This window comes from Desmodus rotundus, chromosome 12 (assembly GCF_022682495.2).
Source record: "Desmodus rotundus isolate HL8 chromosome 12, HLdesRot8A.1, whole genome shotgun sequence".
Lineage (NCBI taxonomy): Eukaryota > Metazoa > Chordata > Mammalia > Chiroptera > Phyllostomidae > Desmodus > Desmodus rotundus.
Window position 1 is genome coordinate 78,693,117 of NC_071398.1, and position 142,457 is coordinate 78,835,573.

The 142,457-nt window shown below is 41.6% G+C and overlaps 4 protein-coding genes, 1 non-coding gene and 2 pseudogenes across 16 annotated transcripts in view; 3 read left to right on the plus strand and 4 right to left on the minus strand.

The window, feature by feature from the left end:
- Window positions 1–782: 782 nt before the first annotated feature.
- Window positions 783–20,253, minus strand: SYT11 (synaptotagmin 11). Of its 2 annotated transcripts, none has more exons than XM_045204584.3 (4): window positions 19,955–20,253; window positions 13,134–13,960; window positions 4,796–4,916; window positions 783–4,219 (listed from the first exon to the last, which is right to left on the minus strand). In XM_045204584.3, exons 1-4 carry the CDS (start codon window positions 19,986–19,988, stop codon window positions 3,909–3,911), a joined length of 1,293 nt encoding a protein of 430 aa, XP_045060519.1. In that variant the 5' UTR covers window positions 19,989–20,253; the 3' UTR covers window positions 783–3,908. The 2 variants fall into 2 exon arrangements, with proteins under 2 accessions (XP_045060519.1, XP_024429770.1); XM_024574002.4 differs by having other exon boundaries at window positions 4,793–4,916; window positions 19,955–20,251.
- A 1,893-nt stretch (window positions 20,254–22,146) lies between these two features.
- On the plus strand, window positions 22,147–109,512 carry GON4L (gon-4 like). 7 transcript variants are annotated; one of them, XM_053914601.2, is made up of 33 exons: window positions 22,147–22,276; window positions 24,486–25,016; window positions 32,137–32,346; window positions 39,495–39,611; window positions 50,727–50,920; window positions 51,632–51,706; window positions 51,880–51,930; window positions 55,623–55,673; window positions 56,349–56,444; window positions 57,501–57,620; window positions 58,137–58,307; window positions 63,938–64,130; window positions 70,814–70,915; window positions 80,530–80,570; window positions 81,182–81,285; window positions 85,552–85,750; window positions 86,208–86,294; window positions 86,681–86,849; window positions 89,334–89,478; window positions 90,599–90,749; window positions 95,897–96,013; window positions 96,650–98,350; window positions 98,847–99,108; window positions 99,654–99,838; window positions 100,866–101,063; window positions 102,528–102,671; window positions 104,202–104,345; window positions 104,443–104,562; window positions 105,921–106,034; window positions 106,793–107,003; window positions 107,337–107,967; window positions 108,057–108,159; window positions 108,552–109,512. In XM_053914601.2, exons 2-33 carry the CDS (start codon window positions 24,512–24,514, stop codon window positions 108,699–108,701), a joined length of 6,861 nt encoding a protein of 2,286 aa, XP_053770576.1. In that variant the 5' UTR covers window positions 22,147–22,276; window positions 24,486–24,511; the 3' UTR covers window positions 108,702–109,512. The 7 variants fall into 7 exon arrangements, with proteins under 7 accessions (XP_053770576.1, XP_053770575.1, XP_053770578.1 ...); XM_053914600.2 differs by having other exon boundaries at window positions 22,167–22,504; XM_053914603.2 differs by having other exon boundaries at window positions 22,167–22,504; window positions 32,155–32,346.
- Window positions 27,996–29,388, plus strand: LOC112317027 (CWF19-like protein 1 pseudogene; annotated as a pseudogene).
- On the minus strand, window positions 37,861–37,976 carry LOC112318490 (small nucleolar RNA SNORA76). Its single transcript, XR_002976223.2, has one exon. It is a non-coding gene; the product is annotated as a small nucleolar RNA SNORA76 (small nucleolar RNA).
- Window positions 109,050–113,383, minus strand: MSTO1 (misato mitochondrial distribution and morphology regulator 1). 3 transcript variants are annotated; one of them, XM_024573974.4, is made up of 14 exons: window positions 113,067–113,377; window positions 112,822–112,957; window positions 112,309–112,378; window positions 112,148–112,223; window positions 111,765–111,831; window positions 111,540–111,678; window positions 111,249–111,366; window positions 111,038–111,172; window positions 110,786–110,941; window positions 110,387–110,518; window positions 110,128–110,312; window positions 109,799–109,903; window positions 109,597–109,709; window positions 109,050–109,314 (listed from the first exon to the last, which is right to left on the minus strand). In XM_024573974.4, exons 1-14 carry the CDS (start codon window positions 113,148–113,150, stop codon window positions 109,100–109,102), a joined length of 1,731 nt encoding a protein of 576 aa, XP_024429742.2. In that variant the 5' UTR covers window positions 113,151–113,377; the 3' UTR covers window positions 109,050–109,099. The 3 variants fall into 3 exon arrangements, with proteins under 3 accessions (XP_024429742.2, XP_024429748.2, XP_045060503.2); XM_024573980.4 differs by having other exon boundaries at window positions 110,786–110,938; window positions 113,067–113,376; XM_045204568.3 differs by lacking the exons at window positions 111,765–111,831; window positions 112,148–112,223; window positions 112,309–112,378 and having other exon boundaries at window positions 113,067–113,383.
- A 10,077-nt stretch (window positions 113,384–123,460) lies between these two features.
- Window positions 123,461–142,457, minus strand: part of DAP3 (death associated protein 3) — a 34,079-nt gene continuing 15,082 nt past the window's right edge. For all 3 annotated transcript variants that reach the window (XM_045204501.2, XM_024573930.3, XM_053916037.1), the window contains 11 exons: window positions 135,837–135,959; window positions 134,314–134,415; window positions 131,949–132,057; window positions 131,712–131,804; window positions 130,442–130,572; window positions 129,469–129,549; window positions 129,226–129,384; window positions 128,604–128,663; window positions 128,192–128,281; window positions 124,693–124,810; window positions 123,461–123,824 (listed from right to left, as the gene is read on the minus strand). In XM_045204501.2, the coding sequence (XP_045060436.1) occupies window positions 123,739–123,824; window positions 124,693–124,810; window positions 128,192–128,281; window positions 128,604–128,663; window positions 129,226–129,384; window positions 129,469–129,549; window positions 130,442–130,572; window positions 131,712–131,804; window positions 131,949–132,057; window positions 134,314–134,415; window positions 135,837–135,959 (1,152 nt within the window). In that variant the 3' untranslated portion in view covers window positions 123,461–123,738. The remainder of the gene's footprint in view (window positions 123,825–124,692; window positions 124,811–128,191; window positions 128,282–128,603; window positions 128,664–129,225; window positions 129,385–129,468; window positions 129,550–130,441; window positions 130,573–131,711; window positions 131,805–131,948; window positions 132,058–134,313; window positions 134,416–135,836; window positions 135,960–142,457) is intronic.
- Window positions 140,912–142,457, plus strand: part of LOC112316958 (eukaryotic translation initiation factor 1 pseudogene) — a 2,697-nt pseudogene continuing 1,151 nt past the window's right edge.

Genomic DNA, 142,457 nt, shown 5'->3' on the forward strand with positions numbered 1-142,457 from the left:
CCACAAAGAGCAGTTGCAACAGTCTTATCACCCCAGTATATGATCCCAGAGTGATGTATTAACGTGTGTTCTTTTTCTGTCAGAGCATTTCTCAGTTTGCATTTATACATTAGTATGATTGTTTGATTAATGCTTGTCCTCTACTAAACTCTACAAAAATAAGACTCAAATCCCCAGAACATACTAGTGATAGATAATCAAATAAATAGTTTTTGAATAATGAGTGAGTGAACTGAATCAGTTGGAATATATATTCCCAATTACAAAGGCAGACTAATTCTCAGCACTCAAAAGCAGTATCTCTTGGCTCAGGCCAAATAGCTCCGTTGGATAGAGCATCATCCAGATATACCAAGGTTGTGGGTTTGGTCTTCAGTGAGGGCACATACAAGAAACAACCAGTATATGCATAGATAAATGTAACTATGAATCAATGTTTTTCTCTCTCTCTCTCCTCACTCCAAAAACAAACAAACAAACAAAGAAAATATAGCACCTTTCCATCTCCCTCTGGTGGCTATAATCTTAGAAATTATGTTTTGAAGGGAATACTGAAAGACTAGAAAAAGGACTAGACCAGCAAAACATATCACCTACCAAATGAGACTCTCTAGGGCAGGAGCCTGGAATCTGCATTTTTAAAGAAATGCCCCAGATGATTCTGAATCAGGTGGTCTGAGACTCACACTTTGAAAACATGCCCTAGAACATCCTATTGGAATCTGAGTTTTACCTTCACTCACAGTCATCCAGCTTTCAAGAGAATCATGCTGACATCACTGTTTCCATTTAATGTGAATCCGTTTTTATTTTGCACTTGTGCGGTGCATTAACAAATTCAACATACAAGATAGCATTACATATTGTAGGTTAGCGTTACAGCATTATGCAATTTCACACAATTCATGTTAGCTTTTTTAGATTTTTCTTTTTTTAAATTTGACACATTTATTTTATTCTTGAGTTTCATTTTTACAAGAGAAGACACAAGGTAAAGGAAGATAACCACATTAGAGAAGGATCACGGTGAGGGAAATGTCACTGTCATTGCCACAGTAAAAGCCTTCCAAGAAAAGGACTCGCACTGTTCCCCCTCCTGAGCAAGCTGCCGCATCCCACAAACCAGTTCTGTCTGTTTTCATATCTAGAGCACTGCTCGTAACATGTACATCTTGTCTGTGCTCCACTGAGAAGAACTGAAAGAGGAGTAACTCATAAAGGGACTTTTGTTATTAAGAAAAACTCTTGTCTTCCCAAAGGAATCAAGATATCAGCACAGAAGGACCGACTCTTGGAAAATCAGAAGTGACCATTCCCTAACCTGTTCCTGACCACGAGTGCCTTGTGCAAAAGCTAGGATGTGACTCTCTTGTCTTTCAACTGACTCTTAAAAGGAGGCATTCCTCCTTCACCCTTATCAGTTAGCTCTGGGAGGAACAAATGTGAAAGCCAAAGTCAGCTAAGAAACTTTGGGACAGCAAAGTCAAGGGCATGATGGATCAGGCCTGAGGTAGGAGGGAGGAACCCTGTCCTGTCTGCCACTTGGCCTTTTTCTGAGAAAGACACCAAGGCAGCTCATAGACGACAGGACTACTGGTTCCTCCCCATCACCTCACCACCCCCCACCCCCCCGCTGCTCAGTAGACCCAAAGAATGCAAGGAATAAAGCTACAAGGAGATAGGGAAGAGAGGAGTGGGGTGAGGCTGTTGTCCCAGACTTATGTCAGGAGGAACTACAGAGGCACACACAGTGGGGCAAAGACCAGACTATCTCCACCTGTTGCTTTGCATTGTTTCTGGGAAGGAAACAAAAGCGATTGCTCAGCAATTTCTGATCTTTAGACATTAAGGCGATGAAGAGGAATCATTTAAATTTTTTCCTAATGGGGTTTCAGAATGCTCCTGTCAGATTTACATCGAACTAGCTCAAAATGCCATTTTTAAAAAAGAAAAATTATTTTCTTCTACGTATGATACAGTATTTACAGTTCATGGAGTATAGGATAGAGACTGGTGGTATGAACCCAAGTGATGTTGAGAGAGTGAGTCAGACTTGGGGGCTGACAGGGACAAGAACAGAGAGTGGGCTTTGTGCCTGCTCTGCCTTGTCAAGAATCCAGGTTTAAGAAAACAACAAAGGATTGGGGAGAGAGGAGCCAATTGGTTTTACATCCACAAGAGCTAAGAGAACATCAAAGGCAACATCGCCACTCTCTCCATGGAAACTCAGCTTTTCGACTCCCTTCTCAGAAGCAAGTTAGAAAGCGATGTTCTTGCATGGAAGTGAACCTTCAATTTTAGCTAATCCCTCAGGTCTCTGCGTCAAGCTCCTGCTTATTTGAGTTCCTCTTCAGGCTGGAAAAAATATCTACTGCCTACTCAAGCATACTTAATGTCAGTGGGGTGTCTGCCACCCGAGAAGTCTCAACGTGAGAGAGGCGGCTGAACTAGGAGTGAGGAGACTTGAATTCTAATCCCAGCAGGATGCTGGGTGTCTCTCAACCTCCACCGCTCACTGGAGGGAGGAGGATTAAACTCTGTGGTTCCCCTCATCTGTCCACTTTGTTTTGAGGGAAGAGTGTCCTGAAAGAATCTAAGTTACCTTTATGACTCAGTCACAGTGTTATTTTTAAGAGCCACTACTGAAAACTTAAGGAGAATAATTTTTGAAGGCCCTTTGCCTTATGAAGCAACACTAACCACATCTAGGCTACTTGAGAAACCTCTCAAGGGTCAGCGTTTCTGGAAAAACAAAGGCCGATTTAATCCATCAAACCTGTGATGATTTCTAACCCATCAACCAACAAATGGCCATTGCTTCCATAGAGAGCTGCAAAGCGGGTGGGGGGAGGTTGGAGTCATCTCATTTCTCCTCTCCCTGTCCTAGGACCTGCAAATAGTGTTTGGGATCAGTGCGACGTGTTCATTGGTACTATCCTATAGCTGAATTTGAAGTCTCCAAAGCTCTTTTTAGAGACGTCATCTTGTTCTGTAAATCCAATTCTACCTCATAAGTCTGACGCGCCCATGTGCTTCATCACAGTCTAACCACAGACTTCCGCCTACCCCTTCATACAGGAGCACCGACAGCAAAAACACCCCATTTCTCAAATACTTTCTCCTGCAAACCTTGCCTAATCCGCTCCACCTTTGTTTCTTGGCTTACTACAGATTTCTGGACTTTGAACTCAGTCAAAGAGCAGAGATGTAAGAGGTAATAGGAAGAAATGATGGGGATGATAAAAATGAGGTTTTACAAAAGCAAAATATTCTTTTGCAGAGGTGGGGAGTGAGAGTAACTCTCCAGAGAGGCCAATTTTGCCCTGGCCGGGCAGCTAAGTTGGTTAGTGCGCCGTCCCATTACCCCAAGGTTGCAGGTTCGATCTCCAGTCAGGGCAATACAAGGGTCAACCAGTATATGCATAAATAGGCGGAACAACATCTCTCTCTCTCCCCTCTTCTTCCCTCTCTCTCTAAAATCATTTTTTAAAAAAAGCAAAGAGGCCAATTTCAGGTAAATCAGCAAATATAGTTCGGCACAAAACACAATTTTCATGGATTAAAATCTTTAACTTGACAGTGGCAGTCAGGCTAATTTCTTCAGTTTGTATTAGACATGCAAGTATAAGGTTACATTGTTATATATAAACTTGTAGAGGTCTTTCCCTCTCTATTTTCCCATTAAAAAAAAAAAAAAAGAATTTCTAGTGCCTTGCAAAAGAGAAAAATCATTATCCCTAAGAACTAATCTGCAGCCGTGGTCATGAGGGGTGTTCTTCGTTGGGTTTATTTTGTAAGAAATTTTCTTCTACAACTAAAATGAGATTTTGAGTCCGCTTCTCTGTCACCTCTCTCCCCACTGCGTCCCTGCCCGCCCAGCCCTGGGGTGAGAGGTGAGGAACACAGGATTAGTACTCGCTCAGACTATGCCACTTGGCCACAGGCTTGCGGGGGCTCTCGCAGACCTCTCTCCAGTGTTCGGCACCGCTGGCTGTGACGCTGTGTGCCCCGAGGATCAGCCTCCCCACAACCTCATTCTTGGTGGTGCGATCGAAGTCGATGACAAGGAACTCGATGCTGATGTCGGGCAGGAGGTCAGTGGGGATGTCATAGATGAAAGATTCATTGAAGACTGGGTTCAAAGTGCACTTCTTCACATGGGTTTTCTTCTTGGCGATGCGCTTTCTGCCGTAGTAGACGTTCACCTTGACATAAGGATCTGGGGCCCCCAAAGAGACAAGAAAAAGGAAGACAGGCCTATGACACGGTCCTCTCCTGCATAATGGTGGTTTCGTATTAGGAAGGAAGGGGCTATGCTGTCCATTTCTTCGGTGGCCACTCCTATGTGATCTGTAGTGACGGTACAGTAAGTGCACGCTGACAGTATGGGAATCTACCTGCCTGGACAAGGGGCCAAAGAAGCCAAGCAGGAAGAGAACACAACTGCTTCTTCAAGCCAGCTTTGAAGAAACCCGATGACACCAAGAAGCATCACTGAGGGCACAGGGACTAACGATGCCTGTAGCCTTCAGGACAAGGACTCAGCAGCTGGCATGCATGCCCATGAGAGGACCTTGCTAAAGGTAAAGACCCCATTTGCTCACCCAAAGCACCTCCCTGGCTAGGAAAATCTTTAACCTAGATACTTATCAGAAAGAGAAGTAGGCAGAGAGGGGAATGCATGCAAAGTGACAGGTATAAGCGGTCCTGACACGGGGGCGTATCTGGGCCACAGGCCAGAGGAGGGGGTGTCATTTGGCCATTTTAGAACTAGGTTGAAGTAAATAGCTGCTACCTGAGAGACCGGTGATATCCATCTTCGGCAGGTGCCTGGCTTTGAGGACCACCACTGTCATTCTTTGTGCCACGGGCTGATACGATAGAGACACCTGGAGCTCCCCTCTGCTAATGCACTTCTGTGAAGAAAGAACAGCAGGTGAGAACCCCAAGGGAAGAGAACCTGGAGAGCAAGCACAGGGAGGAGAAGGCTACATGGCAGGTGCTCATCCCCTGAAAAGATTCAACAAGAAGGGGAAGAAAGGCAATGTTCTAATTATAATCCTGATACTAAATAAAATCATTTGCATGGAGCGGCAGCACAGCCTAATAATTAAGAGGGCAGGCTCTGAAGTCAGCCTGGCCTGGACTCAAAGCCTGACCTGGGACCAGTTACTTGACGTCCCTGTACTTCAGTTTCATCATCTATAAAATGGAGATGAAAATAGGACCTAACTCAGAGGATTATGAAAAGGATTAAATAAGTTAAGTTTCGTAAACGCCACAGTGTCTGCCACACATTGTGTGCTATACAAGTGCATTTTCTCCTGTTCTCTCATTTGGTACTTGTGATAAAAATGTATAGTGGGAGGTAGGAAATTTGGTTCTGAGTCTTAACTTTGCCATTTACCCACCACCTGGCCTTGGGCAAGTCCCTGACCTTTCTGGAGCCTGTTCCTCCATTTCACAGGGTGAATTTCCACATCTGCTCTGCCTGCCTCAGCTGTGCCCCTCCGAGTGTCTTCTCCAGCCAAGTTGGCTTTCTCCCCATGCCCACATCTTTGCTTTCCCATCTTTCAAGTTTATTCTAGGCTCTACTCTGAGCCTGAAGAAAAACTCTAGTCCTCCAAGAACATTTCACAGACGTTTGGCTACTCACTACATGCCAGGTGCTGAGGAACCAGAGCTGCAGGACACAGCTGCTCCCAAGGAGCTTACCACGCAGTGGAGGAGACAGAGATATAAGCAAAGATGTACTTGTCAGAGAAGTAAGAAGCCTGTCTAAGTGCTGCTGGGAGATCCAGGGAAGGCTTTGGCATCCGACATCGGGGCTGAGTTTACAAAGGTTGCGTAAGAGGCCGTGAGACAATGGACAGAGAGGGGAGTTCACATCAGGCAGAGTGGCAGGAGTGGCTGGTACAAAGGCATTGGGACCTGAAAGGGTATGCTGTGTTCAGAGAACGGTGAGAGGTGCCTGTGCCTGATGTTGGGATGCCTGGCAGGAGAGGTGAACCGGGAGCCTGAAGAGGCGGGCGAGCTGAGGGTGAAGAGCACTGGGGGCGCTCTAACCAAACATCAGAGTCACCACCAGGCAGGCGGAGGTCTGTAAGTACCGGAGCAATGAAGTTATTATGGTTGTTGTTAGTATTTTATTGATAATATTGTTATTCTAGCCCTGGCAGGGCGTCTCACTTGGTTGGAGTGTTGTCCTGTACACCAAAAAGTTGCAAGTTCAATTCCCAGTCAGTGCACATATCTAGGTTGCAGGTTTGATCCCTGGTTGGGACATGTGCGGGAGGCAACTGATCCATGTTTCTCTCTTTCTCTCTCTCCCTTCCTCTCTCTCTAAAATCAATAAATCTATCCTTGGGTAAGGATTAATAGTAATAATAATAATATTTCAATAAAAGCTGGAGAATAAACTAAAGTGGAGAAAGACCAAAGGCAGAAAACTCAGTTAAGGGGCTGCTGCAAGAGGTTAAGGAAGAAATGATGGGCCTGGAACCAGGGCTATGGCAGAGGGGATAGGTGTGGGGGCAAAATATGTCTCAGGAAGAATTGTCAGGGCCCTGGCCAGACGGCTCAGATGGTTAGAGCATTGTCCTGATATACCAGATTGCAGATTCAATCAGGGCACATATAAAGGGCAAGCAATTAATATATAAACGAGTAGAACAATAAATCTCTCTCTCTCTCTCTCTCTCTCACTCTTGCTCTCCCTTCCTTTCTCTCTAAAGTCAATACATTTTTTAAAAATTGTCAGAATTTTCTAGATTTGGGTGTCTAACTGGATGTAAGTGTAGGGGAGAGGGAAGCGATGGAGGATTATTTCTTTTGTTTGAAGAGTATTCTTAGAGAATAAGGCTGAGACTGATGTAAGGAAAAGAAAAGGAGGTGGAGATTGGAGGAATTTAGGACATATGTTAAGTTTGGGACAAAATCATTCCCCCACTATCAAATCTTACTCCTTACATTCTTCAGAGTTCCAAAGAAATGTCACCTACTTCAGGAATTCCTCTTAGATTGAGCAAAAGTGGACTATTCTCACTACCAGCCTTAGATACCCACCAAAATGATTTATTGTGCACTTACTAAGTGCCAGGAACTTGGCCAGTGGTTAGGCCTGAAATGATAGACAATGAGGAGTCCTACCCTCAAGAAGCTCATGGGCTAGTGCTTTATCTGCCCAGGTGTGTCTGCCACAGGAAAGAACAGTAGCAGTAAATGATTTAATTAGCTTATCAATGAAAAAAAAGTGGAAAAACTTAGTAACTTGTGTTTTGAGTATAAACCTTAAGTTATCTCAAGGAATAAAACTGTGATAATATTTCAAATGTTTTAAAAAAAATTCTTGAGGCTTTTTCATATGAGGACCGTATGCAAATGTTTCTCTTGGGCATGGAATGTGACTAAGTAAAATTTAAACTTAGTCTTCAGGTTTGGAAATTGAAGTAAACAAGAAAATAGACTTTAAAAAAGATTTGATGGCTTTTCTCTGCTAGATTGAAGTCCCACATTTTTTTCTTACCTATAACATACATATTGTTAGCTCTTGATTATATCCATGGGAAGCACCCTCAGCCAGTTTAACATCACAGGCTGGTTTCCCTTGCCAACCAGCACACTTTGGGGCTGCTTCCTTTTGACATGAATCAGAACACATCAGAGAAAGTAAACTCATTTTTACTACTGGCCACAACCAAATGGCATTAGGAAAAGTAATCCCCCAAGGAAAAGAAAATCAAATGCCTTCCAAAACATTCAGAACTGAAGTATCCCATACAGTAGCCACTAGCTACCTGTGGCCATTTACATTTTAATTCATTAACATTTAATAAACTTAACATTTTAGTTCCTCAGTCACAGAAACCGTATTTCAAGTGTTCAACAATCATAGGTGGCTACCGTGTTGAACAGTGCAGATAGGGAACTTCTCCATCATCATAGAGAGTCCCAGAGGAGCTGAGGTAGAAAGAAAGAACCTTTGGATTACTTGGGCCACTGCTCTCCTCCATTTCCATGAATAATTAAATGTGAAGTAGATTTGATATCTGCTTCTGGGACATTTCCTTGAATACTGGTTATTTAAATATTAAACATGCAATCTTTTTTTTTCCCCCTCAGCTGAGGCCATTATTCCATTTCAGAGAGAGAGGAAGGAGGTGGGGAGAGAGACAGAGAGGAAACCTCGATTGCTTGCCTTCTCATACGTGCCCTGACTGGGGATCACACCCACAAGCTAGGCATGTGCCCTGACCGGGGATCAAACGCGCAACCCTTTGGTCCATGGGACGACATTCCAACCAACTGAGCCACACCCGCCAGGGCTGCGTATGCAGTCTTTAAATATAATTCTAACTTTATACACAGAAGAAGCATAGGTAGTGTAAAAAGGATGTTTCATTTAAATAACAGTTTCATTTGTAAAAATAATACTGACTACAAATTATAGTTTAGGTTTTCTGATTATTTGTTTAAAACTGTTTCCTCAGCCATTCATTATAGCAAAATCTTCCTAATCTAAACCCTCAAGCCCCTTCCCTAGTTCTTTGAGAAAGTTCACAATTCTGGTTACCTTTTAATACTTTTCTTCCCTCAAATCACTCCTTAGGCAACTATTCTCCATCTAGCCCCCTTCACCTTTGGCATTTTACATGGGCAGAATGCCCGTCCCCATTAGGCTGCCCTTTTGTGATACCCAAGTCTGCAGCCACACCACCACCTGAATGCCATTCCATTCTGCATTAAAGAACAGAGTTTCATGTCCCCCCTCCCCTTCTTTTTCTACCCAATCTCATTCCAAGTAGCATTGTCTAGGCAATGGCTCTTTCTCAAAGGCTCTTTGTCAAGGGCTGGGAGCTAGTTCTGTTTCCCAGCCCCTTGCTTAGTGAGGCAGAGACCTTGTTGGGGGCGTGGGGAGCAGACAAGCAGAAGGACAAGGGGAAGAATGGGTTTTATCCACGCCTGACAGGAGCTGGGAGGCTTTGCCCTCCCTCAGTGGAAAGAGGAACAGGAGCATTGGTCCTAAAGACAACGTCCAGACAAGGAAACACTTAGTGAAGGAGAAGTCTATTTCCTGGAATTAGCAGAGCCCCTTCCAGACTGATTTTCTAGCCACAGAGTCTTTGCATTAGGTGGACCCACACATCCTCAATGAACCTTTACCGGGGTTAGAAATCCTAAGGGCCACCTCCACATAATTCACAATCATGGGAAAGCAAAGGAAACAAAAACCTTAATGTTCAACCACATTCCTCATTCCAACCTCCCCAGTACACAGACATAGCAACCTTCTATGGTTCCCGGAAAGCTGGCATTCCTTTTTCCTTCTCTCTTTTCAGTCCCTTTGGCTAGAATGGATGACCTCTAAGGTCCCTTGTAAATCTGTGATTTTGAGAATCTTTTTGTTCCCTTGACCATCATCCCAGGTCATCAACACCAGATCTGACTCTGACAGCGGCAAGACTGGAAATGGTTTGGAAAACAATGGCCTGAAGAAATGAGGAGTTTAACAACTCTCTTTATCTACTTGTAAATTAGTTCTTTCCCACGGTCTGATTTTTATTCCCCAGCCCTCTCTGTATTGCCTCCCGTCTCCTTGTGGGAAATTTATTATGGGAATGTAAATTTACTTTAATTTCTATGTGAATAAAATACTAGGGAAAAAAAGCTGCCACTAAAAATAAAGAAATCTAGTCCCAAAGTCTAATATCTAGATTTTTAAAAAAGATTTTATTTATTTATTTTTAGAGAGAGGGGAAGGGAGGCAGAAAGGGAGAGAAACAGCAATGTGTGGTTGCCTCTCACGTGGCTCCCACTGGGGACCTGGCCCACAACCCAGGCATGTGCCCTGACTGGGAGTCAAACCCACAACCCCTTGGTTCGCAGCCCACGCTCAATCCACTGAGCCACACCAGCCAGGGCTAATATCTAGATTTTATACTGTGTTTATACTGTGATCTTCTTTCACTAATAATCAAGGGTTAATTTTTCATGCTTCTTATATCTTTTTGTATCTTCATAAGAGCTGAGTGCTCTCACAGAGTGGTCCCAGTAGCCTTCATGATCCAGCCAAGAGGGAGACTGAGGCCCAGAGATAATAACCACTTGCCCAGAGTGAGGCAGTGCAATGGATAGAGTGAAAAATGATGACCAGTCCTGGGCTTCTTCAGTGGGACTGCACTAGATAGTGGGAAGGACAAGAGATGAATTTTCTGCTTAAGGTCAGGAGATGCAGTTAGGAGTGAGGAGTTGTGTAGAGTAATGCAATTCTCACAGTCTCCACCCAGGAATCTGAAGGAAGATAATTTGGCCCCATATTATAAGGGGCTGCCTTACACAGAGCGGAAAAAACTCTTTATAAACAGTGTGGAATCACCCAGAGCAGCTCTCACTGATGAGCTATGGGGAGATCCAGAAAGGGCAGACTCTTGGCTACAGTAGGGAGGATTTAGGGTAGACATTTGGAGGCTGCAGTGCTAGGGAATCACCAGGATGAGGGACTTGGGAGATGACAGTCATGTCCCAGGATGGGAAACAGCCCTGCCCACAGGCACTGGTTGGGGAAAACATGTTTAGGTGGCTGGAAGGCTCTGGGTGTCCTGTCTGGGGCCTCTCCCAGGGGACGTGTTACTCAAAATCCCAACCCTGGCTTCTCCCTCCTGAGGGAAGTTAATAAAATCGAAAAAAAATTGGCTCACGGCAAGAGCCCCTGGGGATCAAACCCTGGCCATTTAGCAAGTGCTCCCTCCCTGCCCGGTGTCCTGGATTCGAGACTAATTTGTTCCCAGCCCAATTTGGTCCCTTTCCTTGCCAGTCTCTTCCCAGCTGTAGCCTGGTGCAGAGCCATCCCCCACTCTCACTCAGCCTTGGGCCAAAAGTGCATTAGCTGCTTGGAGGAGTCCAGTTAGTCGGCAGGTCCACCAAGGCTGGGGCTACAGGGAAGGTTGAGTTGCAAAGGATCCTTCCTGGGCGAAGAGCTGGATGGAGGCAAGCAGTGCAGCATGGCAGCTGCTATACAGGGAAGTCAGGAAATGGGGAGGGGGTGGCCAGACCCTGTGGAAGAGAGATGGAGGGAGAGGGAATGGGACAGCGGGGGATCACATAGGACAGGAGCCACATCATATCCTCTGACTCCAGCCTCCAAGGCCATGAGAACCCCTGCTGCATTGGCCTCTAGGATATCTCATTAGATCTTAGCATTGGGCCAGTGTTTATGTCATGACCAAAGGCCTCTAATATTCTTCAAAGGTTTTGGACTTCCCTGGCCCCTGTGAGGTAAGCTGAGTGTGCCACACAGCAGTAGTAGTTCTTTAGGCAATTGCTGACAGGCTGGCTGCAGTGGGGCAGGTGCCTGTTACACAGCAGAGAAGATAAGAACCCGCCTTGGGGGGAAGTGCTCCCTCCCTTGTCCCCACAACGTGGAGCAGTGCCCTTCCTCAGTAGACAAACCTGGCTCCCAGAGGCTCGCTGCACACTCAGCCCCTGCTAGCCTGGAAGCTCTTTTGTCCGATCCTGAGGCTCCTGCTTCCCCACTGAGTCCAGTGTGGGCTTCCAGGTAGAAAAGCCATCCAGAGACAAGTATGGCACCCATACCCAGTGCTCCTTCTGGGGGATGTGTAGTTGTTTTTAAGTGAGCCTGATACCTTTCCGAACCTTCTACCCGCTTTTCCACTGATGCGGGTCTCCCTTTACTTTGTCAAAACAAAATAAAAACATCTCTGAACCACATACATCTTCCAGGGACCAAACTTTATTAATAATAATAGTTGTGCCCTGGCTGCTGTAGCTCAGTGGATTGAGTGCCTACCTGCGAATCAAAAGGTTGCCGGTTCAATTCCCAGTCAAGCACATGCCTGGGTTGTGGGCCAGGTCCCCAGTAGGGGGTATATGAGTGGCAACCACACATTGATGTTTCTCTCCCTCCCTTCCCCTCTGTCTAAAAATAAATAAATAACATATTTAAAAAATAATAGTCATTATAATTTATTGAAGGTTTATTATGTGCTAGGGATGACAGAAATTCATCACCTTAATTCCTATAAGAAACTGAGCTAAGCAGCTTGCCCAAGGTCAGTTGGCCGATGGCAATTGGATTAAAATTCAGGTCTGACTTCAAAGTCCTTGCTATTAACCACTTATATTTTATTCTGCAAAAGGAATGAAACTCTGAGTTTAAAATGTCAACAATTTCTTTCAAAGCACCTACCACACTCACTATATGGCAATTGCCAAGATTATTTGTCTTTCCTTCACTAAGGTAAAAGCTCCTCCAGGGCAACGATATGCCAGGTATTATCTCATTTGAGCCTCCTAACTCAGTGAGGAAGGCAATGTCAGCAGCTCCCTTTACATCTGGGGAAAAGGAAGCTTGGAGGGGTTACTCACCCATGTCACACAGCAGGAAAGGGGTGAGCTGGAACATGAAGTCAGGCATCCAGCTCCAGAACCTGAGTGCTAAACCTTAGAAATACGCTGCCTCCCTGATTGTGGAAGAAATGAGTGAACTAATGGAGGACAGGGGACACATTTCTTATACCCCTGAAGTTATGACTCAAGAGCCAATGCTGGCCCCGTGGGAGACACATTCCCCTTCTAAGGCAAACAGGGAGGAGGAGTGGAGAGAGAGGTATCTGTGGGAAAGGTTTGGGCCTGGCCAAGGGACTTGAAGCAATTCATTAAATTGCATTTATAAAATGGTTAACAAAAGACATTTATACCTGATACTATTTACACCTCTAGGTTTGGGTTGGGAAAGGAAAGCTGAGGGCAAGGTTACTGAACTACTTTTATAGTTTTTCAGCTGTGAGAAATAAGTTCCCTAAAGGGAGATCACACATTATCTTAGAGAAAAAATTAGCCCCCATATCCACGCGAGCTGGAGGCACTATCAGGATGCCAACACTAAGTGAGATTTCAGAAGCTACCTGTCCCTCTCTTCCCTGGAAGTTGCTTCAGAGAGGAGACCTGCCGGGCCCTCCATCTGACTTTGACCACTGCTTATTCTTGATAGCTGAGAGGTTCCTCCCCACAGTCCCACCTTGCCGCCCATTTCATCCCTTTTCTCTTCCATTTGTCCCCTAACATCTTGTCTCCCCCAACCTACCAACCCTCCCCAACACACACTTCCTCCTCACCTGGATGTTCCTTTTGATGATGTCCCTAGTCAGCTGTACCTTGCCTGTGCTGGGGTCCACCCCAGCCAGTGGCACCATGACCTCCCCAATGACGTCGTCCCGAGAGAAGCGGTCAAAGCTGAGAACGAGGAAGTGCAGCACCAGGTCCTGGAGCTGGCTGTACGGGATGCCGTAGAAGGTGAAGGTCTCGTCAAACACCGGGTCCAGCGTCTTCCGCAGCACTCTGGTCTTTACTCGATGCCGCTTGTCGGGAAGGATGGTCATTTTGATGTAGGGGTCAGAGCCCTGGGTCTGGTCATCCATCACAGGCAGCCCGTGGGCCTCCTGGATTGTCACTACCAGGGCTTTTTTGGGGAAGTTATAGTCCACTGAGAAGGTGAGGGATCCCAGCATGACGTCCTCCTCTGGAGATGATGGAGAAGTGGTTTTGCTCTCCCCTGGGGTTAGGCTTGCAACAGGGCTCCTCAGTTCTTCCCCATAGTCCACTTTGATGGGTAATTGGTCTATACAAGATCCAGAGCTAGGTCCCCTGGGACCCTTGTCTCGGCCCAGCAGGCCAGCCTCTGCTGCGTCCACCAACAGGTTCCCGCGCCCACCTTCCCTCCCAGGGCCATCTTTGTCTCTTCGCACTTTGATGATTTTCTTCTTGTTGCTGAGGGTCTCTGGGTATATGCTGATGCCTTTGAGCATATGAATAAACTTGTATGGTGGGGTCTTGTGCTTCTTCTCTGCCTGCTGGTGGCAGCATGTCCAGACAAAGACGGTCACCGAGACACACACCACCAGTACAGAGGCCCCGATAAGGCCTGCCACCACGGGTGACACATCTGAAGGTGGAGACCAGAGATGCGTCAAGGCAGGTGGATCTCAACCCCTGTCCAGAGCTCTCCTGTTTAGTGCCTCTGCTGGAGCTAAGCTAACCTGCACTCTGCCTCCAAATCAAAACTTGCTCACCTGGGCTTACGGACTTCTGCCCGCTCTTAGAAATGCCCTCATCCACCCTCTCAACCCACCCATGGCTCTTCCTTTTCACCAAGCCTGGATGAAATATTTACCTTCTCCAGCAAGGCTTCCCTGAAGTGCCCCACCTGACTCCCTGTTCTTTTCGTGGCCTTCCCTCAGCACTTATCAACCTGGTTTGCTCACAATGATTTGTATTTCACAGGAGGCTGTCCTGTAAGTGTTATAGGGTCACCTTTTCACAAGGGAACCCATTTACCTCAACTGTTACACAGGGCACGGAGTGCGTCTGGTTTCGGGAGGACACCCCACAGCATCTAGTGCAGGCTTTGCCAACACTGGGCCCAAGCGCACGGACTGGCAGGTGGGGTAAAGGGTGTGGGGCTGGCTTTGGATGGTTTCAGTGGGGTGCTGAAGGGCAGTAAAGGTGGGTGGGTGGTAAAAAGAAGAACTGTAGGCCTAAGTGCTTTTAAAATATGTTCCAAATTTCAGCTCCAGGTATTTAAGTTAGAAGAATCTTAAATAGAAAAAGTGACTGTGGGGGAAAGGGTATATCAGGGGATTAAAAGGTAATGTAAAAAAAAAAATACAATGAAGATTAAATAAAATACAAAGAAAAAACACTTTCACACATCAAAAGAGAAAAAGAAAAACTAGAGACTGTAGAAAACGTCAGATCTTTGCTCAAATGTCACCTTCTTAGTAAGACCATCCCTGACCACCCCATCCAAAAGGGCAACCTCCTCCACCCCCAGGACCTGCTTCACTTTCTTCTAGGTGTCATCTCTCTCTCTCCTCAACACGCATATGCACAAGAATATACAGAGATACACACATATAATTTTACTGTTTATTATCTTCACTAGAATATAAATTTCATGAGGACAGGGACTCTTGTCTGTTTTGTTAATTTCTATACTCCCAGCACTAGAAACACATAACAGGTACTTAATACATATATCTGTTGAATAAACAAATAATTAAAGGGAAACATTTTTTCCTTCCCTTCTTCTAGTCTTGTCTGTCTTTTCCCCACACCAGTTGGGTCCCTGACTTACATAATTAGGTTTGGGGTTATTTTGCCCTTGAAGTTCACTGAAGCCAGTTGGTCTAGATACAGCCACTAGTTTTCCACATGAGGTTTTTTTTTTTTTTTGGACTTGCTTAAGTTTTTTTTCCCCCCAATTACAGTTTACATCAACATCATTTTGTATTTGTTTCAGGTGTACAGCACGGTGGCCAGACAATCATGTACTTTACAAAGTACCCACCTGGCACCATAGTAATTACAATGTTATTCACTGTATTCCCTATGCTGTGTTTTACATCCCCACGACTATTCTGTAAGTACCTCAACATTATTTTTTAAGGGAAGATTTGGGCAGGGAAAAGTAGAGAAATAAATGAGACTCCAGAATATTCTAGATTCTTCCTGGAACATCCTTTCAGCAGGTATCTGCCTGGCTCTCTGCCTCTCACTGCAGGCCTCTGTTCAAACTTCACTTTAGCAGAGAAGCATTTCTTAACTGTCCCAAGTGAGATAATATCCCTATCACCCTGCTTTATTTTCCTTCATAATACTTATTACCTCCAATATATCTTACTTGTCTGTTTTTCCTTACTTGATAAGCTTAATAAGAATAGTGAATGTTGCCCTGGCTGGTGTAGCTCAGTGAATTGAGTGGGGCCCTACAAACCAAAGGGTCACCGGTTTGGTTCCCAGTCAGGGTGCATGCTTGGGTTGTGGGCCAGGTCCCCAGTGGGGGCCACACAAGAGGCACCCACACATTGATGTTTCTCTCCCTCTTTTTGTCCTTCCCTTCACCTTTCTCTAAAAATAAATAAATAAAATCTTTGGGGGAAAAAAGAATAGTGAATGTCTGCTTTTTCACTGCCATATCTCCAGGCCCTAGAATCATGAGGCACATAGTAAGTGTTCAGTGAACAAATGAGTTAGTAAATTCAAACAGCATCCACAGATTTGAAAAGGAGGATAAGGTCTATATGATTCCATATACCAGGGAAAATGTAAAATTTAAAACCTATCAGTGAGCAACGGCAGACCGAACTGGCTTGACAAGTATGAGCGAAAATAACTTGGTAGTTTTAGTGACCACGAGCTTGGAGTATAACCAGGCTAATGCCACCTTACGCTATGACCGTGCTGTCCGATCACAGCAGCGTACTGTAATTTCATCTGGACTGGTCACAACACAGACGGAGCGTTCTGTCTGGGGCTGACAAGAATAAACACTGTTATTTTTTTCGTGTACATTACTAATGTCCATGCCAGGCATTGTACTAGAGCTTTTTCTCTTGAGTCAAAGAACTCACTGAATAGATACTGTTAGTAACCCCACTTCACAGTTGGGGAACCTGGGGGCCCCAATCTGCCCTAGGCCAAGTAGTGGCAAATGGCAATGATGGGGTTTAAACCCTGGTGTGCCTGGTACCAAAGTGACTCTACATTATGGGTAATCAGGATAGTAAAAGATCTGGAGACACTATCAAATGAAAAAAGTGAAAGGAACGGAGGGGCTGAGACGTCTAGGAATAACAACTTTCTTCAATTAATTAAAGCATTGTGATGGAAGAAGGTATGATTTGATTTTACTTTGGGGGGCAGGTCTAGTACCAGTGTGTACAACCCACAAGAAGACGGATTTAACTTAATGAAAAGAGTCAAATTATTGATAGAACTGCCTCCCAGATTGTTGCATATGACAGTGAATCTACAATGGAAAACTTTCAGAGGTTGTATCGCCATGGGTCAGTCACATTCTAAAAGGCATTTCTTCCATGAGAATTCAACTAAATATCTCTGAAGTTTTTTCTGCTTCAAACTTTCCATGATTCTATGAAAACTGGAAACAGGAAAGAAAAGAAGGGGTTCCCTTTTAAAGAAAAGCCACTAACAAAATAAATCAAGGTGACTGTGTCCATACTGAATAATAATAGTTTATTCTCAGAGCATTAGGTGAAATGAGTTATTATGGAGAATTTTCACAAAATGGGGGTAGCTTTGGTGCTCAGCTCCTTAAGAGCAAGCAGAAACAGCATCCTATTCATCTTTGCATCCCTGAGTCTCTTGCATCTACTACGAGCTCAGAAAATATTTATTAGAACAATTGATTGGTTTCAACTGTCAATCAAAATGAGCACAAGCTAAAAAACTGGCTCTCTATTCACCAGTTAGGGACCTCACTGAAAATTGCCTCTACCGATTAGTGAAAGTGAACTTTGATGTCTCTGTCAGGAGAGGAAAGCAGGAAACTACCAAGACAAGTATTGTTTCAAGAATGACTTGAAAGAGAGATCTAAAGGCCCACGTTGGGAGACATTTGAGTGACCCTCTTGGCTCTATCATAAATTTACTCTGTGATCTTGAGGGAACCCACTGCTTTTTACCATGCCTCAGCGTCTTCTGTTAGAAAATGGGGATGATGTGGGTAAAAGAGAAGACGAAGGAATCTTACCTTTCAGGAGGACAGAGAAGGAAGAGAAACAGATGAATCCATGTATAAATCACCTAGGTGCTTTCCTCCACCTCGTTTCCCACTTTTGCCCTACTTTTTTCTTCATTTAAGTATTTGTCAATCTCTGCCTCTCTTTCCCACACTCAAGACAGTGAATAGCAACATCAGAGATGTTGACATTCAGAACCCTCTCTCTCTCTTTAGTCAAAACGTTGGTGGGAAAAGGAAGTTGGAACTACTATCTAAAATGAGGGTTGTGAGGTAGTTGTAAATTGCAGTGACACTAGCTGCTTGTTCCTTTTGTCCTCCAAGGTCATGGATAATTGGTGTAGGTTTGGTGTATCTCCCAAGAGCTACAGCGTTTGAAATGAAGTACTCTATGAGACAGGAAAAAATCAGGAGTAACGGTTCTCTATGTAGAAAACCCTCTGTAAGGGTTGAAAGACCTGAGAGACACCTTTGGGCTGTGCTGGACTCTGTCAGTCCCTGATCAGACCTGCTTATTGACTTCCTTTACTAAAATAGCCCTTCCCTGTCAAATAGACCAGTGTAATACAAAAATGAGAATAAACTTTGGCATCAATCGGACATTGGCACAACTCTCACTAGTGTGTGTGACTTTTATTTATTTTATCTCTCTAAGCCTCAGTTTCCTCACCTGGAAAATATATATAATAATGCCTGCATCAGAGGGTATTTGTAAGGATTAAATAAAATGTGGTATGAAAAAGGCTGATAAAATTTCTTTTAGCTTTTCCACTAATACTCCCTTCTAAAGGAAATCACTGCATTAATCCTTCACAACATCTCACTTTCCAAGGAATCAGAAACTGCAATTAGAAAAAAGAATATGCTGACAAGAAGGCAGAAAAGGAAAAAGAAAGAGCAGAAAGGAAAGCATAGGGTGCTCATTCAATCATGAAAGGGGCCTCTATTTTGGAAATTGAGGACTCAAAGAATAGTGATACAGAAGGTGAAGTGGAAGAAAGAAATACCATCAAGACTTAGCCTTGGGCATCAGTGTGAACAAGGAGTTAATGGGTATGATCTGTTGCCTGGATACTTTCCCTGATTTGTGTCTTCTCCTGATATTGAGAGATGGAGCACATTACCTTCTGCTCATTTCCATAAACCTCTCACTGGGGAGTGAGAAACACCATTTCCTAGTTGGATCATGGCACCACCCTAAATACTGGATGCTCAAACCTTCTGGATTGTCTGAGGGTTAGGATCTCTTACAGGACATGAAGGGACCACAGGCTGACAGCAACTCTCACTGCTTCTACTATCCAAACTGGAGTAGAACTGAGGGCAATTCTTTTTTATTATTGCACCAGCAAAGCATAGCACAGGTAGTTTGTTACCCTACCATATTTTGGAGGCATTCCCTAAGAGGTAAACACTTGCTTCTCCGTTCTCCCTATTTTCTACTCCACTCTCTGCTCCAAGGAATGTAACTGATCTTGGAGCCCGTAGGGCTGGGTCAGGGACCAGCCTCGCTGAGATGACGTAATGCTTTCTCTGGTACACAAAGAGGCCTCCCCCAGGCTTGGCCTCTCTTGCCCCTCCCCCTCCGGCCTGGATCGGGCCCCCGCTAGCTCCAGCACTAGCGCGGGTGAACTCCCCCTTTTTGAAAAGCCGTTCCAGGGAACAGGGAACAAAGGCCTAGAAGGAAGCGCCTAGGCGCTGCCAGGAGGCCCAGAAATAGACATCACGTCATCCCCCAGCCCAGCAGCACCAAGCGCCATTTGGTAGCATCGGATAGACCCCACCATTACGATGCAGAATAGAACTTGGAGGGCTCACGTTTCCTCCCAGCTCCAGCATACAGCTGACCGGCTCAAGGAGTGGCTTCCTTTTTGCTCCCCACCCCCGCACCTCTCTCCCTAGAGGCCGCTGCCTCCCCTGGCTGCCAGCCACCCAGCCCACATTCTCCAAGCTGCCATCTTGATGCCTCATCCCCCTGGCCACCTCCCTCCCCCGCAGTACTGAGGAGTAGGAGGGGGAGCAAGGGGCACCGCCCTGCGTGCCCCAAGGGGGAGGGCTCGGCCCACTCCACTTCTCCTCCCCCAGAAGGAGGTGTTCCATCCTCCGCAAGCTCGCTGTTTCTCATCTCCTGTAGTGCTGACGGTGCACCATACAAGGTTTTAGCATCCTGGACCTTCCAGCCTCCGTGTGGCTCTAGCCTTCCCAGCCTCTGCAGCTCGTAGCTCAAGTTCAGGCGCCGTCCACTGCTCGCTACCCACCGCCACAGGCCCTATGCTAGCGAGGCTGGCACTTGAAGAAGACCCTGGTCTGGGCTTCATTCCCTGTCCAGCCGCTGGGCTCCCTGGCTTTGCCACGCTTTCGACTACCCCAGGCTTAGTTTTCTCAACTTGTACTTACCAAAGCTAGGTCGGATATTGGTGATCTCGGCCATGTCGTAATCAGAGGCTATTGCTATAAATGTTTTTGGAATGGTCAGATAACTCTGGGAATCCCGGCCAGACAACTCTGAGCCCGCTGCTGCTGTACAGCGCTAGGTCAGGGGAAGGGGGAGGTATCTGGTGGACGCCTTCTGCGACGGTATGGTCCCTGGTTGCCAGCTGCAGTCGCCTCTTAAGATGCTCCAGGGATGCTCTGAGCTGAAGATGCAGGTGCAGCCAGACTGGTCCTGATGCGAGGTAGACCCCGCCTTCTTCCGAACGTTCCTCGGCAGAAGACTCCGCCTCTGCCCGAAAAGTTCCGGAAAGCATGCCCCGCCCCTTTCCGGAAAATCTCGGGGAGGGGACCCCATCGCCTTGATATCCTGACAATGAGACCCCGCCCACTGACGGGCTGTAGGTCTAAAGAAGAAAACCCCTAGGACGAAGATGGTGTAAGAAATGTAGGTATATTATCATATGAGAACCGATAGATCCTGTGATTCTGGTCCTCTGGGCTTAATATAGCAGCAGAATGTTCTGGGTGAGAGGTAGCTCAAGATTTTGGAAAAACAAAATTATATACTGCTTGCATTTCAGTATCACTTGCCATTTTTGTTATGCATTTCTGAGCCCACTAAAGGTTATTATGGAAATTTTCTTAAACTTCAGAAACTCAGGAACTCTATAATTAAGACTCTAATTAAAATTCAAACCTCGTGGTGGTTGCACAACTCTGAGAATGTACTTATAATAATTTAATTATACCAGTAAAACGAATGAATTTTGTAGTGTGTAAATTAAGGCTATCTTTATAAAAAGACAAACGAAGATTGCCAAAGTTAATCAGCGATGGATATTTCTTTTCTAAATTGTCAAGTGCTTAGGGCTGCTTAGGAGAGAGAGGGCATACAAACCAATATATATGTGTATTCTGCAGGTTCACAAGCAGGACACGAATGAAACTCCAACCTTCTAGAGACTTCCTGGGCGTTTGGAAGAGTTAGGGTGATTCAGGTTAAAGTCAGATTGCGGTTAGGTCCATGATCACATCAATTTCACTCTTCATTTTGGCTGTGGATACTTTCATCCTGTTGGGTTCTGTTTACAGATAGCATCAGGTCAAACAGATTATTTAAATACATAAATATTTGTTGGTAGTTCACTTGTAAAATGAGAGTTGAATGTATTTTTCCAGCTTTGACATTCTCTCCTTCTAGAAACGTGGAAGTAGTTCTAGGAGTCATTCATTTGTTCAAAACATAGGTATAGACTTACTGAACATTGACTATGCCCCGGGCACCTTCCTGGGCACTGGATCAATACACTAGAAGATAGTTAAGGAACCTGATTCCCCTTGATAGCTGTATGTCTTTGTGAAATTACTTACCCAGCTGAACCAGAAATCATCTATCCAGCTGAGCCAGAAATTTGTCCTGTGTAAATTGGAAGGTATAATAATATACATTGTTCCATACGTTTTATCGTGAAGATAAAATCACCTATGATAACGAAAGCAAAGTGAAGTGAAAGCATTTTGTAAAATGGCAAAGTATTATACACATATGAATAATTACTATGGAGTGAATCCATTACTGCCTTAGCTTTATTCGGGAAAATGCACTGTTTGCAACCAGGAACTCCTTTCTGAAATGTTCTTAATTCCCCATTCCCTTGGTCCCTTCTTCCTGGTGTCTAGTGGCGAGGATGATTAGTTTTCAAGTTAAACAAATAAGTCTCAATCTACAGTTTTGTTTTGAGTAGTATAGCTCCAAAGGACGAGAAAGAGAGTTGTCTACTTAACATTTTTTAAAAAATATTTTATTTAGTTTTAGAGAGACAGGAAGGGTGAGAAAGAGGGAGAGAAACATGAATGTGTGAGAGAAACATGAATTGGTTGCCTCTCGCACGCCCCCAACGGGGGACCTGGCCAACAACCCAGGCATGTGGCCTGACTGGGAATCCAACCCAATCCAACCCGCCACCTTTTGGTTTGCAGGCTGGCACTCCATCCACTCAGCCGCACCAACCAGGCCCCTTTAAATTTTTTTGCCCACAACTGACGTGCTATCTTTCTGGCTTCACGCCACTCTAAAATAGGACAGCGCCTAGTGGTTGAAGTACGCTTTTTGACGTCCTGACGCCACGCACCGCGACTCGGGGGCGCGCACGTAAGTTGTTGCCGCTGGCTGACTTCCGGCGGCACAGACGCCGAGTTTCCGCGGGATGAGGCACTGGTGAGGGCAGTGGGTCGTGTGCCGTGAGGCGGGAAGAGGCAAGTAGGAGCTGGACGTCCGTGCGGAAGGTGACCAGGCGGAGGAAGTCGGGTCTGAGCGCTGGCGCGGGGTGTGTGACAGAAGGTGGAAGTGAGGCTGTCTAACTGAGAGTCGGGTCTTGCGCCAGTGCTCGGCGCCTAGCTAAAAAGCACAGTTAGGACCCCTTTTTGAAATCTTTTCCCCGGAGGGGCTCGCGCAGGGGATACCCCTGGATTTGCATTCTTTCACCCTGTTGATCTGACTTCAGTGCCCAAAAGGTGAGCCTGTTTAGAACTGCTGTGTTACCATTTCCTGGAGCCGAACCCTGGACGCTATTGACTTTAAATAGTAGCTGTCTTTTTACCCCTTTGTTTTCTTTTCTCTCCCCGCCTCCTTTTTCTGGACCTCAGTAATTCATCTGTGAAATACAGGGCTCGCCTAAGCTACCCCCACTCCCCTTACCTGCTCACCGCCCTCCCTTACCGGGGTCAACGGAATCTTCACGTGTTTATTGAGCTTTTAAGGGCATCGGTAGATTGGAGGCTGGGGGGAGACTTCTAGTGACGTGTGGAAACTGAATTAGGGAGCTTTAAAACTAACCTTACAGTTCAGACTCTTAAGAGTTAAAACTTTATTTCGCGGCCCTCTAGTCCAGGCTTTCATTCATCGAGTGACCTGGTAGATGGGCTTTCATTCAGACCTCGAACATCGTCTGTGATGAAGAACTCACTGTAACACAAGGCAACTTACTCTATTTTTGTACCTGTTTTATTGAGTAAAGTTTTTGATGACAAGTTTCCATATAAAGCTTAACTCTTTGTCCAAATGTTGCATAAAATAAGCTCAGAGTAGGAAGTTCACGCCCTCTTTCTTTGATTCATTTATTCAAGGAACATTCATTGTCTGCAATAGGGCCGATACTGCCCAGTTCTAGGGATACTAGTTGAAAGAGTCCTTTTCCTGATAAAGCTCATAGTTTTTGTGGAGGGAGATGGGAAGGAGACAGACAGGAGGCAATCACAAAAGTGATCATTACTATAAAAGAGGTTTGCAGCCCTGGCTGGTGTGGCTCAGTGGAGCACCTACCTGCAAGCGGGAAGGTCCCAGGCTTGATTCCCAGTCAGGGCACATGCCTGGGTTGTGGCTCAGGTCCCCAGTTGGGGCGTTGGTGAGGCAACTGATCAATGTTGCTCTCCATGTTTTTCTGGCACATTGATGTTTCTCTCCCTCTTTTTCCTCCTTCCCTTCCTGTCTGTCTAAAAATAAATGAAATCTTTAAAGAAAAAAAGAGGTTTGCAAACAGGTACTATGAGCACATAAAAGAAGATACCCTCCGGTTTAGGTTAGTGTTGCCCTTACGATGTGATAACTGAGATTGAAAGCAAGAGTCCAGACATAACAGTACAGTAAGAATCTCTTATTTACCATACACAATTTCAATATGACCTAACCTCTTTAAACAACCGTAGTTTGCTTTTGGATTGTTTCTGTTAATGGAAACAACAATAGAAAGTATTTATTGATCTAATAAATTACTATCTAATGCTGTAGGTGCTATTCTTATTTCATTTTATAACTGAAGAAACAGATTCAGGTTAAGTAACATACCAGGTCACAAAGCTGGCGAGAAGCAGACTTGGGAACAAATCCAGGCAGTTTGACTCAGTTTGCTCTCAGTATCATTCTGTTCTAACCCTCTTGATGGTAATAATAACAACTTATGCTTACTAATCACTTACTATGTAATTCTTTTTTTAAAGATTTTGTTTATTTATTTTTAGACAGAGGGGAAGGGAGGGAGAAAGAGAGGGAGAGAAACATCAATGTGTGGTTGCCTCTCACATGGCGCCCATTGGGGACTTGGCCCGCCACCCAGGCATGTGCCCTGACTGGGAATTGAACCGGTGACCCTTTACTTCACAGGCCAGTACAAAATCCACTGAGCCACACCAGCTGGGGCCACTTACTATGTAATTCCTATAACAACTCTATGAGGTAAAAATAATTGTTTTTCACAGTTGAGGAAATGGAAGTTTATAGAGGTTAAGTCACTGAGTCAAGATAACTTACTAATCATTGGTAGAGTTAGGATTTCAACTCAGGCACTCTAACCACTGACTATCCACTTCCACTTGATGGGTGATTGTGCATTTGATATAAAGTACTGCGTTCATGGTTGAGTGTTAGTAACTAAAAAGATATTTGAGGAAATATCGTAATTAATGTGAAGGTGCTAAGAACTTGCTTTTATCCTTTCAGGATGGAACAAAAGTAGGACTTTTAAAATGTTGCCTAGTAAGAAGAGAAGAACTACAGTGACTGAGTTCCCACAGCATCAGGGCAACCATGAGGAAGAGGACTTAGACCTGGATTCAGCTATTAAACCAGAATCTGACCAGGTTAAAGACTTGGGGTCGGCGTCACTGTCCTGGTGTCGAAGTCATGGTACAGCAGCTGGCCTCGAAGTTCAATCTATGCAGGATGCAGGCAATCAGTTTGCTATGGAGGATCCATCTTTGAGCTCTAGGGTACTCACCCAGGACCCAAATGCGCCAGTTCTAGAAGGTGTTGATGTGGCCATCTCTAAGGGTATCACTCTTCCTTCCTTGGAGTCTTCCCAACCCCTTAACATACATGTTGATAAAGAAAAACTCCATGCCACTGGCTCAAGGAGAGGGAAGAAGTTGACACTCAGGCCCAAGCCAGTTACCCAAGAAGACAGAGGTGATCATCCCATCACAAAGGAGCCTTTTTCAGGAGAGCCTAGTGAAGAAGTCAAGGAAGAAGGAGGTAAGATGTGTAAGGTATTTAGGTTACATTCTCCTTGTCAGTAACAGTTTGGCATTGAGTTTGTCTGCCACTGCACTGAGAGGGGATCCTGATTTGGTATGGAATTGGAACTGCTCCTAAGGGTCAGCAGTGAACTTTATGAATGGGAGGAGACTTTCTTCTCCTCTCCCATTCCTTAAATCTTCGGTGTCCTTTTCTTTCCTTTATCCTTTCATGTTTGGAGGGATGAACTATGTATGTGATTTTGTGGGTATTCACGAAGCGGGGCTTATGGAGGAGGGGCAGTGGCTTGGAAGGAGAGACTACTGCCTGGGACATTGGGAAAGGCTTTGCAGAGATGACATAACCCTTCGGACGAGAAGGAGGGTTAGCCGTTTGACAGAACGATGGCATGGGGTTTCATAGCCCAACAGTAGTCTGCTCGGAGGTCAAAGGCAGAAGAGGATGGTGATGTAGTTGCTTGGAAGAAGTGGTGAGAGGTGACTTCAGAGTGGTAGATTGTGTTTTCTTATATTTATTTGTTAATATTTTTATTCTTCCCCAAGGACATGCTTACTGATTTTAGAGAGAGGGGAAGGGGGGAGATGGAGAGAAACATGGATGTGAGACAGAAACATCAATTGGTTGCTGCTCGAACACTCCCTGACTGGGACTGAACCCACAACATAGGCATATACCTGACTGGGACTCAGACTCGTGACCATTCAGGTTACAGGACGGTGCTCCAACCAACTGAGCCACACCGGCTGGGCTGTTTAGCTTGTGAAGGGCTTTGTTTTTCATGCTCAAGTGTTTGAATTTTGCCTGTAGGTGATAGCTAATTGATAAAGAAGCAGAAGACATAGTTAGAACTTAGGAAGCTTATAGTCTAGTTGGAAATACAAGATGTGTGTAACTCATTTGGAGCAAAGTTGTTTGTGTGGTGCAGGTAATTAGGTTTTTAGAATTGGAACCTGTAGGATTGCTAGGTTTTGATAGATGTAGGAGTGGAAGTAGAATAGCACACTCTGAAATCATGTAGAAGTGCTGTGTTTGTGTGGGAGTGTAGCAGGGCTTCAGATTGAAAGGGCAGATCCAGGTATTCACAACTTTGCTGTTATCCCCTTGAGCCCTTATAGAGAAGATTGGAATAGGATGTTGACAGTAAGGACAGAGAAGGAGGAGTTTATTTTAGAGACATGACAGAGAAAGAACTAGTATTGCTCAGAGATTGCTACCATTTAGTACTGGATTGAGGGATGGTGAAGCGTGCCTTCATAATGCGGAATATAGTTGATGGGCTGATTATTGAATATTTTTCTTCAAGCTAAGTTGTATTTGTGACATGAAGACAGGAACTGGAGGAAAGAAAATACAAGATTAAAGTGCTAGAGAAGGAATGGACAATTAAGTAGGGGTTGAAAATCACTCAGCTATTGAGTGGAATCTAGAGATTTTTTTAAACAATTATATTTATTGGGGTAACATTGGTTAATAACATGATACAGATTTCAGGTGTACGACTTTGTAATATGCCATCTGTCTACTCCCACCACCCAAAGTCTAGTCTCCTCTTGTCACCATATATTTGAGCCCCTTTACCCTCATTGTCCTCCCCGACCCCCCTTCTCCTCTGGTAACCGCCATTCAGTTGTCTCTCTCTATGAGTCTGTTTTTTCTTGTTTGTTGGTTTGTGTTTTATATCCCATATGAGTGAAATCACATGGTTCCTGTCCTTTCCATCTGACTTACTTCCTTTGGCATAATACTCAAGATCTGTCCATGTTGTCACAAATGGCAATATTTCATCTTGTTTAGGGTTGAATAGTATTCCATTACACACATGTATTCATTCGTCTGTCAAAGGACTCTTAGGTTGCTTCCATATCTAGTCTATTGTAAATAATGCTGCAGTGAACATAGGGGTGCGTATATATTTACAAATGTTTTCAAAATTTTCAGGTAGCTACCCAGAAGAGCAGTTGCTGGGTTATGTGGAAGCTCTAAATTTTTTGAGGAACCTCCGTGCTGTTTTTAATAGTGGCTGCACCAACTTACATTCCCACTGGAAGTGCACCCTAGGGCTCCCTTTTCTCCACATCTTCTCCAACACTTCTTACTTCTTGTTTTACTGATAGTAGCCATTCTAATAGTTGTGAGGTGGTATCTCATTGTGGTTTTGATTTGCATTTTCCTTATAACTAGTGTTGTTGAGCATCTTTTCATGTATCTGTTGGCCATCTGTATGTCCTCCTCGGAAAGGTGTCTATTCAGGTCCTCCACCCATTTTTTAACTGGATTGTTTGTTTTTGTGTCGTTGATGTATAGAGATATTTTTAATTATCAGTTTACAAATATTGAAGTGTAGATAAATAAAATAGACATTGTTTAGGGTTATCTGTGATACCACTGTCCTTCATTAAACTGGATAATTGAAAGTTGATTCTATACCTTGCACTTTAATTAGAAGTACCTGTAAAAGAAGTACACTGTGAGTGTCTGTATAGAATCCTTTTTTCCCCCAATTCACTTTTCCTAACTAGAAATATAACATAAAAAAAAAACGGAAGGAAGAAAGAAGGAAGGTTAAAAATTCATATATGTGCATTTTAGAAAACACTGAAAAAGTTTAAAGAAGAAAATGAAAATTGGATTTTTCGGAGGAGCACAGATGCAGTGTCCTAGTTTTCAGTGGTGGTCTCAACCCTGTTTTTGGGTCCCATGGCTTAGAAACTGCTGCGCCTGAAATTTCTTTGGCTCCACTCCAGATGCTGAATGGGAAGAATATAAAACTGCAATAAAAAAAGCTTCTATATGTGCTGGGTGCTAGTAATCAGGAAACAGTAAAATATTTCCAAGATGCTAATGGGTGTGAATTAGCTGAAAACATTACATATCCAGGTCGGAAAGGTGTCTTTCCTGGAAGCTCGGGGCTGCAGATTGTGGGACAGAGTCCTGGGTTACAGTTTTGGTCCCAAGGATGTGTCTTTTCTGAGAACAATGCTGTGTTCCACACCCCAGTTTAAGGGTGTTGATAGCTTGCTCACCTCCCCTTGGCCCAAGAAGTAAATACCAAAAAGTGTGGCTCTGCTTTGGTTTCCAGTCTTGCCACAGGCTTAAAACCAAGATCATCTTGCTGCTTAGGAAAAGGCATATTATGAGAGACTTCCATATCGAAACCACATCGTTCTGTGAGAAAATGCACAGCATGCTACCAGGTTCATAGCTTTGGCAAATGTTGGAAATCCAGAAAAGAAAAAGTATCTTTATGCATTTAGTATTGTTCCCATGAAACTAATGGATGCAGCAGAACTGGTAAAACAGCCTCCTGATATCACTGAAAACCCTTACAGAAAATCTGGGAAGGAAGCATCCATGGGAAAACAGATTCCTGCCCCTGAGGAAGGTCAGCCTGTCCATTTTTCTTTGATTTAAATGAAAGGCAGGGAAGGAAACGTTCATGCGCAGACAGAAATTGCAAGTCTTCCCCTCACCTAAAGCAGCCTCACAAACCACCTCAGCCTCCAGGACCCTGCTGGTTTTGCCTTGCCAGCCCTGAAGTGGAAAAGCATTTGGTGGTTAACACTGGCACACGTTGTTACCTTGCCCTGGCCGAAGGAGGCTTGTCTGATGATCATGTCCTTATGCTGCCCAGTGGACACTACCAGTCAGTGGTGGACCTTTCAGCAAAGGTGGTAGAAGAGGTGGAGAAATGTAGGGCTACACTGAGGAGGTTCTTTAAGAGTCGAGGGAAATGGTATTCTGTTTGAGAGAAATTATAAGAGCCATCACCTCCAGCTCCAGGTCATTCCAGTGCCACTCAGCCACTGCACCACTGATGACTAAATTGAAGATGCCTTCATTACCCAGGCACAGGAGCAACAGAACTGCTGGAAATCCCAGAGCGCTCTGACTTCGAGCAGCTCTGTGTACTTGTAACTGCACAGCCAGGAGCAGCATATTTTTATGTTGAACTTGACACAGGAGAGAAGCTTTTCCTCAGAATTAAAAGGAATTTTCCTTTGCAGTTCAAAAGGGAGGTCCTGGCAAGTGAAGCCGTCCTTAGTACTCCTGACAAGTCTTACTGGAGGCTGTGTTGGACCAGTAAGGAAGACGAGACCCTGGCTTGCCACCTCCGGAAAGACTTTGAGCCCTTTGACTTCACTGTGGATGGGTGAAGTTTTTTAAAGAAATTAACAGTCTCCTGTGGGGACTGTTTGCCTCTTTTTAGCACATTCCCATGGACCCTGCCTGCACCAAGAGGCCTAAAATTGAGTATTTTTCAGAAAAAGTCACATTCTAGGATGAAAACCCTATGTTAAAAGCATGTTTGTCATCCAGCTCCAAGTATTGCTTTTGTTTCTCAACATTTTTGAAAACGTTTAAATTATTAAATAAAATCTAGATACTTTTCAAAAAAAAAGAAAAGAAAAATCGCCCATAATCTTACTACTCATAGTAAATTACTATTAAAATTTAGTGCATATTCTTTTTGTTTTGCTTTCTTTTAGGTAACGTTTTAGTTTGCTGATCATGACTATGTGTGACAAAAGAGAAAAAAACCCAGTGGGTTACTTTGAAGCACTGCATTTTGTTACAACTGATACCGTTAAGTCATGTTTCTAGACAGCAGGCGCTAGTGATGAAAACCTTTCTCTGTATTGGTGTTTAATAGAATTGTAATTGTTCTTTTAAAATTGATTTATATTTTCCTAATTTCTACTCATGCTTTTTAAAACTTTGCCTTCTAAAAATGTTTAACTTCAGCTGATTTCTTCTTATAATTAGTTGGTTTGTAGAGTTCTCGGCTAATTATTTTCATCTTATCAACTTATAGTTCTTAGGCTAACAGTAAAACAATTACGTGTATGCTCTGAATAAGGCTTTTCCTTTTTACCCTTCTCAACTTCTCTTTCTAAGGTCTTTCAGCATCTAGCATAGTGATAGAGGAAAGGAAGAGTGGGGTCTTAAGGTTCTCTGACAGGGGAATTAAATTGAGAAGCAATGTGATGGGGTCAGAGGGAAAAAAAGGTTGCGGAGAAAGGAAACATTTTCTCTATATGGAGGTGGTACAGATTATAAACTGTAGGGACAGTTTCAGAGTAGTTCCAAATATGTCTTAGGTAGCAAACACATAAATGGAAGCTCTACCTACCAAAGTGAGCTTCTGTATTTTGCTTAGATGTAATGATTCTGGTATGTTTGTTAAAAAAGTCATTTGTGTTCATTCAGTTTTTAAAATGTTAGATATCATTAAGTCTAAAAATCATTATAGATCATTGACTAAATGAAGCCTCTATGCTTGTGCCTTTTTTTTTTTCAATCCTCACCCAAGATCTTGGGGGTGGAGAGAGAGAGAGAGAGAAACATCAATTGGTTGCCTCCCATATACACTCCGACCAGGGATCGAACCCACAACCTAGGTATGTGCCCTGACCAGGGATCAACCCACAGTCTTTTGGTGTACAGGACAATGCACCAGCCAACTGAGCTACCTGGCCAAGGCTGTGCCGTGCTATTTTTTTTTTTTGTAAGATTTTATTTACTTATTTTTAGAGAGGGGAAGGGAGGGATAAAGAGAGGGAGATAAACATCCATGTGTGGTTGCCTCTCAAGTGCCCAGTACTGGGGACCTGGCCTGTAACCCAGGCATGTGCCCTGGCTGGGAATTGAACTGGCGACCCATTGATTCGCAGGCCAGCTCTCAATCCGCTGAGCCACACCAGCCAGGGCTGTGCTGTGCTAGTGATAGAAGTTCCCTCATAAGAAATTTGGCTGACAGGAACTTTTGATTTGATGGATTTAGGATTCAACTCCTTGTTGTACAGTCCCTATTAAAGCCAAAGCCTTTAAACTTTTTGACATTGTGAAGTAATCATGGGCTCTTGAAGTAAAAAAAAAAAAAGATTGAAGGTAAATACCATTAAAGATTGTTTCAAACTTTGTTTTAAAATAAAGGCTTTTTTTCTTTGTTGGCAGTGGGGGTCTTCCAGTTAAAAATTATGCTTAATGCCAGTTGAAATTGCTAATATTGAGGAGATAGCAGTTCACAAAAGTATGAAATAGACTGTCTGTTTTGAATGGAACTCATTGACACATAACTTGATCTTTTTTTGAGAACAAAATCTATTTCACCCTGGCTGCGTGGCTCAGGGGGTTGGAGTATCGTCCCTTGCACCAAAAGACTGTGGGTTTGGTTTCCACTCAGTGCACAAACCTGGGATGCGGGTTCAGTCTCTGATCGGGGCACATATGGGAGGCAACTGATAGATGTTTCTCTCTCTCTTTCTTCCTTTCCTTCTTTCCCCCCTCCTCCCTCTCTAAAATCAATAAACATATCCTTGAGTTAGGATTTAAAAAAATCTTTTTTGACTGTGTAATACACAAACCTGGAAAAAATTCATAAATACAGAAAGTACATAGTGAAAAATTAGGCACCCTTTCATTTTGTCCTTATTCCTCAAGTTCTCTCCTCAAAAGCAATCACTGTTTAATAATTTCTTGTGTATATTCTGTAGATTTTCTGTGTATTATTTTTTCCATGACAGATTAATTGTTTACTTTGAATACCCCATTAATGTTTCTTTGCTTTTTTAATGCTCCACACTGCCCTCAAAAAGAACAGTAGTACTCATGAAGAGTTGAGGGGAGAAAGAGGAAAATTGTCTAGGGAACTGTAAAGCCACGTATTGATAATTTTATAGTGAATTTTACTCTGATGCTCTGTAAAATTGATTTACAATGTCAGAAAGTTCAGGACATTTTATAATGTATATAATTTATAGTTAATTAAACGTGATGTTAATAGTCATCAATATAAAGTGTCCTTTAGTCATCAGGACTATAACCCCACCCTGTAGTTAGGAATCTGATTTTTCTGTAGGAAAAAAGTACGTAGGTCACAGTATAATAGAGCTTGGAAGGCGTTAGTAATTACCTACTTCAACACCGTGACGTTACAGATGAGTAGATTGGATCTGAGTTTATTGCAGTATTTTTCTTAGGACACTGTCATTGAGAGAGAGGAATACCTATGTAGTGTATGCATCATTAGTGAAGTTATCTGACTAAAAAGGGATTTATAACAATGTGCTGATTTCTGTAACAGAGTATGACTGAGACTAGCTAAAATGTGAAGCAGTGTTTGTGATTCTTCCAGGAAAACCTCAGATGCATTCTGGAGGAGAGACGTCTTTACAGCCATCAGGCAGCCACTCTGTAAAACCAGGAGCCCAGCCTAGGAAATCATCTCAGCTAGATATCTGTGCCTCTCCTCAAGGAAAGCCACTCAGGACTTCAGATCACCAAGCTGAGGAAGAGATAGAGGATGACGGATTATTTATTCCCATGGGTAGGCTTTCTTTTTCTTTCCTTTTTTTGTTTTTTTATTTATTTACTTTCAGAAGGAAAGGGAGGGAGAAAGACAGGGAGAGAAACATCAATGTGTGAGTGATACATCAATTGGTTGCATCTCACACGCCCCCAACTGGGGACTGGGCCTGCAACCCAGGCCTGTGCCCTGCTGGGAATTGAACCTCTGACCTTTTAGTTCGAAGATTGGCGCTCAATCCACTGAGCCACACCAGCCGGGGCCTTTTATTTCTTTTTTAAATTAAAAAAACCCCTCCTTATTGAAGTATAAAAAGCAGAAAACTGCATATGTCCTAAGATAGACAAGTTCACTGAATTTTCAGTTTGAATATACCTGTGTAACCAGCAACCAGATCAAGAAACAGAATATTACCAGTACCCAAAAGTACTACCTTTCAGTTATTACCAGCACCCTACTGTGGGTAACCCTTATCCTGATGTCTAGCAGTGTAGATTGGTTCATCCATTTTGTACTTTCTGTGAATGGAATAATGTTTGTGTAGTTTTTGTGACTGCCTTTTTCCACTCAAAATTGTGCTTATGAAATTGGCCCACGTTGTTACATGTACTTAATAAATTGCTCACTTTCATTGCTATGTAGTATTCTGTTTTTTGCATATTCTGCATTTTCTTTATCCATTCAACTCCTAATGGGCATTTGGATCGTTTCTCGTAGGCTACTGTGGTGCCGCTGTGAGCATTCTACTATAGATCTTTTGGTGAACATATGTACTTTATTTTCACTGGGTGGAATTAGTAGGCCATAGGATTAGGCCTCCTTAAGATTTTTTTGAACAAAAGTAGACTTTATTATTCAACTTAACAAATGATTTTTTAAAATGTTTTTAAAAGATTTCATTTATTTACTTTTAGAGAGAGGGGAAGAGAGAGAGAAAAAGAGGGAGAGAAACATCAATATGTGAGAGCTACATTGATCGGTTGGTTGCCTCTTGCACGACCCCAACCAGGGTCCTGGCCCTTTTGGTTCACAGGTTGGCACTCAGTCCACTGAGCCACACCAGCCAGGTCTCAAATTAAATGATTTTAAAGTGAATCCCTAGAATTTTTTTTTTTATTGCAAATATTAAACCTGCATTACTATGTAGGTTAGAATTGGTGATAGTGGATATCCGTATCTCATTTCGAACTTGGGCAAAGGTGTTCAATATTCCTTCATATTATATGACAGTAGTTGCAGGCTTTTAATATATTGAATCAAATTAAGAAATTTTTTCCTTTTCATCCCTTGGCGGTGTGGCTCACTGGATTGAGTGCAGCCTGTTGTGACTAAAACTGCTGTCACATATAGGTCTTTCATAGACATATATTTTCATTTTTCTTGGGTAAATAAGGAGTGGCATTGCTGGGTCTTAGAGTAAATGTATGATTAACTTTATAAGAAACTGCCAAACTGTTTTCCAAAGTGACTGTACCATTTTGCATTCCCACCAGCAATGTATGAGATTTATGGTTGATCCCCACCCTTGCCAGCAGTTGTCAGAATTTTAAATTTTATTCATTCTGGTAGGTGTATTTTCTTGTGGTTTTAACTTGCATTTCCCTAATGAATAACGATATAGAGCGTAGTTTCATGTGTTTATTGGCCCCTTGTAGATCTTTTTTGGTGAAACGTGTGTTCATTATTTATTGTTTACCTTTATTTCTTTTGTAATTACTATGTATCTTGCAGGACATACTTTGAAACTATGGACTTATCTGATTTCTCCTCAAATTTTTGCCCACTAATTTTAGCATGCATTGGTGGATCACCTGCAACAATTACTACTATGTTGTTTCATGGTGATTTTTCTATTTCTCTCATTACTTCAACATTTATTAATTGGAATTTTTCTGTGGCCCATCTCCCTCATTGATTTATTTATTCAGTTTTTATGTGAGTATGGACTCATGGGTATTTACCTTGTGATTTGAGTATTGGGCAACACTGTCATTACGGTGCTTATTGTTCCAGCATCAGCCATGGGGAGCTACTTCAGCTTATGCTTTTATGGTTTATGCTTCGGTTTCATGTAAAGGAACTCTTTGCCTAATCCAGTGTCACAAAGTTTCCTTTTTCTTTTTTCTTCAAGAAGTTTTACACACTACCTTTAGGTATGTGATCCATTTTGAGTCAATTTTTATAAAATGTGTGAGGTATAGCTGAGATTATTTTTTTGCTTATGGATGTCCAGTTGCTTCAGAATTGTTTGTTGAAAAGATTCCTTTTCCATAAAAAAACTCACTTGTTCATATTTGTGTGGGTCTTTTCTGGACTCTTGTCCATAGATCGATATGTCCAACCTTCACTAATACCATATAGTCTTTTACAGTAACCTAGACTTACAATCAGGTGGTCTGAGTCTTCTAACTATGCTCTTTTAAAACAAGATCATTGGGCTATTCTAGGTTCTTTAGCCTCTCTAGGCTGCTTATGCTATTCTTACTTCTTTGGTCTTTTTTTCTTCTTGTTGTTCTGATTGTTTTTTGCTTCTTTATGTTCCGTATTATTGGTTTGATTTTAGGCTTCATCCATTCTACTGTCGTTTCCCTGTAAATTGTTCTTTATTTCAATTAGTATATCCTTCCTTTCTGACTGGGTCTTTTTTATGCTGTCCTCACTAAGGTCCTCACTAAGTTCCTTTAGCATCCTTAGAACCAGTGTTTTGAACTCTGCATCTGATAGATTGCTTATCTCCATTTTGTTTACCTCTGTTCTGGGGTTTTGATCTGTTCTTTCATTTGGGCTATGTTTCTTTGTCTGCTCATTTTGGCAGCCTCCCTGTGTTTGTGTCTACATATTAGGTAGAACAGTTACATCTCCCAGGCTTGGTAGAGGGGACTGATGTATTAGATGTCCTGTAGGTTCTAGTGGCACAGCTTCCCCATCACTCAAGCTGAGTACTCAAGATGTGGCCACCATGTGGGCTTTGTACACCCTTCTCTTATAGTTTAGCCTTGATTGCTGTTGGCAGGTCAATGGGAGGGATTTACCCAGGCTGATCAGCTGGAGAGAATAGCTGTGAACCCTTACCACCATCTTCTAACCACTGTGGAGGATCAGCTGTGCAGAGGCCTATTCCACAGAGCAGGACTTACTTCAGCAGGGCTCTGGTGCCTGTTGATTCTGCCTCTTGAGTGTATTGCTTGTGCAGGTGGTTGGGTGATGGTACTCCAATGCGATCTGTTGCTGTCCTCTGGGTATGCATGCTCTGGGGTTTCCTGCAAGGTGCAGGCCAAGGTTAGCCATCACCTGTGTTCTGTCCAGGGCCACCTAGCATAAGCTACAAAGTGATTTGCAGATAGCTGCTACTTGTGCTTGGCTTGGAGGTCCACCAGCGAGGCCAGCCTGTTCACCAAAGCAGGCTGCTGCTATTGCCTGTCCTGGGTTCACTTGGGAAGAGGTATGGGGCAGGCTGAGGCCAGATGCTGCTTGTTGATAGGATTTAAGAAAATCTGAAGCATGAGCCAAATCAAGCTCTTCCTATGGGATAGCCACTGGAAACAGGTAGGCTGGAAAGTTGGGTGGGGCAGAGCCTCAGGGAGTCAATCAATGTGGGACAAACAGTGTGAGCCAGGTTGATGGAGTCTCAGATATGGTGCCTGCCTGCTGGCTCTGTGGGAGCAGGGCTCAGAAAAGGAACAGTGGCCTCTGCCAGCACTTTTGTCTGGGAGAAAGCTGCCCCCCAGCTCTCACCCTGATGCCAGACACTTCAGTTTCTCCCCTTATGCTTCTGGTGGCTTTCAAGCTGCTGCCCAGTGCTGGAGCTCCGATGGAGTGAGTGTAAGTCCATGTGTGGTCGCTTTAAGAGGAACTGCCTAGGACTCCAGTAGTTTCTGTCTTCCACAACCTCAATCCCCACTGCTTTTCTTTTTAATTTTTTATTGTTATTCAATTACAGTTGTGTGCCTTTTCTCCCCATCCCTCCACCCCACCCCAGCCGAACCCCCTTCCACCTCCACCCTCCCCCTTGATCCTGTCCATGTGTCCTTTATAGTAGTTCCTGTCCCACTGCTTTTCATAGCCAGAAGTTATGGGGTCTTCTCTTCCAGGCACTGGAATTCTGTGATGGGGGGCCTGGGCCGGGACTTGTCACTTCCAAGATATCCCGCCCAGTTTTTATCTGCCACACATGAGTGTGGGACCAGCCTGTATGAATGTCTGCCCCTCATGCCAGTCTTGATGTGGCTTCTTTAGTTCCATAGTTGTAGGACTTCCATTCAACTTGATTTCTGATGGTTCTGAATAATGGTTTTTCTGTAGTTGTAATTTTGATGTGGTTGTGCATGGAGGTGAGTGATGTTTACCTAGGCCGCCATCTTTTGTTCTTTTATTTCTGATGCTGGTAATTTGTATCTTTTAATTCTGCTAGTGGTTTTTCAATATTGATCTTTTGAAAAGATAAGCTTTTAGTTTCATTAATTTCTCTATTATGTTATGTTTCATTGATTTTTGCTGTTGTCTTACTATTTTCTCCTGTCTCCTCTTGGTTTGCATATAGCTGTTGCTCTTTTTCTAGTTTCTAAGTTGGTCTTTTTCTAGTTTCTTAAAGTAGAAGCTTAGATCACTGATTTGAAACTTTTTATTTTCTAATAATAGTATTTAATGTATCGATTTCTCTTTAAGCATTGTGTTAGCTGTGCCCTACAATTAAAAAAAATAATAAAATTGATTTTTAGAGAGAGAGGGGAAGGGGAGGAAAAAGAGAGAGAAATATTGATTTGTTGTTCCACTTATTTATGTGTTCATTGGTTGACTCCTGTATGTACCCTGACCTGGGATCAAATATGCAACCTTGGCGTATCAGGATGATGCTCTAGCTGAGCTACCTCACCAAGGCCACAGATTCTGATGTTACAATTTATTAACTTGAGTTGGCCATATTTTCTGCTTTCCCTTAGGATATCTTATTTAGAAGTGCATTGTTTCATTTCAAAATATTTGGAGATTTTCCAGCTACCTTTTTGTTACTGATTCCTAATTTGCTAATTCCCTTCTATTCAACCATACTTTGTCTAATTTCAATCCTTTTATATTTATTCAAGTTTTATCTTTTGGCCCAGAATATAATTTTTATTGGTAGCTCTTTTGTATCTATTAGAAAAGAATATGTATTGTTTTGAGAGGTACTGTTCTATAAGTGTCAATTAGGTCAAGTTGTCCAAATCTCTATTTTTACTAAATTTTTTGGTTTATTCTGTCAGTTATGAAAAAAGGAATATTGAAGTCTCCAGCTGTAATTGTGGATTGCCTATGTTTTTTTTTAGTTTTAGCTCTACATATTTGAAACTGTTTTTAGGTGCATATTTCTCATAACATGCATTGATTGGATTTTGAATGTTAAAACTTACATTTTGGGGTAAACCTATTTGGTCATAAGATATGGGACTTTCTGCATACTCTTCGATTCCATTTCCTAATATTTTGTTTAAGGTTGTCAGGTCTTTGTTTATGAGAGATATTTGCTATAATTTTCCTTTTTCTTTTTTTGTGCTGCCTTGTCACTCAAGGTTAAAGGGGCCGCCGCGGGTGAGGAACAAATAGTCCGGGTTCTGCGCAAGCACATGCTGTGGTGCTGCAGCCTGAGCCTGAGTCGGGCTCACAGGCAGCACGTAATTTTCCTTTCTTATAATGTCTTTTTTTCTTTGAAAATTGATTTTAGAGAGAGAGAAAGAGAGAGGGAGAGACAGAGAGAAACATCAATTTGTTGTCCCACTTCCCGATGCACTCATTGGTTGATTCTTGTGTGTGCCCTGACCAGGCATCACCTCACAACCTTGGCGTATAGAGACACCCTCTAACCACTGAGATACCCTGCCAGGGCTGTGATGTTTTTTTCAAGTGTTGGTATCAGGGTTATAAAATGAGTTGATAAAACTGGACTTATAAAATGGATTTGGGAGTTTTACATTATTGTTTATTGTAAGACTGGTATTATTTCTTCCTTAAATGTTTTGTGAAAATTACCCAAGGAAGCTATATCTAGGCTTGGAGTTTAATTTGTCAAAAGGTTTTTAAATTATGGATTAAATTATTATTTTTTATATATCTTTTAAATTATTTAATAATTATAGTACTATTCAGATTTCCTATTTGTTTTTGTCTGTTTTGGTAAGTTGTGTTTGTCACAGAATTTGTACATTTTCTCTAAGTTGTCAAATAAAGTTGTTTACAGTATGCTTATTTTGTTGATGTTTGGCCAGAAACATTGATTTTATTAATCTTTTCAAAGAACCAACTCTTGATTTTCTTGACTTTTTTTCCTATTTAATATGTTTTATATTTCATTGATTTCTATTTATTATTTTCTTTCCAAAATTTACCTTGGTTTTGATTTGTTCTTTTCTAGCTTCTTGTAACATTTCCAATCTTTAAAAAAAAAAATTGTCTAATATATACATTTAAAGTTGTAACTTTCCCACTAAGCATTGCTTTAGATGCATTCTGCAAGTTTTGATGTGTCATATTTTTGTTTTCACTCCTCTAATGCATTATTTCTAATATATTATGATTTCTTCTTTGAGCTGTGGACTCTTCAGAGATATGTTGCTTAATTTCCAAACATCTGAGGATCTTTCTAGTTTAATGTATTTACTGAGTTCCATTGTGGTCCAAGAACATACTCTATAGGACTCCTGACCTTTGACAGTTGTTGAAACTTGTTTAGCACATGGTCTGTTTTGTGTGCCCTTAAACAGAACGTGTATTTTGTGGGTGTTCTAAATATGTCATTTAGGTCAAGTATAACGTTCTGTGTATGTCTCTAAGTTCAAGTTTGTTAATTATATTGTTCAGATCTTTTATGCCCTTACTGATTTCTGTGTCTGCTGTGATATTATTAATTGATACTTGTTAAAATCTCCAATTGTGATTGTGGCTTTCACTCCTTTTCTTTTCCTGTCAACTTTTGTTTTATGTATTTAAGTTGTATTATCAGATGTATACAAATTTAGAATTATACCTTTGTGTTGAATTGACTTCATTTAGCGTGAAATATTCCTTTTTATCTGTCTTTATCTTCTTGCCTTAAAGTCATCTTTGTATCTGATGTTAGTGTATACATGATATAAAGGTTTATATTATTTTGTTTTCAACCTTTTATGTGTCTTTTTATTTTTTTATTTTTAAAGGTTTAATTTATTTAATTTTAAGGAGAGGGGAAAGGAGGGAGAAAGAGAAGGAGAAAAACATCAATGTGTGGTTGCCTCTCATGAGCCCCCAACTGGGGACCTGGCCCCGCAACCCAGGTATGTGCCCTGACTGGGAATCGAACCCGGGACCCTTTGGTTTGCAGGCCGGTACTTAATCCACTGAGCCACACCAGACAGGGATGTCTTTATATTTAAAACATATCTTATAAGTAGCATAGAAATTTTTTAAAAACACGTAGACTGAACATTTTTGCCTATTAATTAGATCATATACTTCATTTATAGTTAATGTAATTTCTGATATAGTTGAGTTTTCTATTGTCCTATCTCTTCCTTGCTTTTTTATTTCTCCTTTCCTTCTTTTGGATTAATCAAGTACTTTTCTTTCTTTTCTTTTAGCTTTTTCATTTTCTTTTATTTTTCTTTTATATGTTATTTTATAAATTAACAATATGCATCTTTGAAGTTTTACATTTTACCTCAAATTAGTACTTTTCCTACTTCCCAAAAAATGCTAGAATTTTTCAGAAGTTTTACTCCATATATTTACTCCTGCCTTCTGTACTATTTTTAAAAAATATTTTATTTATTTATTTTTAGAGGGGAAGGGAGGGAGGAAGAGGGAGAGAAGCATCAATGTGTGGTTGCCTCTTGTGCATCCCCTCCTGGGGACCTGGCCTGCAACCTAGGCATGTGCCCTGACTAGGCATCGAACTAGCGACCCTTTGCTTTGCAGGCCAGCACTCAATCCACTGAGCCACACCAGCCAGGGCTGCCTTTTATACTATTGATGTTATATTTTACTTCCTCATATGTTTTAAAACCCTATAAGACATTATTATTACTATTTTACCAGTCAGTATTCATTTCTGTTAATCACATAGTTAACCTTTCTTGTGCTCTTGATTTATCCTGAAGTTCTTTGCCTCATCTGAGGTAAATTTTTTTCCTGTATTTTTGAGGTAATTTTTTTTTCATCTGTAAGAGTTTCCTTTGGTATTTTGTATAGACCAGTTCTCCTGTCAATGACTTATCTCAGATTTTTTTCTTTGTGTGTGTGTGTGGGGGGGGGGGAAATAATCTTAGTTTTGCCTTCATTTTTACTGGGTATAGAATTTTAGATTGAACTTTTTTGCCCTAGCACTTTTATTTTATATTAATTTAAAAAATTTTTATTTTATTTTTTACATTTATTTTAGAGAGATAGAGAGAAACATTGATTTGTTGTTTCACCTATTCATGAAGGTTACCCCTTGCATGTGTCCTTACTGGGGACCAAACCTGCAAACTTGACATACTGGGATGATGCTCCAACTAGCTGAGCTGCCCAGCCGGTCTCCCCTAGTACTTTTAGATGCATTTTATTTTATTCTGTTTTTTATTGTTTATTTTTTATTTTTCAATAATATTTTACATTCACTATTATTTTGTATTAGTTTCAGGTGTATAGCATAGTGCCTGGGCAGTCATATACTTTATAAAATAGTGTTCCCCGTGATATTTTGAGAACCTGGCACCATACATTGTTATTAGATATAAAGTGTGGTTTCCATTGTTTTTATTGTAATGTTGGCTATCAGTTTTGTTATTTTGGTGATGTGTCTTTTTTCCTTTGGCTGCTTCTAATATTTTCTCTGTTTTGGTTTTTAGCATTTTGACTATTATGTGTCTAGTTTGGTTTTCTCTTTTTATCTGATTAGGGTTTGTAGAGTTCCTTGAATCTGTGATTGGATACTTTTCATCAGTTTAAAAATTTCTTATCATTTTCTTTCCTTTTTCTTTATTTACAGAATTTTTATGAATTTATTTGAGCCAAGCTGATGACAATTCCTAGGAAGCAAGATCTCAGTTGTTCAGTACTTTTTCTTGTTTCATGGAGAGGGGCTTGGACTTTATCTCTTTTCCCTTTCCTGTTTTTTTTCCCCAGTAACAGTTGACATACAATATTATATTAGTTTCAGGTGCACAACATAGCGGTTAGACATTTATATAACTTACAAAGTGATTGCCTTAATAAGTCTAGTACCCATCTGACACCATACACAGATATTACAATATTATTGACTATATTCCTCCCTATGCTATACTTTACATACCCAGGACTATTTTTCTAATTGGCAATTTGTACATCTTAATCTCTTCACCTTTTCACCCAGCCCCCTCCCATCTGGTGACCACCCATTTCTTCTCTGTATCAGTTTCTTTCTGTTTTGTTTATTCATCTATTTTGATGTTTAGTTTCCACAAATAAGCGAAATCGTATATTATTTGTCTCTCTCTGTCTTAGTTCACTTAGCTTAATACCCTCTAGGTCCATTCACGTCACACATGGCAAGATTTCATTCTTTATTATGGCTGAGTAATATTCTGCTGTAGTATATATGTACTGTATTTCCTTACCCATTCATTCTCTCACTATTAGATATTACTTCTTGTTTTCTTTTTAAAAGATTTTATTTATTTTAGAGAGGGGAAGGGAAGGAGAATGAGTGGGAGAGAAACATCAGTGTGTGGTTGCCTCTTGGGCGCCCCCTACTGGAGATCAGGCCTGCAACCCAGGCATGTGCCCTGACTGGGAATCCAACCTATGACCCTTTGATATGCAGTCCTGCTCTCAGTCCACTGAGTCACACCAGCCACGGCTGTTAGATGTTACTTCTGTTCAATTCTCCTTTTCTACCGGCATTCCAGTTACCTCTATTTTACATCTTTTCACCATGTCCCATATGTATTATGTCTTTTCTGTATATTCTTTTTATTCTTTTTTCTTCATGCTTCAGTTTCTGGTATTCTTTAGTCCAGTCTATTAATTCTCCGTTTTGCTGTGGTCTAATTTATTGCACACACCTAGGTTGTGGGGTTTTTTTTTCCCCCCCTGCCCTGTGAGATCACGTGGCCAGAGCTATCTGACCCAGCTATCACAGGAAAGGAACCAGGCCCAGAACAGGTCTGCCTCAGAGCAGTTGGTAGTGTGTGGATTCTTTTTTTTTAATCATCATTTGAGGATATGTTTGTTAGGGAGGGACGATGGGAGGGAGAAACACGGAAGTGAGAGAGAAACATCAGTCGGTTCCCTCCTGTATGTTCTCCAATCAGGGATAGAATCCACAACCTAGGTATGTACCCTGACCAGGAATCGAACCTGCAGCGTTTCAGTGTACAGGACAACATTCCAATCAGTTGAACAACCTGGCCAGTGCTGTGTCTGAATTCTTGACTCTGTGCAGGAAATACTCACAACACCAGTCCAGGTGATTTTGAGAGTATGTTTATTAAAGCTGGGGACAGTGAAACAAAGGAAGGGCTTAGGGTAGAAGACGCAGGAAGAGAGAGCCTAGGTGGTGCTCTGCTTTGGCTCTCTAGAAACACTGTAGAAAAGAAGTGGGCCAAGGAAAGGCTGCTGTTAGTTCACTGAAAAGTCAGAGAAAGGAGCCTTGGAGATGGGTTCAGGGGGTGAGTCCAGGATGAGCTGCTGTTGCCCATTGCTCCCCTGGTTGTAAGTCTTTTGGGGATCCTCAGCGTTTAGGGGATGCACAGCTGTAGGGGAAGAAAGGTGTGAGTGTGCTCCAGAGAGAGCCCCCTTGTTAAAATTTTAATGCCAGTTTAGTACTATAGATTCTATACCTCTGGTAAAATTCTCCACCTTTTCTTGAATATATTAATCATAATTATTTTAAAATTCTGTCAAATATCTGAGTCACCTGTAGAGAATTCTTTTTATTGTCTTCTCCCCCATCTCCTTGTTTTGGCATTTTGGTTCTGTTTTAGCATGTTACAGTTTTTGATGGAATCTTGACATTGTGGATGAAAAATTCTAGAGGCTTTGGGTTTTTATATTCCTTAGGAGAGGGTTATTTTTCCCTCTGGCAGGCAAATAATTTTGGAAGATCACCTAAATTCTGCCAAGGTTAGGTTTTATGCTGTAAATTTGGATTTCAGCCACCTAGCCACTTTCTCCTGCTGGGTTTTGTGGCGTTTCACTCTATGCATGCAGAGTTTAAGTATCAGCCAGAGAGTCTTGTGATGAATTTCAACACAGCCTTTTTAGGGCTTGTTTTTTCTTGGTTTCCTTCTTTCTAGAATTTATCCCTCAATCTCAGCTCCTTTGACAGCCCAAATCTCTAGTTTCTTAGCTAAGCAAGACTATGGCTTTCAGCTTGGGTTCTCATGTGCTCCCTTTCTGTAAAGAATTGCCCTGGCCAGGTCGCTCAGTTGTTTGGAGCACTGTCCCAAACAACCAAAGATTGTGGGTCTGATTCCCAGTCAGGGCACATACCTAGTTTGTGGGCTCCATCCCTGCTCATGAAGCCTAGGAGAGGCAACCAATCAATGTGTCTCTCATATTGTTATTTCTTTCTCTCTCACTCTGTCTCTCCCTTTCCCTTCCTCTCTCTCTAAAAAGTAATGAAAAAATGCCCTTGGGTAAGGATTAAAAAAGAAAAGAAGAGCCGTGCCTGGTGTAGCTCAGTGGATTGAGTGCAGGCCTACAGACCAAAAGATTGCCGGTTTGATTCCCAGTCTAGGGCACATGCCTGTGTTGCAGGACAGGTCCCCAGTGGAGGGCTCATGAGAGGCAACCACACATTAATGTTTCTGTCTCTCTCTTTCTCTTTCCTGTCCTCTCTCTCTAAAAATAAATAAATAAAATCTTTTTTAAAAAGTATTCAAAAAGAATCACAACTCCTCAAATCTTCTCTGTAGGGGTTCTCCAGTGCCTTCAGACGGTTGTATATATTATGTTCACTTTTACATAGTTTATATAGCTATATAGTTCTTTTTGGTAGGAAGGTTTTTTTTAACTTGATTTTTTTAATTGATATTTTTTTAGAGAGAGGAAGGGGAGGAAGAGAGAGAGAGAGAAACATTGATTTGTTGTTCCACTTCTTTATGCATCCATTGGTTGATTCTAGTATGTACCCTAATCAGGGATTGAACCCACAACCTTGGTGTATTGGGTCAGTGCCCTAACCATCTGAGCTACTTGGCCATGGTGAGAGGTTTTTATCTAATAAAAAATACACTGTTGTGGCCAGAACCAGAAGTCCTATGTGTGTGCATTTTTTTGATTAATTAATTTGTTTATTTTAATATGTTTTATTGATTATGCTATTACAGTTGTCCCACTTCTCCCCCTTCACTCCACTCCATCCTGCATACCCCCCTCCCTCCCACATTCCCCCACTATAGTTCATGTCCATGGGTCATACATATAAGTTCTTTGGCTTCTACATTCTTACCCTCCCTATTCTTACCCTCCCCCTGTCTATTTTCTACCTACCATTTATGCTACTTATTCTCTGTACCTTTCTCCCCTCTCTCCCCCTTGTACTCCCCTGTTGATAACCCTCCATGTGATCTCTATTTCTGTGGTTCTGTTCCTGTTCTAGTTGTTGGCTTAGTTTGCTTTTGTTTTAGGTGTGGTTGTTAATAACTGTGGGTTTGCTGTCATTTTTACTGTTCATATTTTTTATCTTCTTTTTTCTTAGATAAATCCCTTTAACATTTCATATAATAAGGACTTGGTGATGGTGAACTCCTTTAACTTGACCTTATCTGAGAAGCACTTTATCTGCCCTTCCATTCTACATGGAAGCTTTGCTGGATAGAGTAATCTTGGATGTAGGTCCTTGCCTTTCATGGTTTTGAATACTTCTTCCCAGCCCCTTCTTGCCTGAAAGGTTTCCTTTGAGAAATCAGCTGATAGTCTTGTGGGCACTCCTTTGTAGGTAACTGTCTCCTTTTCTGTTGCTGCTTCTAAGATTCTTTCCTTATCTTTAATCTTGGGTAATGTACTTATGATGTGCCTTGGTGTGTTCCTCCTTGGGTCCAGCTTCTTTGGGACTCTCTGAGCTTCCTGGACTTCCTGGAAGTCTATTTCCTTTGCCAGATTAGGGAAGTTCTTCATTATTTGTTCAAATAAGTTTTCAATTTTTTGTTCTTCCTCTTCTCCTTCTGGCACCCCTATAATTCGGATGTTGGAACGTTTAAAGATGTCCTGGAGGTTCCTAAGCCTCTCCTCACTTTTTTGAATTCTTGTTTCTTCATTCTTTTCTGGTTGGATGTTTGTTTCTTCTTTCTGGTCCACACCATTGATTTGAGTCCCAGTTTCCTTCACATCACTATTGGTTCCTGGTACATTTTCCTTTATTTCACTCAGCATAGCCTTCATTTTATCATCTAATCTGTGACCAAATTCAACCAATTCTGTGAGCATCCTGATTACCAGTGTTTTGAACTGTGCATCTTATAGATTGGCAATTTGTTGCTTAGTTGTATTTCTTCTGGAGCTTTGATGTGTTCTTTCATTTGGGCCATTTTTTTTTGTCTTGGTGCGCCTGTTACGTAAAGGGGCGGAGCCTTAGGTGTTCACCAGGGCAGAGCAACCCAATGCACTATGCTGGGACGCTGTATGTGGGGGAGGGGTCCGAGAGGGAACAATGGCGCTTGCTCCGCTCTCTGCCTGTTTTCAGTCACTCCCTCTGCTACCCACAATCAAACTGGGCCCTTCTGGTGCTGCTTCCCCAGTGGGTGGGTTTGTGTACGTTCTAGGACCCTGTGGGTCTCTCCAACGAATTCTCCTGTGAGGCTGGGAGTTTCTCCTGCTGCTGCCTCAGCCCCCACAGTGGTTTTCAGTGAGTGGTTTGAGGCTTTATTTCCCCACACTGGAACTTTGGGTTGCACGGTCTATCACCTGGTCCACCAGCTGCTGCCTGGCCAGTCAGCTGCAGCTTTGCCCACCCCACTCCACAATCTGCCACCTTGCTGGGTCCGCCAGCTGCCACCTTGCCGTGAGTCCTCTCTCCCCCTCCTACCGATCTGGATGAATGTGTCTTCTTTATATCCTTCGTTGTCGGACTTCCATACAGTTCGATTTTCTGTCAGTCCTGGTTGTTGTTTTTTTTTTTTTTAATTGTTGTTGTCCTTCTTTTGGTTGTGTGAGGAGGCACAATCTGTCTACTTTCGCCTCCATCTTGGCTGGAAGTCCCCTATGTGTGTTTTTGACAGGGATGTTAAGTGAAAGTTTTCATACATCAGAGCAACTTTGGTGATTTAGATATCACAGAAACCACCCATTTTTTTATTGACTTCGTCCACTTTACAGTGTATTTAACGTTCACTTTTGTGGATCTATTACTAGATCTACTTCTCAGGGAATTTCTTTTTAGTCACTTTTCTCATGGAAGGAAAAATTAGATTTTTAAAATCTTTTCCAGTCTGATCTTTATAGAGGCTTTCTTTTTAAATATTTTAATTTCAACTCTTTGGAATTCTTAGTCAGTGACATCCCAATATTTCAAATGTAAGGTAAAGGATTAGTTCTAAAACAGAATAAGTTTTGAGTTTTCTGTTCTCTTTTGGATTGTCTGTGCAATGTGTTGGATTTTGTACATACTACATTTTCCTTACAGACACATATTTTCTTTTTTTATTTTTAAGGATTTTATTTATTTTTAGACAGGAGGGAGAAAGAAGGAGAGAAGTACCAGTGTGTGGTTGCCTCTCATGCGCCCCCTACTGGGGGCCTGGCCCACAACACAGGAGTGTGCCCTGACTAGAAATTGAACCAGGTGACCCTTTGGTTCAACTCAGCCTGCACTCAAACCACTGAGCTACACCAGCCAGAGCTATTTTCTAATAAACTCATCATTAAAATCAGAAATCAGAGGAGATATATTTGTGGTATAATTTAGACATTGTGTTGTTTAATTCTATAGTGATTACTTTGATTTCATGTTTATAAGATAGCCATTCTAAATGGAATTATGCTAGCTCTGAAGATTTTTCCATGAAAAAAAATTTTCTTCAGTGAGTTCTATTTCCATTTTAATTTTATGATATTTTTTCTTCACAGTTCATATAAATTATTTTTTAAATTTGTTTTTATTACATTTTTATTGGGGCTAAATGTTTTTCAGTTTACAGCATTTTTTTTTTAAAGATTATATTTATTTATTTTTAGAGAAAGGGGAAAGGAGGGAGGGAGAGAGAGGGAAAGAAACATCAGTGTGTGGTTGACTCTCACACGCCCCCCACCAGGGACCTGGCCTACAGTCCAGGCATGCACTCTGACCGGGAGTCGAACCGTCAACTCCTTGGTTTGTAGGCGGGCACTCAATCAGCTGAACCACATCAGCCAGAGCTACTGCATATTTTTCTTTAAATAAATTTTTTTTTATCCTCACCAGAGGACACTTTTTCATTCCTTTTAGAGAAGAAGGGAGAAAGAGAAAGAAATATCAGTGTGAGAGAGAAACATCAATCAGTTGCCTTCTCATGTGCACACTGACTGGGGATCAAACCTGCAACTTGGGTATGTGCCCTGATGGAATCCAGCCCCTGACCCTTCTGTCTAGGGGATGATCCTCCAACCAACTGAGCCGCTGCGTGGGCCAGGGCTGAACTGCATATTTTAAAGTATTGCTGCCCAAAGTGTGGCCTGAGAACTAGTGGTAGTTTGAGAACTCTTTGTTTCTGCTTGAAACAAAATAATTTATGGAAAGCCAGTAAAAGTTTAGAAATGCTATAGCATTTGACATTATAGCTACATTCTTATAAGATTATGTGTCTACAATGGGTTGGTCAAAAGCAAAATTACTTGTTCACTACAGATAGTTTGAGAAGCATTGTTGTGGGGTTTTTTTCTTAATTTTTAGGGAAAGGGGAAAGAAGGGAGAAAGGGAGAAAACATCAATGTGTGGTTGCCTCGTGCTCCCCCTATTGGGGACCTGACCTGCAACCCAGGCACTTGCCCTGACTGAGAATCGAACCACTGCCCTTTGCTTTGCAATCTGTTGCTCAATCCACTGAGTCATACAAGCCAGGGCAGAGAAGCACTGTTTTAAAGGACAGTTTGATTCCTTATCAACCATCTATATAAAGTTTTATAAATCCTAGCTGCTTCCGTTGTAAGTTTTCTTTTTTGGACTTCATATGAATTTTGGTCACATTGTGTAGATCTAAATTTTGTAAAGTTTTGGGGGGTTAATTTTTAGTTAATAAACTTTATTATTTTGAGTATAGTATTAATAGTTTAAAATTGTCTTGGGTTTTTTTTTTTCAAACTTTTTTTCCTCTGGGTCCATTCAGCAATTAACAGTGTTACTGAAAACATGATAGGATAGCAGTGTAAAGCTGAATCCAACCTTCCTGAATTCCAGTCAAGATGGTGGTGTAAACAATAAAATGTAATTTAAAAAAGAGAAATGTGTTATGCAGTACAATAATAATAAAGCTGTTTTTTCATTTAGTAACAAACAAAAACAAACAAAAAAACCTTCCTTAGTTATCACATTTTTTCTTGTTCTGTGACTATCAGGTCATTGTTAAAGTGCCAAAAAGATGAGGGAAAGGTGGATGGTAGCCCCTGGCTGGGTGGCTCAGTTGTTTGCAGTGTCATCCTGTACACTAAAAAGGTTGTAGGTTCGATCCCCCATCAGGGCACATGCAGAAGGCAGCCATCCACCTTCTCTCACATTGATGTTTCTCTCTCTCCCTTCCTCTCTCTAAAATCAATAATAAAAAAATATCCAGGGGTGAGAATTTAAAAAAAGAAGAAAAGGTGGATAGCAGAAGCCAAGAACTGACTAGATTGGTCTACATGAGAAAGGATGTGCGAGGAAAGGGAGGAACAAAGAGAGGAGATCCAAGAACAGTGGAGAGAAAGAACAGTTTTGGAGTTTATGGAGAAAGGGTTAAGTGAGATTAGAAAGGAGACTTTGGGAAAATATTTATATTCAAAGGTTTTTAGAATGTTTTGTTGTATAATTCCCCTTTTGCTGCTTTTTCAAAAGATCACTAATAAAGACTTTGGTCACTTTTTGATATTTTTGTAGTTTATATTTCTTTTGCATCTATCACTTTGTTGGGATACACCTCAAGTCAGTTTATTTCTGTTGAGGTTACATGAATGTAAGATGTGTATATTTGAATTCTACCTTTTAATTCTTCAAAGTCATCAGAAAAATTTTCATAATATTAGAAACTCTTTGTAGACATTTTTTTACTTGTTCTTCCCCATATTCCTTAAAAATACAGTTTTTGATGGCCCAGTTTCATTCCAATGAATGAATGTAGCAATGTTCAGTTAACCATTCCTTTAATATTGGGCATTTAGGTATTTGTCATGTTTTTGCTAAAATAACTAATGTTGAAATTATTAACTTGATTATTCATTCCCCCCAGTCTTTGCATGTCTAATTATCTCAAGAAGAATTATTATTGGATTGAAAGTTATAAACATCAAATTCAAGTGCAAAAGCAATTGTTTGAAGTTACTAATAATTTTCACTGAGTAAATACTGCCAGGGAACATCTTGAAGGTCATAAAATCTTTTTAACAATGATGACCGACTTGACATTAATCTTCTCTAATCCCTGGTTTTCAGACAGTCACTGACCAAAAGAATCAGAGAGATGAGAACCTCAATTTGGTGTCCCATGATAATCTATTTCAAGACTTACCAGATTTTATTAATCAGGAAGTTTTTCCTTTTCTTCGGTTATGTCCTCCTTTCCAAAGAATAGAGATACTTTGTACCTTTTTATTTGTATAGTTCATAGTGAAGTTTTTAAAATTACTTTGTTCCTTGTTTTTCTCTTTTCTCTACTGAATAGTATAATCATTATGATAAATTACATTTGTATAATGTTTCATTTGTTATGGTACTTTGATATATATCATTTAACTTAATCTACATGACTTCCCTGATGGGCCAAATCTGTATTTTACAAGAGAAAGAAATGAAATTCTACTGCCAGGGTACCCTGTTAAGTTGTAGAACTGGGCCACAAACGCAGGGTTTTCGATGTATTATCCAGGCAATGCAGAGTACTAATTACGATTCTAGAGCTAGAGTGCTTAGCTTCAAAACATAGCTGTGTCATTACTAGCTCTTGGGAAAGTTTATCTCTTTGCCTCTGTGCAATGGGAAAAAGAATAGTCCCCATCTAATAAGGTCATAATGAGGAGTAGGTGAATTAATATATATAAAGTGTGTAGAAGACTGTCTGACATAAAATAAATATTCAGTGAAAGTTAGCTGTTATTACTATGACAGTTCTACCACCTTCACCATTGCCGCCACTACCATATCACAGTCTTTGATTTCCAGAGCTGGCAGCATGTTTTTCTTTTACAATGTTGCCTTTTGGGGTTAAGTTCTGGGAGCAATTATTTTGGAGATTCTAGTGAAGTTTTTGGTTTATTTGCAGAAGAGCAAGACATTGAAGAAAGTGAGAAAAGGCAGAGAAAGAAAAAGGGTACCAAACGGAAACGAGATGGGAGGGGTCAAGAAGAAGGGACTTTGGCTTATGACCCGAAACTGGATGATATGCTTGACCGAACCTTGGAGGATGGTGCTAAGCAGCACAATCTGACAGCTGTCAATGTGCGAAACATCCTTCACGTGAGTCATCCTGGGACGGCTATGTAATTGGAATGGAAATTTTTCAGGGAAAGCAACAAAAGTACTCAGAAAATTCTTGACTTGTGATATGTAAATTACTAATTTTGTGAGTTACTTATGGCAAAACATTTTACATTTCGAGATAACTTTCTTTTTACACTCAGCACAAGTTTGAAATCTAAACACATGTTAAAGAAGAGCTTAACTGGGAAGATAAACAGTTCCTCTGTTTTCTTCCACTGATTTGATTGTTTACTGTATTATGTATAAGATTTGAAGATGAAAATGTTCACATTGGATTTACTTTTTTGTGGGTTAATATGCCTGAAAAGATGTCCAGTTAACAGTACTTTGCACATATGCAAATACTGTTCTTTGATATGTAGTAACAGAGTTATTTACAAAGCCTTTGTTGTTTATTACTGTTTCTCGTAAGCATATAGTAACCTCAGCATCTCTTTTAATGAGAGCCATTCCTAGTCCCTGTAGCAGCTAATAAAATTAGTCCATTTGCTGCTGCATTGCTTGAAGCTGTGTGTTTTTGCCCAAAACTTGCTGCTTCGCTTTCCGTTGCCTTGTATTACTTCAGTCTGAAGCCATTTAAATATCTAGTTATTTGTCTTTACATATGTCTAGCAGAATTACAGAGAGATGAATATTATTTAGATGCCACATCTTTGTTGCATGATGTGAAATTTCATCTTTCTCCAGGAAGTAATCACAAATGAACATGTGGTAGCAATGATGAAAGCAGCCATCAGTGAAACAGAAGATATGCCAATGTTTGTGAGTAGTTTGTCAATTTTTTAATGTCATAGACCAGAGCTTCCTGTCAACTGGCTAAGTGTAGGAGGCCACTGTAAATAGTTTTACAATAGGGGGTAAAGTTAGCATCTCAAAACCCAAAAATCACATGATGATTTTTATTGTCTCTTTTCTTCTCATTTTCCCCTCTTTAGGAGCCCAAAATGACACGCTCTAAACTTAAGGAAGTGGTGGAAAAAGGAGTGGTGGGTGTTCTGTTTTTTCTTTATTGTTTATTTAGGTTGGTAAATAAGATGTAATTTCAGGGTATTTGGAGGGACAAATATAGGAAAAATTTAAAGTGGTCTGGATTTGCTTTCTTAAAGATTTGTAAAAGATAGGTAAAGACAGAATATATAAAAATCATTATCATAGTTTATTTTTATTTTAGTTGACATGGAAATACTGATTTTTTGGAAGTACTAGAGAACCATTTAAAATTGTTGAAAGCAATGAGAGAGGTCAGTTTTTCTATTCATGTTATATGTGGCAGTGTTTAGAGTAGTGTTTTTCAGAGTATGTCTCAGGGACCGTGTGTATCAAAATTACCCAAGTATGGGTTCCCAGGAGTGCTTATTAAAAATGAACATTCTTGGGCTCACCTTAGACCTAGAAATGGGGACCCATGGGTAGGTCCTAGAAATATTTATTGTTGGAAACATACTAGTTCTGCCCTTGCTTGTGTGGCTCAGTGGATTGAGCACTGGCCTGTGAACCAAAGGGTCACCAGTTCGATTCCCAATCAGGGCACATGCCTGGGTTGCAGGCCAGATCCCTGGTTGGGGGCGTATGAGAGGCACATACACATTGATGATTCTCTCGCTGTCTTTCTCCCTCCCTTCCCCTCTCTAAAAATAAATAAATAAAATCTTGTTTTCAAAAAAGAAGAAGAAAACATACTAGTTCTTTTTTTTTAAGGTTTTAAAAAAGATTTTATTATTTATTTATTTTTAGACAGAGGGGAAGGGAGAGAGAGAAACATCAATGTGTGGTTGCCTCTTATGTACCTCCTACTGGGGACTTGGCCCACAACCCAGGCATATGCCCTGACTGGGAATTGAACCGGCGGCCCTTTGGTTTGCAGGTTGGCGCTCAGTCCACTGAGCCACACAGCCAGGGCTAAAGATTTTATTTATCTATTTTTAGAGAGGGAAGAAGGGAGGGAGAGAAACACTGATCAGCTGCCTCCCACATGCCCCCAACCAGGGACCTAACCTGAAACCCAGGCATAGACCCTAACCAGGAATCAAACTGGCAGCCTCTCAGTTCACAGGCTGGCACTCAATCTACTAAGCCACATCAGCCAAGGCAATACTAGTGTGTTGTTTTGCACACTAAATTATGAGAACCAGTTGAAGACTTCCAAAGTATTTTGGTACAGCAAGGTCTTCAATGCTTGGAACCATGTTACATCCTAATTATCAACATCTCTTGTCCAGTTTGTGCTTACCTTCTGTGACAGTGCAGGTGCTAGTTCTGAGGGAGTCCATTCCATCTCTGATAGGAAGGAAGGTGACCCAAAATGCTATTATAATTTTGGTCTCATTTTCTGGTTCAGTTCCTTGCAACCCTGTACAAGAAACGTATGTTCCTCTTCCACGTGACCTTTCCTCTAGTTGAAGAAATCTAGTATGTCTTCTTGTAACATTCTTTTCTTACTAATTATCCTCTAATTTTTTATTAGTCCTTGTGTGACAATTCTTTGTATAGCTTTACAGACACCATTTTCTTGATGTGCCTAGTTTGTTTGTATCCTCTAAAAGTATGCCAACAGTGGAATCTCCTGCTCCAGATGTGAGTTAACTACTACAGATTAAGGTTAGGTTATCCCCTCAGTGTTCCAGATACCATATTTCTCTCTTTAAAAAAAATTTTTTTATTGATTTTACTTATTTATTTTAATTTTATTTTATTACTTTGAGAGAGAGAGGAAGGGAGGGAAAAAGAGAGAAAAGAGAGGGAGAAAAATATCAATGTGCAAGAGATTCAGTTGCCTCACGAACACTCCCAAGTGGGGATTTATACCACAACTGAGGCATGTACTCTGACTGGGAATCGAACTGGTGACCTTTCAGTTCGCAGGCCGGTGCTCATCTACTGAGTCACAGCAGCCAGAGCTTATTTGTTGATTTTAGATAAAGAGAAGAGAGGAGGAAAGAGAAACATTGATTTGCTCTTTATACATTCATTGGTGGTTTCTTAGATGTGCCCTGACCGAGGATCAAACATGCAATCTTGGCATATCCAGACGATGCACCAACCAACTGAGCTAGTGGCCAGGGCCCCATATTTCTCTTAATGCAGCCTGAGTTTGCACTGGTTGGTTTTTTTTTTGACAGCCACATCATGTTTTTTAGTTTAATCGACTTACCTAGGTTGCATAAAGTGAAATGTCATTGTTCTGCAGGAAATTACACAAATGAATATGTGGTAGCTGTGATGAATGCAGCCATCACTGAGACAGAAGTATGCGAAGTTAGCCTGACACATAGAGTGTAATTAACATTAATTCCATGTTTGATTTGGAAAGAAAGACCGAGGAGATCCAAGTCAGGCTCTGGATTATGTTTATCAACCATGAATATAGGTGTAGAGAAGTTGAACAACCCAAGACTATAGTTTATTAGTTTATGTGGAGAACAGGATTAGAGTCCCTCTTGCTTCTTTTTAGATTTTGACTTTTTTTAATCCTCATCCTAGGGTATGTTTATTGATTTTAGGGAGAGAACGAGAGAGAAAAACAAAGATGTGAGAGAGAAACATCAATTGGTTGCTTCCCATATGTGCCCCGAACCTGGTAATTGAACCCGTAGCCTAGCTATGTGCCCTGACTGGGGATTGAACCTTAAGACCTTTTGGTATACAGGATGGTGCTCCAACCAGTTGAGCCACCTGGCCAGGGTCCTCTTGCTTCTTAATGCTTAGTAGACTGACTCCAGTATGCTTCCAGATGCTGCCTTGCCTTCCTGATGGATTTGACAATAGGGAAACTGATTGATTCAGAAACAAACATGGGAAGGGGTGTGGACCTGAATCACATCATCCCCTTTACGTTGTACAGGTCTAGCTACACAGAGCTAGATAAGTGGCCAGAACATGGTGGGGCTAAGGAGATGTGGAAAACCTGAGGTTCCTTGTAGAGACAGACCTAGTGGCCTGTTGGGTTTTGTTCATAAGGTGATTTTGATTGGGTCACAAGTTAATGGTCAAGAAATTATACACTCCAGTGGTACTTTGTCAGTAGTATGTAGGAGTGTTAGAAAATTCTTTAAAAGACTTTCCCCCCTAACTCTGCTGTTTAAAAACACATGCAAAGTTGAAATAATTGTAATGAATCTGTATTCCATCTACATTTAACAATTGTAAAATTTTACCATATTTGCTTTATTATTCTATATATATCTATCTATTGTTTTTTTCTGTATAATTTGAAAATAAGTTGTGGACAACTTGACACTTCACCCCTAAATCCTTTCATAATAACTATTTATGGCTGGCTTTTTGGAGACATTATTAGGGTAGATTTATGTAATATTGAGTACAAAAAATATTGATGTCAAAAGGCTACTATCACCTATAATATTGTAGTTTACAAGTAATTTTTACATTCATTATTCCCTGTGAACCGAAGCTGTGATACAAAGTAGGCAAGACAGATCCAGAGTCTTACTAGGTTTAAGGCAGAAATGCTAATGATGGAAATAGATTCTCTCCTTTTCCTTTGTCAAGCTCTGATAAATATAGTAGTTGAGAGTGTGCCCTCAGGGATAATCAGTACTCTTAGCTTAGTGCAAATCAGTGGTAGGTATGGCTCTTTGTGATGGTAAAGAGAAAGTAAAAATGAAGAACAGTTTATTTCAGATAAGAGAACTTAATAATTTATATTCTTTGTTGGTAGGTAATTCCAACATGGAATATTTCACCAATTAAGAAGGCCAATGAAATTAAGGTAAATTTGGAAGAGGTAATTCTTATTGTTTTCCAGAAAGAATTAATCAGTTTTGAAACCTAAGTACTCTCTATTTGTTAATGTTATGGGGACTTTTAATTTAAGCTTTCAAAATTCCGGCTTTAATTTTTCCATTCTGGTACTCCTAGGTTTGACTTTTTTGTTGTTGTTGAAATTTTGCTTTTATATATATATTTTATTGATTATGCTATTACAGTTGTCCCATTTCCCCCTCTTATTCCCCTCCGCCCTGCACACCCCCTCCCACCCACGTTCCCCCCCTTTAGTTCATGTCCAGGGGTCGTACATATAAGTTCTTTGGCTTCTACATTTCCTATGCTATTCTTAACCTCCCCCTGTCTATTTTCTACCTACCATTTATGCTACTTATTCTCTACCTTTTCCCCCTCTCTCCTCCTCCCCTGCTAATAACCCTCCATGTGATCTCCATTTCTGTGATTCTGTTCCTGTTCTAGTTGTTGGCTTAGTTTGCTTTTGTTAGGTTTGATTTCCTTGCTAGGCATCTCTTTAAACCCTGCTTGTTGCTACCTGCTTTAGCTCATTGTGCTCTTTGGATTTTTTTTTCCTGCTCTGCCTTTCCCCCTTTATTTTCCACATACATACGATTTATGTTTCCTATTTACTCCATTTCTCTCTGCAATTGTATTTATGAAGCCTCCTCAGTTTGTGGATATCAACCTTGAAGAAGATGACTCCTCAGATGAAGAGTACCAGCCAGATGATGAAGAAGAAGATGAGACTGCTGAAGAGGTCAGTGGTGACACTTGTGAGCGTTAGTGGATAATATAGGAAAAATTGGCTCCATAAGGCAGAGTGTATTTTGCTTCCTTAGTAAGATCACCTGTTCTTTTTTTTAAAAGATTTTACTTATTTATTTTTAGAGAGAGGGGAAGAGAAGGAGAGAAACATCAATCAGTTGCCTCTTGCCCACCCCCAACTGGGGACCGGGTCTGAAACCCAGGCATGTGCTCTGACTGGGAATCGATCCAGTGACCTTTCAGTTCATAGGCCAGCGCTCATTGAGTGCAATAGCCAGGGCATCACCTGTTCTTTTTTGTACTCATTGTTTGCACAAATCTAAGACTGTGAAGTGGTTTCTCTTCACACTCTTAATTTTTCACATCTTGTATTATGAAATATAACACATATATAACACACAGAACTGCACATAGAATAAAAATAAAAATACACAGCTTAATTATGAAGCTATTTCTCATGAAATTTCTCGAGTTGTTAAATATAACATTGCTAGGGTACCTCTTACTTGCCATTCCTAATTATAATCATTTCTCTCCCCCTAAAGATAACTACTATCCTGACTTTTTGATAATTACTTCCTGTTTTTTCTTTATAGTTATATCATCTAAATGTGTAGCTCTGCACACTGTAGTTCAATTTTTTACTGGTTTTGAACCTTATATAAATGGGCCCATAGTGTATGTATTCTTTTGTGTCTGACTTTTTTGTGTGTGCAACATTAATCCTTTGAGATACTGTTGCTTATGGCTATAGTTAATATTCATTTTTGCGTAATATTATATTTTTAATGTATTCTTTGACTTGTTTGTAAAAGGATTTTAAATGAATGCCTTACAATTTTACAAAGTTTGCATTGCTGATGAGCGCAGTGATGTGATGATCCCTGTCCCCACCTTCAGAATATTAAGCTTCTATTTACATTGTATTTTCCTTTACTCTGACTGATTGAGTGGTTGATATTTTGTGATTCATTCTCTTGAGGTACTTGAGCCTCAGTGGAATAAGGTAGAGGCAGAAGTACAAAAGTGACCTGGATTTGTTTTGTAGAGTTTATTGGAAAGTGATGTTGAAAGCACTGCTTCATCTCCACGTGGAGCCAAGAAATCCAGATTGAGACAGTCTTCTGAGATGACTGAAACAGATGAAGAGAGTGGCATACTATCAGAGGTGAGTCTGCATCATACAAAAGAGATAAGTTATAACTGTATAAATAGATTATTTATCCATGGTAATTGTGAGCTATTACGCTTGGCCAAACGTGAATCAAGATCAGTAATTATGCCACTATCTTCCCAGTATTTCTGACTGGTTATAACTGTTCGGATTTCAAAGTCTCTTAAGTAGATAAACATTTAAGAGAAAACTGAACTCAGTGATAGGGAGAGAGCTTTTCTGAGTTCTCATTAAGGGACCAAATACGAGTGATTAGCAGAGTTTCTTTCCTTTTGTGTTTTTCATACCTCTTTTCTAATATTGTCCTAAAGCCATTTTTATTAGATTTCCCACTTTTGGTAACATAAGTAACATCTTGTTGGCTTCATTGGAAATAGCATGAAACCTAATTAGATTAATATACTTGGCAGCGTCTTTGTTTTCATGTGCCTCTCTCCCCCCGCTTTTTTCCACCTCTCTCTTTTACTCCCTCCCCATTTATTTTTTAATGTGCTTGTGTCTTCTAATCAGGCTGAGAAAGTCACCACACCTGCCATCAGGCACATCAGTGCTGAGGTAGTGCCCATGGGGCCCCCACCCCCGCCAAAGCCCAAACAGACCAGGGATAGTACTTTCATGGAGAAGTTGCATGCTGTGGATGAGGAACTGGCTTCCAGTCCGGTCTGCATGGATTCTTTCCAGGTAAACATAATTCTAAATTGCTGAGAGAGTCAAATTGAATCATTTAGTTGTTGCTCAGGTTGGGAAGGGAGAAGGGAAGATACTAAATTCTGTTATAATAAGTCACAGTCATGAAATTTTAGGTCTTTGATACTCTATTTGGATTGTGCTATCTTATTGTGAGAATGGCAACTCCTGAGGAAGGAGTAAGGTATGTGAAAGAGCATTCTTAAGTGCAGAACATGGGAACCACCACAGCAGATTCCCCCAGTACTAGCCTTTACCACAACTGCCCGTTTTCTCCCTCTTTCTCACTCTCTGCACATATGTATTTTTTCCTGAATCACTTTAGAGCGTGTGGCAGTTGTGATGCTGTTTGACTCCTAAATACTTTCATGTGTATTTCGTAAAAATGAGGACATTCAGTTAGGAAAATAAAGACACAGAAATGTTACCTAATCTATTAAAGGTTTTGTTTAGATTTTACCATTTGTCCTACTAATGTCTTTTATAGAAAAATACATTTTTTTTTACTCACACAGGAGCCAGTCTAGAATTATATATTGTATTTAGTTATCTTGTCTCTTAGTCTCTTTTAATCTGGAAGAGTTTCTCAGTCTTTCTTTGTCTTTCATAGCTTTGACATTTTTGAACTGTACAGACCAGTTATTTTATAGAATGTACCTCAATTTTGGTTTTTCTGATATTTTGTCACAATAGGATTCAGATTATACACTTTTGGCACAAATGCCATGGCAGTGATGTATCCTTTTTGGTACAGTTCAGCATAGCAGGAGGCAGTCACATCCCTCATGTTAATTTTTAACATGTTTCAGGTGGTGACTGCTTGGTTTCCTCACTGTAAAATTATCACTTTTCCATTTTAAAATTAATTAGTATGTTTTTTATGAGGATATACTTTGAGGACAAAGATCTTTTTACCCTCTGCTTTTATAATCCATTACTTATTCTTGTTTGAATAATCATTACCATGGTCATTATCAAATGATGACTTTCTAAATTTCATCATTTCGCCAGTTTTTAATATTCTAAGTTTTCCCCACCAGTCTTACAGGTCAGTGAAATTTCGTCACCTTGCTTTGGAGTGACTGAGTAGTTGTGTTGGGGGCAGTAGTGTTTTATATAACCATTTATTCATACACATACTTAATGATTGAAGTTGGGGAATAACAGTGTATAAGAAAGAAAATGTCCTTCTTCTTTGGACCTCACAGTCTGTTGGGGAGAGAGAGAGACCGTGGACACGTAAATCATTTCACATAGTAGTAAGTGCTGTGAACTAAATGCAAACAAGGAAAGGAGGTAGAGCCTGTGAGAGTCCTCTACGTAGCATGGTCAAGAAAAGGCCTCTTGAGGAGGGGGTATTTGAGCCGAGATCTGAATGAGAAGGAGCCAGGCATCTAAAAGATCTGGGGGAAAAGGGTTTGTTCAGAGGAAGTGGCACATTCAAAGTTCCTTGTGTAGACAGCTTTGCCTAGTCAAGGGGTAAAAACTAGCTGCCCCGTAGGGATCATGGGAAGTAGTAGTAGGAGTGGGGTCAGAGAGCTAAGCAAGAATGGGAGATCGTGAGGGTTTTGGAAAACCATGATAAAGAATTTAGATTTTATTTTAATATTTAGAAAAGCTTTTTGTGATATTTTATTGTTTTAAATAATGTTTTATTTTTCAATTACAGTTGACATACACTATTATATTAGTTATAGGTATATAACCTACTGATCAGACATTTATATAACTTACGAAGTGATCAGCCCAGTAAATCTAGCACCCATCTGGTACCATACGTAGTTATTACAGTATTACTGACTATATTCCCTATGCTGTGTTTTACACCCCCATGACTGTTCTGTAACTGCCAATTTGTACCTCTTAATCCCTTCACCTTTTTCACCATTCCATGCAATTCCCCTCCCATCTGGCAAGTGTCAAAATGTTCTCTATATCTGATTCTGTTTCTGGTATGCATGTTCATTTATTTTGTTTTTTAGATCGCACATATAAATGAAATCATGTGGCATTTGTTTTTCTCTACCTTACTTCACTCAGCAAAATTAGGTCTGTGCATGTTGTTGCAGATGTCAAGATTTCATTCATTCTTACAGCTGAGCCATATTTCATTGTGTATGTGTACCACTCCTTCTTTATCCATTTATCTATTGATAAACACTTAGGTTGCTTCCAGATCTTGGGTATTCTAAATAATACTGTAATGAACATATGGATGCATATGTCTTCTTACACTTGATCTTAGCCAAAAGGCTGAGAAGTGATGCATATGTCTGTTTGATTTAGTGATTTAGGTTTCTTTGGGTAAATACCTGGAAGTGGATTTGCTGGGTCTTTTGTTGTCTTGTTATATAGCCTTTGTTTTAAAGTTAGTTTTGTCTGGTATAAGTATTGCCACCCCAGCTCTTTCTGTTTTTTGTTTTTGTTTTCATTTTCATAAAATATCTTTTTCCATCACTTCACTTTTCAGTCTGTGTGTTTTTCAATCTGAAATGAGTCTCTTATAGACAGCATGTGCAAGGGTCTTGATTTTTTTAATCCATTCAGCCTCCATATATCTTTTGATTGGAACATTTAATCCATTTGTATTTAAAGTATTGTGGATAGAAATCAATAAATATATTTTAAAAAAATAAAGTATTGTGGATAGACCCTACCCTACTATCGATACCCTACCCTACTATCGATAGCCAAGAGCTCAGTTGAATAGAGCATTGTCTGCACACCCCAAGGTTGCAGGTTTGATCTCTGGTTAGGCCACATACAAGAAGCAACTAATGAATGCATAAAATAAGTGGAACAATAAATTGATGTTTCTCTCTCTTTCTCCCCTCTTCTCCTTTCCTGTCTCTCTCTAAAATCAATCAGTAAAAAAAATTAGAGTAATTGGTAATAGATATGTATTTATTGCCATTTTATTATTCATATTCAGGTTGTTCTCAATGATGGTTATTCTGTAGCTTTTTTAAAGATTTTTTTTTTCTTTATTTTTAGAGAGGGGGGAAGAGAGGGAGAAAGTGAGGGAGAGAAACATCGATCAGTTACTTCTCACATGCACCCTGCCCCAGACTGAACTCACAACCCAGGCATGTGCCCTGACCGGGAATCGAACCAGTGACCCTTTGCTTTGTGAGATGACACCCAACAGTGCCAAACCAATCAGAGTAGAACACAAAGGATTTTTAGAATAGTGGAAGGATTCTGTATGATACTATAATGGTAGATACAGGTCATTGTACATGTGTCCAAACCCATAGAATATACAGCATTGATAGTAAGCCCTAATGTAAACTAGGGACCTGGCCCACAACCCAGGTGTGTGCACTGACTGGGGATCAAACCTCGAACCATCAGCATTTGAGCCAGCGCTCAATCCATATCACTGAGCCACATCAGCTAGGAATGTTCTATAGTTTAGTCGTAATTTTGATATGGTTGTAGGAGGATGCCAGTACCACGTTTATATACTTTGCTGTTTTTACCAGATGGCCTTTTGGTGGTATTTTCTGACTGATGTTAAAAATTTCCCTTTGGTTGGGGTGTAGTAGAGCCAGAGAGGAAACAAATCTGTTAGGAGTGGTTGCAGTAATCTAGGGAGGACTTTCTGAGTTGATCTGCAGATTCAGATTTCTCTCTAAATTTCAGTTGCTTTTTTTTTTCTTCAGGAATTTGAAGCGTATCCTAAAATTCATATGGAAATGAAAGGGGCCAGAATAGCCAAAACAGTCTTTAAAAAGAACAGAGTTGGAAGTCTGTACCTTCCGATTTCAAAAGTTATTACAAAGTTACAGTTAATCAAGACAGTCTAGTACTGACATGAGAACAGACATATTAAATTGATAGAATAGAATTCAGAGTCCAAAAATAAACTGTTACAGTGGTCACTAGAGTTTTGACAAGTGTGCCAAGACTGATTAATGAAGAAAGAGGAGTCTTTTCAACAAATGGTACTGAGACAACTGGAAATCCACATACAGAAGTATAAAGTTAGACCTTTACCTTACGTCACACACAACAATTCACTCAAAATAGATCATTGACCTAAATTTTAGAGCTAAAACTATAAGGTCTTAGAAGAGAACATAAGAGTAAATCTTTGTAATTTTTGATTAGACAGTGATTTCTAAAACCAAAAGCAAAAGTGACAAAAGAGAAAATAGATACATTGGGCTCATCAAAATTACTGGGAAAAACTTTGTGTTTCAAAGGATACCGTGACAGAAGTGAAGACAACCCACAGAGTGAGAAAATAATTGCAAATCATATATCTGAGAAGGGAGTCATATCCATAATACGTAATGAACTCTCATAATTCAACAATAAAAAGATAATCGAATTAAAAACTGGGACAGAAGGGAGGGGTTTCGGGGATGGCTGAAAAAGGGGAAGGGATTAAGGTGTACAAATTGCGAGTTAAAACAGTCAGGGGTTGTAAAGTACAGCATAGGGAGTATAGTCAACAATATTTTAATAACTATGTATGGTGTCAGATGGGTACTTGACTTTTTGAAGTGGTCACTTTGTAAGTTATATGAATGTCTAATGACTATATCATATACCCCAAACTAATGTACTGTATGTCAACTACAATTGAAAAAGTAAAAAAAAAAAATTAATGGGCAAAGAATATGAATAGACATTTCTGCACAGAAGATATACAAATGGCCAATAAACACATGAAAAGATACTCACCATTGTTAGATTAGGAAAGTGCAAATCAGCACTACAATGAGATACTACTTCACACACACTAGGACAGCTATAATTAAAAAGATGTTCAATAGCAAGTGTGGGTAAGGATGCGGAGAAAAGTGGAACCCTCTAGGAATGTAAAATGATGCAGCTTCTTTGGAAAATGGTTCAATGATTTCTCAAAAAGTTAAACATAGTTACCATATGACCCGAAAGTTCCTTTTCAAAAGAATTGAAACCATGTAAAAATGTGTACACAAATGTTAAAACATAATTATTCATAATAGCCCCAAAGTGGAAACAATTTCAATTTTTATCAATTAACAAATGAATGAACCAAATATTTATATATAATGGAATATTATTGTGCAATAAAAAGGACAAAGTATTGATACATGCTAAAAAATGGATGAACTTTGAAAACATTATGCTTAAGTAAAAAAAGCCAGAGACAGAAGGCCACATACCGTATAATTCCATTTATATGAAATATCCAGCATAAGCAAATCTGTAGAGATGTAAAGTAGGTTAGTGGTTATGAGGGACTGGATGAGGGTGAGAATGGGGTTGGGAGTGGCTGTTAATGGAAATGGGAGTTCTTTTGGGGGTAAAGAAAGTGTTCTGGAATTAGTGTTGATGGTCACACAACTCTGTGAATAGAGTAAAATGCACTCAATTTTACACTTAAGAAGTGAATTTTATGATATGTAAATTAGAGCTTAATAACGCTGTTATAAATGTCCCTGAAATGTTGGTTTTAAAGTTGATGTCATTGTCCTTAAAGTTTCTCAAAGACTCATAAATCCAAATTGTTTAGAGAAGAGACTTTGGTGTTTTAGGTAAGAGAAGCACATAGGATATGATGAGGTTTGGAGAATTTGGAAGCATTAGGCATTCAATGACATGTTTTTATTTCCTTCTCCATTTCCTAGCCAATGGACGACAGTCTCATTGCATTCCGAACACGCTCTAAGATGCCTCTGAAAGATGTTCCCCTGGGACAACTAGAGGCAGAGCTCCAGGCTCCAGACATCACCCCAGACATGTATGACCCCAATACAGCGGATGATGAGGACTGGAAGATGTGGCTTGGGGGACTCATGAATGATGATGTGGGGAATGAAGGTAAGTAGTTTTGTTTGCATTTATGATGTACTCTGTGGGTTATTTCTGTGGTAAAATTTTCATTAGAAACTTAAAGAAAGGAGTATTTTTGGTTAATTGAATTTTATTTTGTATTTACCCAACAATTTACTTTAAATCAGTAGTAAATTCTTTGGCGCCCCCCCCCCCCCACCTTTTTTGGTTAAGAATGTTCTCAAACATTCTTTGAATGCTAAGAATCCTCCCCTGAAACATAAATGCACATATAATTTTATATACCATTTCATGAGAGTACATTGATTGACTCAAAGACTATTGTGTTACTTAAGGTTCTTTATCAAGCAGGTGAAAGAATCCAAAATTCCAACTTGCAGGAAGATCAAGTGAAACCAGACTGCGAAGGTCAGAAAAACCTGCAGTAGAATTGAGGCCCTGTTAAAGGCCCTCTTTCCCTCTCTGTAGTCTTCGTCTCTACTTCTTTTTGCCAATCAACTCTGTTATCAAACCCGGTTTTTTCTATACGGCTTGAACTGTGGTCATTTTTTCCCCCCAGTTCAGAAGGATTCTCTCCGACAGGCTCCAGTTGGAAAATCCAGGTGAACAACTCAGATTGGCTTGGTTTGGTCACATGCTTACTCTCTTGGTGTTGCATGAGTTTGATAGGGAGATTCTGTGAGCACGAAGCCCTGGGATTGACATCACCCAACAGAACAGTGTGGTTGGACTATGCAGTTCCTCAATGATAGTGTTTCCAGAAGTAGGGAAGGAGTATTAATCAGACAAAAACAATGTTGACTACAGTTATATATCATGTAGGAATCCCTACCATAACCCTTATTTTACAATATAAGAAAAGTTCTTATTTTAATAGGTGAAATAAACATTATTAAAACTGTCTTTTGTAATTTTTAAACAGTGTACTGTAGTGGAAATTAGGCATCACATCATCTTCTGCAATACACGTTGTAGATTTAGAAGCTGTGAGATTGACTTAATTTGTAGTGATCACAGATGTCACATTCTTTTGATGGAATGAGGACAACTTTATTAGTATTGTTGTCGTTGTTTTTGTTTTATTTTGTTTTACTTTCTTCAGTGGGAATGACCAGAATATTTTTATCAGTTGTGTTATGGAGGAGTCACATTTGTTAAAAAAATTTATATATTTGAACCAAGGCTGAGGTGTTACATTTTTATATGAGCAGATGTCATCCACTATCTCACTTTAATCTATAGCCAAATCCATTTCTGCTATTTCTGAATCAGTTTGTATCCCATCAAATCTAATTATAAACAACTTACACAGCACATCTTTATTCTTTTCCCTGTCTTTTAAAACTACCATAAGATTTAGCACTGGCTGGTGTGGCTCAGGGGATTGAGTGCTGGCCTCTGAACCAAGGAGTCAGCACTCAATTTGATTCCCAGTCAGGGCACATGCCTGAGTTGTGGGCCAGGTCCCCAGTTGGGGATGCATGAGAGGCAACCACACACTGATGTTTCTCTCCCTCTCTTTCTCCTTCCCCTCTCTCTAAAAATAAATAAATAAAATCTTTAATAAAATAAAACTACCATAAGATTTACGTGTTGAAAAGAATAATGCTTTAAGGTAGAGAACAAATAATTTGGGTGGAAATAGACTGAGTAAACGTTTGGTTGCCTCCCATACATGCCTAGAACTGGGTATTGAACCCGCAAGCTAGCTATGTGCCCTGACCAGGAATCAAACCCCCAACCTGTTGGTGTTGTAAGATGTTGTTCAAACAACTGAGCCACCAGCAAGGGCATCTTGAGTGTATTTCACAAAGCTATTAATAATTATATTGTACATCATTTGGCAAATGTTTATCAAGTACTTTACTTTTACAAGGCATTATGCTAATATCTATGAAAGATGAAGGAGCATAATCATTTTGTCAGGAAGTAAAACGTATGACTGTTGCCTGGTCCATTATTAGAGGTGCAACACATTTGGGGTGAATGAAGTTGAATAATCTCAGGTACACCATAAAAGTGGCATAACAACTGTTCTAAAGTTTTAGAAGAGGAAGAAAGAATTCTTGTTTAGGGTGATCAGAGGAGGCGGTAGTTGAGGTGGACCTTTGAAAGATATTTTACAACAGTTACATTTGACAGCAGTTACATTGAGGAGGCAGATGATTGGAAGTGACATGAGATCTGTGAGCTATGGGTTCTATAAGATGTCCTCCCAGGAATTTTCTCCTATTTTCTGTATTATATACATGTTTGGTGTAAAGAATTCAAATACAGTAAGTCCTCACTCGACGTGATTGATAGGTTGTGCAAGTTCAAGTGAAACGACCATAAGATGAAACCAATTTTACCATAGGTTAATTGATATAAACAAGAGTTAAGTTTCTATATCATATCAACATAATAACAAAAGGCCTACCATTGATGAAATGATGTTTTTTGAGAACTTGCTGTATTATATAATGAAAATCATTAAAGCCCTTCCCTATGATAACAATTTCATACCCCGGAGGGATCACCGGTAATATTTTGATATGCATCTCTAAGAGTTTTCAAATACAAAGTTACCTTTTAGTTTTCCACACTAATGTAGAAATAGGAATAATTTAAGTCCTATATTTAGATTTAGGACTTTCCCCAAACATTTAGAAAAGATGGATAACAAGAAGTTGGTATGAATCTTAGCATTTTTCTTCTTTTCCACCCACCCCTAGAACAGAAGTGCTAATGCACAAACTTGTATGAAGGGGAAGAAGATGAAACTTGAAGATGAGTCTTTGACATACAAACTGGAGAACCAGTTTCTTAGTAATCAGCAACTGATATGTTATCACATTAGTCTTCCCAGTAGGAGTCTAAGCTTCAGGCCTTTTCATTACCCCTTTGAGAATCTGGTGAAAGCTATGTACCCTCTCTCCAGAAAACTATATGCCTACATACATGAAATTTTTTCACGTGATTATTTTCATGATTTATAAATCTCTTGAAGTTCATTTACTGACACTTTCTTTTCTACAAACTCAACCTCAAGGTTCCTGACACCAAGGCTCAAAATCTCTGCAGAAAGGAATGAACAGATACAAAGATATTTCCATCCATTCATTTTGTAGAAATCTCAGAGAAATTCATTGTGATTGCTCAGTGTTTACAAAATCAATTGGTTATATACTGCCAAGATTAGAACCCAGTTTAATATTCTAGAAACATGTCTGAATTAAAGTAGGGGACATTAAAGCATTTTTTTAAAAAGATATAACTCAACACATGCAAACTCTGCTTTTTGTCCTCAGATCTAAGCTAAGACAAAATTTTGACAGTAAATCAGGTTCTCAAAGCTTTATCAGTATCTGCAGCTTTGGTGCTCTGATTTTCATCACCTTGGTTGAAGGAGCTGAGATGGCAGCTATTGAGAAGGAAAGCCCAGACAGTGTTGGTTGTCAGGATTTTGGCAGTATAGGGCAGTGTTTCTTACAACATGATCCCTAGAACTTGAATCAGAATCAAGGAGTGTAAGGGTGTACTTGTGTTACATGTGTACATGTGTTAGATGGTGTTAAAGATACAAATTCCAGCCCTGGCTGGTGTAGCTCAGTGGATTGAGCATCGGCCTTCAAAACAAAGCATCGCTGGTTGATTCCCAGTCCAGGCACATGCCTGGGTTGCAGGTCAGGTCCCCAGTAGGGGGCTTGCGAGAGGTAACCACACACTAATGTTTCTTTCCCTCTCTTTCTCCCTCCATTCCTCTCTCTCTAGAAATAAATAAAACAAAATCTTAAAAAAAACAAAACCAAATTCCAGGTCCTGGCTGATGTGGCCCAGTTGGTTGGAGTGTTGTCCCATACTCCAAAAGTTTGGGGTTGGATTCCTGGTAAGGGCACATGCCTGGGTTGTGGGCTCAGTCCTCGGTGGGACACTTCAGGGAGGCAACCAATCGATGTTTGTCTCCCACATCAATATTATTCTATCTCTCTCCCTTCTCTCCCTAAAACTCATAAACATATTTTTAAAAATTTGTTTAAAATAACAGATTCCAGGTCTTCCCCCCATACTTACTGAATCAGAATCTCCAATGGGTATCCTAAAGGTTGGAAACTACAGTTCTAGGAGAATTAAGAGTGTATGATAAAGGTTGATTGAGGAAGAATGGTTCGTAGAAAGGGTGAAAACCCTTTTTATTTAAAATTCACTGTTTTTCATTTGTTTACTTATAGGACAGTTTTTAAAAAGAGACCACAAAGCCAGCAACTAGGGTAGATGTAGATTTACCAGCTTAATTTACTGAGTGCTGGTAAATAGGAATGATCCTATTACCTCATCTATTTTTGTAGCATTATGTGGCCATTTTCCCATGTTCCTAGTACCATCTGATCTGCATATTATTAAAGCTGAGAATCTCATTTGCATTGGAGGGATATATACCTGAAACTTTTTGGTCTGCGGGAGAACGCTCCTACCAACTGAGTCACTCAGCCAGGGCCCTAAATGATTTTCAACTTGTTTGCCAAATAGGTTCTCTGAGAACATTGGCTGACCTATTTGTGTGTCATGGACAGAAGCTGTCTGTTGCAGTTCTTGCACCCAAACAGATGGGTGTCCGAACATGGGTACACTGTCCGTATTCTACAAGCTCTTCCAGAGCTTCCATTATTCAGTAATGTTTGTAAAGAACCTGCTGTGAAGGGACTTATGTAGAAAGTACTTGCTATAGAGATTAGGAAGACAGGATTTTATTTCTAAGGATTAAAGAATTTTTGTTTGTTTTTAAAGATTTTATTTATTTATTTTTAGAGAGGGTAAGGGGAGGAGAAAGGGAGAGAAACATCAGCCTGTGGTTGCCTCTTGTGCACCCCCCGACAGGGGACCTGGCCCACAACCTAGGCATATGTCCTAGACCAGGAATTGAACTGGTGACCCTTTGGTTCTCAGGGTGGCACTCGCTCCACTGAGCCACACCAGCCAGGGAGGATTTAAGGAGTTTTTTGGGGAGATAAACCTACAAATGCATGAAAAAGACTTAACTTTTAAATAGCTATGTATAAACAATGCGCGTTAATATATTATACACGGAGTATAAACGTTCAGTAAAGAATATCAGGTTAGCCCTTGCCCGTGTGGCTTGGTTGGAGTCTCATCTGGTACACCAAAAGGTTGGGGGCTCAGTCCCCAGTCAGGGCACATACCTAGGTTGTGGGCTCAGTCTTTGGTCAGGGAACATATGGGAGGCAACCAGTTGATGTTTCTTTCTCACATTGGTGTTTTGGGTTTAATCGGTACAAAATTTTCAATTATTGTGACCCAAAAATTCATGTATATATTTTTTTATTTTTAATGAAAGATATTATGAAAAATTAAAATGTCATGAAAGGGTACAAAGTAAAAAGTAAGAGTCATCTTCTTAAATCTTTGTTAATACTTTCTAGATATTTTTTGTGTATTCAGTCAAGCACAGATTTATCTCAAATAAGAATTTTTTTTTCCACAAAAGGAACCATACTGTACATACTGTTCTGCATCTGCAGCTTGTTTCTTTCACTTAATATTATAATTTAGATCTTTCTGCATTGTAACACTTAGACATCTTCCTCTCTTGTTTAATGGCTACATAGTAGTAAGGAATTTAGTTTTCTCAGTTGCACTAGCCACATTTCAAGTTCTCAGTTGCTGCACGTGGCTAGTGGCTACCGTTACTGTACAGTGGACAACACATAGAACATTTCCGTCATTGCAGAAAGTTCAGTTGGACGGCACTGATCTAAAGTTGTCCCAGGAAAAATACTACCTTAATATAGCAATTCCATAATTCAGTAACTCCTGCACAATTTTTATTCAAGAATAGGAAAGACATCAAAGTATCAACATTAGAGAAAATTATGAGGGAGAAAAACAACCGTATTTCTATGCCCTAACAAATGGTTAATATTTTTGTATTTTTTAGTTCTTTTGAGCAATGTAATTTTTCATACTTAATCATTATTATGTCTGTATAATACTGTGTCATTCTTTGTTATGTAGGTATTGAACATTTATGGAAAGTTGCATGTTTTCATTTTGTATTGTACTTACTCCCTAATCTGGGGGAATTAGGGTCATTCCTTTTTTCACTATCAATGCCTTTGTATAGTTTTACCAAAGTATTGTCTTCATGAGATGCAGTACTCAGCCCTGACTGATGTGGCTCAGTTGGTTGGAGTGTTGTCCCATAAACCAAAAGGTCACAGGTTTGATTCCCTGTCAGGGCACATGCCTAGGTTGTGGGTTTGGTCCCCAGTTGGGGCACATATGAGAGACACCTGATCAGTGCTTCTCTCCCTCTATTTCTCCCTCTCTTTCCCTTTTCCTAAAATCATTAAGCATGTCCGTGGGTGAGGATTAATAAAAAAATTTTTTTAAAGATGCACTACCCAAAGTGGAATTACTGAAATAAATTATATGTTCAGTTTTCTGGCTTTTGCTGCATTTTGAGAGGTTTAAGTCTTACTTGAAGGAAGGAAGGAATTTGGCTTATTGGAGAGAATAGGTGAGATGAGTCAGCTGTGGGCAATGATCTTTGCAAAGGCACAGAGAGAAAAGAAGTATTTTAAAACTTCCTTTATAAAAATAAATGTACTTTATAGGAACAAATTCTTATGTTGCTGAATATCTTAAATTGTCACTTTTGAGATAAGAGTTCAGTTTTGGGAATGAGTGTCTGAAATATTTTTTTTTTCTAGATGAGGCAGATGATGATGACGATCCAGAATATAATTTCCTGGAAGACCGTGATGAACCAGACACGGAGGATTTCCGTACTGACCGGGCAGTGAGAATCACCAGTGAGTCCTTGTTCACTATGGGTCCTGCTCTTGACTGTGCCCCATCTACATTTGTTTACTTAGTAGGGTTTTGAGGGTGAAGTTTGCAGTCCATTTATGCTAAGACATACAAGCTTCCTCTACCCATTTCTATAGTTCTTTAAATTTAAGTATAGAGAAAGCCTATCAGTCATTCATTTATACATCCCTCAGTAACATATTTAGTCCAGTAATTGGCAGGGATTGTACTTAGAATACCAAAAATGAAAAAGACATGGCCTTGTCATAGAAGATGACAGCTTACTAGGGATACAAACAGAAAAGGCTGTAATACAAAGTGATAGGTGCTATGAACAGCTTGTGTATAAAGTATACTAGTTGCTTAAAAGAAGGTGTAATCTAGTGTATGATAGGAAGTTACAGTGGGAGGGCTTAGGGAAGGATTTACAAGATGAAATTTTTTTATCATAGTTTTGAAGAAGGAATAGGAAATTTTTGGTGAATGGGGACAGCAGAGGGATATTACAAATATAAGAGCATATGCAAACAACAGAATTGTGAAACAAATTTATTTGGAAAATAATAAATAGTTTGGTATAGTTGTATATGTGAGTGGTGATAGAAAAGGTAAGCAGTATTCAGTCCCTGAATTGGAGAACCTTGAATTTGAGTTTTGGTCTATCAAAAAGGAGAGCTCAAAGAATTTTAAGCAGAGAGCTTTGAGCCAAGATGGAGGCGTAGGTAGATATGCTTCGCTTCTTCGCATAACCAAAAGAAGGATAACAACCCATTTAAAAACAAAAAACAACCAGAACTGCCAGAAAATTGAACTGCATGGAAGTCTGGCAACCAAGGAATTAAAGAAGCATTCATCTGGACTGGTAGGAGGGGTGGAGATGGGAAGCTGGGGTCATGAAGATGTGCTGTAAGGCAGTGGCTGGCGGACCCGGTGGTCCCACATTTGTGTTTGGATAAGCCAGGAGGAATAGCTGGGATAAGCTGGGAGCGAGACAGTCCACCCAACCCAGGGAAAGGAAAGCCTCAAAACCTCTGGCTATAAAAACCTGTGGGGGCTGAGGTAGTGGGAGAAACTCCCTGTCTCATAGGAGAGTCTGTTGAAGAGGTCCATGGGATCCTAGAACGTACACAAGCCCAACCACCCAGGAATCAGCACCTGAAAGGGAACAATCTGCTTGAGAGACGTGACTGAAAGTGGTGTGACAGCTGAGCAAGCAGCATTGATGGGTTCCCTCTCTGACCCACATACAGTGCCACAATGCAGCAGTATGGCTTGTCGTGCCCTGGTGAATACATAAAGTTCTGCCCCTTACAATGTAACAGGTGTGCTGAGAAAAAGAAATATGGCCCAAGTGAAAGAACAGATAAAATCTCAAAAAAAAAGAACTAAGTAGCAAGGAGATAGCCAACCTATCAGTTGTAGAGCTCAAAACATTAGTAATCAGGATGCTCACAGAAATGATTGAATGTAGCTGAAAAATAAAAAAGAGTGAAGGCTATACATAGTGAAATAAAGAAAAATATACAGGGAACCAACAGTGATGGGAAGGAAACTGGAACTCAGATCAAAGATTTAGAACAGAAGGAAGAAATAAACATTCGACCAGAACAGACTGGAGAAATAAGAATTCAAAAACATGAGGAGAGACTTAGGAACCTCCAGGACAACTTTAAACGTTCCAACATCCGAATCATAGGGGTTCCAGAAGAAGAGGAAGAGCAAGAAATTGAAAACTTACTTGAAAAAATAATGGAAAACTTCCCCAGTCTGGTGAAGGAACTAAACATGCAAGTTGAAGAAGCTCAGAGAGTCCCAAACAAGTTGGATCCAAGGAGAAACACTCAAAGGCACATCATAATTGCATTAGCCAAAATTAAAGAGAAGGAGAAAATCTTAAAAGCAACGAGAGAAAAGGAGACAATTAACCTAAAAAGGAGTTCCCATAAAACTATCAGCTGATTTCTCAAAAGAAACCTTACAGGCAAGAATGGGCTAAAAAGAAGTATTCAAAGGTATGAAAAGCAACGACCTACAATTTAGATTACTCTATCCAGCAAAGCTATCATTTAGAATGGAAGGGCAGATAAAGTACTTCCCAGATAAGATCAAGTTAAAGGAGTTCATCATCACCAAGCCCTTATTATATAATATGTTAAAGGGACTTATCTAAGAAAAATTAGAAGATCAAAACTATGAAAACTAGCATTGGCTGATGTGGCTCAGTGGATTGAGTGTCAGCCTGAGAACCAAAGAGTCACCAGTTCTATTACAAGTCAGGGCACATGCCTGGGTTGCAGAGCAGGTCCCCAGTAGGCAACCACATATTGATGTTTCTCTCCCTGTATTCCTCCCCCACCCCTAAAAATAAATTAATTAAATTTAAAAAAAAAACTATGAACAGTAAAATGACAACAAACTCACAACTATCAACAACCAAACCTAAAAAAAAAACAAAACAAAAACAAACTAAGCAAACATCTAGAACAGGAACAGAATCACAGAAATGGAGATCACATGGAGGTTTATCATCAGGGAGGGGGAGGAGGGAGAATGGGGGAAAAAGGTACAGGGAATAAGAAGCATAATTGATTGGCAAAAACCAGACAGGGGGAGGGTAATAATAGTGAAGGAAATGAAGACGCCAAAGAACTTATATGTATGACCCATGGACATGAACTACGGACGGGGGGGGACTTGCAGGCAGGAGGGGATTAAAGGGGAGAAAAAAATGGGACAACTGTAATAGCATAATCAATAAAATATACTTAAAAACTTTAAGCAGGAAATCAACAGGAACTTACTTGGATTTTAGAAATAATGAATTTGAATAAATACCAGTTTAATATATAGAGAGCAAGATTGGAGGCATGGAAAACAATTAAATCACTTGGTTGGCTTGAGTCATTTGTTTAAAAAAATCACTTCATTGGCTAGTTTGCCTGTGATGGAAAACATTTCAGAAACTATTGATTTTTTTATTGAGAGCATGTGTTAAGTTATTGGCTTTTGACCAGGTTAGGAAGAAAGGTTTATAAGCATCCAAAAGTGTTTTTTTATATACCTAAATAATGCAATTTTTTGTGCAAAGAGAGTTTTGTCAACATGATCCTTTAGGATTTATGTTCTATTTTGTTGCTTTATTTTGTTTTTGTTGCTTCATTTTGTTTTTAAGATTAGATTCCCATTTCCATTTATTTAGGTATATTAGTTAAGGTTAGAGGAAGCATTGAAAACACAGTACCAGGAATCAAAGAGAAAATATAGAATGAAAAGTCTGAGGAATTAGGCTTTCAGAAAACTATGAAGAAGGTTTAGGGGAAGTATAAGAAAAACCAAGGAAGTCTAGTGTCAGAAATGAGGGGCATTGTTTTTCAAGAAGGAACCCTGGTCCACAGTCTCGTAGACTGGTGATGAAACATTTTCTGCTTGAATCAGAAAAATAGATCTCATTTCATTTCAGCTCTTAGCCTGTAATATACTTGCTTTCCCTTTTTGTTTGTTACTCTCTTCATTTTATATACAGGGTGGAACAGTGGGGCAAAAGCAGGTTTACAGTAGTTTGCATGGAAAAGAATACAGTAATTAATAAATAATAATACAAGAATAAATTGTTTTATGTACTCAAAATTGTAAACCTACTTTTGCCCCACCCTGTACAATTTCTTAGGGAGTTCCTCCTCAATTAGGATCAATCTCTATACCACTTTATATGTCCTTTTTAATACTCACAGCTCTTTAATGGCTTACTTAGTGTCTGTCTTCTTCTCTGTACTGTGAACAACTTATGGAATTTTCACACAATGCTGGCAATATTTGCCAATCAAATAGTGAACTTTTGGGGGGTGCCTGAGTGAAGGGCCATTCTTTCTAGTCAAAGAATTCTATGACCATAAGTACAAATTGGGATAGAAGTTTAATTTTGTTCTAACCTCTTGTCCCCTCATTCTGATATTATTATATTTATTTTTCCCTTTTGGACTTATTCCATGGATGAGAAAAATTTAAAAATAAAAATGCATGGAATCATGGAATATGGAAAGCTTCATGTGGTCAAGTATTATTCTCCCACTTGTTTACAGTTCCTCTGAAGTGGGCTTTCAGTCTCTGTTTACATACTGCCAGTAGCAGGGAGCTTATCAATTCTGCAGAAATGTGTCCTCCTCAATTAATAGTTTCCTTATTGAAGTTAAGTCTACCTTTTATATTCCTCTGTTTGTCTTTTTTGCTAAAAAGTGTAATTTACTCCCAAGTACACATAGCAAAAAGATGGAGTTTTTTCCTAAGTTTTTTCTTCCTAGGTCAGACATACCAAGTTTCTGTAGTTGTCTGAATACCATGGTTTCCAGACCTCTAACTACCCAAGTTACTCTTCTTTGGATTTTAGCTTTTTTTAAAAAAAACTTTCTCCCTCATTACATTTTATTATGAAATTTTCAAATATATAGAAAAGTTGAAAGAATTGTACTGTAAATACGTAAATACCCATATACCAATCATCTAGCTTCCATAATTAACTTTTAGTATATTAGCTTTATCACTCAGCTATTCATCTATCTTGTCTATGAATCAGTTTTTTTGTTTCTGATGCATTTCAGAGTGAATTGTAGATATCAGAGTACACTTCTAAGCATTTCAGATGCATATCACGGATTACAGCTTAATGTTTTTTTTGTAATTTCTATTTTTAGGTAAATTTACATGCAGCTCTATTACATAAATCTTAAGTATACTATTCTATAAGGTTTTTAAAAAAGATTTTTAAAATTTATTTTTAGAGAGAGGGGAAGGGAGGGAGAAAGGGAGAGAAACATCGATGTGTAAGAGATACATCATTTGGCTGCCTCTTGAAAACCCCCAACTGGGGACCTGACCTGTGCCCTGAAACTCAGGCATGTGCCCTGACTGGGAATAGAACCAGCAACCTTTTGGTTCACAGTTCTGCCCTCACTCCACTGAGCTGCACCAGCCAGGGCCCATTCAATAAGTTTTGACATGCTTACACCTGTGTAACCCAAACTTCTATTGGGATATAGAATTGTTACCACAGAAAGTTTTCTCATTCCCCTTCCAAGTGAATCTCTATACCACTCCCCTAGATGAACCACTGTTCTGATTTTTTCCATCACAGGTTAGATTTGTCAGTTTCATGATTTCATATACTGGTAAATGGAATCATATTGCATGTGTTCTGTTATGTAAGGCTTTTTCACTCAGCATAGTATTTTTGAGATTCATCCACATTGCTTGTATCACTAATGTATTCCCTTTTATTGCAGAGGAGAATTCCATTGCATAAATATACTGGTTTGTTTATCTATTTTTTTATTTCTATCCCCAGGTGTTGATGGACATTTAGGCTCTTTCTGATTTTTGGCTATCTTTTCCTTTCTTCCTTCCTTTCCTTCCTTCCTTTTTTTGGGGGGGGGGGTTGATATTACAGGGTGTCTGGAAGGCCGGCATGTGTCTTAGATAGTAGAGGTGGGCTGTCTCAACTTTCTTTTTGGTGTTTCGCTGTTTTGATATAAAATAACCCAACTGCTTTTTCTTGCTTCAGCCTGCCTGGTCTGTGGGACCAGGTTGGGAAACAGTAAAAGAGTAGGGGAGGGAGTGGAGATGTCAGCTCTGGCATTGTTTTTGCCAGGCTGGCCCCCAGGCTGCTTTCTTATGGTGTCCCGAGCCAGGTCACTGGTAATCGTGCTGTAGGAGGCCTGGGCAGATTCCGAGTGCTCTGGGGACTTCAACATTGTAGCCATATACAGGAGAGTGGGCTTTCCCAAAAAGAAGCTCACCCACCAGTGATCAGGGTTGGCCTTGGGGAGACCAGGGTGGTAAGGGATTGCTTCCCTTGGGTACTTGGAACTTCCACAGGAGGTTCACTAGAGGTGGAACAGTTGTTCCATGTCCTCCCCAACATTTGGAATTTGAGTTTCTAATGTCCTCTTAGAAGGGCTGATACAGAAGTGGTCACAGTCCTCTAGACATGGCTGAGACTCTGCTCCGGCCCAGTGGTATGCTGGCCTTCTTGGATGTGAGTACTGTGTTGGAGCAGCTGTGTCATAGTGAACTTGAGATCAACCGAAACATTTAAATCTTACTCACATTAATTTGTTTTGAGCCATGTTACCTTTTCTGTACATAAGAAACTTGATTTTCTAAAATCCTAAATGTAAAACTTTCAATTTATCCCCGTTATGACCTATCCAATTAATTTGAGAAAACAGAATTTTGAATCTGTCATCAACTGGTCTGGCAGTCCCATCTAGCTTTATACCATTTCTAGATTTGATAAATGTGTTTTCTGGGTCTTCTAGGTCAGCGGCCCCTAACCTTTTTGGCACCAGGGACTGGGTTTGTGGAAGACAATTTTTCCATGGACCGGAGGAGTGGGTAATGATTTGGGGATGATTCAGGTGCATTACATTTATTGTTCACTTTATTTCTATTATTACATTGTAATATATAAAGAAATAATTATACAGTTCACCATAATGCAGAATCAGTGGGAGTCTTGAGATTTTTTTCCTATAACCAGATGGTCCCACTGTGGGTGATGGGAGACAGTGACACCCAAAGTGTGTTGCTTGTGTTCAGTCTGCTCTGTAATCCTGTTTTGTTTGCTGTCACTGTGGAAAACCCTGCTTCACAGAGAAGAGGATGTTGGAAATGGAAGCAGGCTTTTCAGTGCTTTTGTAGCAATCTCAGAGAATTCCCCCTTGCCCAGGCTGGTGTGGGTCAGTGGATTGAGTGCTGGCATGCGGACCAAAGTCGCCAGTTCAATTCCCAGTCAGGGCACATGCCTGGGTTGTGGGCCAGGTCCTCACTAGGGAGTATGCAAGAGGCAAGCACACATTGATGTTTCTCTTCCTCTCTTTCTCCCTCCCTTACCCTCTCTCTAAAAACAAATAAATAAAATCTTTTAAAAAAGAAGAAAAAAAGAATTCCCCCTTGACTTTAATCCAGAATGTATGGAGATTTGAAGCTGTCTCAAATATACTTTTAAGGCCACCGTCATTTGCTGTCTCATGCAGTTGATCCTCTTCTAGCATAGACAAAGTCGATTCACCTGGCTTACTCACAAAGGGGCCGCGGATCCATTCCTTCCCAGTTTGGGGGTCTTTTGTGGTTGGCAAGCAATGCTCAAACTCTTCTGAAAGCTGAGATAGGTGATCACGCACCAGCTGGGAGAGAGAGGCCCTGGCTCAGTCTCTTTCAAAATCTCTACTAATGTTTGAAACATGTCAAAAGTCCCAATGTTCACTCATTGCCCCCCCGTAGTTCCAGTTAGCTTTGAATGCAACCACTTTATCTGCCAACTTGAATGCAATTGTCGTTGTCCCCTGAAATGACAGATTGAATTCTTTAAGCAGGTTGAATATGTCACACAAGTAAGCAAGTTTTGTGACCCATTCTGTGTCACTGAGATATGCTGCCAGTGGTGACTGTTCTTCTAGAAGAAATCTCTGGAGCAGCTCTTGTAACTCAGAAACTCTGGCCAGTGCTAACTTTAGAAAGCCTCTCACTTCTGTGTGTAGGAGGAGATGTGTGTGCTCTGTGTCCATCTCCTCACGGAGCTGTGCCAACAGATGTGAGTTACAGGCATGTACTTTAATGTGGTTGATAATTTTAATCATATCCTGCAAAACGTTGTTAAGTTCCGGTGACATTTTTCAGCTAGCTAGCATTTCTCAATGGATGACACTGTGCGTAGACTCGCATTCAGGAGCAACCTCTTTGACCTGAGTAGTGAAACCAGAAAGCTGTGCTGTCATGGCAGCTGTTCCATCCAATCATTTACCGACACGAAATGACCAGTTCAGTTTTCCTGGTAGGTAATCACTCAAATACTTGACTAGTTCTGCAGCTGTGGCGTTGGTTGGCAACAAAAGTACACATAACATATCTTCATGCATATCCTCCTGAAAAAAATATTTCACAAAAAAAAGCATTGTCGCCTTGTTGTCAACATCGGTAGGCTTGTCAGCCTGCATTGTGTACCACGGTGACTCATTAATCCTCTGTAACAAGTGTGCCTCAGTGTCCTCTGCTATTTCATCAATTTGTCTAGTTATGGTGCTAGCTGAAAGAGGAGCACATGCCACCTTTTGAATTGCAGCCTCTCCTAAAGGTTCACAACAGATGTCCTCTGCAGCAGGTAGGATGAACTCTTCGCCAATAGTAAACGGCTTCTTAGCTTTAGCAATGTGGTCAGCCACTAGGAATGATGCTCTCAGTGCAGACACATTGGATGAAATGGCAGCTTTCAATAATTGCTTCTGATCATGTTGAGGCTTTTTTCTTTTGAAAAACTCCAAAGGCTTGCCTTTAAATTAGGATGCTTGGTCTCCAAGTGGCAAAGCTGTTTTGAAGGTTTCATGACTTTGTCGGATATCTGGTCACCACATATTATACAAAGCAGACTTGGAAAATGTGAATCACCTGTTGCAATGAATCTAATTTAAGTCGGACTCTTGGTATTTTCTTTTAAGTGTAGCTCTCTCTTTCTTGGCAGTCTTAGAGCCTTCTGCTATCTCATCATCTATCCCCCTTTTTCAAAGAAATTCTGCAGCCACGCTTGTTTTGTGCTCATTTTGGCTAGGGTCAGCATGTGGGCTTGCCAAAACTGTGACATGAGACAAGTGCACAGTGTGAGAGAGAGGGGCGGGCAGAAATGGTAAGTAAAATAGTGGGCGGGCCACGTACAGACTAAAATAAATGTCAGATTCTGACTTAAAGCCTGCCACCAGATGCAGCTGTACAATCGAAGCACATCAACTCACTTGCTGCTGTAAAGCCTGCCACCAGATGCATCTTATTGTCACTTGCCACTCATTGGTAGGGTTTTGATATGAGTCTGCAAGCAATTGATTCATTATGGTCTTTGTGTGGTCAAATCTCTCTGCTAATGATAGTCTGTATTTGCAGCCGCTCCCCAGAGATAGTATCCCTGCTTCAGCTCCACCTGCAGTCGTCAGGCATTAGATTCTAATAAGGAGCGTGTAACCTAGATCCCTCGCATGTGCTGTTCACAGTAGGGTTTGCACTCCCAGGAGAATCTAATGCCGCCACTGATCTGACAGGGGGAGGAGCTCAGGCAGTGATGGGAGTGATGGGGAGCAGCTGTAAATACAGATGCAGTTTCGATTGTTCACTTGCCCCTCACCTCCTGGTGTGCGGCCTGGGCGGTCACTGACGGGCCAGGGACCATGGTATGGAGACCCCAGTCCTAAGTCATGGATGGTTCTAGTGCGAAAACAAGGTCCTGTGACACACTGCTAGAGACTTCTCTCTTGACTCTGCTCAGTTGGATAGATTAACAAACTATGAATGTATCTTATTGTAAAGTCATCTAGCTCACGTTTTATGTGTGTCTTCCCACTAGAATTTAAGCTTCGCAATTGTAGGACTGTTTAGTTCTGCATGTATTGCAGGAATCTAGAACAGAGATTGAGGCACCATTGGTGTTCAGCAACTGTTTATGAATGAATAATGAATGAATGTTAAATATATATGAGGGTTTTGTCAGATGCCTTGCTGAAAACAGCATACATTGTCTTCTTGGAATCCCCCCCTATAAAATTAACTTGTGCAAACAACATACTCTTTGGCTTTTTTGCAGAAAAGGAAGTGAATGGACTGATGGAAGAGCTGTTTGAAACTGTGAGTAATGATCTTTGAGTAGGAGTTTGGGATGATAAAAGTGGATCCTCCAGCAAGCTCTGTCCTTTGGTCCCAGGGCCCCTGCTTCCAGAAAGTGTTCAGACCAAGCCAATTTCCCTTTTAGTCCATCCAGGAGAGAATGTAGTGGCAGGAGAATTTTGCTAACTAATAAACTTTGATTATCCATATGTAGATAATTTTTAGTAAATTTTCCATGCAAACTTTGAATGGCCTCTCCAACAGTTTTTTAAATTATCGTTTTTTCCAACAATCACTTGGTGCATCCCTAAAGATTGCAAGCTAGTTTTAGATTATTGTGAGGACAGATAGTTGTTTTTCTCATAAATTTGCCTCTTGAAAGATATTTATGATCATTGTGAGTTATCCATACTCTATCCTTAGCATTACAATTTGACCAGTTGAGAGCCATTTTTTTTCCTGTTGAAATAGTCTAGTCATCCTGTGTGTGGGACTGTGGGAGCCCTGAAAAGAGAAAAAAAAAATGTAAAGTCCTGTAAACTGTAGTCTTTACTTTCGCTTCTCACTGCTGCAGTGACTTTCACATGCCTGTTCCCCAGGAAATCCCATCGTTTCCATTTCATTCTCCTCAGTTTCAAGATGAGATGGGATTCCCCAACATGGAAGATGATGGCCCAGAGGAGGAAGAACGTGTGGCTGAGCCTCGGCCCAACTTTAACACTCCTCAAGCCCTACGGTAGGCCTGTCAAAGACCTTGAAAGTTAGAATGGACAAGAAGTGTATGTCTGAAAAGGTTTTCAGAAATTTTAGTTAATTTTTCATCCCTAGTGGGAGTGTTAGATGTCAGGTGAATAAATCTCCTTATGGGGCAGTGCAGCTGTAGACCAAGCTGTATCTGTTTGGGAATGGAGAGAAAGCAGTAGCTGGCATCCATAGCAGCTTCTCCAGGAGAGTGGTGCTGGAGGAGGTATGTAGGATTCTATGTGGCCAGCCACAAAAACTACTGCAAATGGTCATATCCATCATGTCACTTTTGTTCTCCTCATTTGCTGTTAACATCTGGTAAGTGTTAATGAACATTTGTTAATCACCGAGGCATTAATTCAGCAAATCATGAAGCACTTACAATAATGCCCTAGAATCTAAAATATATAGACTACCCTGTCCATATAAAGTTGGCACTTCCGTTGCCCAACCCAAAAAGTAGAGACTAATTTTTGCCCATTTTTACAGTAGGTTTGCATAATCTATCTGTACTTCACTGTTATCCATTCTGAGTAGAAGCAGAGGTCAGGTTGCGGTTTATACAATGGGTGGAAAAAAGAAAACCTAAGATACTCAGAACCTCTAATTAATCCTGTGTTTTAATTGAACAGTATTACCTAGCTAGAGAGCTTGGGATCCATCTGAAAGGTAGACTTTTGGGGAATTTGCAATTTAGTGAAAAAGACAAGGTATACTAACATGTGTAAAAGCCAGAAATATTAGTCATACTCCATTACAATAAATACTGTAATGTAACTGCAACAAATATCATAGGATTTCCCCTTTTAGCTTTATTGAAGTGCTATTGACAAAGATGTAAGATATTGAAAGTGTACAATATGATGGTTTGATACACACATAGATTGTGAAAGGATTTCCCCCACCCATTGATTTAATTAACACTTCTATCACCTTACATATTTACCGGTACAAAGAATATTTTCAAGATTTCTAAGAATCTGTATTTGACCCACTTACTTCAAGTTACAGTTCATAGGACAAAATTCTGGTGTAGCAGAATGGAACCATTCCTCCTGAGATCTTGTATGTGGTATAAGAAGGTGGTCTAGTTTTATTTTTTTGTGTATATCCATCTAGTTTTCCCAACATAGTCTTTTGAATAGACTTTTTTTTAATAGGCTTTTTTTTACATTTTTTCTTTAAAAGATTTTATGTATTTATTTTTAGAGAAAGGGGAAGGGAGAAAGACAGAGAGGGAAAGAAACATTGATGTGAGAGAAAAATGATAATCAGTCGCATCTGATTAGTATTATTTTTGGTCCCCAACTAGGGACCAAACTCGCAACCCAGGCATGTGCCCTGAGCAGGAATCAAACCACAGACCTTTCATTTTGCAGGATGATGCCCAACCAACTGAGCCACACTGGTCAGGGCTGTTATTTCATATTTTTTATCTTTTTTTCTTCTTAAAGAAGTCCCTTTAACATTTCTTTTAATACTGGTTAGGTGGTGATGAACTCCTTTAGCTTTTCTTGTCGGGGAAGCTCTTTATCTGCCCTTCAATTCTAAATGATAGCCTTGCTGGGTAGAGTGATCTTGGTTGTAGGTCCTTCCTTTTCATCACTTTGAATATTTCATCCCAGTCCCTTTGGGCCTACCAAGTTTATTCTTTTCTTTTTTCTTTTTAAATTTATTTCTACCAAGTTTCTATTGAGAAAACAGCCGACAGTCTTATGGGGACTTCCTTGTATATAATTCACTGCTGTTCTCTTGCTGCTTTTAAGATTCTTTCTTTGTCTTTAACCTTTGCCATTTTGTTTTGTTCTGTTTCATTTTATTTTATTTTATTTTAAATTTATTTTTTTATCCTTACCTGAGGACATAGTTATTGATTTTAGAGAGAAGAAAAGAGAAGGAAACAGAGGGAGAGAAGCATCGATGTGAGAGGGAGACATAAGTTGGTTGCTTCTTGTATGTACCCTGATCAGGGACTGAGCTCCCATACCTAGAGATGTGCCCTGATTGGGAATCAAACCTGTGACCTTTTGGGTTACAGGACAGCGCCCAACCAACTAAGCCACACCAGCCAGGGCTGACCTTTGCCATTTTCATTATGAGCTGTCTTGGTGTGGGCCTCCTGGAGTTCATCTTATTTGGGTCTTTTCTGCATTTCCTGGACTTGTATGTTTATTTCCTTTGCCAGGTTAGGGAAGTTTTCAGTCATTATTTCTTCAAACAGTTTTTCAGTCCTTTGCTTTTTCTCTTTGCCTTCTGGTATTCCTATGATGCGATGTTATGCTTCACGTTGTTCCAGAGGTCGCTTAAACTGTCCTCACTTAAAAAAAAATTTTTTTTTTGCTATTTTATTTGGGTGTTCTTTGCTATGTTGTGTTCTAAATCACTGATTCAAATTATCTGCTTCATCTCATCTGCTGTTGATTCTGTTGCTGTATTATTTATTTCTAACTGGTTCTTTTTTATTGTTTCTATCTCTTTGTGTAAGTTCTCAGAGTTCATCTGGTCTTCCCCCTGAGTTTGTTGAACATCCTTCTAACCAAGTGTTTTGAACTCTGTATTGGGTAGATTGCTTGTCTCCATATTTTTTTAGTTATTTTCCTGGAGTTTTATCCTGTTCTTTCACTTGGGACATTTCTTGGTTTCCTCATTTTGGCTGCCTCCCTGTTTATTTTTATGTATTAGGTAGATTTGGTCTGTCTCCAGTCTTTGCAGGGCTTCCTTATGTAGTAGGTGCCGTGTGGGGCCCAGTGGCACAGTCTGCCAGATCACCTGAGCCATGTGTTCAGGAGTGCCCCTTGTGTGGGTTGTGTGTGCTCTCCTGTTGTAGTTGAGCCTTGATTGCTGTTGGCATGTCAATCAATGGGTGGGGTTCACCCTCAGGCTGAATGCTTATGACTATAGCAGGGGCTGACCCCACGGAGCAGGATTCATTTTGGTGGAGCTCTGGGCTCTGTCTAGATACCCTTTGTGTACGCCCTTCGTGGAGCTAATTGGCTGGTTCTGTTGTAGTCTGAAATTCTCTGTCTGGTTAGTTGGTTCTGGGGCCTCTTGTATGGGGCTCTGATGCAGGCTGAGGTCAACCACCACCTGTTCCTGGCCGAGGCCACCTGCTAGGAGCTACAAAGTAATTCACAGTTAGTATCTGCCTGTGCTGGGCCTGAGACCAGCTGCCACCAGTGCTGGGCCTGAGACCACTTAGAGGGACAGGGCACACCGAGGCCAGTTGCCACTGGCCAGGGGCCTGACTAACTTAGAAAGTTTTACACAAAGTTTGCAGCACAGGCCAAGGCCTGCTGCCTATGAGGCACATCCATTGAAAGAGTCAAGAACTATGTGGGTGGAGCAGGGTCGAACAGGGTCTCTGGTTCAGCAGGGTGGTGTTAGCAGTGTCCACCATGTCAGTGGAGATTTAGATTTCGTGCTCTCCTGCATCTGCAGGCCATTTGGGGGGAGGGCTCAGCACAGGGACAGTAGTGGCCCTTGCCTCGAAGCCGTACAATTCAGTTTGTCCCTGGTATGTCTCTGGTGCCTTGCAAGCTGTCCCTAGACTTGAGCTTAGGGTGAGTGTTTGTGAGCATGTGAGTCTATGGGTAGGCCATTTATGAGGACATCTGGGTTTCTAGCAGCCCTTTGTCTCACCTGGACGGGGTTCAGGTAATCACTAGGGTTAGGCAAGCAGGATTCACTGGGTTAAACTGCCATGTATTTTAGTATATCCCTCTGTTACTTTATGCCTGACTGTCTTTGACTTTTTAAGAAAGGGTACAGGGCAGCCTGAATGGATAGGAGTGGAATGGGAGAAGCTAGACCTGGGATTAGAGTAAAGGGTAAATCAGAGAACAGATGTCATACTTTGAAAGATTTTATATCACTGTTAGGAACAAGTCCCAGATTAATTTGGATAATAGTATAATGCTAGAATGACAAGTTTCCATTACTCTTTGCTTGGTTATCCTGATGTATCTCTTGCTCCTAAATTTTTGTTTTATTTCCTCTTTATTTGTGTGTTACTTAGAGGACTGATTTTAGAAAAAATTAGGAGGGGGACAATTCAGAACCATTTTATTTGAATTGATGCTAACAACTTTGGGAAAAAATTTAGATAGGCTAGGAGTTTTGCCTGTTGGCTAAAGTGGGATTTAGGAATTATCAGTAGATAGAAACTATTCAGACTCTCCTAGGCCTCCATTAGAAGGAATTGGATATGCTGTGGGCCTAGGGAAATAGTCAAATTTAGTCATCTCCCTGTTGGGGATAGGTTTGAGGAACCACTGGCCAACCTGCTAAATGAGCAACATCGTACAATGAAGGAGCTACTTGAGCAGCTGAAGTTGAAGAAATCTTCAGCCAAACAGCAGCAGGAGGTAGAGAGGGTGAAGCCTCAGAGTGAGAAAGTTCCTCAGACTCTGATTCTAGACCCAGCACAGAGGAAGAGACTCCAGCAGCAGATGCAACAGGTAAGACTTTTTTTTCCTAATGTTAAGATTGGATCATTCCATGGCTTAACGTGAAGCCAAAAGTTAGCAGCTTTGTAAGTTCGAAAGAGAGAGGTGTCCTGACACCCTTTGAAGCCATAGGACCAGAATGTGTGTAAGGGCCCTGAGAATAGATTCAGACTTACAGATTTCAAAGACTCCTTAGTAATCCATTCTGAATTTAATAGTCTCATTGCCATGGCAGTTTTTCTTCTTTCTAATCTCAGTTACTCTAGTTTGAGGTTAAACTTCCTCTAGTTCTGTCATTTTTCTTAAGGGGAATATATCTGTGAAATTTATACCAAGAAACTGTGTTGTTTCTCATAGTCTCTCCAGAAAGCAAACTGATATGTAATAAAGTTGCAGATATCCTGGTAAGATCTGGGTTTCTGAAATGACATCATAACATGTTACTGTATTATTTTCTTTCCCTCCCCAGCATGTTCAGCTCTTGACGCAAATTCACCTTCTCTCCACTTCCAACCCCAGTCTCAACTCGGAGGCCAGCACTACCAGGATATTTCTTGTAAGGTTCCAAATCTCCATAACTCTAAAGACTTGTGTATGCAATTAGCTTGGCAAACCATTTCTCACAGATATTCACCCATCATAATCTACAATTCTTCTTCTCTCCTGCATGTTTTGGTAGCTATTCCTATGGCTTCCTATGTTTGCTGAGAGAACATAAACCACTGATTTCCATGAAAGGACAGAGAATGTATTCAATTTTCTTAAGAGTTTTGCTCTGACTTGAAGTCTTAATGAGGTAATAATATTAATTGTGAAAGACTTTAGGATGATTTTTATCTGCTTTTATACTGTAATAGGGAGGATAGTTTTTCACACAGAGGCTAAGGGCTCTTGGTATTAAGGGTCTGGAATTTAAATCTCCATTGTGTCCTGTTTTCCCAGGAAGAGCTGGGAACATTTGCTCAAAGCTCCATCGCCCTTCACCAACAGTTCAACCCTAAGTTTCAGACCTTGTTCCAACCCTGTAACCTGACGGGAGCTATGAAGCTCATCGAAGACTTCAACACACATGTCAGCATTGACTGGAGTCCTCGTAAAACTGTCAAGACGGGTAGGGGACAGATGTGTCTACTTCAAGTTTTTACCTGCAGTGAGAAGTGAGAGTCTTACCCCATAGATAATTTCTTAGGGGTGGAGGAGATAGGATATTTATAATTTTTTCCTTCTCTGTATTATCCTCCCTTTTACTCATTAAGTTCTAGGATTACATGATATATTCGGGCATATGTAAGGGACGGAGGCAGTTGCCAGGACAGGGTTGTAAGGGGAAGAGATGTAGGACTCCATGCTAAGAATTGGACTTAAATAGATACGAGGGTAAGCATCAGCAGTGAGAACAAACCAAACTAGAATCTGGGAAAGATGGAAATCAAGTGGTAAAGATGGGTTGTGTTTAGGTTTTCACTCTAGTTCTTCATTAGGATCATTTTATTTTCCATAACGATTATAATGGTATCTCCATTTTGAATGAAAGGTGATTTGGGACAAGACACAAATTACAGGTGTTGTACATTTGCTGTGTTTATTATTGATTGATTGATTGATTTATTGAGAGGGGAAAGGAGGGAAAAAGGGAGAGAAACAGCAGTGTCTGGTTGCCTTTCACACACCCCCTGCTGAGGACCTGACCCACCACCGAGGCATTTGCCCTAGACTGGGAAGTGAACCAGTGACCCTTTGGTTTGCAGGCTGGCACTCGATCCACTGAGCCACACCAGCCAGGGCATTTGCCATGTTGAATATTTTAAAGAAACTTTCAGTAGTTTAAGGTTTTTTTTAAAGATTTTATTTATTTACTTTTTAGAGAGAGGGGAAGGAGGCAGAAAGCGGGGGGGTGGGGGGGGGGACAAATATCAATGTGCGGTTGCCTCTCACGCGCCCCCCACTGGGAACCTGGCCCACAACCCAGGCATGTGCCCTGACAGGATATTGAACTGGCCACCCTTTTGCTTTGCAGCCTGGTGTTCAATCCACTCACTGAGCCACACAGGTCAGGGCACAGTATTTTTTGAGAAAATATTTGCTATTCCTTTGAAACCAAATATTTGCTTCTTTTTTTATTATTATTATTTTTTAATTTTTCAATCACAGTTTACTTTCATTATTATTTTGTATTGGTTTCAGGCATACTGTATAGTGTTTAGACACTCATATACTTCATAAATATTTATGGATTTATTCCCTGGTTTAGCAAATTAGTCATACTTTGCTCTGGATTTAGGTTTATCTTTGGATTTAATTTTAAGTCCCTGATTTTTACAATTAAATTGGCTATAGGTGAGTTTAAGTGCATTATAGACACTGATCTCAGGACTACTTTGTTAGCATGTATGTTGGTACTGAAAACTTAATTTAACATCAAACTACAGTAATAACTTACACATACAGTGTCCTGTGTTTTTCTTCTGGGAATATAGGAACATTTATGGCCCGGGCTGGTTTGGCTTACTGAGTTGGACTCCAGCCTGTGAACCAAAAGGTCACAGGTTCTATTCCCAGTCAGGGCGCATGCTTGGGTTGCAGGCCATGCCGCCCATTGGGGGTACAAGAGGCAGCTGATTAATGTATCTCTTGCCTATCGATGTTTCTCTCTCTCCCCCAGTCGACTCCCCCCTTTCCCTCTCTCTCCCCTCTTTCTCTTCCCTCTTCCCTTCCTTCTACTCTCTCTAAAAATAAATAAATAAAATCTTTAGAAAGAAAAGCATTTATGGAAGAAGTATGGCTACAGTAGTATGTACCTCTAGAAAGGCAGAGGTGCCTGGAATTGAGAGGCTTAGACAGCAAAACAAATGAATGAGACTGTATCGTCTCATTCCATTCATGGTTTTTTATTCCCAGCCTCAGGCGGAATCTGGGAAAAGTTAAGTAAGAATCAAGTAAAATAAAATTTGGAATACCAGATTTGTGAGGGAAATTAAAGAAGGTGAAATCTTATTCTGGAAGAGAGAAAGCATTGTTGGAGGTCACTTATCTTTTAAGGATTTAAAGGGGGAAGGAGGAAAAATATTTTGAGCATATACTATGTGACAGGTATTATTAGGTACTTTGTGTTTGTTACTTAGTGTGTTAAGTGTTCACGTAGAAAAGAATAAGAAAATCAACTTTTAATAATATTGAATGGGACTCCATTGAGGTTTACGTTAAGCTGAGAAAGCTGTAGAAACTTTTGTGGGGCAGGTTGTGTGGGTTGGAAGGGCATCAAGTGAGGTAGGGGCAGCTCTGTCTAAATGCAAAAGTGCATTCATGCCCTGGCTGGTGTAGCTCAGTGGATTGAGTGCCGGCCTGCAAACCAAGGGGTTGTTGGTTTGATTCCCGGTCAGGGCACATGCCTGGGTTGTGGGTGGGTTCCCTGGAGAGGGGCATGTGAGAGGCAACCACACATTGATGTTTTCCTCCCTCTCTTTCTCCTTCTCTTCCTCTCTCTCTCAAAATAAATAAAGTTTAAAAAAAATAAATGCAAAAGTGCATTCAGAAGCTTTTGTGAAGCCCTCTTTTTTCTAGAATTTTATTTATTAGGGGTTTTTTTTCCTTATAGGCTGTAAATTTCCCTGTTTGCCAAAGCAAGTGGCTTGGATCTTGGCCACAAGCAAGGTTTTCATGTATCCAGAGCTACTTCCAGTGTGTTCTCTGCGGGCAAAGAATCCCCAGGATAAGAATTCATTCACCAAGGCTGAGGACAAGTAAGGGTTCACTGTGGGGGAAAAGCACAAAATGTCCCAAAGGGAACATCTAGTTCTTTTTTCTTGGGATGTTGGGGAAAGTAAGGCACGTGTAAGACATGGGCACCAAAAACAAGGAGAAGTGGGGTTGATGGATGTAAGGTTCTGTAGTATGTGCTTATTTTATTTAGCATTGCCAAATACTATTTTGGGGGGGAATTACATGCACATTTTTCAAATATTTTAAACATGTATTTTGCTTTTAGTCATTGTAAAAATCCAATCTTGTAATATGTACTATTAGAGGAAATTTTCTAAAGGAAAAATTTTTTATCCACTATCCTAACTACCTCAAGATAATGATTTTTCTTTGCATTTCTCATACAATTATTGGCGATTTAAATATAATTTTGCTTTCACTTTTTTAACCTATCATCTTCTTGAAATTGCTTCTCTGTTTGCAGTGACATTGTCCTTTTTTTGTTATTTCTGTATATTTCCTTTTAAAGCAATATTTAATGGCCCTGTGATAGGTCTTTTATTTGCTACTTTTCCCTCTCTGTTGTGGGTGAGGCTTCACTAAGGATCTTTGTACGTAGAGCTTTTGAAAATCTTTTGAGTTTATCCCTTGGGGTAAATTCCCAAGAGTGAGATTTTTTTTGTTAAGGTTATGAACATTTTTATGGCTTTTGATATTTATTGCCCCACTGCCATCAATAAATATGTACCATATTTAACCATGTAGGTAACCATAATAGATTATGTCATAATGGGATATAATGTTGGTATTAATTTCATGTCCCTAACATGGTGCCCACTGTTTATTTTATATTTGTTTTATTAGATCCACTCTCCTTTCTTTGAGTATGAAGTGCAGAGGAATACAAAGTATGAAAGCTCACTTGGTCTGACATTTATTAGTGATTTATGCTTAGGTTTTGCTCTTCCTTTCTGATTGTGACCTCTTAATTGAGTCTTACTCATAGTACTTACTAGCATTCAGTAAATATCTGACATTTTTTGTTGAGTAGCCATTAACTTCTAAGAATTAGATGTAGAAAAAGTGGGTTGTAAAATGTGGAGTTAGTCTGCTGAGACTTTTGAAAGAATGGACTGGGAAGTGTCATTGCTCCTTTCTCAGTTTGTTAGTTTTAGGACTGAAGCACTTTGAAGGGACTGAGTTTCCTAAGCCTCTAATCAGCAAGTACCTTCTAACTTGCAAGACTGCCCACCAGCTGACAGTGAGAATCAAGAACCGCAGCATGAACAGAGCACCCGACAACATCTTCAAAGTAAGTTTCCCCTGCTCACTCCCTCCGGGGCCCACTCATGAGCAACCGTTCTGTTCTTGTTAGTCTTGATGACGAGAGGGGTCTGTGATCTGTGGCAGGCTCCTTCCACCTGTGCACTCGACGCATTGCCCTCTTGCCTTTACGGGGACGTTGATCTGTTTTCCTCTGAAGTATCATCTTCTGTTATGGATATTATTTCTCTTAAAATAAAATTGTTAAGTCTTAAAATATTTCTTAAATCCATGTTTCCATCCAGCTATTAATTCTCTTTCACTGTAACCATTTTGGAAGAAAGGGTAGAAAACACTCCACTTCTCCTTCACACTTTCTCCTTCACTCTTTGTATTAATATTTATATCAAAATTATAATGTTTATACTTTAAAGAGGCAAATAAATAGTTTAAATGGTTTAAAGAGTCAGGTGGTTCTCTGAAGCTTGTTATGAAAAACAATATGTTTCTCTCTCTTTCCTGCTAACCAATGTTTTTTGGGGGGATGGTGCGCTTACCTCCACATCTAGGTAACATAGTTGATGCCATTAAATGTTTGGGATTTAGGCTTCACTTTCTAAACTTTAAACTGTGGGGGATGAAGTCTTAGCCTTCCCCACACTCCCAGAGCCCCACCACAGACGTGCGCATCTTGTGTCCTCCAGCTCCCTCACGGCGGTTCCATCACAGTAGTGGTCACACGCTCTTCGGGGTTTGCAGTATAAGTGCCGTGCAAGTGTTCCTCACAGCTGAGCTGTGTAGTGTGTTCGCGATTTAAACATTTTGTTTCTCCTGGTGTTAATAATTGCATTTTTGTGGGGGGAGGTGGTGCTTAGTTTTATTTTGTATATATTACCAGTTCAACACTAAAGTTTGCTTCAGTCTTATGAACCTCTTGTCAGCGTGTTCAAACATTTCAGGTGTTCTATCATTTTCCTCTTCCTGAAGAAACCTTTCCCTGAGCCCTCTGATGCTCTTCCACACTGAGCCTGTTGCTCTCTCAGTTTGCTGCAGTAATGTCTTGGGCTTTTTCTTTACCGTCATGCTGGCGACTTTTAAATTTTTTTGCCTCTTATTTATGTTGGATCTTCTTGTTTCCTGAATTCCACACCTTTTTTGCTTTAGTTCCTTTTTTAGTGCACATCCTAGTAGCATTCTGAGGAAGAAGGAGAGTTAGATTTTTACATTTAAACTGTTTATATCGCAGTGTGTGGATTGTACCAACGTCAGTTTCCTAGTTTTGCTATTGCACTGGATACCTGATTTGTAAACGTAACTGTTGTCACTGTGTGACAAAAGATCTTACCTTTGGGGGGAACTAGGTCTGTACTATTTTTATAATTTCTTGTGAACCTGTAATTATTCAAAATAAAATGTTTTAAAATACATTTCTCTTCTCTCCCTGGCTGGTTATGGCTCAGTGGATTGAGTGCTAGCCTGTGAACTGAAAGATTGCCAGTTCGATTCCTGGCCAGGGCACATGCCTGGGTTGTGGGTCAGGTCCCCAGTTGGGGATGTGCGAGAGGCAGCCGATTGATGTTTCTCTCAGACACTAATGTTTCCCTCTTTCTCTCTCCTTCCCCTCTCTCTCTGAAAAATAGTCTTTTTTTTTTCCACATTATTTTTAAAAGATTTATCTAATTACCTATTTTCAGAGAGAAGGGAACAGAAGGAGAAAGAGGGAAACATCAATGTATGGTTGCCTCTCGCACACCCCCTACTGGGGACCTGGCCTGCAACCCATGCTTTTGCCCTAGACTGGGAATCAAACTAGCAGCCTTTCAGTTCACAGGCTGGTGCTCCATCCACTGAGCCACAGCCACCAGGGCTAAAAAATAAAGTCTTTAAAATAATACATATTTTTAAAGTTTCCATTCTGCTCACTTCCTTCAGTGGTCCAGAATTCTAGGTTGGAAATCATTTTTATCAGAAATTTTTAAGGGCTTTGCTCCATTTTCTTCTAGTTTCTAGTGCTGGCAATTTAGATATTTGATTCTGTTTTGACTCTTGAAAGTTTGTGTGATACCTGTTTTGCCCTCCCTATGGCAGTATGTGGCGTTTTTCCTCTTCTTTACTGTTTTATAATTTCATGATAATATGCCCTAGTACGGGTCTAGTTTGATTAATTACACAAGGGACTTGATAAACCTGACATTGGAAACTCATGTGTTTCAGTACCGGGAGATTGACTTGATTTCTGTATGGGTGGTTTCTTCCCCTCTTTTTCGTCTGTTCTCTCCACAATGTCCAGTGGTCAGATGTTAGGCCTCTCAGGCTGGTCCTCTCGTCTTGTCTTTCTTCTTTTTTTCCCATCACTTTGTCTTTATGTTGTATTTTCTGAGATAGTCAGCTTTTTTCTCCTAACCCTTCTACCAAGTTGAGTTCTTTATTTCTTCTCACATTTTAAATTTCTAATAGCTTTTTTTGGTTCCTCGAACATTTTTAAATAGTGAACGGCAGAGGGACTGTGGGAAAGCAAGAGAGGAAGAAGGCTGGAGTTTTCTGTATTTGTTCAGCATAGTGCCCCTGCCCTTAACTGTGCCTGATAGCTCAGTCCAGAGATCATCTTTTCCAGCAGTGCTTCTGCCAGCACAGGGGGGGAGCTTTCACCTGGCTACATCCAGTGGGAGAGGGGGTTTGGGGTCACACTGCCTCTTCAACAGATTTAATCTGTCCTTTTCATCTTTACCTGGTTTTCATTCTGGCTTTACCTTCCCTAATAGAGGTAGCTGGTGTTTTATCCTTTTGCCAGATTCTGGCATAAATTTAGTTGGCCATTAACTTTTCTCCACATGGGATTTGGTTTTCTTCATTCTCCTATGTCAGTTACCATTTGTCCATCTGCTTTTTAGCTTTGAGAATTTTGTTGCTGTTACTCTTTTCTCTCATTCTCCCTCTCCTTGTAGGCTTTTACCCTAAAAAAAAAAAAATTCCTTTCTGTTGTTTTCATGGGAGTTCAAGAAGGAACAAAGACAGATGGGTGGTTTAGACTGCCCATCTTGCCCTGGCTGGTGGGCTCAGTTGGTTGGAGCATTGTCAGGTAAACCAAAAGGTCGTTGGTTTGATTCCTGGTCAGGGCATGTGCCTGGGTTGTGGGTTTGGCCCTCTGTCAGGGTATCTCTCTTTTTCTCTCTCTCCCCACCACCCTCCCATTCCTCTCGCTCTGGAATCAATAAATATATCATCAGGTGAGGATTAAAACCAAAATGTAACTGCTTGTTTTAATAGTAAGTTTCTCCTTACCCCTTTAACCTTTGAAAGGGTGGATATTCCCTGGCTGGTGTGGCTCTGGATTGAGTCTGGCCCTCGAATCAAAGGGTTGTCAGTTCAATTCCCAGTCAGGGAGCGTGTCTGGGTTGCAGGCCAGGTCCCTAGTTGGGGGTGTGTGAGAGGCAACCCATAGGTGTATCTCTCATTGATAATTCTCTCCCTCTCTTTCTCCCTCCCTTCCCCTCTCTCTAAAAATAAATAAATAAAATCTTTTTAAAAATGTGGATATTATTTCTCAAATTATCTCCCAGTTAACTATCCATGGATACTTTTCTCCTCTTACCCTTTTAAACTTTGCAGTTGATTCTGTTACTCCCTATTCGCTTATCTTCTGTGATACCAGGGCTCTTACCTCAGGCTTCTCCTTCGTGAACTCTTCTTCCTTGCTCTCCCCTTAAATGTTAATGTTCCACAGTAAAGTCAGTGTGTGGTCTCATCCAGATTCATGATTTTTCCTATTATCTGTCTCCTCATGATTTTCTAATTTGTATCTTTTATTTAGTTATCTTCTGAGTCCCAGCTTAGTGTAGCCAACTGTTTAAAGGAATTCTTAACTCAGCGGCCTCACTGACTCCTCCAGTCTCTCCCATGGCTGTAACCGCCATTTGTGCTGCCACCACCGCCACCAAGAGCAAACCATCCTCCACCAACTTACATCTGCAGTTTGTGTCTGGTGTATGACATCCCCGTCTCAGTCCACAGAATTGGGAGTCGTCCTCAGTTCTTCCTGCTGGATCACTACCATGTCTGTCAGTCATCTCATCCTCAGTTTTCTTATCCTGCTTCCTGCTCTGCTGCCCACTGCCTTAGTTCAGGCCTTTGTTACACCTAGATTAGTGCGGTAGTTTTCTAACTGGCGTTTCTGCTTCTGGCTCCATTTATTCTGTCCCTCACATCGCTGCTGTAGCCATCTCTGTCTTATCTTTCAGGGTACAGTTTGGATTGCTTGGCATGGCTCAGAAAGCCTACCCTGCCCACCTCTGACTTGTCTTTTGAAGTTTCTCCACATTCTTTTAGTTGTAGCCAGACCAGACTCTTTGTGGTTCCTTAAACAAGTTCATGATTTGAACATGAAGTATACTCTGCCCTGCCTCATGCAGCAAACTGTTCCGTTAAGAGTCATCTATACCAGTTGCACTTGCTCCAGAAAAATCTTTATTGTTCAAGTTTGAGTTGTATGTCATTTTTGATATACATCTTTGTACTTTTTTACACAGAATGTCATTTTCAGTCTACTTTACTGTTTCTCCCACTAATCCATAAGCTGCTGAAGAGCAGGAATTGCTTCTTTTATTTGTATGCTCAGCTTGTAGCATAGTGCCCAGCACATAGAAGGCATTCAACAAAAATGTTGAATGAATGGATGCTTATTGTCAGTGGGTGTTTATTGAATGGATGCTTATTGACATTTAATTTTCCTCTTCACTTATGCTTAAAGCCTAACTGTCTCAGTCTCTCTGTTCTTCTATCCCTTCCCTTCTAATGTCCTTGGCACCATTTTTTGCCTAAAAAGGAAGTTTCCTTGTGTCCAGGATGAGGATTAAGGCACTGCCATTGCAGCCATTGTGCAGGAGGAGATTTTAAATAAGATTTCTCTGGTCACCTGTTTTCTTTTCTCTGTGACCTAACCTTTTCCCTTCCCGGTGACCAGAATGGAGATTATCAGTTAAATGGTACTAAGTAATTGTAAAATCTTTATTAACTGGGGACTAGTTTTAGTGCAGGAGCATTCAGCATACGCTGTTTGTGTACGTGTGTGTGTGTGGAAGTGTGCCCGTGTGTGTCTCCGTGGGTCATAGTCAAGCTACTGCCCACCACACCCCCAGCCTGACAGAGGGCAGCGGTTCTGAAAGAAATGCAACTCATGCTTTACTTTTCCATGCTCAGTTTTATAAGAAGACCAAACAGCTGCCCATCTTAGGGAAGTGCTGTGAGGAAATCCAGCCACATCAGTGGAAGCCGCCTGTGGAAAGGGAAGAACACCGGCTTCCATTCTGGTTAAAGGTAAGCCTTCCTCCTCAACGTAGGCCAGAGGCAGAAGGTCACTGGAAGCATCAGGGCTACTGTGTGCCTCTTATACTGTAGTTGCAGAACTAGGACTTCATATCTTTCTCATTCGTCCTTCTCCTCCTCCTCTTCCTCCCTCCCACCAGGTGATTGATTGTACAATCTGGTTTTTTAAAATTTATTTTAGAGGAAGGGAGAGAAAGAGAGAGAGAGAAATATCAACTTGTTGTTCCACTTATTTATGTACTCATTGGTTGATTCTTGTATGTGCCCTGACTGGGGATGGAACCCGCAATCTTGGCATATCAGGGTGAAGCTCTGACCAACTGAGAGCTACCTGGCCAGGGCATTCTACAGCCTTTCAAAAACAGTGGGTAAAAAGATAGTTTCCTGTAGGAAATTTAGAGAAGAGTTTCTAGAGTACACAATTGGAATGTAGTCTTCATAGAAACTTGATATTGTACAGAAAACTCCTTCTTGAAAATATTATCTCGAGACTATCCTGGAAAGGTCTCTAAAATCTAGAAAATCCTATTTGAATTTAATTTTGTTTTGTTATATTTATTTTTTATTCTTTATTTTTTATTTACCAAGTTCCGATATGTGCTGGATCAGTGTTCTTGTTCTCAATAGGCCAGTCTGCCATCCATCCAGGAGGAACTACAGCACATAGCTGATGGCGCCAGAGAGGTAGGAAATGTGACTGGGACTGCAGAGATCAAGCCGGACCCAGACCTAGGAAAAGGCAGCTCGGAATTGGGGAGTGAGACTCAGTACCCACTGCTGTTACCTAAGGGCGTAGTCTTGAAACTGAAGCCAGTTGCCAACTGCTTTTCCAGGAAGGGCTGGAGACAGAAGCGGTCATCAGCCCTGAAGCCCCTCCTTATCAGACCCAGCCCTTCTCTCCAGCCTAACTCCAATTCTGGGAAAATACCACTTAGGTCAACTCAGTCAGAAGCCCCTCCGAGCAAAATGGTGGTCCGGATTCCTCACACGATCCAGCCAGCCACCGTCTTACAGCCAGTGCCAGCTGTCCCTCCACTGGGGGTTACTGGAGGCAATAGTTTTGAGTCCTCAACAGTACTGCCTACCATACCCCCTGATTCCAGGACCAGCTTCCCGCCATCTGAGCCTCAGACCCTGCTGTCCTCTGCTCCTGTGCCCAAAATAATGCTGCCCTCACTTGCCCCTTCTAAGTTTCGAAAGCCATATGTAAAACGTAGAGGCCCAAAGAGAAAGGGGGCCAAGGCCTCCCTCTGTTTGAAGTCTGTCCCCCTCATCAATTCTGCACCTGTCATCTTCACTGTTCCCGCCGCCACTGTGAAGGTTGTGAGCCTTGGCAGTGGCTGCAACATGATTCAGCCTGTCAATGCAGCTGTGGCCCAGAGTTCTCAGACCCTTCCCATCACCACCCTGTTAGTGAACCCTACTTCCTTCCCCTGTACATTGAACCAGCCCCTTGTGGCTTCCTCCATCCCACCCTTAATTGTTTCTGGCAACTCCATGAATCTTTCTGTACAGTCCACCCCTGAAGATAAGGCACAAGTGAGCAGGGACATCGGTTGTTCTTTGGATGAAGGGAAAAATACCTTTCAAGGCCTAGTACCCAAATTAGAACCCCAGGAGCTATCTCCTCTCTGTGCTACTGTCTTCCCCAAGAAGGAGCACAGCCCAGAGCCCCCGCCATCAGATAAAGTAAGCCAGGAGGAATTGTCGGAGAACAGTGCCTATGTCTGGACTGTTGTGAAAACAGAGGAGGGGAGGCAAGTTGTGGAACCACTGCCTCAGGGCTTTCAGGAATCTCTGAGCTCTCCTGGAGATGCAGAGAAAATTGTCAAGGTGGAACCTAAAGATGGTGGGGAGGAGATCTCCAGTGGATCTCCAGAGCAGACCATTTGTGATGAAATCAAAGAAGAATACTCTGTGGAATTGGACACTGGCTCCCCTAGTGAGGAGTTAAAGGGTACAGGAGACGCAAAGAAACAGACGGTCTTACAAAAAGAGGAGGAAAGGAGTCAACCAGCTGTAACACCTTCAGCTTCTCAAGAGCCTCCTGATGGAGGAAATTCAGGAAACGTGAGCAAAGAATCTCCAAAGAATGCTTCATCCTCCGCTCACCCTGAAATGGTGCTTAGCAGCCCCCCAGGGAAACCCGAAGACAGATCCAGCATTGACGGTCAGTCAGCGGAGACCCTGGCTGGGCCAGAAACTGGAGGAGAGAAGGAGGGGCCAGAGGAGGAGGAAGAAGAGGACTTTGACGACCTTACCCAAGATGAGGAAGATGAGATGTCATCAGCTTCTGAGGAGTCTGTGCTCTCTGTCCCAGAACTCCAGGTGAGAGTTGGGGAATATTCTTATTTTGTGGATTCAGTAATATGTTTAATTCATCGATAGGCCACCTGCTGGCTTGCTGCACTATAGATAGTTGTAAAATCATTTTTATTTGACTTTTGAGTGCATTATGGTACATAATTTTGGGTTTGAGGTGAGAGGGGAGGGAAGGGGTGAAATTGACTTACTATATTTGACTTAAACACATGTAAGTGTTAAATCAAATCACTTAAGCACAATTTAAATGCCTAAAAAATAGATCGTAAGTGTGGACTGTGGCAAAGAAAAACTGTCTTCAGGGTAGAGGGTACCTTTCCAAACACATCCCAGCTACCCCTGTGACTCCATAACAGAGAACCAGGCTCTAACAGTTGTGGTGCCTGCCCACCCCCAACACACACACTCCACCCGATCATCCTCACTTCCTGTTGAAAAACTCCATTCAGTGAGCCATTACCAACCCTTCTGAACACTCTTTGGTGGGGGGGCGGGTTTGCAGGAAACAATGGAGAAACTGACTTGGCTCGCATCGGAAAGGCGCATGAGTCAGGAGGGTGAGTCTGAGGAAGAGAATTCTCAGGAAGAGAACTCTGAGCCTGAAGAAGAAGAGGAAGAAGAAGCAGAAGCAGAAGGAATGGAAAGCCTTCAGAAAGAGGATGAAATGATAGATGAAACCATAGGAGACCCTGCTGAGAAACCTCCTACCACCTTTGCTTCACCCCAGACTGCTCCAGAAGTGGAGCCCAGTAGGACCCCCCCAGGTGAGTCTGGCAAACCTGTATGAGGTGCCGGTGTCAATTGCCCTCATTGTCTAAAGGACATGTGCAGAGTGACTAGCTTGTAAATCAGGTGACAAGTTATCAGAGCTCCTCTGAATTGCCCCTGCAACCTCCCTTTCCCCAAACAGGTATTCAACTTGGTGCCTTTACAAAGAACAGATGCTCAGAAATTTTAAATTCTCATCAGCTACTAGATTTGTGTCAGGTTCACCCAAGTTTTTATACTGGTTCTTAATTTATTTACCATGCATGAAGCTAAAAACTGTTTACTTCAGAAAACACTGCTTACTCCTCACCTAGACATAGTCTCTTGAGAGCCCAACATAAGGCCTTACTCAGTCTTGAAACTGCTGACTCTGCACAGAACTGCCCTGACGGAGACAGACATGCTGCTTACACCACTTTCCCAGCGGCTTTTCTCCTGAGTTGTTCCATACCATTGCAAGGGTTTGGGTGGGGTGGGTACATGCAGTTGGATGGGAAGAGCAGGGGTTGCCAGAAACAGGCTTTTTCACATGTACTCTCAGGAGAGAGCATCAAAGCTGCTGGAAAGGGCCGGAGCAATCATCGAGCTCGGAACAAGCGGGGCAGTCGGGCCCGGGCCAGCAAGGACACCTCCAAGCTGCTGTTGCTGTATGATGAGAACATTCTCGAGAGGGATCCACTCAGGGAACAGAAGGATTTAGCCTTTGCTCAGGCTTATCTAACCAGGGTAGGCAAATGCTGCTTCCTGTTACTGTTATTCTGTCTGAATGAGGCTACTTCTCCTATAAGGGAGGTGTTTTTAAAATGTAGTCTGGCTGTAGCTGGTGTGGCTCAGTGGATTGAGCACTGGCTTGCAAACCAGCAGGTTGCTGGTTCAATTCCCAGTCAAGGCACATACCTGGGTTGTGGGCCAGGTCCCCATCACACATCAGTGTTTCTTTCTCTCTCCCTTTCCCCCTCTCTAAAATCTCTGCCTTTGCTCTGTGTGAGAGAACCACAAGGAGACAGAATTCAGTCTCATAAACAGGTTTATTATTAGTACCTTAGCATCACTCTCTGTTGCCCAGAAATTGGGGAAAGATGATACCACCATCCGTCATCAGGAGGAGGTTGTGACTTCACTGCATAGGCTAAAATAAGGACCTTTACTGTGCCCTTGTCTTATGAAGAAAGACCTTTGGTACACTGCTGGAGAGTGGATCTCAGAGAAGTGCCTTGATCTGCACAGACATGAACCAGTATGGACCAACCTGTTCCCCTAAGTTGTCCTGGGTAGCTATCTCGTTATTTTGCTAACCACCTGGTTCCTTTACCCTCTAAGCAGAGTAGAGTGCTAGCAGTGATAGTCATGGATTTTTCTTGTCTCCTAATATTTTACTAACAGTCCTAATTTTTGTATTATTTACCCTCAGATGATACCATGCTGAAGTATATGTATGGAATACTTCTTACTATTTCAATATAAAGTTGAAATCAGAAAAGACAGGTTAGGGCTGTGAGCTAGAACCAAGCTTACCTGGTTTTGTGGGGAGGGCTGTAGCCCCTGGAAAATGAAGGGTTTTCAGTTGTCCTCTACCAGAAAAGGAGCTGTGCCTTTCTCATTGTCTTCCAGTAACAGGCAGGCCTTGGCGCCTGTCAGAGGAGGGACAGTTCATAGAGCTCTCTAATTATAACTCCTCATCATTGCTTTGTACTGCTGTTTTTTGTGGCAACCCAAAGAAAGGGTACTAGTGATTGAAAGTCTTCCTGTACAGGTACGAGAGGCCTTGCAACATATTCCTGGCAAGTATGAGGACTTCCTTCAGGTTATTTATGAATTCGAGTCAAGTACTCAAAGGCAGACGGCTGTGGATCTCTACAAAAGCCTGCAAATTCTACTCCAAGACTGGCCTCAGCTCTTGAAGGACTTTGCCGCTTTCCTGTTGCCTGAGCAAGCTCTGGCCTGTGGATTAGTGAGTAGATGGGCAAAGACAGCACTTTGGGATTCCTGGGTCAGAGTGAAACTAGGTTTGAATGGAGTTAACACTTTCCCAGTCTCCCGACTGCTTCCAGTTAAATGGCTTTCTCCTCACCTCCTCCTTTTCAAAGGGTGATCTTCTAACTTCATCCTCCCATTTTCTTTACATGGGGAATGGGAGGCTTTATGCACTTGCAGTGAAGACCTCAGTTAAATCATATGCCCTTCGCTCCTCATTGTTGGGAAACAGACATTCCTTGATCAAGTATTTAATGTGTGCCTACTATGTGTCAGGCAAAGTCCTAGGCACTAGGAATATACTAGTTATAAAAGATTAAAATTCTTGCCCTTCCCTGACCAGTGTGGCTCAGTTGGTTGGTTGTCACCCCACAAAGCAAAGGTCGCCAGTTTGGTTTCTGGTCAGGGCACAGACCTGTGTTGCAGGTTCGGTCCTGGTTGGGGCAGGTACAAGAGCCAGCCAGTTGATGCTTCTCTCTCACATCAATGTTTCTCTCCCTCTCCTCCTCCCTCCCTTCCCCTCTCTCTAAAAAATAAGTAAAATTTAAAATAGAAGATGTTTTTTAAAAAATCTTGCCCTCATGGAGTTTATATTCTCATGGGGGGAAGTCAGATGACAGACCATGTGGCAAAAGTAGGTGTACAGTTGTAAGTACACAGAACAGTTTATTCTTATATTATTTATTCATTATTGTATTATGTTCTATGTGAACAACTGTAAATCTACTTTTACCCCACCCTATATTATAAAAATTATAGGTATAAATAGTATATGGTATATAATGCTTTATAGTGATAACGCTCTATAAAAAAATAAAGTAGGAAGTGGGAATAGAGAGTAGTGGGTAAATGGGTGAGGGGCAGAGTGTTGTAATTTTATACCTGGTGGGCTGGGAGGGCCACTACGGTAAGGTGACATTTGAAATGTTGGAGAATAAGTATCTGAATATGAGGGTTATCCCAGTAGTTCTGGGGTCCTTGTCATGACTGAAAAGCACAGGAGTTAAGGATATAACGAGATTGTTCTGATAGTCTTAAGGCAGTGAAATGATAATGGGATGATTGTGCATATCATGCAGATCTTCCTGTACTTTGAGGATCAAATGAATGTTTATGTGAAAATTCTTTGTAAACTGAATGCTATATCACTTTGAGTGTCTGGTTTCACAATCCATGAAACAATAAACGACTTTTGAATTGTTTATTGAGATACACACATCTCTTGAATCTTTCATTCATAGCTTAGTTATCTTGAATTAGTAGACCCCAGAAACCTGAGGTGGATGAATGCCAGCAGTCTTACAAAAGATCGCACAGTTGTAAACTCCAGCCCTGTCATCCCCCTACCATGCCCCCGGCCCATTTTCATCTTTGTTCTGATGCTCAGGTCTTCTCTAGCTGTATATGTGACTCCGCTTTTGCCCTCTTTTCACTCTGGTAGTTTGAGGAGCAGCAGGCTTTTGAGAAGAGTCGCAAGTTTCTCCGGCAGCTGGAGATTTGCTTTGCAGAGAACCCCTCACACCACCAGAAGATTATCAAGGTCCTCCAAAGCTGTGCAGACTGCCTGCCCCAGGAGATCGCTGAGGTATTTTTTCCTGTTCGGCTTCCTTTCCTTTGTCATCTGGGCCTTAGACTCTCCTTCCCTTCTCCCTTTGCCTAACCTATTCTATATCCTTTTGCTTCTGAGGGAACGTGCACTTCCTGGGGGGGATGGACGTTTTAGGCTTGGCTAAAGCATAAAACACTGGAGTAGGGAGTGGTTGCCACCTAAATCCATGTCCTGACTGATCTTCACAGGCTTAGGAATGCCATCTGTGCCCTGGAAGGGACAATTTCGGGGAAGAGGGTGATGGGTCTTAGGAGAAGCTTGGCCCATTGCTATGCTTGAGTTAAGCTGGAGATCAGTATGGCAGGTTAGAGTGTTATTAGGAGTCAAACTTATTGTTTTGTTTGTTAGTTTGTTTCAAAGATTTAATCTACCTATTTGTAGAGAGAGGAGAAGGGATGGAGGGAGAGAGGGTGAGAAACGTGGATTAGTTGCCTTCTGCATATGGCCCAACTAGGGACCAAAGCCGCAATCCAGGCATGTGCCCTGACCGGGAGTCAAACTGGTGGCCTTTCACTTTGTGGGATGACACCCAGCCAAAAGGCTGTTTGTTGTTTTTACATCTTAACATTTTTTTATTCATTCATTCATTTATTTATTTATTATTCTCACTTGAGGACTTGCTTATTCATTTTTACAGAAAGGGGTAGGGAAGAAGAGAGAGAAGGAAAGAAACATCAATGTGAGAAACATTGATCAGTTGCCTTTTATATGTGCCCTGACCAGGGACCAAGCCTACAACCTAGACATGTGTCCTAAGCAGGAATGAAACCCACTATGTTTTGGTTTATGGGACAGCACTCCAACCAATTGAGCTACATTGGTCGGGCCAAACCTATTGTTTATTTCCTCCCGTGTAAGGCAAGAAAGGAGGGAGAGGAAGTTAAGTAATTCTTAGCTATCAGCTCTGGATGGGGTGACTCAGCGGATTGAGTGCCATCCTGCAAACCAAAGGGTTGCCGGTTCAATTCCCAGTCTGGGCACATGCCTGGGTTGTGGGCTGGGTCCCCAGTAGGGGGCCTGTGAGAGGCAACCACACATTGATGTTTCTCTCTCTCTCTTTCTCCCTCTTCTCCCCTCTCTCTAAAAATAAGTAAGATTTTTAAAAATAAGAGAGAATTCTTAGCTCTCAGCCCTGACTGGTGTGCCTCAGTGCGTTGGGCGTTGTTCTGCAAACTGAAGGGTAACCACTTCAATTCCTGGTCTGGGCACACACCTGGATTGCAGGCCAGGTCCTGGTTGGGGGCATGCAGGAGGCAACTGATAGATGTTTCCCTCACACATTGATGTTTCTTTCCCTGTCTTTCTCCCTCCTTCCTCTCTCTCTAAAAATAAATAAATAAAGTCTTTTTTTTTTTTTTTTTAAAGAATTCTTAACTCTCAAGGAGAATCTTCTGTGTTTCACCCAGTTGACTAGGAAAGTAGAACTTGGAAGTATATGAGATTGGTTTGGAATTTGGCCTAGAGAGGCTCTGTAGATTTCATCTTTCCCTCTACAACTCTTCATAGCTCAAGACACAGATGTGGCATCTCCTCAAGGGCCATGACCACCTGCAGGATGAGTTCTCCATCTTCTTTGACCATCTGCGCCCAGCAGCTAGCCGGATGGGTGACTTTGAAGAGATCAATTGGACCGAGGAGAAAGAGTACGAGGTACAGGCCTGAGGCTGCAGTAGGGTTGTGAGGGGAGGAGGCCTCGTATAGGAGGAACCACCTGCCCAGAGCCTCAGTGGCACCATCTTCTCCCCAGTTTGATGGCTTTGAAGAAGTGGCACTGCCTGATGTGGAGGAAGAAGAGGAACCTCCCAAGATACCCACAGCCTCAAAGAACAAAAGAAGAAAGGAGATTGGGGTCCAAAATCATGATAAGGTACACCAGATTGTTGGAGATTGTCCATTTTTCATGAATCAAGCCTTACGTTTCTGCCTAAGTGTTTCTCTGGCTTAGTGTGGTCAGAGCCTCCAGGACCTGAGGCTGCTGTGGATGCACAGAGCGCACAGGCAGAACAGCGCCACTGCCAAAGAGGCGCCACTCCCACGTGCCTCTTTCGAAGGATCTGTTTCCCTTTTTCTTTCTAGCTCAGAGCTATTTCTCTTGCCCTTGGGTCTTAACATTTTCTGTTCATGTGAAGAAATAGAAGCAAGATTCCCCATTTTAATAATAATGGTAATGGCTAGAACTTAGGTGTGTTACAAAATACCAAGTATCTCTTGAACGTGTTTTACATGGATTATTCACTCATTTAATTCTCACAATAATCCAATGAAGAGATTGCTCTTATTTGCATTTTACAGAAGAGGAAACTGACGTTCAGAGAGAGGCCATTGCCAGGGTGTCGTATTTAATAAGTGGCAGTGCTAAGACAGGAACCTGGGTACTCTGTCTCCAGGGTCTGCTGTTACTCACTGCTCTCTCCTGCACTTCAGGAAGTAGCATTTTTCATCCATGGCCCTGTACTCCATGCCTTTTACTATTTCTTAGGGGAAAACTGCTTAATAGCTGAATGGCCTTGGGCAATTTATTTAATCTCTGTTTGTTTCTTCATCATCGATGTGGATAATAATGGTACTTAATGTCTTGTGTTCATTAAACAGAGAGTATCATTGAATGAGCCTTCCATATGTACAAAGCCCTTTGTCAAGGTGATTGGGAGAGAGGGGAGAGAGCTCAGGGCACAGGGAGACAGACACAGAGACGGATGAGTGAGTAGACATATCTCATGATGGAGCTCTAGTGATTTCGCCTCAGGTTATATTTGACTTAAATATTACTTGAAACACCTGGGCAACTAGGACATGTCATTTTTTGGATTCATTTAAGGATTGTTTAAGGGATTCATAATAGACTTTAATCGAGTTTGGGTGTTGATTTCCTCAGGCAATGTGAAGAGATGGTGTTTAATAAGAGAGAAAAGGTCCTGGCCAGGTGGCTCAGTTAGAGCTTCATCCCGTACACGGAAAGGTTGCGGGTTCAATCCCTGGTTGGTGCACCTGTGGAAGGCAACCCATCTCTCTCTCCCCCCACCCCATCTCCCTCCCTTTCTCCCTCTCTTCCCCTCTGTCCCCTCCTTCCTCCCTTTCTCCCTCCCTCCTCCCCTTACCCCCTTTCTCTATAAAAAAAGAGAGAGAGAGAGAGAAAGGATGGGATTGGGGGGTCAAAGGGTAGGCTGAGCTTTCTCTCTTAGTACCAAAATGCTTGGCAGCTAACCAAGCTGAGGTATCTTCTAGGAAGCTGAGTGGCCAGATGGCGCCAAGGACTGTGCCTGTTCATGCCATGAAGGAGGTCCTGACTCCAAACTGAAGAAGAGCAAAAGGAGAAACTGTAGCCACTGCAGCAGCAAGGTGAGCGGGGGAAACTGGTACCAAAGGGAGTCAGAGCTGCCTCTCTAGGTCAGCCTCCATGTTGCCTTACTGTCGGGGTACTGTTTACTACCACAGATGTGTACCTTGCACACACATACAGAATACAAATACAATCTTTTAAAAATAACCATGGCCATTATGGCTCAGTTGGTAGGAGCATCATCCCGTAACCAAAGAGTTGTGGGTTCGATTCCTGGTCAGGGCACATACAAGATTGCAGGTCAGATTCCGGGTCTGGGGCATGTATAGGAGGCAGCCAATTGAGGTTCCTCTTTTACATTAATGTTTCTCTTTCCCTTCCTCTGTTCCTTCTTCTCTTTCTAAAAGCAATGAGAAAAGATGTCCTCAGGTGAGGATAAAATAAAAATAAAGATATATCATGGATTTTGCTTTTTAAAGAGAATCCTGTTGATAAAGGAAGGTTTCACAGTTGGGGAAAAAATCAGCCAGTTCAAATATTTTCTTTTCAGATTTTTTAAATGAAATAAACCTCTTTCTGGAAAACAGACGCTAAAGGTGACACTGGTTCTCTAGGGTAGAGTTGGTTGGCTTCAAAAATTCAGTCCTTAGGCGAAGGAATGGTGGAATCCAGTACTGTGTTCTGGGCATTTTAAATCCTTGGGGTAGGCATGCATCTTGATTGACTTGCTGAGCATTATAGTGGGGCCTCTTCCTTTTGTGGGCCCCTAAGACACAGGAGATCAAGAGATCCTTGACCCACAATGCTCTCTCTGCAGGTCTGCGACAGCAAGTCCTACAAGAGCAAGGAGCCAAATGAGTTTGGGGGTGGCAGCCCCCAACGAGAGGCCAGTCCTATGCCTGGTGCTAAGGAAGCTGGGCAGGGGAAGGATATGATGGAGGAGGAAGCCCCAGAGGAACGAGAAACCATTGAGTCCACCCAGGGCAGGACAGGCCGGAGTACCCGAAAAGGAGAGATGCCTGTTCCAGGTGAGTGATTAGGCTGCCCACCCAGCCTTTCTCCGTTGATTTCTGTCTTACTCTCACAGGCTTTGAACCTGTATAAATAACATTCTATTCAAGGATGGACTACTCTTTCTTACTAATAAGCCAATAGGAAACCCTTCTCCTGTCCAGCCTTATCCCTCCTGTGGCTTCAGTCCTCTTATTTATATAAGTGACTTGAGCTGCAACCCCCCCACCTCACTCTTGAATTAGAATTTTGTCACAGTAGCTCGTCAGTGTGACCCGGTGGTAATTTGTAGCTTTAGGTGCATCCCAGCCCTGTCAGTACCCTTAGATCTTTGTTTTCCTCCTATGCAGGATTGACAGTGGGGAGCACTTTGCTGTCCCCTCAAGAACGGCCTCTTAGAGAACCACAGCTCCTCCTAGATGGCCGACTGCCCTGCTCACCAGAGACTCCTCAGCTTCCCTTCAAAACTGGAGCCGAGCCAGCCACCACTAGGATGAAGCAGTCTGGCCCTGAGGTTCTCTCCTGCCCTGAGGCATCCCTCAGGCTTCAGAATGAGGGGAAGGACCATAAGGCAGTGGGTGACTCAGAGGCTTCCATGCTGGTCTGCGATGCTCCAGAAGCTCAGAAATGGCCTGGAACTGTTGAACCTTCCACTCCCTTTCTGAGTCCTATTCCCTCAAGGACCAGAGATTTAGGGAGAAGACAGGTGTCTGGGAAACCAGATACTCAGGAGAGCTGGCACCCTTTAGGCAAAGCTGGGGTGAAGGCATCAGACAAGAAATCCATTGCCCATGAATTTTCACCAGGGATTGATACCCCAGAGACTTCTCCCAAAGTCCCTAAAGGAGGTTTGGCTAAAGACAGTGGAATACAGAGCAAGGGTCCAGAGGGGGAGCAGCAGCCAAAGGCCACAGAAGTCACAGTGTGTGCGAACAACAGCAAGGTCAGCTCCACTGGGGAAAAGGTGGTCCTGTGGACAAGGTAGGTAGGGTTGGGGGGGGGTGTTTGAAAAGCACGTGGCCTATATCTATGTTACCGATTTAGGACTAATCACAATATATTGGTTACAGGGAAGCTGACCGCGTGATTCTCACCACGTGCCAGGAGAAAGGAGCACAGCCCCAGACTTTTCGCAACATCTCCCAGCAGCTAGGAAATAAGACCCCTACTGAGGTAAATGGTGGGGAGCCCTGCTAAAGCTTCAAACTCAAAAGGAACAAAGGAGAGGGCCTGGCAAGAGGAGGACGGGCTGTCCAACTAAAAGAAGACATCAGTGGATCATTGTAAAGGTCTGCCTTGAGGAAGGGCTGACCTGCCAGGGTGTTTGGTAGTGGTTCTAGAAGAGAAAGGGCATTAGATGTTGAGGTGGAAGCCCTAGAGATTCCATTCTAGCTTTGTTTTTAGGACAGCCCCTTACCCTGAGTTTCCTTGTCTATAAGGAGGACATAGCCCTGGCAAGCTTACTGTGTGGGACAAATAAGATTGTTCAACTTGGTATATATTGTGCTTATTGTTAAAGTTACTGACTCAGGTACAGGAACACAGCCCTTCACCTCTCCTCCTAGGTTTCCCACCGTTTTCGAGAACTCATGCAGCTCTTCCACACCGCCTGTGAGGCCAGCTCCGAGGACGAGGATGATGCGACCAGCACCAGCAATGCAGACCAGCTCTCCGACCACGGAGACCTTCTGTCCGAGGAGGAGCTGGATGAGTGACTCGGAGAGTGTGGGTGTCCTGTGCATAGGAGCCACCCCACTGGCACCCCGATGAGGAAGAGGGTGCCTGTACCTTGCTTGTATCACCCCTGAGCTCAGTTTGCAGAGCTGGAAGAGCAGGGGCTGAGGACAAGGACAGAGGCAGGCTGAGGGTTTTCATGGCTTTGCCAGCCTCTGCCTTACTCAAGGTCTGTTATGAAGTCTTTAGAAATTATTTTGTAAATAGCAGTGAGGGAGAATGGGGGCTCAGTTCCTTTTCTACTTTTTTTAAGCTTTTTGTCATTGTGATCTAGGGTTTCTAAGTGTAGTAAGTGCATATGTTGTAGCCAGTCCCAGACACTGAGCTCCTGCATCCAGCACTTTTTATTGTAAACTAGTTCCTTCCTTTTCTTGGAACCTCAGTCCATGAGGCTGTCACCACCCTGGTAGCACTGGGCCAGACTGTGTAAGTCCTGCAGCAGCTCCTCTAGGTCGCCCTGTTCCACTCCAGCATCCATGAAGCTGGCCCAGCGCCGCAGGTCAAGTTTGGTGAGCTCCTTGGCCAAGTCTCCCAGGGTCCGATTCAAGGATGCAGAGGAGCAGAGGGCCCCAAGCACCGGGATGCTCTCCACTGCTGCAGAGGAACGGAAAAGGGAAACCTGTCATCGGGTTTTCCACCCTGAGAATCTGTCACATAGATAGGAAAGCCTGGGTCTTTACTGACTGGATTGTAAAGTAACCCGAGTAAGTTTTGTGCACTGTCCCTTTAGTATACCAGAAGCACAACACTTCTCTTGAGGAACTGAAGAGTGAATAAAGGGATTTTTGTGACCTTTCAGAGTACCTTTATCCCAGAAGCTCCAGAGCAAAACCCCTCTCATGTTTGAAATCTTGGGTTTTTTTACCTCCTACATACCTGCTCCAGTTGTGGGGTCATCCTGAATCAGACCCTGCTGGCTGAGGCTTGAGGAGAAGAGGCAGGGATAAGGAGGAAGCACCTTGCAGGGAGTCAGCAGCAGGTGGGAAGAACTGAGGATAAGAGAAGAGCAGTTAAGTGACAAAGGGTCAAGGGGAGCTTGAGGTCTGGGAGGAGAGTTAGGAGCAAGCCTTTTACTGACCTCCTAACTGTAGGCTGCTCCTGTTGAAAATACTGGGCCAAAACTTCTTCCCCAGTGGTGCATGCGTGGAGCAGGGAGGGCAGCGGTGTCCCTGGGGTGAGCTGACTGCCAGAACAAAGCCAAAATCACCTTTAATCTGGGGCAGCATGAGTAAGAAACTAAGAATTCATATGACTTCAAACCATCAGCTGAACTGGGATGCTCAGCCTTTCTTTAAAGTGGGACAGAAGGAAGAAAAGGGCAGTGCCACGAGTGTGTCCAGGGGGACTGGGGAGAAGAGGACATGAAACAAAGGTTGGACAAGGGCTCTAAGGGCCACCAGCCCTCACCTGGTGTGGCATGCTCTGTCCAGTCCCCGCAGCACCACTGACTGGGCAAAGCAGTGCATTCTACGTGCGTCCCCACACGCAGACAGTGGGGTCCAGGGAGTGGTCCCTCCAAGCTGCACTAGGGCATCGGGAAGGGACTGGCTTGGAACCAAAGGGAAGGGGATGGCTGCTCCTGCTGTCACCACCTTCAAGGTAAGAACGAGATCAAGTTACAGAAGTTTTTCTCATTTCCAACCCAGTTCCTCACAAAGCTTCATACCTTTTTCCCAGAGAAGGTCAGCATATCGGCCAGCTGAACCATGGAAACTGGTGAGGAATGCAGGCGATAAGGAACAGTGACTGTGTCCAGGGCTGTAGCCAGGATGGCGCTGCAGTGGAAGGGCAGAGCGGCCTGTGAAAAGGGTGCAGAGAATAGCACTTGGTCTTTTGGCTGGGAAAAACTGGATGCAGAATACTGATGGCAGAGAGGTCCCGGGGCTTTGTGACAAAACGGTGTGTTTGGCCCGAGGCTGGACACGCACAGGACAGTGTGATCTAAGAGGCCACACCATAGCTGAATTCAAGCTGAGGCTTCAAGAATAGAGCCAGTAACAGGCTGGCTTGGCAAATGTGACAGCATCCAGTCACTAGCAGTCAGACCAAGAGCATCGAGCCTTACATCATAATGCAGGTGAGGGAAGCTGACAGGTGGGTCAGGTCGCAGTCCCAGGCTGCCACCCAAGGATAAGGGGCAGACCAGAGAGCTCTGAGCAGACAGGTGCACCAGACCAAATGCTGTGTTTAACAGACGGTAGATGTTTTTCTGGGGCTCCTGCTGAAAGAAAAACTGGTTGGTTTTAAGAACTTACTGGGCTATCATCCCCTCGTTTCTCCTGCCATGCCATGTGAGCTTTTCCTAAGTTGTACTTACCTGGAGACTGTAGGGACCAGGGAGCAGGCCCCAGGTTATTATTCCTCGCCCTGAATACTCGTCCTGTAGCAATTCTGTGGCCTTAGCGCCTACCCCAGAGAAGCCATCATGCAGGTCGCACAGGATCTGGAAGCCCTGGAGAGAGGTGAATGGTGAAAGACGGTATGATGAGAAGAGTTTACCCTCAGTGTCCACCCTGCCACACAGCTACCTGTAGGTAGTCACATTCCTCCACATAGAAGTGCAGCCTGTCGTCCAGCTCTTCCAGGTACCTGGGTTCCTTCAGGACACTCAGCCCTTGGCCAAAAGCCTCCAGGAGTCCTGCTTCGCTATCATGCATAAACACAATCCAGGAATTAACAGTATTCCCTCTCTCCTGCCCACCTCCTGCCCACCCCAGATCTCTTCTTTTCGAGGAGGGCAGGGGAGGTGTCCTCAAGAGCCTCATCCACCATTGATGGGAACTCATTTTCTTGCCCCACAGCACCCCCCACCCCCATACCCGTCGTGGTTGTACTTCTGAATCACACAGATGCTCCGGGGATGGAGGTGCACTCTGAGGAAGTCTGACCAGACTCTAATGCTGCTTTCTGTAGGGATGAGGGGCTTTGGAGTTGTAGCAGTGGTGAGTGGCGTAGGACCTGAAGAAAAAGCAGAGGAAATGTGCCTTTTTTAATGTTCCTGCTCTGCCCACTTCTCCATCCTGCAGTATCTGGACAAGTCTCACCTTTGCCATTGGGAATGCCATTGGGAATGGCTTTGACCTTCCAGATACCATCACTACTCAGCGCTCCCTGTGAGGGATGAGACAAATCTACATTTAGTTTCAGGCAGTCTAAAGGCAAAAGATTTATCCTCCCTGATTTTGCTGGCTACACCCTACAATCTCCTCCCTGCTCACCTGGTTAATCCTTTAGGAAGGGAAGTGCTTTCTCTGCCCCAGTGGAGGCACTCTGGTTGTAGCACTGGGTTTAAAAGTTCAGGGTGGGCACACACACTCCATCATTCTCTACACAGAGCAAGACCAATGGAATCTTTTCTAATGTACTTTCCTAAGCTCCAAGGGCCCTTCTTTTGCCTAACTTGTTTCCTGAGGCCAGGGACCCTCACCTCTGCACTCAGAAGATCCTGGAGATAAGGGTTCTTGGGGTAGAGTTCCTCTGTGTGTGTGGTGAGCTTCCCCTGCCTCAAAGAAATTGGAGACTGATTATAGCCGGCTCCCTCCATTTTCCAGCCTCCTGTGCGTAATTCCCACTCCAAACCACAAATACCATGCTATTGCAGCGTCTAGCTGTCTGTTCCAGTAGAGTCCACTTTCCTGTTTTAGGGAGCTCAAACTACCTGCACAAAAATAACAGGCGATGTTAGATCAAAACCTAGTTCCTTCCTTCAGCCAGTCTTCACCTGGCCACCTAACCTGCTGTCACCATCCCTCCAGCACTTGGCGCTGCCAAGTTCTCCTGAATATAGATGAGTTGGGAGAAACCCTTGCCTAGGATTCCATCCTTTCCTTAGCTATGGGACCTGGGGCAAAGACCCAGCGGCGTTAAAAGGGGTACCCTATCACTGTCTCCAAAGACAAGAAGCCCATTCCAGAGATAGCTCATGGGCGGAATAAAGTTTTGCCTTGAGTCCCTCGGGTATTTGAATATTGTGGTTAGCTCTCACTAGGCAACATGTCTCTCTGCCCTTCAGCCTAGTATGGTCGGAGGGTGTTGAAGCGAACGGATGCTAGAGACTCCGCACGCGAAATGGGCATTGGCTGACCCCGGCCACCGCCTCACCCTTCAGATCCATGAGGATGAGTCTCGGCGTGTACGTCTCCTGGCCCTGCAGCGTTCGGCCGGTCCGGTACAGGACGTCTGGGCACAGCTCGCTTGGCGGCAACTTGGCATTGGTGGGTTCGCCCAGCGCAGCATCCTGGGGAAGTACAGAAGGACTGGACGCAGCTGTGGCAAGATGGGCAAGCCGGAAGTAAATGCTGGAGACCCCTAAAGGCTCCACTGGGGCAGCGGCCCAGAGACCTCACCTGCTGGTTCCACCAGTGCGCTCCCACGAAACTAGCAAAATGTCCCAACTGCAATGTGAGAACCTCTCGGGCCCCGCCCGCCATGCCACACGGCTCCGCAGGGTCGCAAAGCCACCGCCTGCCCTTTTGCTGCTCCCAGCTGATTGGCTCAGCAGGCTTGTAGGCGGGGCCTCACTCTGTGCGCCCCATTGGTCTACAAACACATCTTTTCCCAGAGAATAAACGATTCATTGGATTTTAGAGATACCTCTCCTCATTCCCGCCTCTTCCTAACGAGAACCAGTCCGGCTTACTCGTGGTTGTCAAGGGGCGGGGCCCACGCCGGAAGTTGCAGGCTTTCGGACTCACGCGCCTTGCTGGAGCTTTGGTGCTGTTTTCTTGCGTCTCGCGTTGGAGTCCCTGGAAGTGCTCGGTCTATTTCTTACTGCTTTTTTTTTTTTTTTTTTTAATCTGCTTTTGGACTCTTTCTGTCTCTTCTCTTTTCAGCTTCAGGAAAAAATAAAACCTGGCTAGGAAAGTTGATGCTTTCCTGAAGCTTCCCACACGTCCTTTCATTCCGATCCAAAGGCACAGCATTCCTGATACCTAACCCTGTGAACTGTTTGTATCTATCACATTACTTAAATAAATAGGAGCATATATTCTTTTGCTTCTGACCTTTGCTTGGTATCGTTTGTGAAGTTCTTTCCTGTTCTTCCATCCACGTACTTAGAGTTTTCTTTCTTTCACAATAGTCCATTGTATGAAAATACCACAGATGATTTATTACACTGATAATAGACGTTGGGATTCTTTCCAGTTTTTGGCTTTAGTTGCTAAAATTAACATTCTTGTGCACGTGGCTGTGCACATTACCACGGAGTGTGATTGTTGGGTCACAGGGTTGGATATATTTAAACATGGTAAATAACACTAAGCTGTTTTCTAAATTTCTTTACCAGTTTACAATTCCACCACCAGAGTAGGGAAACTTTCGGTTGATGTTTCATAATCTTGCCAACATTTTAAAAGTTAGGTCCTTATCACTGGTTTTAATTTTCCTGATAACCAAAAAGGCAGAGAGCACCTTCTGATACGTTTACCAGCCACTTGGATACCCATTTTTGTGAAGTGAGTGTCAAGTCTCTCGCCCATGTTACTGTTTTGTAGGAGTGGGTGCTTTATTCTGCGTACAAGCCCTTTGTCAGGCTATAGGTGTTGAAAATGTCTTCTTTCACCCTTAAAGAGGGTGTTTTGAAGAACAGGTTTGGTTTTTTTGTTGGTGGTGGTGGTGGTTGTTATTGTTTCGTCTTTTTTTGAGAGAAGGGAAGGGAGGGAGAGAAATATCAATTTGCACCTCTCGCATGCATCCAGACCAAGGACAAACCCGCATGCTAAGCACGTACCCTGACCTACCCGGAGTCAAACCAGTAACCCTTTGCTTTGTGAGACAATGTCCGGTCAACTGAGCCACACTGGTCAGGGCTAAACACCACGTTTTTTTAAAGTGTCTTAGATTCCTAAGTTCACAAGGAGACTAAAAAAGAGGAGGGGATGGTGAGTGTTAAGGGGTGACAGAAGAATGACAGCAAATAAATGCAGACAGAAAGATCAAATTTAAATTTATAGGTTGCAGCTATTAATTGAGGAAGTTATTGAGATGACAAAACATCCCCCAATCAGTCAACTCACTGAGGGGAGATGTTTCTCCCTCTCTCCCTGCTCCTTTCCCCTCTCTCTAGAATCTCAGCATGTCCTTGAGTGAGGATAAAAACATAAAAATTCAAAAAAAATTGCGTGATAATTTTTTGGAAAATGGGATGGTTTCAGGATTTCAAAGTAACCACCCAACGATAACTTATTAATTACACTGGGGGGAAATGAGGGATGCCAAAACTGACCAAGTGATCAAACTTAGTATTGTTACCAGATGGGGACTGGGCCTGGAGTGGGTCTGCCTCTAGTAGCCTGTGAGTTCTTGACTTCGTGCAAGAAAGATTTCACATTTATTACAGCTGCGGACAGTGAAATAAAGGAAGGGCTTAGGACAGAAGAAACAACAGAGAGCCTAGGCAAGACTGCATTGGTTTTTTAGAAATGTTACAGGAAAGAATTGGGGCATGCTGGACTGCATGAACTCGCTGAGAAGTAAAAGTCACAGTGACAGAAGGCAGCCAAGGTGGGGCTGCTGTTCTGTAGCTCACTGGAGAGTCAGAGAAAAAGGGGGCCTTGCAGACAGTTTCAGGGGATAAGCCCTGGACAAGTTTCTCTCTCTTCCCTTTCCTCTCTCTTTAAAATCAATAATTTAAAAAAAATACAGCGCTGTCTGGGTAATCAGTTGGTTAGAGCATCATCCCGATACACCCAGGCTGCAGGTTCGATCCCCAGACAGGGAATATACAGCAGTCAACCAATGAATGTATAAATAAGTTGAATAACAAATCAATCTTTCTCCCTAATCCAAACCCTAACTATCACCGCCGCCAAGATATTTTAAATAGAAGTCACAAATCCTAAGGGATGGCTATAGTTTACTTTTTACATTTAGATCTTATGATCCACTTTGAATGTCTGATAGGAGAAAAGTGTCAAAATCCATCTTTTTGTATGTACATATTCAATTATCCCAGTAGTTGGTTGAAGATTATTTTCCCCCATTAAAATCTTTGTTGAAGATCAACTGGCTATAAATATAAGGGTTTATTTCAGGACTCAACACTGTCTTGATTAATGTAGGTTCATATTATGTTTTGAAAATAGGAAGTCTTCCAAATTTGCTTATTTAACAAATCATTTTGCATCTTATCAAGGCAGCAGTGGTAGCAGCTGCTCTGAGTTTCGCTCTGCCGCCCAAGAACAACAAGAAAGGTGCTGGAAGGAAGGCCAAGAAAGACAAAGACCCAGTGAACAAATCTGGGGCAAGGCCAAAAAGAAGAAGGGGTCCAAAGGCAGAGTTTGGGATAAGCTCAATAACCTGGTCTTGTTTGACAAAGCAACACACGACATACTCTGTAAGGAAGTTCCCAAGTATAAGCTTATAACCCCTGCGGCTGTCTCTGAGAGACTGAAGCTCTGCGGTTCCTTGGCCAGGGCCCCTTAGTAAAGGATTTATTCAGCTGGTTTCAAAGCCCAGAGCTCAAGTAATTTACACCAGAAACACCAAAGGTGGGGATGCCTGAGCTGCAGAAGATGCACGAACAACAGATTGCACCAGCTGTACATTTTTTAAAATCTTTTAGCACATATGTTTATTGACTTTAGAGAGGAAGGTATATATAGATACATTTAGGTGAGAGAGAAACATCGATTGGTTGCCTCCCATACACGCCCCGACCAGGGATTGAACCCCCCACCTTTTGGTGTATGGGATGAAGCTCCAACCGAGCCACACCGGCCAGGGCCAGCCATATATTTTGAAAAATAAAACTTCATCAAATAAAAAAATAATTTTGGCTATTCTAGGTTCTATTTATTTCCTTATAAACTTTGGGATCAGTTGTCAATTTTTACAAAAAACCATGTTGAAATTTTGGCGTTAGTTGCATTGAATTTATAGATCAACTTCCCTCAGTAATATTTATAGTTTGGGCGTACATCTTGCACTTCTTCTGTTCCAGTTGCTAAGTGCTCTACTTTTCTACTTTGAATAATTACCTTATTTCATTTTTGGATTTTTCATTGCTAGTCTAGAGAAACACAATTGGTTTTTGTATGTTAATCTTGAATTGTGAACTCACTGAACTTGTTTTTAGTTCTGGTAGATATTTTGAGATTTCTTACAATTTTCTGTGTACGGAATTATGTGATCTGAAAACAAGACAGTTTTTACTTCATACTTTCCAATCCAGATCCAATCTAGCGATGAAGAGAAGCCCCAAGAGACCAGCTGTACAGCAGGCTTAGCATCGAGCTAATAATAAATGATGCCGTAGAAGAAGCCTAAGGGGGGAAAAAAGGACTGAATAGGGTAGATTAGGATAGAGTATTTGGGGGAAAATTAAGAATTCATAATCAGCAAACTACAAAAGGAATTACGGAATTCTTCAATGCGGATTTTGTACATAAATGATGCAGTAGTTATACAGCATAGTACTCCACATTCATGAAGAAGAATGAGGCACAGTGATTATATGAGTTTAGTCTTTCAAAGGTGAATGCTGGTTTCCCAGCCTTATTTGCAGCTAAAGATCGGGTTGGCCAATCAGGTGCAGATCCTGGTAACTGTCTTCTGAGAGAGTAGGAGCTGAATTTTCCATGTTTTTGTCTCAAATTTGTAACACATACATGAGAAAAAATAATTAGAACAAAGGCATAGTGAAGCCACTGGATGGCATCAACTAAGGGAACTGTATGATAAGCAACGGCGAGCATCGAGAGGAGGAAGTGAGTTTGAGCTACTGAAAAGATAAAGACTTGACTGTCCATATCGGAAGGTGTATCAGTCAGGGTTCAGTCAGAGAAGCAGGACTGTATTAAAAGGGATCTGTTAAATGGATTCAAGCTTTCCAATTGTGGGAGCAGGTTAAGCAGTTTCTGTAAGGCTGTTATCTGTAAGTCTGATGCTAGAACATCAGTCCAGCTAAACTGACTAGGGGTTGGGTCAGGGGTGGAGGTTCTATTTCTGATTGGGAATCCTTGAGGTTTAGGATTGGAGGAATTTTGCTCTCCAGTAAAAAAAAAAAAAAAAGAAAGAAAGAAAGCTACTATACATTCACAGACTGTCTCCCTCATAGTAGCTTTTTCTTTAATTATTTTATTTTATTATTTTTTAAAGATCTTATTTATTTTTAGAGAGAGGAGAAGAGAGGGAGAGAAACATCAATCAGTTGCCTCTCACACACCCCCAACTGCGCACCTGGCCAGCAGCCCAGGCGTGTGCCCTGACCGGGAATCGAAGGCGAACTTGCAGTTTGCAGTCAGTGCTCAATCCACTGAGCTGCACTAGCCACGGCATAATCTATTTCTAATTTACACTTGACATACAATATTATAGTAGTTTCAGGTGTATAACTCCGTGATTAGACATTTATATAACTTATGAAATGATCACCCCAATAAATCTAGTACCCACCTGGTACCATACACAGTTCCTAGAATATTACTGACTGTACTCCCTGTGCTGTACTGTACATCTCCATGACTGTTCTGTAACTACCAATTTGTATTTCTAAATCCCTTCACCTTCTTCACCCACCCCCGTAACCACTTTCCCATCTGGTAACTATCAAAATGTCCTCTGTGTCTATGACTCTCTCTCTCTTTTTTTTTTTAGATTGCACGTATAAGTGAAATCACGTGGTATTTGTCTCTCTCCATCTAGCTTATTTCACTTAGCACAATACCTCTAGGTCCATCCATGTTGTTGCAGATGCCAAGGCTTCATTCTTTTTTTAATGGCAAATCATATTCAATTGCATATATGCACCACTTCGGTTGTTTCCATATCTTGGCTATTGCAAATAAAGCTGAAATAAATGTATGGGTGTATATGTTCTTTTGAGTTAGTGTTTTGGGTTTCTTCAAATACCCAGAAGTGGAGTTGCTGCATTCTTCCTTGTCTCTTATTGTAGCCTTTGTTTTGAAGTATATGTCGTCTGTCCCAGGCTGGTGTGGCTCAGTGGATTGAGCGCCATCCTACAGACTGAAATTGCTGGTTCAAATCTCAGGGCACATGCCTGGGTTGCAGGTCAGTTACCCAGTTGGGGGCATGTGAGAGGCAACCAATCAACATTCCTCTCACACATCGATGTTTCTCTCCCTTGCTCCCTCCTTACCCCTCTCTCTAAAAATAAATGAACATTTTTTAAAAAAAGAAACAAGCCTTAGACAAAATCAAATACAATCAAAGTTGGAAAAAAAAGTGTATGTTATCTGGTATAAGTATTGCTAATCCAGTTTTATTATGTTTTGTTACCATTTTTATGAAATATCTTTTTCTACCTTTACTTTCATTCTGTATCTTTCAATTTGAAGTCACTTGTACACAGCATTTGCAAGGGCCTTGATTTTTTAATCCATTCAGTCTTCATTTGTCTTCTTGTTGGAGCATTTAATACATTTGCATTTTGGGTAATTATTGATAGATATGTATTTATTATCATTTTATTATTCATATTTTAAATTTTTTTCTTCTTCTTAAAGAAGCGCTTTTAACATTTCTTGTAATACTGGTTTGGTGGTGAGAAACTCCATTAGCTTTTTCTGATCTAGGGAGCTGTTCTTCCATTCTGAATGATAGCTTTGTTGGGTATAGTGATCTTGGTTGTAAACCCTTGCTTTTCATCACTCTAAATATTTTGTACCAATCCCTCTGGCCTGCAGTTTCTGTTGAGAAATCAGCTGACAGTCTTATGGGAGTCAGCTCCCTTGTAGGTAACTAAATGCTTTCCTTTTGCTTTTACGACTCTCTTTTCTTTAACCTTTGACATTTTAGTTATCACGTGTCTCGCTGTGGGCCTCTTTGTGTTCATCTTTTTTGGGACTCCCTGCAGTTCCAGGACTTTTATGTTTATTTTCTTCACCAGTTTTGGGAAGTTTTCTGTCATTATTTTTTCAAATAGATTTTCAACTTCTTGCTTTCTCTCCTGTTCTGGCACCGCCATGATGCAAATGTTGGTATTCTGGGAGTTGTTCCAGAAGCTCATTATACAATCTTCTCTTTCTTCTTGGATTTTTTTCTTTTGATGTTCTGATGATTGTTTTCTGCTACCTTATATTCCAAGTCACTGATTCTCTACTTCATGTACTCTACTGTTGATTCCCTATAATTTAGAAGTTGCACTCCAACTTCTTTGGGACTCTCTGAGCTTCCTAGACTTCCTAGAAGTCTATTTCCTTCTCTAGATTGGGGAAGTTCTCCTTCATTATGTATTCAAATAAGTTTCAATGTCTTGCTCTTCCTCTTCTCCCTCTGGCACCCCTATGATTTGGATGTTGGAACATTTAAAGATGTCCTGGAGGTTCCTAAGCCTCTCCTCATTTTTTTGGAATTCTTGTTTCTTCATTCTGTTCTGGTTGAATGTTTATTTCTTCCTTCTACTACAAACCATTGATTTGAGCCCTGGTTTCCTTCCCATCACTGTTGGTTCCCTGTAGATTTTTCTTTATTTCACATAATGTGACCTTTATTGCTGCCTGGGTCTTTTTTATGCTGTTGAAGTACCCAGTGAGTTCCTGGAGCATTTTGATAACCAGTGTTTTGAACTGTGCATCTGATAGGTTGGTTATGTCTTCGTCACTTAGTTGTATTTTTTCTGGAGCTTTGAACTGTTCTTTCATCTGGGTCACTTTTTTTTTGTCTCTGTACACCGGTTACATAGTAAGGGGCGGAGCCTTAGGTGTTCACCAGGGTGGGGCGACCCATGTTGCTGCGCTGTGACGTTGTATGTGGGGGAGGGGTCTGAGAGGGAACGATCCTGCTTGCTCCGCTCTCTGCTGGTTTTCAGTTACTTCCCCTGCTGCCCACAAGCAAATTGGGCCCTTCTGGTGCTGATTCCCAGGTGGGTGTGTTTGTGTACATTCTAGGACCCTGTGGGTCTCTCCAATGAACTCTCCTGTGAGGCTGGGAGTTTCTCCCACTGCTGCCTCAACCCCCACAGGTGTTTTCAGTCAGAGGTTTGAGGCTTTATTTCCCTCCGCTGGAGCCCTGGGTTGTGCGGTCTGTCTCGCTCCCCAGTTGTTCCTCCCGGTTTATGTGCACAAAATGTGAGACCACCCATCCACTTCGCCGGGTCTGCCAGCCACTGCCTTGCCGTGAGTCCTCTCCGCCCACTGCCCATCTTCGCCCCTCCTACCGGTCTGGATGAATGTTTCTTCTTTAACTCCTTGGTTGTCAGACTTCCATAGAGTTAGATTTTCTGTCAGTTCTGGTTGTTTTTTGTTTTTTAAATTGTTGTTGTCCTTGTTTTGGTTGTGTGAGGAGGCACAAGTGTGTCTACTTACTCCTCCATCTTGGCCGGAAGTCGCTGCTGAAGTTTTCAGTAAATTCCTGGATCATCCTTGTAATTATTGTTTTCTTTTTAAAAAAGATTTTATTTATTTATTGTCAGAGAGAGGAGGAGGAAGGGAGAGAAACATCAATGTGTGAGAGAAACATTGATTGGTTACCTCTCACATGCCCCCAACTGGGGACCTGGCCCACAACCCAGGCATGTGACCTGACTGGGAATTGAACTGGTAACCTTTTAGTTTCTAAGCCGGTACTCAGTCCACTGAGTCACACCAGCCCGTGTGTAAGTATTGTTTTGAATTCTGTTTCTGATAGTTTGCTTGTCTCTATTTCATTTAGTTCTTATTCTGGAGAGTCTTCCTGTTCTTTCACTTGGAAACTGTTTTAGTTTCCTCATTTTGGCTGCTTCCCTGTGTAGGTGTCTATGTATTAGGTAGAGCTGCTCATCCCCCTGACTTATGTAGTAGCCTTACGTAGATGTCTCCTAGTGCCCAGTGGCACAGCCTCCTTGGTCACCTGAGTGGGTGCTCCAGGTGCATCCCCGTATGTGCACTGTCCTGTTGTAGCTGGATCTTTATTGTTGCTGGCACATACTAGGAAGGGTTGATCCCAGGCCAATAGGCCGCAAGGACCAGATGTGAGTATAGCAGAGGAATTGCTGTGCAGGGACCAACCCCCACACAGCAGGTCTCACTACAGTGGGGCCTTTGGGGCTTGCAGGGGTGGAGTGTAATCCAGTATAGTCTGAAGCTGTCCACTGGGTATACTGGCTCTGGGGCCTTCTCTTAGGTGCAAGGTCAGCCACTGATGGTGCCCTGCCCAGGTCCACCTGGCATGGAGCTACAGTGTAGTCTGCAGATGGCTGCCACATGTGCTGGTTTTAGAGGGACCCAGGAGAGGCCCAGTTAGAAACTGAGGCTGGCTGCTGCTAGTGCTGGGCCCAGGGCCACTTAGCAAGAGGCATGGGGTATGCTGAGGCTACTAGACACTGCTTAGTTGAGAGATGTTAGGAAAATGTGAAGCTTGAGGGAGGAGAGGCGATTTGCAAGGAAAAGCCACTGGAAATAGCTTGGTTGGGCTACCAAGTTAGGTGGGGTGGGGGTCTCATGGAATCACCAGGGTGGGGCAAAACGCATTAGCCAGGTTGATGAAGACTCAGATATGGCACCTGCCTAGTGGTTCTGTGGGGAGAGGATTTCGCAGTGGAACGATGGCCTGCACCAGCACTTCTGAGAGTTGCCCCTCCAGCTCTCATCCTGAAGCCAGACAATCCAGTTCCTCCCCCTCTGCCCCAGTGATAGAGCTCAGGGTGAGGAATCCAGTGAGTCTGATTGCGGGCCCTTTAAGGAGTCCTGGAACTCCAGGAGCCATCTCACTCAGTCATGATTCCCGCTGGCTTTCAAATCCAGAAGTTATGGGGACATTGCTTCCCAGCACTAAAACCCTGGGCTGGGGGTTTTGATGTGGATCCAGGACTTGTCGCTCCTCAGGGAGGATCTCTGCAGCCGAGACACCCCTCTCAATCTTTAAATGCTTGTGCGCATGTGTGAGATGAGGCCGTTCAGTGTCTCTGCCTCTCCTACTAGACACAATGTGGCTTCTTCTGTGTATCCTTAGTATAGAACTTCTTTTCAGCTAGATCTCAGGCATTCTGAATGATGGTTGTTTTGTAATTTAGTTGTAATTCTGATGTGGTTGTGGGAGGTTCCAAGTACCATGTTTACCTATGCTACTGTCTTGACTGGAACCCCCATAGTAACTTTCCAATGAAAGCATTACAAAATCCAAGTTATAAATGGTAGCCGCCTACCACTAAATAGGTACCTACTATGTGTGAGACATTTTACATATACTATGTGATTTAATTCTCATGAAACCCCTGGGAGTTTGGCATTATTGTTACTCTAAGAAAAGGTGAAATTAGAGGAGGAAGTAGGAAGGGTAAGAGACCCTAAGACAGACAGCGAGTAAGTGGTAAATTTGGGACACAAGCTTCTGACTCTTTATACCAACACCCTGCGTGTGGTCAGTAAATTAAACTCTACTGAAACTGCTTTGAGTCATTCTTTTCTCAAATCTCCCAAAGATGGTACACAGCTAGTACTGCTCTCTATGCACTAAGGATAAATTAACAATTACATACAATGCATACTGTAGGGGTTTATTTCCTAATTCTTTCAGGAACCTGTATGAAGGGGCTGCACCAGACAAAGCTGCCAGATTCTGGTGGAGTTTCAGAAAGGTTCAGAGACCACTGACAAAAGTGTAAATAGGAAGCGAATGATAAGTGTTTGGAGGGAGAAGTTAAGCTGTGACTGTCACGGTCCTAAACGGAATAAAGTCTGGAAAATAGTACTGCTGGAAATTTCTGTGGAATCCAGTCTTTGTAGATACCCAAGAAGCAGAATGCCAGAGAAATTCAATTTGGCCAATCTGAAGGCTCTTTCCTCATAAATCTAACACAACATTTTAAGAAAGAAACTTAATTTAATTACAGGGAAAAGATTCATGGTTAATTAAAGTGTGAAAACCACATATAATAAACTGACATTAATTTCAGGAACAAGAGGACGTCTTATTGCCATTATAGTCACTTTAGAAGGAGACAATTTCAATGAGGGGTGGGAGCTGACTGCAGTCCTGTTCCGTTCCACGAGTTCTTCATGGAGACCGTGGGACTTCCCCGTCTGACTGGGTCTCTTAAAGGGAATTTCCATCGTCTTCCACCTCTGCTGTGACTTCGGCTTAGAGGTAGGCACAGAGCCGCTCCAGCTGCCCAGGATTCGCGTTACTTAGGAATAGCAGTTCCTTTTTCCCTTCTTCTGTGTGAGCTAAAATGGAATAAAACAGGTAGTTGGCAGTTTTCTCCTGCAGCATTATGTTACCTGGAAAATTCTGTAGTCAGAGGCTCTAGTATCCAAATCAGCACCCTTTCTGTCTCTCTTCCTCCAATCCAGCATCTAGCTCTCCCGCTGCTCCAAGAATATCTTCAGGACTTGATGACTTTGTCAAATCTTCCAACCCCTCAGAAATCTCTCCATGATGTTTCCCAAACCACCATTGCTGCAGCTGCTTTATATTTTTTCCTTTGTTCAATGACCTATTCCAAGTACAGCTAATTCTCCAGTGATAGAATGGCCTTTACTTTTCCACTACATCATTCTACCCCTCCCCGTTCCCAAGCTGAGGACAAGGATGAAAAGAACAGCTGCACTTCTGTCATGTCCGCAGACCAGGACAGGTACAGCAAGGGTTTGGTTTGCTGTGGGGGTGGCCTCTCACACCCTATCAGTTATTCTGTGGGTGCCCTAGCATGTAAGTCAATTGAAGTTTGTTGAATGATAAATAAATGCAACAATGAACAAAAAAGATGAAAGAAAGAAAGAAAGAAAGAAAGAAGGAAAGAAAGGGAAAGGGGAAGGGAAGGGAAGGAAAATGTAACAATGAGAGTGTGGCAGCCACTCAAACTAAGTGGAGGCACTTGGTTTGGCCTAATTAGCACGAGCATCTCCTTTAGACTGCTAGCCCCCAGCCCCACACCCTTCTGCACCATCCAATCAGCAGAAGGAAGTCAAGATAAAGGAAAAAAGATGAAATACAAATTACAGGCTGCTGTTGAGGGAAGAGATCACAGCTTTGACTCAGTGGGACTCTTCCTGAGACCATAAAGCCCTTATATGAAAAAATTTAACAACTGACCTTTCTCATGTTGGAGCCAATTGTTTTCCAAATAATATTGAATACAACTTTCAAATTCTTTTGGATTATAGTTGGAAACCAGGATAGGAATAAAAGGGTCAAGGGCATCAAATCCTTCCTGTAGAAGAAAAAGGATAAAGGTATATTGATTATTAAGTGACAAATGAGCAGGAAAAAGGGGGGGTGGTGACAAATCAGCAGAGAGATCAATTTTATTTAAACATTTTAACGGCAAGGCCTTTGCTTTTCTTCCTACTCTCCTCCTCCCTCTCGGGCTGCCCTGCCTCACACGGGGCTCCCCGCGGAGGGGTTGGCCACTGCTGCTCACACAGCCGCAAGCATTATTTCACCATAATACCTGGGGGCGATTCCACTTGTTTGAATACACACACACACACACACATACATAGACATACACATATTTTAATTTTTCATAGTTGATAAGTTTTCACAGTTCATATAATCAAAACAAAAAATAAAACAAGGATGTAGAAAAGACTCTAAATGGAACATAAATAGAAACAAATGAATCAATCAAACTGTATAGTAGTACCCCTTACCCACTGGGGGTACATTCCAGGATCCCCAGTGGGCTCCTAAACCTGCAGATTACCAAATCCTATATATACTATGTTTTTTCCCTATACATACATACCTTTTCTCTTAAAGGAAGCACTTTACAACTTCTCTTTGGCGTACTGAACTGCCGGCATCACTACTCCTGTGCTTTGGGGCCATTAGGAAGTAAAGCAAGGGTTACTTGAACACGAGCACAAAGGCGGGTTGTAATCGTAACTGCCAAGTGACTCACGGGCAGGGAGCACGTACAGCGTGGGCATTCTAGACAAAGACATGACTCACGTCCTGGGCAGAATGGGACATGAGATTTTATCGCATTACTCAGAAGAGTGTCCAGTTTAAAACTTATGAGTTATTTATTTCTGGAATTCTTAATTTAACATTTTCAGACCACAGTTGGCCACAGGTGAGTGACATTGTGGAAAATGAAACCAGGTATAAAGGGGGACTGCTGTATCTCAAATTTCAAACTGGAACACTGAAGGGACAAGGGAAACCTAACCTAAGTTAACTTCTGTTTTTAAATTGTATTTTAATGTGATATTAAATATTATTTTGTATTAGTTTTAGGTATATACCAAGTTAACTTCTAAACAGAACACTAGTCTAGGTTCAAGACAAAAAGTACTTAAACAGATATTGTGCCCCAGTTCATAGCTATTTTTTGTAGAGTCAAGGGTTAGTAATTCTGAAACTTTTACTGTAACCTAAGACTGAGCTCACAATTAAATATTCTGTGGATAATAACAGATTTCTTTTATTAAAAATTTTAAAAAATACTTATTTTTAGAGAGAAGGGAAGGTAGGGAGAAAGAAAGGGAGAGAAACACTGATCGACTACCTCTTGCACGCCCCTAACTGGGGACCTGGCCCGCAACCCAGGCATGTGCCCTGACTGAGAACTGAATTGGCAACATCTTGGTCTGCAGGACAGCGATTAATCCACTGAGCCACACCAGCCAAGGCTAACAGCATATTTCTTATTGTTCAAGATGAAGGTTATCAATATGGAAAAGGGGAAGGATACTTTGAATGCTGTGATGCTTGCCTATAATTGGAACTATCAGTATGAACTCATGGTTTATTTTTTATTTTTTGTGAGGGTTTTTTTTTGTTTTTTCTTTTTTCCCTTTGTGTTGGTTTTTTACAACAGAGAAACAGATATACACGTATGGATGTGTACGTATAAGCACATATATGCATACAGTCCATATACACCCGAATATTACACAGACCTATTTACCAGCTCTGCTGGAGGGCCTAGAAGCGACACTCCAGTAACATTAAGTACACCTAGCACCCCTGATTTCTAAATACCATTCTCCTGTAAAATGAATCAAGGGTTCTTGGAGAAATGGCTGATTTTAAAACTAGGGCATGGAGAGTACACATAAGCCTGAAACTTATTCTTATTCCAAAAGAAGTAAGAGAAAGAATGACGGGTACATGTTAAAAGGCCATAGAAGCCCTGACCAGTGGCTCAGTTGGTTGGAGCGTTGTCCCGTGAACCAAAAGGTTGTGGGATTCGATTCCTGGTCAGGGTACATACCTAGGTTGCAGGTTCGATCCCTGGTTGAGGTGTGTACAGGAGGCAACTGATCGGTGTTTTTCTCTCTCTTTCAGCTCTCCCTCTCTTTAAAAATCAAGAAACATATCCTTTGGTGAGGATTAAAAAAAAAAAAAAAAGACATAGAAGCCAGCTTGAAGGGGCTCCCTACTGGCCAAATCTGGCATAATTTAAGCACCAAAATAAATAAGGATAGTAAAGGTTAAGTACCCACATGCACTGAAACAAACAAATACATAAGGGAGAAAGGAAAGTTCTTTCACATGACAGAGAGCCAACTGATAGATTTAGAGGAAATGATGGAACTAGAAAATTTTTATTTTGTAATTCTTATAATAACTGATTTAGGGAAGAATCACCAATGTATACTAAAACTAGTAAGGAGAAATTTGAGAAGTAACAGGACAGTAACCTAGTCTCAAAGTATATCTCCACAAGGTATTTATTCGTTATAAAAGTAAAAGAGGAACTTTAATGAGAAGCAAGCAGGTGGATAACACCTTAACCAAGTGTTCAAAGTGAACTTTGCCAGCAGTAGGAGAAATAGGTTTCATGTGCCTCCTAATATTATGCGCTAAGAACACACATCACTCCTAAAATCACATGTAATCAGGAGAAAACAACAGACACTCTCATAAAATAACCCATAACTGCCATGAATTCTTCAAAAATAGAAATATAAATACTACGATTATAAAAGAGACTAAGGAACTGTGGCAGATTAAAGGAAACTGAAGAGCAATGACAGCTGAATGCTATACACCGTCCAGGACTTGTTTTCTGTGAAGAATATACTGGTGCCCTGACCAGTGTGGCTCAGTGGGGTGGCGACGTCCCCACAAACCGAAAGGTCGCTGGTTTCATTCCCAGTCAGGGCACATGCCTGGGTTGCCAGCCAGGTCCTTGATTGGTTTCTCTTATACATCGATGTTTCTTTCTCTCTCTCTCCCTCCCTTCCCCTCTCTCTAAAAATAAATAAATAAAATCTTAAAAAAAAAAAACCATACTGGCAAAATCAGAGTAAGTTCTACGGATTAGTTAACAGTATTATATCGGCACCCGTTTCCTGATCTGGATGACCGTGCTGTGGTTATATGCTAGCGTATCTCTGATTTTAGGCAGTACACATGATTTAGACATAAGGAGGCATCATGTCTCAGGTTACTGTCACATATTCAGAAAAAAACAAATGGAGAGAGAAGAGCAAAGCAAATATGGTAAAGTGTTCACATTTTAGGAATCTGGGTGAATTTATACAGGAATATAATTTTTCTCCAAGTCTGAAATTATGTCAAAAAAAGAAAACTCTTGAGAAAGAATGACTAAGGAAAAACAAATCCCCCAGTGACTGACCTTTCCTAGCAGCTCCTGGGGCAGATAGGCTGTCCGGGGTTTAAAAAGGGACCCAGTCTGGCTCAGAGTCAGCACGACGGCACCTCCGTTCTGAAAGGAAGGAGAAAAAGCCAAATTAGATAAAGCTGAGAAAGATAGAGGATATAAAAACACGTTGAACAATTGCAAGCAAAGTAATCACACCAATATTTAAATAAAATGATTTTGAATAAGGTTATTTCAGTCAAGTGGAAAGATGAGAAACCAAACACATAGATTTTAAACTTGGTACAGTTATGGGAATTAAATAAAATATAAGAACTTTTTGTCTATAAAACTAGTGACTGGAAGGTACTAGCAATGAGGTAGTCATAGATCTTTAAAATAAAAATACATTTCATTCTGAAATGTGTTAGGTATCATATGCACTCACCCAATCATTTTTCACCATTTTCCTCAAGTTGTAAATAAGTGCTAGTTCCTCTGGAGCGATCTGCTCATTGGTCAATATTTGAGGGGGGAGAGAGGGAATGGGAGCAGAAAAAAGAGGCCATTACTTGCTTTGCCTGGATGCTTCCCTGAGTCAGCTGAATTGACAACTGAAAATCCTCAACAACTACGTAACCACAGGACCTGAAGCTACAGCCTCTGAGATAAGCGACATAGCTGCGGGCCCTAGAACTGCTGTGCTGCTGGGGGTTAAAAATGGTCCCCAAGGGAGAAAACGCCCACTGCCCCAAACCAGTCCCTCCCCCGATGCTTCTGATCTTCCCTGCTTAGACCACACAGCCTCATTTTTAAAAGAGACTAGAAAGAAAAAAATTGACAACAGGAGAAAACTAGCTTCTGCTGTCATGCTCTTTTCAAAATAATCTTAGGTTTCAGTGGATAATGGAACTTGGTATCACTTCCTTTTAATGCTATTTTCACCATACATCTTAATTCATACAATCCTAGAGCAAGAAAATATATCGCATGTTTATTATGCCCCAGCCTATGCATATGATGGCAACAGAAATCAGTGAAACCGGAACAGAGAAACTCAGTTTTCCTACTGGGCTTTTATCTTCTCTTTTCAGCGTGGTCCTTCCCCAGAGAGCATTGACTCCATCCACTGCCACCAGGAGGTGAAAAGCACCTGAAGAGCTTTGCCTCTTTAGCTCTTTGAGCACGATCCCAACGGCATCTGTGGCGTTCCTCACCCGTGTTATGCCCTGTAGCAAAGGCACACATGGCTTACAGTCCCGTCTGTGAGCGGCCCCCCTGGTTCCGGCACAGCACACGGGGTTTTTTAATACCTGTTCCACGACTTCTCCCAGAAGGCTGCCTTTCTCAGTGCTTTCTCGTTTATTCCAGACATACGTCTCTTGAATTTTTATCTAAAACCAAACAAAATAAAAACCTAAAGTGGCTACTCAGCTGAAGGATGAACTGATCCCTCACGAGAACGTAGGAGGCTAAGGTTGTTAGGAATCAGTTTAGATCTATTTTCCAAGCCCTATAAGAGATCTCAGTATGGAAGTGAATGCTATCTAGTCTGTTTCTCCCTGGAGCTTAAAAACACACACACATACATATGATTCCTTTTTTCTTTTCAAGATTTTATTCACTTACTCTTAAAGTGAGGGGACGGAAGGGAGAAAGAGGAGGAGAGAAACATTGCTGTGTGAGAGAAACTTTGATCGATTGCCTCTTGCCAACCCAGGCACGTACCATGACTGGGAACTGAACCAGTGACTTTTAGCTTTGTGGACGACGCACAACCAACTGAGCTACGTGGTCAGGGACATACATATGATTCTGACTAGAAAGTTCCAGGATAAGCCCTTGGCATCTAGATTTTTAATAAGCTCCTAGAAGACTTTTAATATCTAGAGTTGAAAAACCCTGGCCTAGAGATCATATTTAAGAGTTACCAGAGTAAAGAGTAATTTTACCAATACATTTCTGGTTCCAAAAATGATCTTATCTGGAGAAAATGATGTAGTTGAAAATGTGCTTTAGAAGATTTGAGACTGTGACCTTGGAAAAGTTAACGAATTAACATGGACTTCAATGTGCTACACACAAGATGGGAGCAGCCTACCACTTCCTGTATTTCACGTGGGTAGATGAGTTTCAGACTGTGAGCTCACCGTAAGGTATATGAAAGAAATGGAAAATGGTATAGTTATCTCAACCACGATACTAGTTTTCCACAGTCTACTGTACTCAGGGCGCAAAGATCTATTTAAAAACTGTCCAGCACCAAAGTTCTAGGAGTCTAGTTACCTGACTCAAGAAACGCTCATTTGCAGTTTTGAAATTCTTCAGCCAGACTGAAGCCTCTAAAGGCTGATCAAAGCGTTGTTTGTTGTAGGTGGACTGCAAAAGATCGTGGCAGTTCTTCACCCAAAGATGACCTAAAAAAAAAAGGGCACAGAAAACAAACTGGGCAGGAACTGGCTGTATTCAACTCAAAAAAGACTCTATGATTTTTTAAGTCATGGGGAATAACTGTAGTCTCTTAATATATTTCTTATAGCCTTCTTGTTTCCAAGGTTTATTTTTGTCTGGTATTCTCCTATTCTGTTCTATTCTACTCTATTCTATTCTACTCTACTCTACTCTACTCTACTCTACTCTATTTTCCTCACCTGAGGACATTTTCATTTGCTTTTTTAGAGAGAGAGAGAGAGAGGAAGGGAGAGAAATAGCTACGCAAGAGAAGCAATCGATAAAGGACACATGGACAAAATCGGGGGGGATGGTGGGGGAGGGAGGTGGGTTCAGCTGGGGTGGGGGGGAGGGAAGGGGAGAAAAGGCATACAACTGTAATTGAATAACAATAAAAATTAAAAAAAAAAAAAAAGAGAAGCAATTGACTGGCTGCCTTGGGACTGGGGATTGTACTAGGCATGTGCCCCGACTGGAAATAGAACCCATGACCCTTCGGTTATGGGATGACGCTCCCACCACTGAGACACACTGGCCAGGGCAGCTCCATTTTAGATTAAACATTATCATTTTAATCAATACACAAGAAATACCAAGTATATTAAAATTAAAGGTCACCTCAGCTTCCTGGCAGATTCTAAAGATAGTCATAAAATGTGGATGCGCACACACAACTAGGAGGGCTATGTACAGTATGAGAGTTTAGGTTCTTAAACTCTACAATGCTGATAATCAGAAGCATGTCAAAGGCTCTCTGGATACTCCAAATTGTTGACTGATGGCTATAAACCTTGTGACAACCTCTAAGGTGGGAGGTTATGCTCGCGGGTGTTACGCATCAAAGTGAGGACAGCTGGGCCAAATACTTCATTCTTATTATCAAGAGGCTCCAGGAAGCTTTTAGCTGAATTTCTTGTTGCATTTGCTTCACCTTGCAACCTGCTTGTCAGTAACATGAAATTATGATGAACTAGTTTAGAACACTCTGCATCTGAAACAAAGGCCTCTCCCGGAGACATCAGAGCCTTGTCAGAAAATTAAAGCCACAGTGCTAGCACAGCGACAGGACAACTGAACCCAGCACAGTGAAGACAGAAGTTCTTACCATCTGGAATATGCAGTATCAGCCAGTCCTGTTTTGCACAGAAATGAATAATATGGCAAAGACTGAGGGTTTTTCCTGTTCCCTTCTCCCCATCTAAATAAAGCACTTGTTAAAGAAAACATTACGAGAAGGGACACTTCCACTGTTGACAAAGAGTACTCTTGGATTTCTTCTTTTCTCTCATTTGAGGAAGGAAAGCACTGGCTCAAGACACCTCACGTAGGCAGGAAAGGATACAGAGAACATATCGTACGGCTGGATGATCAAAATTGGTGTTTTTCAGGTGATGCAAAAGCTCTAGGGCTGGTTTCCTGACCATCAGGCAAGCTTCATTGAATGTCTTCATCTAACGAAACAGAAGAGGAAGGAGAGAGAGTGGGTGTGGAACTTCTAGCCAGTTCTTAGTATATACACTGAGCCTAATATAGCAACAAATTGCATATTTTTTATTTATGCAGTTAGGAGAGGTGGTGTTGGCTTTGACTTTCAAAATATATAATTTAGCTAAAAACTAAAATACATTATCTTATACCAAGTAACATTAAGAGTCAGCTTTTGATTATACCTGTTAATGAAGCACAGATTTTACATCAGTTAATTGAAATCTACAAATAATACAGAAGTCTCACACCATAATTTTGTATACCACTTAGGGGTGATGTAAATGTTAAAAATATATAAAATGCGTAACACTGTACCTGACAAATGGTAAATGTGGAATAAATGTTAATTCCTTTAAATTTATTTTTAGCTAATTCTTATTGCTATGACCATCTAGACTTTTCTCTAGAACTATGCAGACAAATCAGAAAACTGATACATAAAATTCATTTCTTTTTGCCATCAGGAATAATCTGGTGGAAAAATTTGGGAAGCATTGATATGTGTGAGTGACTTAAGAATGTCTATTGAAAAGAAATCTAACAAATACTATTTGCAAGTATATTACATAAGGATTAAAGTAGTGTTGGTGTTTTTAAAAAAGAAATCCTAAGCAAACAAATGGATTGGAGAAGGATTTGATAAGTACTTAATGAAAAGTGAAACCCTAAAAAACTTGATAGAGATATTAATACAAAAGTGCCCTTTTAGGCAATGTGACAGCACTGAAACACACAAGCAATGGTGAGGATGTTGGTCTTCACGTGAACGGAAATTATGGAAAGAATGTATGAGTAATTCCCTCCAAAGCTCTGGTGGTTACGCCAGCGTGAAAGCAACGTGAAATGGTTAAAGTTAGATCCTCACAACCCTGAAGCTGGAGATTGTACTATGAATTTCCTGGAACACTTTTAAGTGACATTACAGATGATTCCTTCTGGGTATGTCCTATTTCCAAACTTAAAATTTTAGATGACAAGGCCGTTTATAGCCTAGCATTAGCTCCCTTACATCACATCAAATTTTTAAAAATAAAGCACACTGAAGAAATGACAGCCTTTGGCTCCTCAGCTAAAAGTCATTTGCACGGTCAAGTTTGATATTTCATTAAGAAGGAATATTTTCTGAGGCTGAAAATAATTCAACAGGAATCAGTAAAAAGAACCAATTATGCCAACAAACCATGTTGCCGGTAATCATGAATTCTTTCAATGGCTAAAAGAACCAAGCAACTCTTTGGGTTGAAGTTATGATCACAAAACTAGAATTCTCTGAAAATTTGTGAGATTGAAGAACAAAGATGCATCTACATAAATATCATTTCTATATGGCTGAGGAATATATTATGATTTTGTTTTTGTATGCCATGTTAACTATTTTCATGACACTTCCGTAAGGAAAATATTAACTTCATTTTTCAACAACTATTTTGAATGCTAGAGTTTCCAGAAATCTGTTGGGTAAGGAAAATAGCAGGATATTGTTTACTTATTTAAGAATACATTGCCTAGCCCTGCCTGGTGTGGCTCAGTGGGCTGAGTGCTGGCTTGCAAACCGAAAGATTGCTGGTTTGATTCCCAGTCAGGGCGCACGCCTGGGTTGCGGGCCAGGTACCGGACTGGGGGCGCGCAAGAAGCAGCAATTGATGTTTTTCTGACATCTCGATGTTTCTCTCCCTCTCTCACTCTCTTCCCCGTCTCTCTCCCCCTTCCCCTCTCTCTAAAAATAAATAAATAAAATCTTAAAAACAAACAAACAAACAAACAAACAAAATGGGAATAGTTTGCAGGGCTCCAAAAAGTATTTTTTTTAAATCTTCACCAGAGGATATGTTTACTGATTTTGGAGAGAGAGGAAGGTGGGGGGCGGGGAGAGAAACACTGACAAGAGAGATAGAAATGAAGCAGCTGCCCTTGTACACGCCCCACCTGGCAATCAAACATGAGCCCTAGACACGCGCCCCGACCAGGATTGAAACCACAGCCCTTCGGTGTATATAAGACAGCGGTCCGACCAACGGAGCCACCTGGCCAGGGCCCCAGAAAGGGTTTTAAGTGGTTAAACACAGAAAAGCATTGACTTAAAGTAATTGTAGTAATAGCACTATATAGTTTTTAGATTCAAATTTCATTTTTTATAGTTTTCTATTCATTTACTCCCACTCCTCTGCTATCAACAGCTGTGTTCTGGGCTCCCTCCAATTTCCGCGCGTTTTGAGCACCTGCATTACAAATCGAGGAGGCAGGCCTTGCGGGAATATAGTCTTCACGTCCTGGAGGGGAAGGCTGTAGTGCTGGCCCTCATGCCGCTCCTCATGCTTGGCCTATGAAATGAAAATGCAGACAGATACAACGGGGCCAGAGACAAAGTGACAAGACTTTGAAAAGTGGAAAGGGCCTAATAGACTGTATTGAAGAAACATTCATCTTTCAGAGCTGGAAAGGATATCTTTTATTTCTTATCTTAGACAAAAAAATGCTAGTTGTTGTCTCCAAATCCACAGTGTATATATAAAGCCAGTGTTGGCCTAAATGATGAACCAGTTTCCAAGCAACATAAACCCTACACGTGGAGGTAGCAGTGACAATTCTTGCCATCTGGATTCTTCTGAGCTGTGTATAGAGATGCTCTAGTCATGTGACAAGATCATCTGCATGCTGCTGTTTCCATAGAAACTCTAGCGAAATTGGCAGATAGACTACATTCACAGGGAAAGCTGAAAGGCACTTTGACGACTTCATTCACTTATTCTATTTCGTGCTTGTGAATGTAGGTGAACATTGGAGATATAAATAAAACACACCCTAACACAATTGTGTTTTGGGGAAATGAGTTATTTTTTCCCCTCCTACATGCACAGCAGCGTATGTTAAGGTGGAGAGACCCAGACGTAGGAATATAGACGATGACAACAACAACAAAAAGCTATTGGTTTCCTTCATATTTAAAAGCACAGACTTACAACTAACTTCACTTATGAGAGGCAGCAATATGCTGGGGAAGGAGAAGATATGTCAACATCTAGCCTAATGGGATCTGAAGTAGAAAATGCAACACTGGATAGGAATCCCAGCTTCTTCCGACAAACCTCACTTTAAATGCTGCTCTTCTCAACAAATCAAGTTAGTTACCTCTCCAAAACTAGGAAATCCACTTAGAAAGGAAGATAAAAAATAATCCCAAATTGGTTATTAGGGAAACTGGGTTCTGTAACTGCTCTGTTGTGATTTTGGGCAAGTTAAATTGCCTTCTTTAGGGTTCTCCATACCAGTCTGTAAACTGTGGCTAACTACTGTTTTTGTAAATAAAGTTTTATTGGAACACAGCCATACCCATTTGTTTGTGACAGAACTAAGCAGTTGTGACAGACCATTTTGGATCATAAGCTTAACATCTTACTATCTGGCCCTTAAAGAAAAAGTCATCACATAGTAAGATCAATAATAACTGCTAAATTTAACTTCTAAGTATTTACTATGTACCTGCTCTATGCCCAGCAAAATCCTTGGCGTGAGGTGAATTCAACAGTAGGGATTAAGTCAGAACAAGTGTGGACTGACCTGCCCGAACATTTTATGTTACCACAGTATCACACAGGGATGGGAAGGTACAAGTTCCAGAGCACTGTCTTGGGTGCATTGTTTGACTACATGTAAATCTGGGTTTTAGTTTTCCTGGTATGTAAATGACAGCAGCACAAATTATAAGCCCTTAATAAAATCTATATACACATTTGCAACTCACCGGGTCATTTTCACTGGTGCGGGAAATAGCTCTGGGACTCTCGACTGAAACCTGGCTATCCAGATGAGCAGCAAGGCTTTGGGGTGCCTGGGTCCCCATGTGCAAAAAATGTCCAGGGTCCAACTAGAAAAGAAACCATTTTAGTGTTTTGGAATTATAAAACTATTTATGCTTGCTACAACACTGAGGTTTTAAGCAATGTTTGCAACAGGGGAAAATGCCACTAACAAACATTTTAGTTTTATGTAAAATGAGGATCCTTGTTGTTATTTACAATTCTCTAAGTCCAAGCACATTATTTATCCTCTGTTTCAGCATAACCAATCTGTTTCAGCTTGTGTTGCCATGTCAAGGCTCTGCCTCAAATGGAGACAAACAATTCCATTAGAGATTATTCGGGAGCATTAACCTGAAGCAGGAAACTTCTTTCAATGCTCTTGCCTGCAGTGATGACTGGTGGCCAGTACTGTACGACTCTCAACTGTCCAGGAATCACAGTTACTCCAGTTATTCGGGGATTAGTGCAATGTTCCTATTTGATAGGTATAATTATACTCCCTGCAACAATTTTCTTGCTAGCTGTGCTCTGGAGTAAAGAATTTAATGGATACAAAAATAAGGGAGTGTATAAAGCATAAAGCTAAGTGAAAATATACTGCTCTACAGGCAATTCAGTGAAATGCACATGGAAAGCTGTGAACTGGGAAGGGTGGGAGGTGGGGGGAAGAGGATGATTTAGGAGACAAATCTGACAAAATGCTAATTGGAGAACCCCCAAACTGAGTGTGAGGATAACAGGCTTATGTAGAGGTGAAAGATGCCAAGATCAAGTTACAGTTACAAGATCAAGATTAGGATATGAAGCCACGAGAAGCAGATAATGACAGTTGGCTATAACAAGGGAGTTTCCTGATAAATCAATAGGTAACATGAAAGCTGCCTGTATTTATATTTAGTCTCACCAAGTGGCTTCATGAGTGAAGAAAATGTGTATTAATTTTGTACCACCCCTCATAATACGCATTTCTAATTGGTATCTTTTGTGCATTTCTAATTGGTATCTTTACCTCTAAATCTTTGACTTTTTATTTTTCATAGTCCAAAGGATCTGTCCTTCCAAATAATAAGTTTCACCTTCTTCTAATAAAAATGCTTGGATGGGCCCTGGCTGGTGTGGCTCAGTGGACTGAGCACCCCGCTGCAAACCACAGGGTCATCGGTTTGATTCCTGGTCAGGGCACATGCCTGGGTGCGGCCTGGGTCCCCAGTGGTGGGCGCCCGAGAGGCAACCACACACTGATGTTTCTCCCCCTCCCTTCCCCTCTGTCTAAAAATAAATAAAATCTTAAAAAAAAAAAAAAATGCTTGGATGGTTTCCTAGTATGCTTCATCCCTGAATGAACTCCATATTCCAGCCCTGTGACCATGCTAATATGTTATTAACTTTTATGCCTCTATCCTTCTCCTTTCATTTCAATTATCCTTTCTATTTAAATTGTACTCCACCTTTAAGGTTCATCTCAAATGTCACATCCTCTGTGAAGACTTTCCAGATACCTCCAATCCAAAGTAATTTTCTTCACTGCTGATAGCACTTTGTTTGTCTTTTTTGTTTATTGGTTTTAGAGAGAGGTAGGGGGAGAGAGAAGATAGAAGGGTGGGGGGGAGGCAGGGAGAGAGAGACAGAGACGGAGACGTTGATCTCCTGTTCCACTCATGTATTCATAGGCTGATTCTTGTATGTCCCCTGACTGGGATCGAACTTGCAAACTTGGTTTATCAGGACAATGCTCCAACCAATTGAATCGCATGGCCAGAAACCTGCACTCTTTGTCTTGCATGACATTTTTACTCTTCCTTGAACGGCACTCATGGCTTTTGTTAAAACTCAATACCTATTAGGTTACTAGGCAATATGGAGGTTATTTTAATTAATTTTTTAATTTTAAAACATATTTTATTGATTATGCTATTATAGTTGTAGCATTTTTTTTCTACCCTTTATTCCCCTCTGCCTTGCACCCCACCCACCAGCATTTCCACTCCCCCTTAGTTCATGTCATGGGTCGTAAGTTCTTTGGCTTCTCCATTTCCTATATTCTTAAGCTTCCCCTATTTTGTACCTGCCAATTATGCTTCTAATTCACTGTACCCTTTCCCATTCTCCCTCCTCCCCCTCCCCACTGATAACCCTCCATGTGATCTCCATTTCTGTCATTGTGTTCCTGTTCTAGTTGTTTGCTTCGTTTTTGTTTTTTAGGTTCAGCTGTTGATAATTATGAGTTTGTCATTTTACTTTTATATTTTTGATCATCTTATTTTTTCTTAGATAAGTCCCTCTAACATTTCACATAATAAGGGCTTGGTGATGATGAACTCCTTTAAGGGCTTGGTGATGATGAACTCCTTTAACTTGACCTTATCTGGGAAGCACTTCATCTGCCCTTGCATTCTAAATGATAGCTTTGCTGGATACAGTAATCTTGGATGTAGCTCCTTGCCTTTCATGACTTTGAATACTTCTTTCCAGCCCCTTCTTGCCTGAAAGGTTTCTTTTGAGAAATCAGATGACAGTCTAGTGGGAACTCCTTTGTAGGTAATGTCTCCTTTTCTCTTGTTGCTTTTAAGATTCTCTCCTTATCTTTAATCTGGGCTAATGTAATTATGATGTGCCTTGGTGTGTTCCTCCTTGGGTCCAGCTTCTTTGGGACTCTCTGAGCTTCCTGGACTTCCTAGAAGTCTATTTCCTTTGTTAGATTGGGGAAGTTCTCCTTCATTAAGTTTTCAAATAAGTTTTCAATTTTTCGTTCTTTCTTTTCTCCTTCTGGCACCCCTTTCATTTGGATGTTGGAACGTTTAAAGATGTCCTGGAGGTTCCTAAACCTCTCATTTTTTTTGAATTCTTGTCTCTTCATTCTGTTCTGGTTGAATGTTTATTTATTCCTTCTGCTCCAAACCAGTGATTTGAGTCCCAGTTTGCTTTTCTTCACCATTGGTTCTCTTTATGTTTTTATTTCACTTTTCATAGCCGTCACTTTTTCCTCTATTTTGTGACCATACTCAACAATTTCTGCGAGCATTCTGATTACCAGTGTTTTGAACTCTGCATCTGGTAAGTTGGCTATCTCTTCATTGCTTAGTTCTATTTTTGGAGTTTTGATTTGTACTTTCATTTGGGCCATATTTCTTTGTCTTGTCACAGCTGTTATGTTGTTAGGGGTGGAGCCTTAGGTATTTGCCAGGGTGGGGCAATCCATATCGCTGGGATGTGGAGCTGTTTGTGGGAGAGGGGTCCGAGAGGGAACAATGCTGCCTCCTCAGATCTTGAGTCAGCTTTCAGTCTCTTCCTCCGATCCCACAAGCAAATTGGGCCCTTCTGGTGCTGATTCCTGGGTGGGTGGGTTTGTGTACATTCTAGTACCCTGTGGGTCTTTGCAACGAACTCTCATGTGAGGCTGAGTTTCTCCCACTGTTGCAACCCCCAGAGGTTTGTTACAGCCAGAGGTTTTGAAGCTTTATTTCTCTGCACTGGAACCCTGGGTTGTGTGGTCTATCTTGCTCCCCAGTTCTTCCTCCTGGTTTATCTGCGCAGAAATGTGGGACTGGCAGGTCTGCCAGCCACTGCCTTGCCCACCTGTTTTTCCAGCTGCTGCCTTGCCACATGTCCTCTCCTCCCCGGCTGCCCATCTCCACCTCTCCTACCAGTCTTAATGAATGTTTCTTCTTTAACTCCTTGGTTGTCAGACTGCCATATAGTCCGATTTTCTGGGAGTTCTGGTTATTTTTTTGTTTTTAAATTTGTTGTTGTCCTTCTTTTGGATTTGTGAGGAGACAAAGTATATTTACCTACGCCTCCATCTTGGCCAGCAGTCTCCTATTTATTTTTACAGAGAGAAGGGGAGGGAGAGAGAAAGAGAGGGAGAAAAACATCGATGTGGGAGAGAAACATTGATCAGTTGCCTTTTGCATGTCCCCAACCAAGGACCTAGCCTTCATCCAGGCATATGCTCTGACTGGGAATCGAACCTGTGACCTTTTGGTTCGCAGTCCAGTGCTCAATCCACTGAGTCACACAGCCAGGGCTGCAATATAAAGATTCAAACACATTTTTGAGCCCAGAATCTTAGTAGATAGGTGGAATATTATCATACCTGTTTTATGATGAGGGAAACCAAGGTTCAGGGAAATTAAGTAATTTTGCCTATGTGGTAAAAGCCAGAATTCAAATCCAAGTTTGTCTGACTCCAAAATCTCCATTATTTTTATTATATCATGCTATGTTAGACTCATTCTCGGTCACACACTTGGAAGAGATCAGATCTCTTGGAAGAGATCTAGCTAAGTGAAAGTATTGCACTAATCCAACTCAATGAACTGCACACAGAAACCTCTGAACCAGAATGTGTAGATTTAATATAGTTGCTCCGACTTTATCTGAGAATGGCAGACACCAATGTTTATCAAATATCTAAATTTCCTACATTTCCAAGGCTTCCTTGCAAATAGGCTGGGGTTATTTGATTAGTTCTAGTTAATGAGCTGTAAGTAGGTATAACTTGTCTCTTTTCTAGTCAGAGCCAGCTAAGAGTGGATATAAATTCTCTCTTTTCTTCCCCTGCTGTGGCAATACACATGCTGAGATGGCACCCCAAAGTGAGCCTTTATTTCTATGTCGACCCCTTCCGACATTTGTCTGTAAACCACTTTGGAAACACATCAACAGCAAGAATGAAATGAAGCGCATGCACGCATCATAAGTAATATTCTTTGTTGTATTAAGCCAGTGAGAATTCAGGGCCTGCTACCAGAGTACAGCAATCTGAATAGTATACTCTACTATTGATAGGACTTAGTTTTCTCAATTTTACAGGAGAGACAGCACCATATCACTTAAAAAAAAAAAAAAAAAAAAAGCAGCAGCAGTCAAGTGGAAAATTAAAGACATTCAAGGGCCACAAGGTGGTGCTATTTTTACAAGAAGCCTAGACTTTATATAACTGCTTTTTGAAGCAAACTAATAGTTAGCAAAATGGACTTCTTACTTCTGACAGCATTATACATGGCATTACCCAGTTAGTCTCGTTTCCAGGGAAAACAACCATAAGTACAATGGCCTCTACACGGTTCCAGGATGAACATCATGCAGTTAAGTACAGCATTCACGAGCAAACCAAGACAGTCACTCTCAAACAATCTCCAAGAAGCACAACATTCTTCAGACATCTCTGCATTTTGGACTCAAGTCTTTCTTGTTTGCTATTTAAGGAAGAAGAATCTTTAGCCTTTTAATATAACCAATTGAGACCAGAATCCATCCCTCTGTTGATACTCGCTTTTGTTTTTATTTTATAATAATGGGTTATTTTATGTGCAGAGGTTTATCATGAACCCCTGGGAAAAAAGGTGAATTCTACAGGAGGAAGAGTTGCCTCTCTAGGAAACTAATCTGCAATTAAACAATAAGATGGAAGTGACTAAGCCCTTCTGGCTCAGTTCTCTTCTTTCAGGGCTCAGCTCTGGGAGGATTTCCTCTGGATCCTACCAATCCAGGTTAGGTGCTCCTACGGGGTGCAGTAACAGCACCATACTAAAACAACCATTTATTCATGCTTCTACTACTGTACTTTGTGGTCCTAGAGAACATGGACCATGAAATGCGATAGAGCACTGTGGTGAAGGCCACAGGCTTTGAAGTCAGAAATACCTGGTATCTAGCCTGGGCCCTACAATTTCACATCCTGTTACCTTAGACAAGTTACTTAGCCTTTCCAATCCTCAATTTCTGCATCTGTAAAACAAAGATATTATCTACTTTGTGGGTTGGTTATGAGGATTGAACAAGTAAAGCACTTAGCCTAGTGCCTACCACATAATGAATGGCCAAAAAATAGTATCCATTAGTGAAATGAGGCATCTTAAAATCCTTAGCAGTTGCCATATGGCAATTGCTAAATAAATGAAAGAATGAAAGCAATAGAGTATTTTTTTAAAAGATTGTATTTATTTATTTTTGGAGAGGGAAAGGAAAGGAAAAAGAGAGGGAGAGAAACATCAATGTGTGAGTAAAATATCGATTAGTTGCCTCTTGTACTCCCCCAACCAGGAACCTGACCTGCCACCCAGGTATGTGCCCTGACTGGGAATTGAACCGGCTACCTCTCAGTTTGTAAGACGACCCCCAACCCACTGAGCCACACCAGTCAGGGCAACAACAGAATGTTTTTTAATACATGATTTTATAATTTTATTCAACTATCAGATGCTTAAGGTCTAAATTGGCAACATTTTTCTTTTAAGTATTTCATTAAGAAATGATAATTGGTCCCAGTCACTGAGCTACCGTGGAAGACTTTCAACAACCTCTCCCATCAGTCCCCTGTGCTTCCTGACGCTCCATCCCCCTTGCCCGCCTTCTCCCACCACAGCCTGTTTCCACTGAGGAAAAGTAATCATATAGAATGTCTGCTACCTAGAATCTCCACTTTTTTGACCCCTTGCTGATACCTGTAAGGGGGGTGATCTGCTCCCTGCTGGCACTAAGGATTATATCCATATAAGAATTCAACAGAGAAATGGCAGGAAGACCCTTACTACTGTCTAAGAGATCGCTGATGATTATAA

Bases quoted from the DNA above. Each gene is read 5' to 3' on its own strand.
- SYT11 (XM_024574002.4), bottom strand. From the start codon at position 19,988: ATGGCCGAGATCACCAATATCCGACCTAGCTTTG. The intron at 13,961-19,954 runs GTAAGTACAAGT...CTCCACCTTCAG, and splicing joins CAATATCCGACCTAGCTTTG to ATGTGTCACCCGTGGTGGCA. The intron at 4,917-13,133 runs GTGAGGAGGAAG...CTTTCTTCACAG, and splicing joins TCATCAAAAGGAACATCCAG to AAGTGCATTAGCAGAGGGGA.
- MSTO1 (XM_024573974.4), bottom strand. From the start codon at position 113,150: ATGGCGGGCGGGGCCCGAGAGGTTCTCACATTGCAGTTGGGACATTTT. The intron at 110,942-111,037 runs GTAAGTACAACT...TTTTTCTTTCAG, and splicing joins CTGGTCCCTACAGTCTCCAG to CAGGAGCCCCAGAAAAACAT. The intron at 109,710-109,798 runs GTCAGTAAAAGG...TCTTATCCTCAG, and splicing joins GAGCAGCCTACAGTTAGGAG to TTCTTCCCACCTGCTGCTGA.
- GON4L (XM_053914601.2), top strand. From the start codon at position 24,512: ATGTTGCCTAGTAAGAAGAGAAGAACTACAGTGACTGAGTTCCCACAG. The intron at 25,017-32,136 runs GTAAGATGTGTA...AATGTGAAGCAG, and splicing joins AGAAGTCAAGGAAGAAGGAG to TGTTTGTGATTCTTCCAGGA. The intron at 86,295-86,680 runs GTAAGGTTCCAA...CTGTTTTCCCAG, and splicing joins GCACTACCAGGATATTTCTT to GAAGAGCTGGGAACATTTGC.